This window comes from Elaeis guineensis, chromosome 10 (genome assembly GCF_000442705.2).
Source record: "Elaeis guineensis isolate ETL-2024a chromosome 10, EG11, whole genome shotgun sequence".
Taxonomy (NCBI): Eukaryota; Viridiplantae; Streptophyta; class Magnoliopsida; order Arecales; family Arecaceae; genus Elaeis; species Elaeis guineensis.
The window spans coordinates 3,211,975-3,356,153 of record NC_026002.2 but is presented as its reverse complement, the minus strand read 5'-3'; the positions used below and the strand labels follow the sequence as shown (position 1 = coordinate 3,356,153).

At 36.1% G+C, this 144,179-nt stretch overlaps 8 protein-coding genes across 11 annotated transcripts in view; 2 read left to right on the top strand and 6 right to left on the bottom strand.

The window, feature by feature from the left end:
• Positions 1 to 4,160, bottom strand: part of LOC105053178 (uncharacterized) — a 7,215-nt gene extending 3,055 nt beyond the window's left edge. Inside the window, 3 exon segments of the mRNA XM_010934248.4 lie at positions 2,923 to 3,022; positions 3,818 to 3,915; positions 4,010 to 4,160. Coding sequence (XP_010932550.2) covers positions 2,923 to 3,022; positions 3,818 to 3,819 — 102 coding nt within the window. The 5' untranslated portion in view covers positions 3,820 to 3,915; positions 4,010 to 4,160.
• An 11,358-nt stretch (positions 4,161 to 15,518) lies between these two features.
• LOC105053181 (glutamine synthetase nodule isozyme) lies at positions 15,519 to 20,061 on the top strand. Its single transcript, XM_010934250.4, is given in 14 exon segments — positions 15,519 to 15,677; positions 16,418 to 16,457; positions 16,591 to 16,612; positions 16,615 to 16,693; positions 16,823 to 16,871; positions 17,540 to 17,646; positions 17,766 to 17,853; positions 18,514 to 18,642; positions 18,735 to 18,809; positions 18,923 to 18,976; positions 19,109 to 19,146; positions 19,292 to 19,451; positions 19,543 to 19,603; positions 19,716 to 20,061. Coding segments are annotated over 14 exon segments (1,068 nt in total). The 5' UTR covers positions 15,519 to 15,603; the 3' UTR covers positions 19,808 to 20,061.
• Positions 20,062 to 28,995: 8,934 nt separating this feature from the next.
• LOC105053182 (protein FLOURY 1) lies at positions 28,996 to 30,369 on the bottom strand. Its single transcript, XM_010934252.2, is given in 3 exon segments — positions 28,996 to 29,950; positions 29,953 to 30,195; positions 30,283 to 30,369. Coding segments are annotated over 2 exon segments (927 nt in total). The 5' UTR covers positions 30,194 to 30,195; positions 30,283 to 30,369; the 3' UTR covers positions 28,996 to 29,264.
• Positions 30,370 to 31,640: 1,271 nt separating this feature from the next.
• LOC105053333 (alpha-glucan water dikinase 2) lies at positions 31,641 to 74,706 on the bottom strand. Its single transcript, XM_073244369.1, is given in 35 exon segments — positions 31,641 to 31,985; positions 32,155 to 32,270; positions 33,725 to 33,817; positions 33,894 to 34,067; positions 38,135 to 38,169; positions 38,172 to 38,232; positions 39,891 to 40,001; positions 43,096 to 43,145; positions 43,148 to 43,220; positions 46,005 to 46,131; positions 46,213 to 46,316; positions 46,495 to 46,708; positions 46,821 to 46,927; positions 47,119 to 47,295; positions 48,601 to 48,684; positions 48,774 to 48,926; positions 49,004 to 49,063; positions 50,771 to 50,833; positions 50,925 to 50,987; positions 51,689 to 51,874; positions 51,953 to 52,042; positions 52,128 to 52,290; positions 61,347 to 61,481; positions 61,695 to 61,783; positions 62,343 to 62,477; positions 72,179 to 72,277; positions 72,416 to 72,526; positions 72,605 to 72,640; positions 72,643 to 72,783; positions 72,786 to 72,935; positions 73,108 to 73,261; positions 73,354 to 73,445; positions 73,551 to 73,629; positions 73,728 to 73,834; positions 73,931 to 74,706. Coding segments are annotated over 35 exon segments (3,918 nt in total). The 5' UTR covers positions 74,012 to 74,706; the 3' UTR covers positions 31,641 to 31,780.
• Positions 74,707 to 77,050: 2,344 nt separating this feature from the next.
• On the top strand, positions 77,051 to 93,778 carry LOC105053183 (DNA repair protein RAD4). 3 transcript variants are annotated; one of them, XM_010934254.4, is made up of 15 exons: positions 77,055 to 77,223; positions 77,323 to 77,379; positions 77,504 to 77,607; positions 78,114 to 78,416; positions 78,533 to 78,625; positions 82,397 to 82,504; positions 82,639 to 82,740; positions 83,777 to 83,826; positions 86,174 to 86,944; positions 90,751 to 90,910; positions 91,018 to 91,140; positions 91,238 to 91,432; positions 91,517 to 91,669; positions 92,318 to 92,527; positions 93,271 to 93,778. In XM_010934254.4, exons 1-15 carry the CDS (start codon positions 77,181 to 77,183, stop codon positions 93,652 to 93,654), a joined length of 2,856 nt encoding a protein of 951 aa, XP_010932556.2. In that variant the 5' UTR covers positions 77,055 to 77,180; the 3' UTR covers positions 93,655 to 93,778. The 3 variants fall into 3 exon arrangements, with proteins under 3 accessions (XP_010932557.2, XP_010932556.2, XP_029122876.2); XM_029267043.2 differs by having other exon boundaries at positions 77,056 to 77,223; positions 82,397 to 82,489; XM_010934255.4 differs by lacking the exon at positions 91,238 to 91,432 and having other exon boundaries at positions 77,051 to 77,223.
• Positions 93,779 to 94,839: 1,061 nt separating this feature from the next.
• Positions 94,840 to 104,996, bottom strand: LOC105053184 (uncharacterized). 2 transcript variants are annotated; one of them, XM_010934257.4, is made up of 8 exons: positions 104,675 to 104,996; positions 103,704 to 103,772; positions 101,108 to 101,227; positions 100,963 to 101,037; positions 97,299 to 97,436; positions 97,054 to 97,195; positions 95,421 to 95,624; positions 94,840 to 95,123 (listed from the first exon to the last, which is right to left on the bottom strand). In XM_010934257.4, exons 1-7 carry the CDS (start codon positions 104,900 to 104,902, stop codon positions 95,467 to 95,469), a joined length of 930 nt encoding a protein of 309 aa, XP_010932559.1. In that variant the 5' UTR covers positions 104,903 to 104,996; the 3' UTR covers positions 94,840 to 95,123; positions 95,421 to 95,466. The 2 variants fall into 2 exon arrangements, with proteins under 2 accessions (XP_010932559.1, XP_010932560.1); XM_010934258.4 differs by having other exon boundaries at positions 97,302 to 97,436; positions 104,675 to 104,990.
• Positions 104,997 to 107,613: 2,617 nt separating this feature from the next.
• LOC105053185 (uncharacterized) lies at positions 107,614 to 108,905 on the bottom strand. Its single transcript, XM_010934260.3, has 2 exons — positions 108,679 to 108,905; positions 107,614 to 108,462 (listed from the first exon to the last, which is right to left on the bottom strand). The coding sequence occupies exons 1-2, from the start codon at positions 108,839 to 108,841 to the stop codon at positions 107,945 to 107,947; spliced, it is 681 nt and encodes a 226-aa protein (XP_010932562.1). The 5' UTR covers positions 108,842 to 108,905; the 3' UTR covers positions 107,614 to 107,944.
• Positions 108,906 to 128,915: 20,010 nt separating this feature from the next.
• LOC105053186 (probable inactive receptor kinase At1g48480) lies at positions 128,916 to 132,181 on the bottom strand. The gene is made up of 2 exons (XM_010934261.4): positions 130,775 to 132,181; positions 128,916 to 129,791 (listed from the first exon to the last, which is right to left on the bottom strand). Exons 1-2 carry the CDS (start codon positions 132,126 to 132,128, stop codon positions 129,133 to 129,135), a joined length of 2,013 nt encoding a protein of 670 aa, XP_010932563.2. The 5' UTR covers positions 132,129 to 132,181; the 3' UTR covers positions 128,916 to 129,132.
• Between the last annotated feature and the right edge of the window lie 11,998 nt (positions 132,182 to 144,179).

The window sequence follows — 144,179 nt, the reverse complement described above, 5'->3', positions numbered from 1 at the left end:
CTTCGAGTCACCATTAAGTTGGGAGTTGGAATTGATGATTAGGATAGAGAAAATTTTAAAAAAATATCTAATAGATTTTTTCTCTTTCTAATCACCACGGCAAGAAAAGAAAGGATTTCCTTCTCTTTCGTGGAGATGACGCCCCAACTACCCACCCCACTGCATGTAAAGAATATCGAGTACGCACGCGAAAAAATATCGTGGTAAAATAATATAGGTTTTCTCTTCCAGAAAATTTTTCAATTACGAGGATATTTTAGTTAACATATTTTAATATAAGATCATCATGATGGAATAATGTTGGATACCCATCCTCAAAAGCAGATTTCCTATCACCATCTTGGACGGTGATTTGAGTAGAGGTGATTTGAAATCACCATCACGTAGGGTCACTATGATGCAATCAAATATGGTGATCTTATCACCTCCACCTACATCACCCTTGATCTTGGGTAGATCACCCATACCAAACACCCCCTAAAGCTGATGTATTTTACTTTGAGGAAAAGGCCAATAATCTCCTCAATAGGGTGCGCATGGTGATAGGAGAAGGAAAAGTAGGAGTTTCCAAGCTTTTCTTGCCAAGGAAAAAGTTTTCAATTTAGAAAATTTAGGAGATAGCATACTAAATTTTGGTCATCCCAACAAAGTGGTCAAGAAAGGAAATATCAATGCCTATGTCTGAAAGAAGGTGGTGCACCATATATTGAAACTTGTACTTTATTGCATGCTACTCCACCTTGATAATATGGTGCAGGTTTCTTGCCATTCAAACAGTAAGAGAGAAATTAAGGATCAAATCTAGGAACAGATAACCAGTGTCATATAGAATCCAATCAGTGCCAACAAGGGCATGATTATTAATCAAATAAAACCAAGCAGAATAACATAATTGATAAAAAGGATCTAAGAAGTTTAATATGTTGTCTTAGGAGCAAGCTTCAGGCCGACCTTGATCCTAAAAGGCTGCAATGCTATGTTTCTTACCAGGCGATGGTAAGGTTGCAGATTGAAATGGGACAAATTTTAAAACAACATATCTTTCACGGTTAAAAATAGGAAGTATTCATTTAAAGCATGATTAATAGGAAAAAAGTGATTAAGAATATACAAAACTTATTGTTATAAAATACACAAACTAGCCAAATCATTTGTCTTCAAGGAAGTTATCATTATAAAATGCACTGATTGCCCAACTGAATACTATTTTGTCTATTTTAAATATGTAATTATGTTTTTATAAGAAAACAATGATGAGTATGTTGAACTGCATGCATATTCTTTGAATTAATACCAGAACTACCTAGACTGCCACCGCATGAAAAAAAAAAAAAGAAGTAAAATAGAATATTTGTTAACATAGAACTGTTAAAGCAATGGTTACTTGTTGTTTAAACTATGGACAACTCAGTCAAATGCATTGAAAGTTCCAAAGAAATTCAAATGTTTCAGCCAAGTGTATGCAACACAGCTAATTAATGATCAATGAATTAAAAATATACATGTAGGTTAATGAAAAAGGTATAAATTGAATCAGATGCTTCATTAACTAGAACAATACAGCTTCATGTACGACAGATATATTGGCACACAGAACTATATGCACGACGTACACGCTTACACATCTACACAATTACCATCTATAACCCCTCATCATCACCATTGGCAATTCCAAATATTGTTTGTTTCATCTAGACGTCAATTCTATATGCAATGATGGTAAAGAAAACGCAAATGAAGAAGAACTGGTAAATGGAGTAGTACTTTATTAGAATAATCTTTATCCACTCATGAATACTGGCTTGTTCTAAAAATAATCAGAATACTTTCCATGCCCTTAAGAATGCCTGAGCTAACAATTATGTACTGGACTCATGGCTTGAAGCTTCATTAAGACCTGAGAACGAATAGCTATTGCATGATGTTCAACCTTTCTAGTATGGTCTCAAAATTTGTGAGCCTAAACATCCTAATTGAATACACTAAAATCTTGTAAGATGCCACAGCCAGCAGAGAGGGAAAAGGGATAAGAACAAAAAACTGGTTGAATAGGTGCAAGGTTACAAACTTTTATAAATCCCAAGGAAAGGACTCCCAATCTAGGTAAGCTGGGAATTTTTAAAAGTGGCATCGGATCAATGTCATCTGCACATTTCATTGCCTCAACATAAACATAAAAGGTGATGAGTTGAATAAGCATAAAAATCATCCCAAGATGAAGATCAGATTAGGAGAAGATAAGAATAATAGAAATAGTCAAATGATGAGATTACAAACTGAAATGCATTCAAAGTACTATTTACCATCTGGAACAGGTATTGTTTGAATTATTAAAGTTTGCTTACCTAACGATCATCAGACAAATCAATGCAAAAAAGCTGTCGTTGAGCCAAACAAAAATCTTGAGGAAGTTACAAGTATTAGCAAGATCAACATGAGTTGCACAGATGAGTAGTAACATCAATACTAACAATTTCAACGATCTGATAAGATCAGCAAGCTTAAATGAACGAAATGTAAGATTCAGACAATGGATAACTTCTAGGAAGCAATCTGGGAAAAAGTTCAGTCCAAGATCTAATCGATGGTCAAAATTATAATTTGCATCTTTTGTAAAAAGAAATAGAATTAGAGTTACACCTAACATGGTCAGTGCACAAGCACTTATAATTGACAAATAGAGGTAAACAAAAGAATGATCCAGGAACACAAACCCTAGACATGTAAGTATGTCTTACAGGAAGAAATAATATGAGAAATAAACAAGTCCAGTCAAAGACATAAAACTGATATGAGCAAAATGGTTAAGAAATCATACTCAATTTCTTTTAGAAAAGTGAAAGTGTATCCAAACCAAATATAAATAAACTTTATACAAGAAAACCTTGGAGCACACATAAAGACAGTAAATCTGAAAAACACCTTCGCAATCACATCAGCTGTTTCCCTGAAGTCAACACATCTGGATACACCAGACTTGGCCAGAAACTCATCAATCAATCTAACTCCAATATTGTAACCCCTGCAAAACAAGCAAAAATTAAACATCAACAGATTTGTATTACAATGACCTAACAGACTTAGTGTTATGAAAATTTAGATCAATATTATTCTAGGTATTTTGTTAATCAATGCTCCATATACTTCTTGATTGGTCAAACTGCATCACTGGAGTAAAATGCATGCAATCATAGTTCAAGAATGATGTAGTGTCCAAATGACTCAGAATGAAAGATGATGGATGCTTATGTGTTATAGTAACAATTTAATTATTTATCCTAGTAATCTTTGTAGCATGAGTATGAAGGATGAAAGAAAAGTTGGGAAATTTGTCATGGCACCTCCATAAGCTGTCAGATCCATTTTACATACCCTACACAAGCCTAGTGTTTTGAGATTAATTTGTATATCGTCTGCATTTGTAACATTATTTCCACTTGAGTGCAACACAAGCACCATATTGTTTTTAAACTCAATACAACAGCAAATAAATCCAATAACAGCAAAAAAAACCAAAGAACACCCAAAATCCAATCTCAAAAGAAGTAACACTTACAAATTCTTCCATCCAACTAAAATTAACCACAGAAACACTCATCCTTTTATGAATTGGGTCCACAAAGTAACTAAACCAGCTTCGTATTTCTTCACAGCATCTACAATCTAACACTCCCAGTTAAACATTGAAAATTAAAACTCATGAGTTAGAAAACATAATCGATCTATCCAACTTCTATCATTTCAAAAAAGACACAAAATTTCGGTCTAAAAACATGAGTTGAAGAGAATCAAGAGAGGGGAATGAAGGAAAAATTACATCTGATCGAGCTGCTTGTTAACCTCCTCCACCTCCTCCAGATCCGTGAGGAGCTGCCGCACAATCGCGCCGTACGTAAGCGTGAACAGCTCCGCATTCTATTTCACAAAAGTAAACAGAAGTTAGAGATGGAGAGATGGATATGGAGAGAATGAGAGGACTAGGGTTAGGGTTTTGGTGTCGGTTTCCTACGACGCGTTCGACGCTGGCGAAGACTGCATCGCCGTCCTTGGGGCGAGAGGGGCCATTGGAGTTCCTTTCAGGGTGGCCGGCAGGGGGAAGAGTTGATCTAACCACTGTTATTAGATCACCTAACACGGACTACAGAGTGTAGCCTTCCTCACATTAAAAAAAAAAAAAAAAAAAAATCGAATAATATTAAACCAATCTGACAAAAATGCGTCCATGTGAATCAAAAATAAAATAAAATATATTAATTTATAAAAATATCAAGTAAAAATATATAAATTAAAAAAATATGAAGTAAAAAATAATAGTATAAAACAATGAAAAAGATTAATTATAAAAATATAATGCAATAGCTATTATAGCATTAAAAGAATTGCTCTTTAAAAGCCCATCTCATACCTATATGGTATAACAAAAGGCCCTCCAAAAGAATTACTATGCAATTAATTACATTCAAGATGTTGGAGTTGAATTGATATTTCTCTTCCATACATTTCTTATTTTCTGTTTAAATAAGGAATAGGATTTGTGATTCCAAGTCTGCCTCCGATACCCTTTTTCAAGTTCCACTTCCATTGTGATTCTTTTTCACCGTGGGAAACCAATGTAGCATTAGTTATTTTGTGAACTCTTGTCAATCTTTGATCTTCCAAGCAAATAAATTAAAAATATCATTGTCTAATATCGTTAAGGAACATCTCGATATTGAATTATGTATCGATATTATCTTATTATAGTATCATATTCGGTAGAATACCAAATCATAAGGCGCACCATGAGCCGATATGGTATGAGATTGAGTACGGTGTCAATTGATACAATAAATATTGAATGTGACCAAATTGGAATGGATCAATTTTTGCTTTATCGCATTGATGCATCACGGGCTCACGAGCGCCAAATGCTATTTGAGATCTAACGCACATTATAGTTGTTGGCCAAACAACAGGCACATAGGATCGCTTGGAAGGTCCAGGCGTCCAGATAGAGGGTAAAATTTTCGCTTCATTTAAATGAGCTGTGGGGAAATAGAGGTTGATAGAGCCACATAAAATGTAGTGAGACCAAACGCCTTAAGCATTTTAAGTTAAGAACATGTTAAGGATTCAGGAACGATATATTAGATGTAAAGAGTACGCCAGTCAATGAGTCTGGTCTGACTAATTACTAATTGGTGAGTACAAGGAATGAAGGGCCAAGCCCAATTCGGCAACCCAGCCCACTTAATGGGAGTTGGAGAAACATGGCCAAGTGTGGGCCAGACCTAACTTTCAAGTGCAACGTTTTGGTGGAAAATAGGTTTGCCTGGAATTTGATTTGGACCGACCAAGGATTAGACAAGTGGTGATTTAGTTCGAGCATAATTATTCGAACCATTTTCTATTTTTTTTAAATTTTTTTCTCCGATGGCTAAAAATGCTGGTCCTCACATCAACATTCCTCGGTGCATGGTACACATATTATTGATTACCATCTCTGAGTAGTCGTGCCAGGTTATCCACAATTTCTTTAGCTCCTCCATATATTTGTGTAATGGCAATTAGAGGAATGGACCCAAGAAGGAGATAGACAACATGAAAGACCGGGTTAGTATTAAAATTGTAACAATCCATAATCCCATCCAAGACTAATCAAAATGTATTATTTAGATTTAATAGCCCTATTTAAATACTCAAGATATCTATATGTAGGCAATTGGCTAGGTCTAACCGCAAGGATCTATTTTGTGGTGTCCCACGATCACACGTGAGTTATGAGTTCGGACTACACTAATATCATTTGTAAACATCCAAAACTCCATCCAAATGATAAATTATTTGATTCTGTACAGGTGCTCAAGATCTTCGTATATGGATGATGGGTCAAACCTAATCACAAGAACCCATACTGCAATCTCCCCCTGTCATACATGAATAATGAGTGTAATCCATGACTAATATCATTTATGAAACTGAGAACTTAGAAAGATTATGCATTACGCAAGTACTCGAGACCTTCATGCATAGATGATCAGCTTAGTTTAACAATTATTTGGATTCTTTAGTTCTATCTAAACAAAGATCTCTATATATGGCCATGGATCATATATGAGATCGCAAGAATGTTGCAATATCTTCTAGTGATACATGGAAGATGTCCCTAGTTCACTCAGATAACATTTTTTAATACCCTGCTTGCAAGAACTGTTTCTCCCACAAAGCCCAGTCACAGCATGAACGTCTTTTCTGTGCTCCACTGTAGGAGCATCTCTCTGTGCACGCTTGAATGTGACCCTCGCATTTCACCAGCATGCTCCACAATCAACAAAGCAGTCAGAAAGCCATTGCAGAAGGATCCACTTTGGCATAAAGCAACGCTCCATCACTTCAAAGCGTGCTCATAAATCTTTCCTCAAGAAATCTAAATATACACACCACGCGCACACGCACACGCACATCAAGCCTTAGACAATTCACGTATATAAAACTTAATCCACTAGTGTCCCATCACTATGACCTTTTATGCACTTATCTTTTATTTTTCTTTTTTTACATCGAATGAATTAATTAAAGTAAATATGAATAGATAAAAAGTTGATGGTCCAAAAAAATTGAGCTGAAAGGCGAGCCAAGAATATCTACAAGGTTGATGCCGTATGATCAGCGACGTAAGCTGCATGCACTCATCCTTTTTGATAACTAATTCATGCTTTCACTTTAATGGGAACAATTATGGTACTTTGGGGATTTAAGTTGGGCAGAAAACTCTTGACATCATAGGTGCCAGGTGACCCAGACTCCACGCTACAATCGATGTGGGTCACCAACGTTCAAGAGTCCGGGAGATTTCGGTATCCAACGTGGTAGGCGAAAAGTTGGCAATGTGACTCAGAATCCAACAAAAATAAAGAGGCTACCTAATTCTTAATTGAACTCCTCGTTCTCTTTTATCAAAAAAAAAAAAACTCCTCGTTCTCCATGCCCTTTTGTCGATTACGTGGGAGCTCAGGCGCTGTGTTCTAAACTGTCTCACTTCGTCAATATTTCATCATTAAAAAAATAAAAAGAAAAAGCTACTGGGTGGACATTATTTTCCTTTTTTTTTTAAGAAAAAGAAGAATATGACATGTTGCACTGTGATACAATGGTGCAAGTTATTGGAGGCCTCGGCCTAACTTTGATTATGGTCTATGATTACCACAAAAATGATAATTTAAAATAATTTTTTTTTTTTTTGTTTCTATCTGCTGTTTTTTTGAACCGAAAAGATCCGCCTACCTTCGCTTTGGTGTATAAATTGCACCATCTACGTAACTCTACCTAATTTAGATATGTTTATTTAAATTTTTTTCACAAACTATATTTTTTATTTTTTTCAATAAAATTTTTTTTTTCCCCTCAAATTATACCTTAGCTATCTAAGGCCTTTTCCTCATAAAATGTCCAGTCATATTGGATACCGTATAAATAGAAAAAAAATTTTAGATCAGACTACATCAATAGATAGTTGATCTAATCAAATACGGATGACAATTTACTCCACCTCATCAACTATTGATAATAAAAATAATTAGTAACCAAAGACAATGCTGACATATATAACCACTCACAAAATTTCTTCTTGAGAAAAAAATGATATTTATATATATATATATAATAATTTTTATATATCCGACCTCCCGGTTCAACTTATCTAATTTAATTCTATCCTTTCTACCTCTTCTCAAGGTAAATATTGGAATGGCCTATCTAATCCATATCCAACCTATTACTATTTCTACAATTAGATACGAAACAAAATAGAAACATGTTTTGAGATAATCTTATTACCATGCAATCCTGCCCAACCAGTTGCTAATAAATGTGAAAAATGATTGTGACCTTTTGAAATTATAAGCTTATTATTTATAATTGACTTGTGCCAACGTGACCAGCCCAACATTTAACCCATTAGCATAGTCATTGCCTGTTTTGGAATCCAACAAGCATTTCTCATCTTTTAGACGGTTAGCATCACATAACATGCAATCATAGTAAAACTTGTTTAGCTAAATAACAGGCGTTGGCCATTGTCCAAAGCCACTGTAGGTGGTCATGGCATTCCAATGGCTAAATAGCCTGAAAGCGTACTTTATGTATCATCATCTTGCTGCATTAGCCATTTTTTAATATAAAAGAGATTTGAGACAAAACTAATTATTTTTTTCATGTAATGTTTAAATAATATTAATATATGTTTGATGGTGATATATGTTGTACACGATTTTGAAGTATCGGTATCAAAGTTAATTTTAGAGTAGAGAGTGTCATAGAGGGCACACCTCTTCTTTCTTCCAGGGATATTGTGGGCATGAGTCTTGGGTATCATCTCCCAAATATTTGACCAGGGTCGGTCCTGATATTTTTTAGACCTAGGGCTAAATGAAAAAAAGGGACTTTCTCTAATAAAAATTAACATATTTTAAATATTAATTATTATTGAAAAATTAATCCACATACAATAATTTTCTATAGATATATTCGTTAAGCAACGTGTAAAACCTATCATTAACCTATTTAATTATTTTTTTTATTATAATATTGTAGAAAACCAACTTTGCATCCCATTAGAATATTAATGCAGGGCCTAAGGCCTAGAGCAGTCGCCCAATTCGACCTGTCCCTGTGCTGGCCCTGCTTCCCTCCTCTCTATCAATCTCTTGAAACTGGTTTACTCACATTCCTCGATACCCTATGATGCTTGCCACAAGGGGTCACAAATATGATTCGCAAGGATCATCGAATCTGATCTACTGATTCACATTTTTTGTGCATGGCACAATATCTCCATGAGGCACTTATCCCATTCTCTTACCCTCTCACTCCCAGCAGACGCAGACGGAAAAAAAAAAAGGGGCCTGGGGGCCTGGGGCGGTCGCCCGCTTTGACCCGCCCCAGGGCCGCCGTGATTTGGACTTGAGCAAGTTAACTTGGCATACTTTTCTTTCTTTTCATCAAAAAAATAAACTAGTATTAGTTTTGTAGTATCTATTAAAAAATAATTTTACATAAAAATGATTGTGAATCATGACTCTTATGATCATTAATATATATTTTTTTCAATAAAATAGAGAGATCATACCCATCGAGTATGAATACATCCAATTAGGCTGTCATGTGATGTGCCCGTGAAACAATTTCGGAGCAAACCAGAGACAATTAAGAAGTTTCATATAATTGCACAGGATTTTCACCAACCATATTATGGTCCCTAGGTCTTAGGACCACCTAATTGCATATTTTCTGCTCATTGCAATTCAAACATGAGGTTGGAAGGGATGTACCATGAGGTTGATATAGTTGGTTATACCTAACCATAAAATTTAAATTGAATTAAATTAAATACTTATCAATACTAGAAAGCAAATAGAAGATAAATAGGTTTTCAACATTTTGGAGTCGCTCTTTGCCAAAACATTTTCAGGCCATTTTTAACTTGGGTGAGATGGATAATGATGAATAATTCATACAACCTTTGTGTAAATACAACTTAATGCATGAGAGTACAAAAATTTATAGAATTGCCTCGAAAAGGAAGTATTTAAGCCCCATAAGAAATTACCAAAATGATCTGCGGCGTTGGAGGCTACCCAATCATCAACAAAGTTCGTCTTTTTGTAAATGTGGGTTATTTCAAAGAATATTAGAGATGTATTTATTTTCTAGATGTCTACCAGACTACTATTTTTCAAATCTAAATGTGAGCATAATTTTTTGATCAAATTATTCAGTTTTGAACTTTGAGCCAGCCTCGTTTATTGACGGCATAATATTCTTTCATGCAAATCTCTTATGAATATATCTAATAAAATCAAAAAATAAAATATCAGAGCAATTGGAACAGCCACCACATAAATACTAAACTAATAGGCCTATACCCTCAGAATATAGTGCATATTGTTTGGCCGGCACATTATCCGTAGAGTATAGTGAATTTTTTAAGAAAAAATTGCAGCCCTCACACTTTTCTTTCTCAGAGAATAAGATTCTAATCTCTAAGCATATGTTCTCTGGGATGAGGCCAACAAGACACTCAAGTGGCCCTCATTGCATTTCCCTTGGTCTCAACAAGAATCCTCCTGTCCTTATGGCTGAGACCAGCTTGCCAACTTACGGAGAAATTCTTGGCAAAGGGATGAATGGGAATTTGAGCCAGTTTTGAGCCAAACAAATTATAGTTGATGGGGATATATTTGGATATGATAGAATTCGTTGGATCCGGTTCCACCAGCAAATGGGTGGTTGATGACATTTTTGAGACTTATTGAAGAAGAATTTGCAAGTGGATCTACAAGATGCAGACCATTTCATGTTTTATGTAGGATGGGAGGCATTATTCCAAGCAGAAGTATTTTCTGAAAAGTAAAAGTGAATAGAAAGTTTATTTATTTATTTATTTATTAAAAAAAAAGGAGAATAGAAAGTTGGTCAGTATGGTTTTGGTACTATAGGCATGGATACTTATGAAACAAAGCTCATCAAATACGGTCTAAAATAAAGTTAAAAGAGAAAAATAATGTATTTGGCTTGTAACTGGAATTAGAATGAAATTTAAATATTAAGAGAGTAATAATTTAGCTTTAAACGATTAGAGTATTTTATTTTCTCCTAGAATCAAAATGAGAAAAGGATTTTTCCAACTATATGACTAGAATGATAGTCACTCATTCTCATTCCTATTTCAGAATCCATCGACCCCCCACCCCCTAACCAAAAATAATCAAAATATTGATGAAAAAGGTATGCTTCCAAGAAATCAAGTGGTAGTTGGTAAATCAGAGCCAAGGGTCCCTTAGCCAAAGTAAGGAAACAAATATGAGATGGTGGAAAAATCATAATGGAAATAATAGATAAAAAATAACTCAACATATAGTGAGGAGGCAAGGAAACCATTGGGTTCAAAATAGTTTCTTTATAGTTCACTATGAATCCCATATGGAGAAATAGGTTGTAGGAGAACATATTTCTCCATGCAACAAGGTATTGTAAAGAGAGCAAACTAATCTAATATATATATATATATATATATATATATATATATATATATATATATATATATATATATGATGGCAAAAACTGAGAGAAGATAGATTAGTCATTTAGGTTGTCCACGTAAGCAATATATTATCATCTATGAATGCCAAAATTCTCCTACCTAATAATTCTTAATTTTTCAAGCATTGAATTAAAGTATGATGTTATAATTAAAGTCCACTTATGTGGCTTAAATGATATTCTTAATGCCTGATATTATTATTCTTTTGCAATAAAAATTCACTCATATATGTAGTCAAGAATATGAATGGATATCAAAAATTTGGATGAATATTATTTTATAATTTATATATAATTTTTTTTAAAAAATAATCTATTATATAACCTAGAATCCGTGCGCAACATGCGGGCTTAAAACTAGTTAAATTATAAACCATCACTAGTACCACCTTTCTTCATTTGAGGTTTAAAGCTTGAGAGAATTCCCCAAGGGTCTTTTTAATACTTTATTTTTTATTTTTTTTAAAATAAAGAGAGAGTTAACGCCTCAATTTTCTATTAAGGCAACAAGCATGAGCAAATACATGACGGATTAGATTCTCGGATAATATGGCAGCAGATGTGAATCTATTTGGCACCACAACTTGGTAGCCAATTGGCACAATGGTTAACTCCCCACGCATCTGACTTGTATAATTCTCATATCATTTCTTTAAAACAATTAGCATGATTCTCCCATGATTATTCTTAAACATATATATATTTTATAGAGAAACTGATCGTAAATTAATGTAAGCATCACTATTATACAATCAGCAAGCCTACACAAAACCAATCAATTTGCCAGTTGTAGAGAAATCATTAGTTTAATGTGCGCAAAATACTAATTTGTAGAGTTGAATTCTGAACGATAATTTATAGCTTCATGTTGGAGCTTGGGGGCTTCGATTGATATTGATGGAGAAGACAATGTTCATAAAGAATTATAATCCCCTTGTGTTAAATATATGAAATGTATTTATATCAAGATGATGTATGGAGCTGATGAAGGCCAAGCAAATTGTTAAAATTATGTGATGTAAGAACTTTGTAGAATCCACAATGGCTGCAATACTTGAATTGTAAGATCAAGTCATTGATTTGCCAGTAACAAGGCAGGGAAGACTTGGAACAAGTTGGTAGGTAGGAGAGATAATGACTAAGAAACTTCATTAAAAAAATGTTGCCTATTTAAGTCTAAGAGAGCCCATTCGGGGACTGAAAGCACTTGGAATTTCTTTCTCATTGTCCAAGCCCATTAATTTTATAGCTTTGGAGATGGTTTTGTTTTCTGTGGTAAATATTTAATAGCTTTGGAGCTCAAGCAAAGAAGAAACAGCACATACAAGGTCTATGACCAATTATGTTGGATGGCAGTAATTTTTTAAAAAAATTTAACGAAGCAATTGGACAAGTTATGCAACAAGAAATAGATGGTCGTTGGCTACCAACCAAGAACTAGAAAACAGAAGAAGGTGGTTTGCATTGTTGTTTCAATATTCTACAATCTAAATTCATGCGCAAAAGACATTCATAAAAGCCAACGAAATGAAATTATATATTTCCTTTAATATTACACATAAAAAAATATTTTATGGATCAAGTCCGATAGACAAACCCATATCTCGGTGTATGGTGGGTAACAAGATGAATTCTCGCCAATGTTTTGATCATGAATAGTTTAAATATAAGATTGAGGGTAAACACGGTGAGTCACTATTGAACTCGTCCACTGGACTCTTAGTCTATTTGATAATTTCTCTCTCGATATGTTCCAGCATCATCTTAGGTCAGCAAGACTTAGCACGTACAAGTTGGACATCCTTTGTATTTATAACTTAGGGAACAAAGAATAAATAAATGGAAACCTTGAAATGGATTCAATGGGAAATGGAATAAGATGTGATAGCGTCTGGAGCGGAAGAAAATTGGGGTTTCATTGTAGTGCAGGCAATATCAAACCACCAAAAATGATAGAGACATACATAAAGAGTTTGGGGGCTTTTGGAAAACTGGAGTCAATAACAAATGGATCCTATTGTCAATAAAACAACTATTTAAATTATATTACTCCCTATCTATTTTCTAAAATTTAAGAGAGGCAACAATAAATGGAGAGTTTTGTTGGCTCTCCTTTAAATAGTTTGTATTTTTTTAAAAGAGTCATAAATAGTTAATTTTTTTAGTAAAGAATAATTAATTTTTCAAATCAAAAATAGATTATAAAATAAATACAATGACAGCCATATATTTGAAGAAAAAAAAATCAAAACCTTTCAAGAATAATAGAAAACTCTTTTTTTTTTTTGACAGTAAATCAATTCTTAACGTTTACATCGAAGTTTGTACTTTTATTGTGCTACTATTCATTGCTGATCACCATAGCTTCTTATAATTGACACCATAAAGAATACTAAAGAAGCAAGGTAAGAAAGTTACGCATATAAGTATGTGATTTTTTACTCCAAAATTTTTATTTTTTATTTTTTCTAATACTTTATGATTTTTTTTTTAATGGCATACCAGATCATCCCATCCACCTATTGAATTCTCAACTAGCAAAATTAATTATATAAGTTAAGCTTAGCTTTAAAGCTCAAACTCAATCTCAACCTCAAATCAAATTTAAGTAAACCAAAGTCATCTTTCCCACGTCTAGCTAAAATGCAGCACAGTAAAATCCTAAACCCTTAAATTCATACGCTTGAATCCAGTCATATAGAAAATTATTTCGACAAAATATTTATACTATTACTAGTCACAACATTAGTTTTTCATCAAATATGGTGAGATCGATGCAAATACAAAAGTACAGGTCTACTTCATGTTGGTTTGGCCATCCATTGGCAATCTTTTGAACAATTTTTATCCAACAACCCACCACCACTACCACCTTCAACAGCAATATAACAATAATAATAATAAATCAAATGTTTATGATTTCCACCACAGCAAAAGATTTTGCGTGGAAATTTCCCCGGAGGACCTGCGGAGGTTATCTCTCCGCGTTGGCCGCCGTAAGCCCAGGATCTACCGCTTTCCTATTGGTTTTCCGGTGGACCTCGGGACACCTCATTGGTGGTTCCAATGTCGAGATGCGGGACCCACACGTGTTGGTCTCTTCGATGGGAACGCCAGCTGGCGGTTAATACGAAGAGTCGACGACCTAGTCAATGGGGCCGTACGGATACGGTCCTGGTCACCCCCACCGGCTGAGCCGGTGAAATCCTTTTCTCCTCGTGACTTCATTAGTTGAAAACACATGGTGAAAATTACTGGGAGGGGCACACGAGATGTTCACGTGCAGACACAATAGGTGATGATGCAGCTACTGCTTTAAATCATGATTTAAAAATAACAGATATTATACCAGTGATCCCAAGAAAAAAAATATTACAAATATAATTTAGAGGATAAATAAATGAAAATTATATTTCAGCTACCTGTGATAATGGATGGACGATTCACCAAATGCTAGGATTATATATATACATACTTAAAAATATATATAATAAAATTTTATTTATAAATAATGATTTTATCGAATAATGTTATACATTGCTGCTATTACAGTAAACATAATATCATTATAACCAAGTAGGATATTAAAAAAAAAGTTTGGTTTTTTAATTGGGCATAAGCAATTTAGATATATTAAAATACTTTAATTTTTTTATTAAAAATAATGTACTATATATATATAAATAAAAAATTATATTGTTAGATATGAAATAAAAAATTAAATAATTCATACTCATTAGTTTTAGAAAAAAAGAGAACGTTCAACAAATAAGTAGAGCAAAGATTTTAAATCTATTAGAATATAAGCAAAATACATTAGATAAGTATGTGAAGCAAAATAAGAACTAATTCATGAGTATAATCAATATTTTAGATTTGTTAAAATTATTCCTTGTTAAGTGAACTAAATTATGGGATAAATTTTTTGAGATGATAAAGAGATAGTCAATATCACATATTTTTTTACATTAACTTTAATTATAAACATTATCTGATGTGATGTATTTTTTAAAAAATATGTCATATTAAACTAATTAGTTAATTAATCAAAACCTCAATGACTTGAGATATTTCAAGCAATTTATTATATTATAGACAATTTATTATATTATAGATAGATTGTCTCAAGGTAGTTTGGCCATTTCATTATAAAAGTAGTCTCATAAATCCATAATCACTGGTTCAGCCGGTTTTGGTTAGGTAGGGAGAAAAATTAGCGCCCCCCACCACAACCCCAAAAAAACCGGTGCCACCTACCGTTCCCCCGACGACTCACAAGTCACCAATAATTCCATAATAAAAATATATAATAAATAAATAAATAAAATAAATTAAAACTATATAATAAATAAATATTTTATTGGATATTTTAATTTTATCGTTTAATTATTTTTCCTTCTGTGATCTAGCGCCCATGTTCTCAGCACCAATCACGCTTATATAAACGCTCTGCCGTCGGTCGTTCTTCTCCTCGCTCTCTATCGCTCGACTGGGTTCTCTTCGCTTCGTTGCAGGCTTGCAGCCATGTCTCTGCTCACAGATCTCGTCAACCTGAACCTCTCCGAAACCACGGAGAAGATCATAGCCGAGTACATATGGTTGGTTCTTCACCTCTTCATCTTTTTCGCCTTTTCCCCCTTTTTTTTGTTAGCTGTTTGGGTTTCTTTTAATCGACTTCTACCTTAAACACGGTCCTTTAGTTGATATTTTTGGTGGAAAAATCTCGCCTTTTTGGTTTGTTTAGGGTGTTCATGATATGATTATGAATATTATTTTTGTTAGATGTCCTTTATGCTAGCTTATTTTATGTTGCGGTTGTGATTTTCTTAGGTTTCGTGTTTTTCAAATCTCTACGGTTTGCTTGTTTGGTGGCTGTTTTTTGATTCATTTGTAGCTGGAAAAATTGCTCCTTTGCGGTTTACTTTTGAGTTTTTACGACATGAGCATGGGCTGTTTTTGGACATTTTTTAATCCTTTTCCATGCTAGGTTTGGTTTTGGCTGTCCTGGAGTTTGGTAGGACTTCCATTTGTAAGTCTTTACTATATTGGCTGGATCCTTTCCTCATCTTAATTTTCTCTTGTTTTTTCCTGTTGATGATCATATATTTGGTCTTTGGCAAAAATTTGGACTCCCTCATTTCATGTGTCTTTTCCCTCTTATTAGTTTTGGTTGTTCGGTGTTTCTTTTCGTCATTAATTGGTTTCTACTTGTGCTTCTATCTGGTCTTGTGGCAAAACTATACATTTTTCCCCTTCATTATTTGTTCCAGATCTTCAATAATTCTGTATTTCTATTTCTACAATTTTGTTTTAACAATCTGTTTTCCATGTACAACAGGATTGGAGGATCTGGTATGGACATCCGAAGCAAAGCAAGGGTAACGCATTTATATCACATTCTAAATCTGTATTACTTTTCTTTTGTGCTCTTCATGTGAGGCTTAAATTGATTCCATCAATTGGGCTATCACATCCTTCTTGGTAAAGCACTCATCTTTCCTTATTGAACAGACTCTGCCGGGGCCTGTTACTGATCTAGCAAGCTTCCAAAGTGGAATTATGATGGTTCGAGCACAGGTCAAGCTCCTGGTGAGGATAGTGAAGTGATATTATAGTAAGTTTTGCACCCCCATCCATCTATACCTTCTATTGTTTGATGGTCTTTTCAAAGTTATATCTTTAATTGTTATAGCTATAATAACATGTGCTAATTTGCACTTAATGTTTTGATGTGGATGTGTAGTCCTCAAGCCATTTTCAAGGATCCTTTTAGGAGGGGGAACAATATTCTTGTAAGTATATCTTTTCCTTGTTAGTCTGCTTCTATAACGTTCATAACTCTTTATCCAGTATCTTTTGGTGTTAGGTTTAAATTTATTGGAATTTCTTCAAGCTGTCCAATTTTTATAAATTCACCTGAATTTACCCATACAAGTTTTTGATTCATCTCAGTTTGCTGCTTTTTGTTCTCTCTGTTGTAGTTAAAACTTAGTCTTTACAAATTATATCTGATAATTTACAGGCATGGAAGATCATTAAGTGAATGCATTTTATTGGCTCCTGTAAAAACTAATAACACCAGAATTAGTTCTTTGTAAATTGAGAAGCACAAAATGGAGTGACGTATGGTTAATATTTATTTCTCTTGGTTGTCATGTTGCGATATAAGCATCTCATAATTTACCAGCAAATAAAAATTTATTGTGGTGTTCTTCCTCGGTAGAAATTAATTAAATATTTTCTTTTATAGTCGTGGGTTTGTAATTACTTTTTATGATTATTTTTGTTCCAAGCTTCTTACTTTACAATTTTCTAAAAATTATTCTACTTCTCAGATTTTAAATTCTTGCTGTTATTCTTATCATTGATTTGGATTATTGTAGGTTATTTAAAATCTTCTTGTCACCTTACTGTATTTCAACTTACGTAATGATATCTATTCTTTTTAATGGACATGTAGGTCATGTGTGACTGTTATACCCCAGCAGGTGAGCCGATCCCTACAAACAAAAGATTCAATGCGGCTAAGATTTTTAGCCATCCTGATGTTGCTGCTGAGGAACCTTGGTATATATCCACACGTGCTTATGTTGTTATTTATATTGTTTGATAATTTCAACATTTTTCTTATTTGGGATGATTGTCTGCACATGTTGATTTGTTTTCTCTGTTTAAACGAAAAACAGGTATGGAATAGAGCAGGAGTACACCCTCCTGCAGAAGGATGTCCATTGGCCACTAGGGTGGCCTGTGGGTGGTTACCCCGGTCCGCAGGTATTATCTTTGAACTAGCTTCAGGTGTTTGTATGAGAGAATTCATTCTTCTCTTATGTTTTATATATTGTTGTCACATGATTTATGCATAGTCAGTTCATGTAAGGCATTTTTCTTCCTTTTTCTTTTCTTTTATTTTAATTGAGTTGTGCCATGCAAATTTGTAAAAATTCTTTTCTGGCAGATTCATTTTGATGGTTTTCTAACCTTTTTTCATTTTAAGAAACCTCTGACTCTAGCCTCTAGAGTTGCTTTGTAAATCATAGAGAAACTTAGGAAAGTAGCAATAAAACACAATGAAGCTTATTTTGGGAAAAAGAAAAACACCATGCTTCTGTTGTTTGTGCTGATTTCTGATTTTCTGAACCTTTGAAGCTTTTGTTATTTAAACATTCTCTTCGCAATCTTTTGGAGTTTCTTTACTCCACAGAACACTATATATCATACAATGCCAATATTGATTGGCTTAGAAAGTGCCACCTGCTAATTGATTTTTCCTTCCTCAAGCATTTCTTTTTTGAAAGTTCTTGAAGATGAATTTCTTCTTTTCATGTGGAGTGCTAATCTTGTTAGTGCTAATCTTGAAGATGAATGTTTTTTCCTTCTCATGTCATGTTTGAACCTTTCATTCAAGTCTAATGAATGTGCATTATGTACCAGGGTCCCTATTATTGTTCTGCAGGTGCGGACAAATCTTTTGGGAGGGACATAGTTGACTCCCACTACAAAGCTTGTCTATATGCAGGGGTCAACATCAGTGGTATCAACGGCGAAGTTATGCCAGGCCAGGTAACATCAATGTTATCTATTTTTGCCCCCTTGTTGGAGAGGCTACCTTTTTTTCTTACATGACATCATTTAACATTGCTAATTTTATGCAGTGGGAATTCCAAGTTGGCCCTTCTGTTGGCATATCTGCTGGTGATGAATTATGGATTGCTCGCTACATACTGGAGGCAAGTTGCAAACAACCAAATCTGATATAAATAACTTCCACGTTTTGAAATAAATTTGATTAAGTTCACTGTTTGTTCTCAGCTAATTTCTATTTGCTTTCTGCTCTCTGCAGAGGATCACTGAAATTGCAGGTGTGGTTCTCTCGTTTGACCCTAAGCCGATCCAGGTAGGATTAGTTATTGTCTTCTTTCTCTCGCTGCACTTAGTTGTTTGGCTTTCTGTAATCTGTTGCTTGAAATGTATGGTGATCATCATGATGTTTGGTGTTAAATTGTTTCTTAACGTTTGGTGCCCTTAGGGGGATTGGAATGGTGCCGGTGCTCACACAAACTACAGGTATTCCAGTTAAACTTGGAGTCATGATTCACAGCTTGAAATGCTTTCTTTATCTTTTAAGTAAAATCAAGTCTATAAATCACCTTTTCAGCATTTCAAGTTTTTAGTGTTTTCTGCTATTTTCCTCTCTTTGTTTTGCTTTCAGTACCAAATCCATGAGAAGTGATGGAGGGTATGAAGTCATAAAGAAGGCCATTGGCAAGCTTGGCAAGAGGCACAAGGAGCACATTGCTGCTTATGGAGAAGGGAATGAGCGCCGCCTCACCGGACGGCATGAGACTGCTGATATCAACACCTTTGTATGGGTATGTGTAGTTCTATTGATCGCAATAATGTTCTTGGGGGAACAACCTTGAAAAGAACATGTTTGTTAAAATTGCATTCCATGGTTGACAGGGAGTTGCAAATCGTGGTGCATCCATTCGAGTAGGCCGTGAGACCGAGAAGAATGGCAAAGGTCCTAATCATTTACTTTTACCATTCTTACATTCATTCTAGTTCTGCAACTTCATTATATTATCAACTACCTTAAACAGGACCATCATAGTGACTACTTTTTTGCTTTTTAGGTTATTTCGAGGATCGGAGGCCAGCATCAAACATGGATCCCTATGTTGTCACTTCCATGATTGCTGAGACTACCATCCTTTGGAAGCCATGAGTGTTGCAGATCTGTCCTGTTCTTTGTGGGAACCTCTACCTTAGCATTGCATTGGGAACTCTTTATTGTTCATCTGCGGTCTTGATTGGCTTTCTGGTCGTCTTAGTAGTCCAAGGTTTAGTTATTGCCCTGTTGGATTTAGTAGTCAGGCAGGTGGGTTTAGCTATAACTGATTGTTCCCCTGCCTTTTTATTCCACTGTATCCCCAATAACAAAAGCAATAGATCTATACCTCAAAGGTGGTTGCAGTTGTCCATTTCAGCATATTTGGGTGGTTGTGCATTAGTGTTCTATTATTATTGCCTTGTGTTATTTGAATAAGCAATTATACTTGCCATATTTTGAGTGCATATCAAATGTTTTTGAAGGAATGTACTTCTGGATTTCTTATCCAAAAACCCCACCCAAAAGCTTGTGGTTTTGCAACTGCTGTCCATTATCTTTGCATCTTATATTAAATCCACAAGAGGCTACAAAATATGAGTTTTGGTGAGTATGCTGTTGAACAAATTCTAAACTTTCCATTAGCTAAAGGAGGACTTTTCTCCCCAAGAAAGCTATATTTGATAAGTAATTAATAAGCATATTATGTTGTCATTTGAATCAGACACTTCATGCTTTACAGCTCTGTATTCAACTTCTGGGTAAATTAACATGTCATAATGTTGTCAAATGACATGACAATTTCTTTGCTAATTTTTTCTGTGAGTTATCATTTTCTCGATATTCTAAGATATGGGATGGGACCGTTACAGATCTTAGATACAAGAGGCATAGCAGATCTACGCACAACTCAATTTTCTTAGATTTTATGATTCCAATGTTCTGCAAGTGAGGAATGAATTCTGGGATTGCCTTTTCTTAGTGATAGCTGAGCAACAAAGTAGGTTGGGTTTAGGAATGGGAAGTTCACATGTGATGTAATATGCCACCTAACTCTCTTATTATAATTAAGTGTTTGAATGTTGAAGATTTGGAGAATATTTTAGCTTTGAAGAATCTGCATGGAAGTTGTTGGATAATTGCCATGATGGAATCTTCTTTTGAATTGCAAATCCACTGATTGCTTTTTCTTAGAAGTAAAGGATCGATCATTCTTTTGGAGATCATGGCCAATTTGCTTTCAATATAGAATGCAATTTATGCTCTTTCGGCGAGATCATGATCACCCAAAGGCAAAGGGTGATATCGGATTAGTATGGGATTCGACAAGGCTATTGCACCATGAAAGGAGCTATTTTGTGGCCACCTGTTGGTGGTAGAACAAGACAATTGAGGTTCCTTATTCTAAGAGACTAAGACATTTGAGGCTCTTCATTCTGGAGTCTGGAAGCATGACATGTCAAAACATGGATCTTGTCCACAGACAGTCTTCTCAAAGCAACAGAGTTATCTTCTTTCAACAGGGATTATAAAAAACTGCTAAATATGAATGGGCTGTGGTTCACACAGGTCTTGCATTTTGGTGATAAGGTTTTGGGTCACAGATGTGTCCATTTTGGGTGAGTAACCAGGGTGAGGTACCAGACGCAAATTCTCCCAATAATTGTCATAATCTGACAATCAGCTTATAGATGGATATGGACAAATTGGCTTCCAGCTGAAGACAGCCATTCCATTATTTGGGCAATTTGGTGGTCTTGTTTGTATCCCTTTAAAATTCCTCACCACATGATCATATATGCTAATGAGAAAAAGAGAAGTCTGGGGAAGAAAAATAACTAGCAGTGGTGTAACAGGTTTCTGCTAAAAAAAAAAAAAAGAAAAAAAACACTAACAGCTTTCCTTGTCCAAGAGAATTATTCATTTATTTATTCAATTATTTATTTATTTTTAACAAGTCTACCAGAATTATAATTGGTTGAGCAATTTTATGGATATTCCTACCCCCAGGTAATTATCAAGTTTTTTTTCTGGTAGATAATAAATAACTATTGCCTTTATCCTTTTAATTTAGGAAATTATCTACATCTCTGGTTAATATGAGCAAGGTGAATAAAGGATAAACTTTGTCTGGGCTTTTGTGCAGATTGCCCATTTCATTGGGGATAAATTATAAAGTTGGAGTATTTACTTTACATTGAATTATAAAAAAGATATTAAACAATTCAAAGTCAATGATTAATCATCTAGATTGAAAGTTCAAGCAGCTGAAAATAATTTATATTTAAAAAAAAAATCTAAAACCAAAATTCACGTAGTTTGGTGGTCTCCAACTTAATCATCAAGTGGATACAAAAATGAATTTAAACAAAGCATTAAGCCTTTTGGTTAATTAAAGAAAGCAAATACATGTCTAATGTTGAACAATAGAAAGCTAAACCTTAGCACCCCCTAAATGCAAATTTTGCTTAAGGTGCTCAATGGTTGCATAATTCTAAAAGACACAGGAAACAGAATGAGTTGTGATATTGAAAGAGTTCTTTGGATTGAGCAAATCAGCCTTCTAATGATTAATTAAAGAAAGAAAAAAAAAATGCCTGATGTTCAATAATGGAAAGCTAAACATCTAGCACCTAATTGCAATTTTTGTTTAAGATGCTCAATGGTTGCATAAATATAAAAGACAGGAAGCAGAATGTGTGTCATATTTAAATTGCAGTTTGAGCTTGAGTTGGCCCTTAACAAGTTGGGCAGATTCAACTGAGCATGAGTTGTCCGGTCAAATTTTTAACCTATGATTTTATCCCCTTGGTGACTCTATGCATCTAACAAAGTTACTGGGACTCCCTGCAATGCATTCTGCTTAGTAGAGTTTTGGAATTATTTATGATGGAGATTTACGAGAGAATGAACAAAAAAAAGCAAAAACTAAAGAAGAGAAGATTAGTGGTCCGCTTTACCGGTATCGGATCCCGTATCGATGGCAGACCGATATGGTACGATATCGGTACTATACCGTACCGACACACGGTATGCTTCAACGTAACGGTTCGGTACCGATACAAATTATTTTATTTTATTTTATTTCTTTTTTTATATATTTAAATTACTAATTCATAAATATAATCCAAAATTATATTATATTGTATATTATTAACATATTTGGGTTCAATTTTTGAGTTCGATGGCAGTACAGGGACTCTTGATCCAAAATTTTAAATATTTATTTATTTATATTATATTACAACTATATCATCCTAAAATTTAAAAAAAAATATAAATATAGATTAAAATATATCTAAAATTTTTAAGTACAAAATATAAAAAATAATATACTAACCTCAAGATCTACTATGCATTTAATATTTCGTCGAATGTCTGTGACGCTCTTAGATATCTGGATCATTAGCATAATCTGGAGAAACATCAGTTCAACTCTCTAACCAATATACACTGTACTCCTGAATATTCGTCACATAAAGCATCATCTCTGAATTGTAAGACATCTCAGATCTCTCACTCAAACTCTGGCTCTGAGAAGTATCCTCAGGATGATAGTATAGCTGTGGAGGAGCCCATCCGAATATGCTGGTAGTAAAATCTGATCCGTAAGATGCTCCAAGCTGCATAGGATAGTAACCACTAGAAGACGATACCTCGAATGTACCATATCATATAGATCATAAGGTGACTGCGGATAATAGAATCCACAATGCGAGGATGATCCAGATACATCTATGGACCCTACTCTACGTGCAAGATCGTCTGCAGCTGCATCATGTGCTGGATGACCTCTAGAAGCCCGTCATCTATATGAAATCGGCTCCCCACGATCTCTACCGACTTGTCCACCATGGTCTCTATCTTGTGTGGCATGTGTAAACTGGGACTCACCGATGAATCGAATATCATCCTGCGGTTGTGTCTCATAAGTAGTGATCTTCTGTCCTCCAGTTTCTCCCGGATCATTAGATCTACGACTACTACCAGTATCATCATCACTCTCCCTGTTTTTCGAATCTGAGCCAGATAGCTCCTGCACTCTCGAGAGTGATACACGTGCAACTGTCTTTTCTTTTTCCCTCTTGTGCCCCTCTATGACTGAGTTTTCTGTGATTGGGAGGATGGATGTCTTCTTGCTGACTGCCGATCTCGTCTAAACATCTGTCGTTCGAACCTCTGTGAGGATGTATCGGACATCGAGTCATGTGATGAATGAGTCTCCTGTATCTCCTCAGGCTGTGGCTGATCAGCTGGAACCTTATGTGGAATATTTCTTTCTGCCCATTGTCCGGAATCCATTCTGATCTCCCTAGCTACCACACTGACTGATCGTGGAGGAGACCCCGATTCATCAAGCTCTGACTCTTGCTGCTGATCTGCAAGCCATCCGATGATCGGATCGTCATCCTCGTCAGCATAATCATCTAGTGTCGGATCAGTGTACTTTAGTTGTACTTCCTCCTGAATGCATTTTAACCTCAACCTCAGATTATAGTGAATATATACAAAATCATTGAGGCATTTTTGTGTCAGACGATTTTTCTGTTTGCTGTGGATAAGGACGAAAGTCGACCAATTGCGCTCACAGCCACTAGCAGAGACCGTCTGGAAAAAAATGCGGACAGCCACACCTCTCAAATGTTTTGCGGACATTCCAAAATGAATCCACCATTCAGCTATAAAAGCAAAGTTACATATCAAAATTTATGATATTATTAAGCAAAATTAAATATCAATCTATGCTGCTCATTATTGATATGTAATTTACCTAGATTCATCTTTTTTTGCTTACGACAGCTGATGGGACTCCAAAGCTGTTTGATCCCTATCTAAACTGTTTCGTCTGTAAAAAAATATATTAATTAAATTTATAAATATATCATTGAAACAGATCAAATTCAGTTGAATAATCATATCTGTTTTAAACTAGCATACCTCTTGCAGACACAACGATGCGATTTCTGGATCGGACACCATCTTATATATCACATTACGAAGAGCAGCAAGAAGCTCATTATCTATATCTATCCCAAAAATGGTATATTGAAATCTTGGATGCAAATAATAAGCTGCAGATAAATTTCATAATTGATTAAGTACGCTTTTACAAGCATAAGAAAAAAAATATTTTAAAATATTTTTGAATCGTGCTTACCGGCTAGATGCAAATCTCTACCTATCTGATAGTCTCAACGGCGCTCAATAATGTTAATGAATTTTGAGCATGCTTCGGATCATTCTCATTGATATGTTTCTTTGCTCTCTCCATTATGTAATATAAGAAGCCCATCTGGGGGTATCTTTCACTATCCACGATGCGACGCACCTCATATAATGGCTTAATAGCCTTCACTACCTTCTCAGCCCACTGTCAGAATGACTGACTCGTCACCAAATTCTCCACACGACTTCCATCAGTGCCGGTCCTTGCATATCTGCTCTCCTGTCATTCGGCACTGACAAACATCTGACGTAAGGCTGCTTTCTTCTGAAAAAACTATCAAGTGCTATGTAGTTGGTAGCAAATCGTGTGATACCTGATCTTAAAATCTCCCCCCAGTATACGTCCGCATCAATGAAAAAATTCATGTGCGATTGTAGATGAATCTAATAATAGTCTGGGCAATCTCCACTACTTGCTGCATCCTACGAATCTTCTCAATATCTATCAATATAAGATCAATGCAATGTGCAGCACATGGAGTCCAATATATCTGCGGTCGCTGCTCCATCAGCAACTCTCCAATAGGCTTATATTGTGGTCTATTATCTGTAATGACCTGCACAACATACTGCTCACCCACTGAATCAATCACCTCCTCCATCACACCAAGGATATATGTGGCATCGTGTATTTTATCTGAAGCATCAATTGATTTGTAAAAAAATATTTTTTCATCACAATATGTCAAAAAATTAATGATGCTCCGTCTAGTAGGATCAGTCCAACCATCACACATCATTGTCAGTCCATATGTAGGCCATTTATTCTTGTAAGAAGCAATCCATCTTTACAGATCCTTTTTGTTACTGTTAAGAAGCTGACCATAGATGTCCTTAGATCCTGACGGATCTACACCTTGACCGACAACCTCTATGACTGAAATGACAGATTGATAGTAAGGATTGTTTGCTGCATTTGCTGGAATATGGCTGAAATGAAACTATGATCCAATAGCTCGCCACATATCTTTCTTCTTATCCTTTTTCACCATAGTGTCAATCCTCTGCTGCTTTGAATCTTTGTTAGGAAAAGCATGTGGATCCAAATCATGGATGGTGGCTCTTGCTGGAATATCTCTGAAGAACCTCCTCCTACTGCCAAAAGCTCCTAACAAAGATGACATGTTGTGTCTGCTCCCTCTACCACTGAGCTCTTTGACCGAGGTAGTCCTCCTGAACTCGAATTCTCCCCCATCGATCGCTGATCCAGACCTCGATTCGTAGCATGATGGTCCAAATCGCTCTATACCTGACCATCTCCTCCTGCTGGTACTGATCAGCTAAGCTTGTCTGAATGACAACCTCAATATGTGCCTCCTGATCATTGGAAGCGGAAGCCTCCTCTGACTCTCTAGAGTGATAAGAAGGTGGCTTTGCAGCTCGACAGTTCACTTCCATCCTTTTCTGCTTTATCATTTCTTTCGCTGTTTTCGAATCAGCGAAGTGCTTTTTCATCAACTGTCAGACCTCCTGTGGACATTTCCGACACATCGACACATTAGGATAACCACCAGCCAATGTTGCTTCAACCTAGTCACTCCTCCTCCCTTGAACTTTATGTTGCACCATTTGCATCTCCAATGATGCCGAGCTGAGAGCATCTCGTTATAATTCCAACCAATGTCACGTTCTGAATCTTTTTTCTTACTTATTTCTATAAGTATAATAAAATACGACAGTTTAATAATTATTAAAAAATATTATATATAAATCAAAAAAATTTAATAATAAATTTAAAACTCATAAATTCAAAAAAAATATGTTATATGCTTCAAATAATACTTTTGAATTAACTAAAATATAACACTATTTTTACATATTTTTTATTTGATAATATTTTTTTATTATTTAAATAATTATAAAAATATTTTTTAATTTCAAAAATTTTTTAAAAAAATTGAGGTTAGATTTAAGTAACTTGAATCATTCTAAATATGATTCTGAAACTCTAATTTTTTATTTTTTTGAATTTATTCTTTTAATGATTTTTTATGAATAAATATATATAAATATTTAAAAAATATATAATTTATAAAAATCAACGATTTTAGTATTATCATGTAGATCTTCCAAAGATCTATCATATATGATCAAATCATATCAAAATCACAAAATTTTGGCATGATTTTCTCTTATTTTCATATTTCTTCATTCTTATCTCTTTTTTAACAACAAAAATATAAAAAATAAAATATTTACTAAAATAATAATACATTACCTTACTTCCGATCAAAAATCAGCATCTCTTCGAATCAGTGCTGCAATTTGACGAATTTTTTTCTCTTTTTTTTATTTTTTCGGCGTCTCGTTGAGCCTCAGATGAGCTCGGGAGTTCTTTGAGAGCTCTCGAGTCTTAGAGAAGACAACCCACTTGGGCTGTCACTAAAAGACAGCCCAGGCCCCACCCCAGTCCCCCCCCATTTTTTATGTTTTCACGTGAAGATGTCGGTACGGTTCTGTTCAATGCCGAACCGAATTGTACTGGTTCATACCGCTCGGTTTTGGGTGGTATGGAGCCAAACCGTGCCGAACCGTCCGGTTCAGTGCAGTTTGGAGGTGGTTTTCGAAAAAAATGACCGAACCAGATCGGCTGTCAAAAAAAATGGCCGAACCGGATCGGCTGGCCGCCATCTGGTTCGATACGCCTCGTACCGGACGGTTCAGCCCAGTACGGTGAACTTTGGTGGACACAAAAAAAGATGAAAGGAATGAACTTACATTAGTCTTGAAGATATAGAAATTACATTAAGAATGGTCATTTATTCAAGCTTAGACATTTCCATGACAGAAGGCCAACAGAATGCAAAGAGTGATGTATGGTTCTAGCCTAGGTTCTATAGAACCTATTGGGAGAAAGTTTCAAAGGAAATTAGCTGCAAAATTGTATGTCACAATGAATAGCGACTAAAGGTGATGATGTCTCAAGTGGATAAATATAGTAATTCAGTAAATCCTGTAAGCTTGCATTTCAAAAAAATAATTGCACTTGATTAGATATTTGAATAATTTCTTGATCACCCAAAATGAAGTCAAAAAACACTTCTGGTGCACTTTATTTTCATATTGAGAGGCTCTCTTAAAAATAACATAAAAAATAAATTTGGAACCAAAAAGTAGTGATGTTCATGGGGCTTACTTTCACTGTATGGTAGAAAAACAACACGAGTTGAAACTGTCATCTAGATGATCTCACATAAAGTCGCTCCATGTAGCCTCAAAATTTGATTACTTCCTGATGTATATTCTGTTTTGGCAATGCAATTAACTTATCGAACCAGCAAATATTCAAATTGTCACTAAAGAAAAACTATTGCTGAACCCAGCCAGATTATAATCCTGAGCAGTAACTTAAGTAAATTGGGATTCCATTTTCGGTCTACTTTCTTGCAAGTCTTGAAGAACGGTGGAGAACATGTGCAAACATGTATTAATTTCTCTGTCAGCCACATCAAACAATTACTTGCACCAGATATGAAGGTGGTTAAAAAATAATGCTTGTACGTTGCTACCAAATATATAAAAAAAAATTGTCCCGAACCTTACCGAGTTCTACATTCACTATCTCATACCAAAATGGGAGACAGAATAATTTAAAACCATCAGCATCCTGATATCCAATTTAGATATGTAGTTCCTGGAAAAAGAGAGGATTTTCAGAAATTTTGTTCTCAATTGCCTTGACTGTTTCCTCAACCAATTCAAATGGTCTCTACATGTCATCAAATCATTTCTTCAAGTTTGTTATCATCTGCTGGAAGGTTTGCTTTCACAAAAAGTCAAAGAACCTAAAATTATCAAATCTATATGATTTCAGATAAAGTTAATAAGCGCATCATCATTAATTATTTACTTTTCAGATGTTTGCTCCAACAGGAAATACAATTAAATGATAGCAAACACTCAAGTCACTCTAAATGATTTGAGATCAATTCACCTCAGGTGCTTTAATTATTTTTTGCACGTTCTGATGTTTGTCTGCTAACCAATGCAATTAAATGGTTAGAACATCAGAAATTCACATCATCACCGGTGAAAATTGCAGTCAAACCATGCCATAGAGATAAATAAACCCCAAAAAGTAAACTCCCCAAACTTGGGAATCCATTTGCAAGTCAAGTTTCACAACCCTTTCAAGAACAAGAAGTGTCTCCCTTGATCACATACAAACAAGTATTGACACCAGCTACGATTAATCAAATAAGGCAGTACATGTGCAAGTTTCTATCAAAGTGTAAACCAATTGTCTTGCAAACTTACAATAGTAGCCGATGGGGTTTATCCTCAAGAATTGAGTTGTCCATTTGCAGTTCCATCCAAGTGGATGTGAAAGAACAATCTAAACCATGCATCATGCCTCCATTTCAATTCGATCCATTACACTTGAAAGATGGCAGGTTCTTTTTCCAGACAAGGCATCACTATCTGTAACCTTGATCTTTTGCCCACCTGGCTCGAATTTCCCCTCCATCTCTCCCTTCTCGGATTCAAGTTTCTCTATAAGCCACTGCAGTTGCTCGATATATTGCTCATCATATGCCTTCCTCTGTTCAGCTATTTCGTGGTATCGCCTTGCCTCTCTCTCAACAGAAGCTTTCTCATTTTGAAGCGACAGAATCTTGGCCATGGCCTCGTCAGCAGCAGAAGTAGCAGCCCTTCTTTCCTCCTCCAATTGCCCGACCGCCTCGGTCCGGAGCCTTCTCTCCTTCTCAATCTCCTTTCTTAACTTCATTAGTTCATCTCCATCAAACCCTTCTTCCTCCTCACCATCTTCCGCCCCTTCCTCTGCTATAAGCTCATCCGATAAATCTTTCATCCCGTTCCTACCAATGCAATTCTTACATTCCCATTTCGGCGAACACGTTCTCTCCACAACGGGCTCCTTGCCCCCCTTGAAACTTCCACCCAGATAACCCTTCCAAGATCGAAACTTGGAGCCACAGGAGGCACAAACGACGTCACTGAAGCCGAGCCCGCTTCGCTGATCCGCCATCACCTTCCGGAATTGCTCGAGAACCGCCTCAAGCTCGTCAAACCTTCGCCAAGGCGCCACACACTAAACCCCAAGAACAGCAGAAAAAGCAACACAAAGACGCTATAAACGGTACTGACAGAGGGGAAATCAAGAGAGTCAAGCGCCAGGTTCCAATCTTTCGAGGAAGGAGAGCCCCAAAGAAGGGCCAGTAATCCAAACCCGAACGCCAGGAAGACGAGAAGACTTCCCCTGGATTGCAAGTGGGCTCCGGCCCTGCTGCATTTCTCCTTGATCCCAAACCTCATCGCTGAAAAGAAGCAAACTTTTTTCGATCCAAGAAGCGAATTTAGAGTGAGGTAACGAAATTATAATCGAGAGAGAGAGAGACTGGTACCTTCTGGAAGAACTTGTGGGGGAGAGAGAGATTTGGATTTTGTGAGGGGGAGAACGTGGGAGTCAAAAAAAAAAAACAGGGGAACAAACGCCCCCAGCGGAGGAGTGGTACCGTGGGCGAGGAGATCAGGGATGTCTGAAAAATCGACACGTGTTATGAGACAAGGAAATGGGTACGTGGCAGGAAACTAGTGGAGTATTATGTTTTACTTGCGGTGACGATATTGTAGCTGATCACCGAAGTGGGCTGTGGGTTTGCACTGGTGCTGATACGGTGATAACAAACGATAAGACGTAACGGAAATCTTTGCATGTATGCAATCGCTAAAAAAATTTAGAAAAACGTTATGTACGGGTGAAATCAGGTGCAATACACGTCATCAACAAATGAATGGAAAATGTGCAAGAATGTGAGTTGGTGTACGTTGAACATATAGAGATGAGAGATATCAGAAAGGTTAAATCTATTTTTGTTATCAAGAATACATAAATTTGGCTATAAAAAATATTTAATTACAAACCAGAAGAATTAGTTGCATGGGTCTCTCACATTGATTACGATATTTGTGATATTGAGATGAATGTTTGGTACGTATAATGCAAGTGTCTAAAAATAAAAGGATATTATCAAATTTAAAAAAAAAATAGATTTTAAATTTAGGAAGTATGAAAAAAATAATATTTAAATTTAAGAAGAGAAAGGGAAGGATATTATGGCAAAAGAAGGCTATGTTCTACGATTCCATTCCAATTAGATTTTTTCTAGCCACCTTCCCTTCTCCTCATCCTGACGAAAGAAAATAAAAAATATGGAAGATTTATTTTTAACCAATCTGCTCCCCTGCCCCAAAAAAACCAAAGGAAAATAGAATTAAGAAAAGAAAAGAACACCTCAGAAGTCAAAATGACATGTCCTATTTTCGGCCCATTGCTCCGGAGGAAGGGCAGTCATCACCAGACGGTTTGATGCCAACACATTAAGATAGAAAGGGATCAAGTAAACACTTGGTCAAACTAGAATTTATCTAAGTAGATGCATTTTTTAACAATAAGATAATTGATTGGAGAGATTCCATTGATAATTATTTAAATTTTCAGACCAGTTTGAATCCATTTTTGACAGCTCCAATCAAAAGCCAGATCAGATAAAATGGAGTTTCCTGACAAATGGAAACTATTCTTCCTTGAATTCCTTACAAATGGAAACCATTATTCACAGTGAACTTTATGAGGGTTCCCGGAGGACTATGCATGATGATGACATGTCCCCGGGCAGGCTAGTATATAAGTAGGTCTATTGTAGAGATCATAATCAGTCAGTTTCAGATGCACATAAATAATTAATTCAATTCATTAATATAATGAAACTTTTGTTCACCTTGGAGTTCTTTCAATTTATTCAGCAAATGGCATGATAACATATATCAGACTACATTATTAAAGTGGCACAGGTAGCTGGATACAAAATCCTAGGGATCTATATGGCTCTATTACAAATCTTATATTTGGGGCCTTGTCTGAACTATATAAATCTGCGCATCTTTCACCACCCCTTCTATGTCTTGGGCACAACCAAAAATGTCCTCGACAATCTTTCCAGCCTCTGCAATTCTCTTGAATATTGACTGTTGGTAGGATTTGTCACAGATAAGCGGGTCACATGAGTAGTCCAGAACAACCTTCTCCATTTTATCCATGGTTACACTGCCATGAGCGAAAATATAAAACATGAAGAACATTATATTCTAACTCAAGGACTACAGATATTTCTAGATGAAATTTGAATTTCTATTGTTATAATTTATCCTTTGTGCAAACTCATGTAACAAGTTAACAGAAAACAAGAGAGACATAAGTAAAAGATTTGATGAACCTGTCGTAAAGTCCTGCACCAGCATATCCTTCTAAGTCTTCCCCATTGGAGTCTGATCTGAATATTAGTGATTTTTTGATAAACATGCCTACAGATTTGCTAGGATAACTGATTATCTGGAAGGAAAGATGCTTGTTAAAACAAGATATTAATTTGCACTACAGCAAGTTGTAGATACATAACCTCTCAAACATTCAAAATTCTAGAATAGTTTGATCTGAATTTTTTTTCAATTCCAGCAATAATATGAGGTCAACAGGCATGCCCTATGGAGAACTATTGATTCACAAATGATTTTCATGGCTGCAATGGTTTATAATGTCAATAACAGCTATGCAAAATGTGACAGAACATAAACCGGGTTGCAGTGAGCTGCCAGCATATGCGTATGTTATTCTTCATGCAGGTGGGTAACATTAATAAAAACTCCCAATATGGTAGTTAAGAAAAGTCAGTACACTGGATTGTAAAGGCTGGTGATCCTGCAAATTCAAGGTTTTGATGTCACCAATAATCACTGCTATGAAGGTCAATTTTGGCACCTGCTCAACCCATTGATGAGATGTCTTCCTTCGTTCTAATAAGTTGCTAAATGAAAGAAAGCAAGAAGCAGAGATAGGTGAAGGCCCCTGCTCCCCCATCTCCAAGTTTTCTGGGATACCTTCATCCACAAAAATGATCTCTGGAATCCTGAAAATTTTGGGATTGTGGGATGTATGGACTGCCACAAGCCCTTGTTGTCCATTCATGTCATCTCTTCATATCTTTTTGTCAAACGGGAGATATGAGGTATCACATGGATGAAAAACTGCAAAGCAATGCAGAATCTCACATATGAATGAGTCTAACTACAACTCAACTATCTGCACCACCTTCAGCATATCAATTCAATTGTTTCTCCTGTTCATTATGTAAATCCCAAGACCTAAATGGGAATCAAAACTCCCCTGAAAAAACAGGCTTGCCTACTGAACTTCTTACACATGTGCCATTGAATTAGTGAGGTTGTTAGGTTAGAAATTCATGGATCAGCTACACTAATCATGCTATAGATGGAAATTCACTATGGATCTATAACCTAACCAATGAAAAGCAGTATTATGTCAACACTTCCACTTCAGAATTCTAGTTGGAAATTTAGGTTAATGGAACATTCCCCCACAAAACATGATGACATCAGTTTTCATTTATCTAGCTAAAAGTGTGTAGTGTAACTCAGAGCCTTCATCATTGTATTGAACTTAGGATGATATATAACAAATAACAATCATGCTTTGATACTTACCCCACAGATGCTTGATGTGCATGTGTCATCGTGTCAGGTTTTCTTAGAAGATTCTTTTGAAGCCTTGACACCAGATAGACCATAAGTCTATGGGATGTCAAATATCATATTTTGAGAATTTTGAGAATCTCCTTTTTCATAATGATATTTGGAAAGTTGATGATACCACTTCATCAAACAAGTCAAAAGAAAATCTACGATGTCATAATGAGGTCTGGTTTTGTTTGCTCATTCATAAAGTATGAGAGCATTAGCTGATAGAGTATGTAAATGTAGTTCTCTTACATTTGGGGATTGTAGTGCAGACTTCTTGGTAATAAAGCTCATAGCCCGTCCTGGATATGCACCCACCAATGTTTCTCCCAAGCCCTTTACAATCTTTTTTCAACAAAAGAGTAAACAATTAAATGTCCATTTGCAAAGAATACTTCAACGAGTTCTTTTTCATGCTTACTTCCGTATAGATCTCTGAGGGGTTTCCAGAAATGGGATTTCTTGTATGGCTTACAAAAGCATAATCAGCATTGATTACTTCTTGGACCAATACAGCCATACAGAGGTCATCATGGTTCAGTTTAGCTTTTCTGCAACTAACATATGCTCTTTCATTCCACTTTGAGGCCCAAACCTGAAAAGTGCCATGAAGTAATCAAGCAGATCTGTTGCATTTGATAATGCCCATAAAGCTTATTTGCTAAATTCACTTCGACTTCAACTTTCGGGAGTGACGCACATTCACAAAGTGGAAACTGATGATTTTGCTAATTAAAAAAGATTTATCTATTTTCGTACCATGAATGACTTCAAATTGTCATAAAACACTGCTACAGTATATATGAGACAGACCACAACAGAAATTTGCATTCATGTGCGTTCCAACGAAAACCCTTGCTTAACACCAAAACCTTAACAGATTGGAATGATAACATTAGCAATTTTATCGATAATATGATATCTTGCATTCAAACAAGTGGTTTTGAAATCCATGAAATTTTGCAAAGCATACACAAGTAGGGGGATGTTTAATTCTTGACTTGTAATCAGTTATTGATCATTCTTCTCCTTCTTCATGACAATGGATAATGGTGTCTCTGTGGTGACAAAACATTCATTACATACAATATGGTTGCAACTTTAATGACTCACTAGGTGGGAACAAGTAAACTAGAGGAGGCATAGAAGTTGGATAAATTAAGAACAAAGTGATGAAGGATCATTAGAGATGGTAGTAACATCACAGTTAGCCCTGAATCGGAACTACTGATTAATAAGTTCTCAAATCCAAACAGTTGGGACACGGGTTGCTGAATATTGTTATTATGGTTATGGTACCTTGGAGTGGATCATGTGTGAGGTCCAATGCACTAGTAGAATTAAAAACTAAATCTAATACTCCCATGCAGAAAGTATGTGAACCATAAAATTGTGTGGCAAAGAAAGATTAAGTTAAGAATTAGAGAAAGACAACCTGAACTCAATTATTCAGACACCAAAGAAGAGAGAGCATTCTAGAGAGGGTTGAGAAAGGTATGCGCTCATAAAATGGAAAAGAATGGATAATTTGTGCCTCTGATGTGCAATGGAATCCATTATGAGTCCAGTTGCATAAACATGTAGATTCAACTAGTTTTCTTCATTAATTTGTATTTCTTAATTTGTGAGCTCTGCTAGAAGTCCTAGCAGTTTCATTTTTTAGGTCTTTGTCGGCTTTACAATAAATTGAAAGATAAATTGTAAAGATCTTTGAACATATTCCTATTATTTGCCCCTTTCTTTTCTTTCTTTTTCAGTACATGCTGTTTTTTCCTTCTCTCTTTCTTTTGTTATGTTGCCGTCATCATCATTATCAACATATAATTTCATCCAAGAAAAAAGTGTCCTTTGATGTGTCATTTACTAAAATGGAGGATATCCTCTCCTTCAGAAGTCAGTAAATATTTTCCCCATGAAATAACAAAACAACCATTAGAAGTAAAGTGCCAACAAATAGAAAAAGAGATAAAGGAGTCTTCTACGAAATTTTATATGAAAGTTATTCAAAGCTAGAAACAATTTATTCTCTATGGAGCCATCATTATATCTACTATTGTTTGGATTTGACTATTGGACCTGCAAATCCAACTTTGTCAAGCTCAAGAAACTACTCTGACAAGAGAAAGAATGATGCATCTAGAATTTACCTAGGTAAAGGTTTTTGACTGTAGACTCATGATTAAGGGCCAAAGAACCTGATCCAGTAGGATTCTTGATTTTTTTTTTTCTTTTTTTGATTTGAAAACATATAGGAAAGATAGATCTGAAATATTAAAGGAACTAGCTAAATTGATTTGTTACTACTTCATCATTCTCAGGGTGCATATCTCTGACCTACAAAATGTATTTTGCATCTATCTATCATTAAATTCTTGTTGAATAAATGTATCCAAGAGATTAATGCGCTACTACAGCTAAAGCTAATGGCCATATTAATGATGCTTCAAGAAGTGGTTAGTATCATCAAGCATGGAAAGGACTGAACATTGGTTCCATACAGGTGTCATCCCATTGGATCCTAATCCTATTCTTCCATGTATCTAATGATGTAGAGGTTTGGTAAGTAAAAAAAACTTATAGTGGAACCACTGGCTGGTTGGTGAAAGAGTAGAACTATAGCTTAATACACATTATTAAAAAATATATACATAGAAATGATTTAAAGTTCTCATTTGTATGTATCTACCTAGGTACTATGCCAACAGGTCACCAGCATGGTACTGGCATGTGTGCCTATGTACCACTGTTCCAGTCTGTATTCTTATGCATCAACTTTGATTGATATGCATCAAAGAGATATGCACCGGAATGGACCAGTGCTTGTGACATAAGGTTGTCGCCTACTTTCACATTTGAGACCCATGCCTACCCATCTTATATATGTTATGCACTATTTTCTTATTAACTCTAGAAAATTCCTTCAGCATAGTCTCCACCCTTTATTTTCGTGAAAACGGCTGAAATCTTTTGATAATAAAAGAAACCTGCAAATGCAAGACAGACTTCAGAATGCAGATCCTCTAGAAAACATTTCATAAGCCTTTTCATCATTCATAAAACCCAATAACCTATTTTTAGTCACCTGTTAATGATCCTAAAAGCCATAGGAAGACCCATTAACTCCCTCTTTTCTCTTGCCTTGCAAGGAACTTCAATCTATCCAGATTTTTATTATTTAGCAGCAGATTCTAAAATCCTTCTTAAAAGCAAAACCTTCCAATTTAAGGTCCAATATTGCACATATACAGACCTAGACCCTAGGGTCCTCCATCAAATCTAAATAAGAATTAAACTTTCGATGACATTACTGCAAGATGAGCTTCCCATAGTACAAGAAGTACATGTACAAGAACTACATGTAAGGCACCTACAACTACAAGGAATTAAACATGTTTAAACATGGTAACATGTTACCTATAATTTTAAATATAATTTTGAGCTCCTTCATGTAAAACATAAAGGTGTATTTGTTAGCTTATTTGAAAACTAGTACCAAGCAGCACTGACTGGCACCTGCCGATACCACTCCAGGACAGGACCACTATTGATGTAGGACAAGCTTCTTGCAAGCTTGAGTATGGATGGAATAAGAGGGAATCAAGGCAGGCTCAAACATGGAACAAGCATGAATGAGATAGTGGGCATGTATCTACAACATTTCCAAATATGGCTAGTGTAAATGTCACTGTCCTAGTTGGTTCAGTCTTATGTCTTTGTTGGCGTGAGTCGATGTGGCTATTTGATTTGAAGCCTTGTAGGAGGCCCAAGCGAGGAGCATGAATAAAAATTTCTGTATCATTGGAGAAGGCTGGAGTCTAGAAACCAAAAATGGAGTAGAACTGGTCGCTGTAGTTTGTGCGAGCCTTTTTAAAGAAGTCAAAGCTTCAGTTCTTTAGGACCCTAGGTTCTTTATTATTTTGGAAGGTTGGAGTTCTCTTTGTAATCCATTGCTAGCTACTTTGCAAACTTAAGAGAATGGTGCTCTTGTTGAGTTCATCTCATTTGTGGTGTGTCAGGAATGGACCAGTATTGATGGGTACCGAGGCAAAAAGGATGGAAGACCCATTTTATGTTTTATTCTATTGCTGATCCTACCCCTCTGTATGGTGCCATACTTGGCCAGATCAGATCAATACAGATCCCTGTATTGAGATTTTCAACCTCGGTGCAGATCCTAGGAAAAGATATATGTTGCTTATATACAAGGTAAGGCTCATAGTCATGCACCATAGACATGCAACACAAAATCATCATCATCATCAGAATGTTTTTTTAACCAGATGAGCCTTTTTCTTAGTTTGAGTGCTATTAGCTTTTGGTTAAAAATCTAGGAAAGCAATTGAAAATATTATGTGGAGATGGTCTTAGAACATTCAATACTGAACGGTACTTAAAGATACGCTATACTTAGAACACTCAATATTGAATGGTGTTTAAAGATATACTATACTTATATATCACATATAACTTCCTATATTAGCTAAACAACCAGGGACAACAAAAGAGTAGAAACTTTATTGTAGATTTCTTGTTTCACTGCGGAATGAAAGACCTAGCAACTAACATATATTTGATAAATCAAGGAAAGGATGCAAAGAGAACACAATAGTATCAACTCAATGTAAAAATGGATCAAACTAAAAGCTACTGATGCATTGTGACCTTCTTTACAGCTTGCCATGCTTGGTTCCACCTTTCTCACCCTCATCACCAGGCCAACACAATTTTGAACTTCTCATTTTGTATTTAAGTTCACTCGTCTGCCATGAATGTCAGATAAATAATTTAGAAAAGCAAGATATATGTTCTCCATATGAAACTCATTTGGTGAAATTTTATCACTTCACCAAAATTTTATCATTACCAACTTACGACAAGCAACCAAAACACAGCTTTCTATTCAAAAGTTACTGAAATAAATGGTGACAGCAAGCACATTACATCCATCGAGAATTAAAATTTGAGAAGTTTCCAGCTTATGTATAGAGCTGATTAATGGGAATCTCATAGAGATAATTTTGCACTCATCATATTTAATAAAGATATCGCAATTATTATGTACTTATTTATTAGATGATTATTTGATTAATTAGACAGGAATTTATCATTAAAATAGAGGTTGCATGACATTTTTTGAAGAGCATATAAAAGCAGTTGTTACAAAATCATGGTTCAAGAGCTGCCATATGGTAATTCAAGAATTATTTGCAATTATATTTCAATTATTATAACTCAAAGAGAAGTTCAACCTATGCAGTCCTGCTGCGATAAAATTAGGAAAAAAAAATGGATATTTTAATAATTTGGAGAATATCAAAAGTAGGTCATAAAACATGCTATTATACATGTAAATGCCTATTTACTGCAACAGACATTATCCTCAATTCTTCATCCAAAACTAACACATGTTGCCATGTCTCAGAGGCTAAGGCTTCTCAATGTATGGTTTGGTTTTCATTTGTTAACACAAGACAATGGAAAAAAAATGATGATGTTACATTTTTATTTGCTAAGTACCTATCAGTTACTATCCACTATCACACCTAGTATGGTACCCATTTCATTTAGAACATCATTGTTAGATATCTATAATGATGTCATGCAATAGTATCAAAAAGTAAAATACTTCAAGATTTTTTTGAGAATTTGCAAAACATCAGATTCAACAGAATGTTCCTGATAGGAAGTGTGGATGCTTTGTTATGATATAGGACATTAGCATGGCAGAGGCTAATTTCCAACTGGAGATTGCTAGCAGTCGTTTCATGTGTTAGAAAGGTAAACCATACATTATACAAGATGATGCTAAGTCCAAAACCAAATTAGTTTTTTAACATAATGCACAATGTTGCCACACACATGCATGCTCATGCACAAGCCTTACATGTGTATATTAGAAAATCAACTTCATTGTCATAAGGTATATACATAAAATTAGCACATTCCCTGTTTTTTCACATCTTTTACTTTTTTCAGGTTTACTCCATTTCATTTGAATATGATCAAAACAATTACTTTCAAGTTTTCAGAAGAAACAAGATATTCTCTAGCGACTGAAAAGATGCTCTAAATTGAACTCCTCTCCATTTGTATAACATCCTGTACAAACATGCAAAGGATGAGGAATACCTAATAAAAACCTACAAAGTGATCCTGAAAATGAAATAAAATATTCATTTGAAATTTTGAATATTAACTAGAACTAATACTTTAGTAATTAGTATAAACTGATTTTAGCCTATCTAAAGTAAAGCCCTTTCAAGCTTTCCAAAAGTACCAAACGCCAGATATTAATGAGAAGTATTATGTGTTCAGCTAAGACTAAGATTTAGTTCTTAGATAAGAAGCCTCATATCAACTTCAACAATTATTGAACATTAAAAACACAAGCATACAAGCACAGATATGTGAAAGTTACCAACTGAAAAGGAGCTTTCATTTCTAATATAGCATCTTGTATCATTTGAAGTTTTGCAATGTCTCCGTCATTCACTAATCTGTTGAAGAAAGAGATTTTCTTTGCCAAATCCTGTAAGAAAACAACACAATAGCCTAATTGAAGCAAGTGAAAAATATGTTTGTGAATATCATTGTGGCAACATAAATACTTAATTACTGAAAATGCCTAGATAATTGATTGTCATCATATATATATATATATATATATATATAGAACTTTCTTACAACAAAACATTATAATGACAATTAACAGACTTTAGAAATATTTGTAGTTCTAGGAAATGCTTATGTTCTCAGATGGAGTAAGTTTTCTCAACAGAACGATTTTCCTTCCAAATTCTTTGATTACAATACAGTTCTATAATAATTTCACAAGAAAAGTTCATCTAATTCCATCCAAGACCTTCCATAAACAAAATCCTGTTTCTAGACAGTTATCATATTGTGTGTCATAGATGTCATGGTATGTGAGCATCTTTGTGTGCATTTTTTTGCATGTGCACCATGGTATGTATGTGATATTAAGTAAAAAAAGCAGGTGATGTATGTGTATTAGGTTTTGCAAGTGAACCAACACAGATATAGTTTGTCTAGATTATATGAAACCAAAGTTGGAAAGGTATAATACAAATAGCTCAAGTTTGCCAAAGTTGTTTATAATAGGTGAAAAAATATTTAGGGTGAGACTGGTGAGTCGACCACCTGTACACAAGGATAATCAAGTGATCTTCACAAAGGAGCCTTAGGAAATGGAGTAATATCTGCAAATTACACTGCACATTTATTTTGGTTTGAGGGCATATATTAGGCTACACAATCTGCACTATAGTTTGAACCTAACAAGTTTTTATTGCACTTCAGTTTGTAGGCATCATGATCTGGTTTGGAGGCATAGCAAACTGAAATAAAATTAGCAATGCAGCAATTTAATGAGTGGCAGGGTGTATTGGCTGGAAGAAATATCTTTATTCTCAAGCAACACTACAAGTTCACAACATGTCCAAGTTTGCAGACCCAAAATGGTCAAATTATGGTCAAGTAATTGGAGTTATATAGTAGCGGTCAGCTTTTTGCAATACAACCATCACTGTGAGGATGACAAAAATAAGGTGACATCGCAATGGGTTCTCCAAAATAGCATGGCTGGTAAGGTGGCAGAAGCAAGGTGCCACCCAGTGTAGTCAAGTCCATGGGCAATGGTAGCAGAGCTAGGGAAGCCAGGGACCATGCCCCACTTAGAGCCTTAAAATATTGTCTTAACATCCTGCTATCAAAATCCTGTGTCCCCTGCATCACCCACACCCCCCCCCCCCCCCCCCACACCAACTGAAACCAAAAGGAAAAAAAGACAAAAAGAAACAAAGGATGGGGCATGATCGCTTTTCTTCCTCAGTCTATTCCTATGTATCTCCTCATGATTTGTAAAGTTAGATGTGGGGCTTTGTTATGTTATGCTATATTTGCTTATAAATATATGCAGCAAACCGCTAAATCAGGAGCTAATGTTGACCCAACCAAATATTAACATATACCTATCCTGAACAGAAAGAAAAAGCCCATTAAAATTCTATCATGAAAATCATTAAATTGAAGTGATCCCCCTTCTCTCTCTCTACATGCTTTGTTCCTTCAAGTTGTGATTTGAAGAATAAAAGGGCATCCGAATGCACAAGGCTCCCACCACTATGAGGTCAGGGGAGGCTCATATGCACACAGGCTTAACACGCATGTGGAGAGGCTACTTATAGGTCATAATGGAGCAACCTCTGTTGTGCCAAGGCCCAAGATGTGTGGGGAAAAAAGTAAGTAGAGAGAGGGTTTGTGCATAGCTGCCACTCGATCCTGCTGTGCATCCCTTACTTCCACTCAAAATATGTTATTAAGTTTTTTTCCTCATTCTTAATGCACAACAATCAGAAGGGAGAGACACGAAAATGAAATTTTGGATAGGATGAGAAGGAAGGAGGGCTGATACCAATCCCTGATTCATCCCATCATCCAACAGCCCCCCACCCTCCAAAAAAAAGGAAAAAAAAAATTCTAGGCTCCACCGCTGGTGACGACATAGCTACCTTCCTATAAATGTTCAAGCTTTTGCTCTTTTCATCAGGGATGCTTGATCTTAGATACAAGACTAAAGTGAAGTTTGATGATGCTTCATTCAAAAAAAAGGCGATCTACTAGATTTGGATATGGGCATACCTTCAAATGATGTTCGAACTAATGATGTGTTTGATAATTGCCTAGTTGACATAAATATAAAAATTTCTAGATTAAGATTTAAAATCCCGTAGGATGGAGGTGTCCCATTTCTCCATGGAATGGAATGCCCCACTGACCCATCCTGTCCTGGAAGCGATCCCAGTCATGCATCTCGGTAGATATCCTCCATCTCGCTCCCCTTCTTTCCTTTCTTTCTTTCTTTTTCTTCTATCTTCCTTGTTTTCCTTTCCTTTTTCTTGCTTTTCTCATTCCTTTCTTTCTTTTTTTTTTTGTTTCTTCTTCTTCCTTCTTTCCTTCCTCTCTTTTTCTTCTCCCTTTGTTTCTTTCTTCTTCCTTTTGCTTTTTCCTTTTTTTCATCTTTCCTTCCTTTCTTTCTTTCCTCTTTCCTCTTCTCTCCCTACGTGGATGGGTATTAGAGTTTCGATCCCATCCTAGTCCCATTTTCTCATAAGAACAGGATAGATGGCTGAGACACAACCCATCCCATTGGGATGTAAAACCTTGTTATAGATTTCCTTCTTGAAACTATAAGATGTCCCTACTTTCAAGAAAAGCATGCATCTAATGTTGATAACCAAGTAACTGCAATTATAAGAAAATCTGAAAGCTCTTGTCATCAATCATCATTATGATGTCTTCTACTGTTCTTCAGACCTCCCCAAGGCACTTGATGGATACAAAATATGTGAAAGAGTGTTTGAACAGTGTATAACGAATGGGTTCCTGTCTCAAATCTGAAAAATACTTAGACTATATAAAGAATAGGACAGTTCTTCCTAAAATGTTATATCTCATGGCATCAAGAAAAATTAGCAGTTTTTCAAAGAAATATCACATCTATTGGGCCATTGTGAACTATGAAATAAGAGCAAAAAATGCATGATTCCAAGCATTGAACAGTAAACATTTTCTATTCCCAGATATTAAAGCTAGGCAGTTACCTTGTTAACCTCTGCTGAAATGGAAGCTTCAAACACTCCAAAAGGAAGAACAACGATGTTGGAACTTTTATCCATGATGGAACTCTACCTCTAAGATATTCAATGTTGTTGGATTTAGCACCAACCTACACATTTGGTATTCACTGTGAACAAAATGTCATTGTAAATCATATTACTGAATATCTATACTCATCCCTGGTGGTGCAATTAGTGCCACAAAACTTGCCAATAACTCTCTTTCTTTCCAATCTCCAGATTCCAGGAAATAATTCTATTTGTTGATAGAATTTTTGGAACCAGGAAACAATATATGCTTCATGTCAATTATTCATGACATCACGGTAAAAGAATAAGAAAAAATACAGTGAGATATGAAAACTGAATAGATAATGGCCAACAAAGTAATCTGTCCATATATTTGAAAGAAATTTAGAGCAAATGTATTTATAATATGAGTGAGGTCATAGCATACCATCATGAAAATAGATCTATATCATTTTGAGTTCCAATTACTGTATTGAACTTGTATATGCTTGATGCAAGACTAATAATTGATGTCACACAATATGATAAAGCATAACTCAAACGATGCAAAACCTTTGAATGCAAAATTTAAAAATGATGCATCCTAAGGCCAACTAAGAATCTGAAATTAAAATCCTGATCCAATTATATGCAGAAATTCAGCTAATAGCCAATCCTGACCACATGATTAATGCATGAGAAAGCAATCTATGCATGCATGTGCTGAATCATTCGATGAAGAGCAAATGAGAACAATTAAAAAACAAATTAAAGCAAATGATGAAGGGCAGCCGAGCTTGGTGGAAGCTGGAGGAGGGCGAAGGGAGGGAAGGAGAGGAGGCAGCTGGAGGCCTTTGGAGGGTCAGCAAGACCGCCGCGCCACCGCCGTGGCTAGTGAAGGCCGAAGGAGGGGCTCCGTCCTCCTCCCAATCAAAACAGGGCTTTGGCCCTTGTTTCTTCTTTTTTTTCGTGGGGGGGGGATTTATTGGGTTGCCAACTTCAACCAAAATTCCAAAAAAAAAAAAAAAAAGGAAAACAATGAAGTTGGCAACATGGTTGATTAGTTGCCAACTTCACCCGATAAATTTCAAAAAAAAAAAATGAAATAGGGGTTGAAGCCTGCATTTCGATCGGGAGGAGCACGGAGCCCCTCTTGCCTCGGCAGCAGTGCGCATCCTCACTAGCCCTTTGACGGCCTTCTCTCCCTCTCCCTCTCCCTCTCCTTCCCTTCCTCCGTCCTCCTTTGACTTCCACCGAGGTCAGCTGTGAGATCCGACTTGGCCCAACCGGCCAAACCCAAACCAAGGCCCACTGCTAAGGTGGTGCCCACCCTTATCTTGAGACCGAACAAGAGATAAATCCCCTATTCCATGTGAAATACCCCGCCTGAGCCCTCCATTGACCCTTCTTCCTCTCGTGCCATTGCCCATGCCCTCTCATCGCTCTCTCTCTTCTTCCCATTGCTCTTCCTCGCCCATGCCTTTCTCCTCTCTTCTCAATGCTCTCCCTCGCCATGCCTTTCTACTCTTCTGTTTCTTCTTCTTCTTCTACTTCTCCCTTCTTTTTTCTTCTTTTCTCTCCTTTCGTTCTACTTGCCGTTCCTTGTCATTCTCCCTCCTTAGTTCAAGGCCCAAATCCCTCTTTGAATTTAATTTCTTGAATTTTAGGATTTATATTGAATGGTTTAGGAATAATGTCGGTACACACCAGTATAATGATAGGATAATTTTGGAATGATAGGATAGGTACCAAGAAAATGGTACCATTCTGGTATAATGTGGTATCCGTATGCTTGGTATGGGGGTTAGTTCAATGTACCGGCACTCAGTATGCTCCCAATACCACATATTGGTTTGATACTTGCATGGTACAGTCGGTACACACCAGTATTGGCTTGTACTAGTACCATGTACCATGGTTAGGCCATACTTGCAAGCAGGATGAGCTTTAGCATTCCAACCAGCCTCTAAATTGAATGAAACATACACTAAAAGGACAAACAAAAAACATAATAAATGTTACATAATAAATGACACTAAGATCCCAAAACTTGACAAGCTCAAAGGATACTTGATGACGTTCATAAAGCTTTCATAATGGTACGACATCATCCAACTCAATCCAAATACTTAGTAGTCTGCTTAAGTGTGAAGTATAAATATGAAATCCTAGATCATTTGGTCCTAATTGCAATAAAAAGTTTGTTTAGAAGACGGGACACTTTTACAATTGATTGTCTCTACTGAAGTTTCTCGATACTCAGATATTAGCCGAGTATCTATGAGTGTTTGCGGAAAAGCAGTAACCCATAGCTCCGAAAAATTTAGGGTTAGCAAACGGTTGCAGCCAGAGCATTAACTGATCATAACTACAAAATCATGAGCCAAAGTAACCATCCACTTAAAGTCCACTACAGAGTCATAGTTCCACGTCCCGGTATTTAAACCAACAGAAGTTATAAAATAACGGCAACTCCACCCTGTATAAAAGGAGGTAAGAGGGGGACCAGGATAAGTTTTATTTTTTGGGGAGCTATATTCCATCTCTCACTTTCATGATTCTTTTTTATGTTCTCTTAACTCCAGCTGACTTAAGCATCGAAGGGTCCCCCACGGACAACTTCCGGCAAGAGGACTTATTTTATAGGTTCATCTTTTACGTAAGAGCAAGGCGCACTTATTCAGCTATAGACTGACTATATTTAGGACAACAACATAGAATGCAACATACAATGCTAATTGCTGGATATGGGTGCACAGACCAACCTCCAGTAATCACTTAAGCTCACAGCACAGGGAGATACTCTATAAGTACTGTTCATGCCCTTATTGACTTTGCAGAAGCTAAGGATTACCAGATATGGAGGAAGTTAGGAATTAACATACCATTTCACTGGAGAACTCCTGAGCTGAGATAGCAAATCTGCCACTGAAAGTCTTCTTCTTTAACATCAGTCTTTTTGGAAAGAAAGATGCTTTTGGTGGGTAAAAAGAACCAACTGAGTTAACTTCACTGCACTAATAAATAATAGCTTAGACATCAAAAAATAACATAGTTTCTAGAAAAGATGCAGCAATAGCCAAAGCAGCTTGCCTGTATGCTAGGCCTGATGGTGTTGGTCTTACTGAAATTTTCATTCCCTTCTTCAACTGGAGATCTTGAAGAATATTTTGATCAAAGCACGAAGCAAAACACACCTATAGTATGCAGATCATCATATCTTGTAATCAAGCAATCATACTAGGACAGTATCTCTTTCAATACAGACATAAAAATAAAACATAAAAAATACTAGATCTGTATCTCAAGTCGGAATAAAGGTCTTGCATCCCTCAGCTGATGATACTTAATAGTTACATATTTCTAGTATGATACCTTATTATTTCTAGCTCTTATAGAAACATGAGATAGAACATCAGGCATATCTGATGTCAGCACCCCGACCACTCCATCTGGGATCTCTTCCTCACCGGTCACTCTATTAGATATAATAATCGTTGGTCTGTTGAAGACTTTGCTCTGAACATCTATAAGTTTGTTCACACAGTCTATGAAACCGCATACTTCCACTGGACTGATAACCTGCCAGCTGTGACAAATATGTAACAATATATTATTGAAGTATAAAAGTATATGTACTGAATAGGGATTATTATTATTATTAAATAGCTAAAAGATAGTTCATCCAGCAAACCTTTTACCTTCCCAGGTTTGCCATATTTCGAATTATGGGATTTAGACGATTAACAAGTATTGAGAGAGTTGCTCCAGACCCTGCTCTGATTAACTCCTCCGTGAAATTGATAACCTGAAATACACAAAGCTCAACTATTCAAAACAATAATGAACCATCAGATCATGGACCCAGATCTGGAAACCAGATATATGAATTTCTTAACGACCTAGCAGTGCCAGTAACTATCAAAACTTTTAACCTTTATCCTGAATATTTGGATAGGTAACTAAAGAAAATATATCAGAATTAAACTGAAAACTTACGGCCCAAGATTCCACTCTAAGCAATTTGCCAAGATATTCTGCGCTTGGTTGTATCATTTTCAAGTAATATTGGGCCTTATCAGCAAGTGTCAGTTGTATACGGTCAAGAACAGCTTTTGTATGCAAGGACCACTGCTGATCATGAGGTTTATATGAATCATAGGCATGGTACCAGTCCTTCAATGAAAAAAAGATTAATACCAACAATAGGGAAAAGTGGTAAGTTTTTGTGAATAGATATGAATAGACAACCATGAACTGTGAAGCATGTAGAAACAATATAATGCATATTAAGCACTGCAGTGCCGAAAACAGATGGTATAACAATTTAAGCAGAGATATTCTAAGATAATTAAGAACTACATGAATCACATGGCGTACCATATCAAAGTTGAAGATACCTGACACAAACTAAATGGTATCATAGACGTGCTGTGATCAATCAACATTCTTTTGCTGCATAACAGTACTATCTTTTTGTGCATCTAAAAGGAATGGAATCCAATGTTCTAATAATATAAAAGCAGTGTTACCTGGAAATAGATGTGGAAGTGCCTTGACTGCAGAATGCTGGAAAGAATAGTGTCCATGTATAAAAGGTAAAAGAACCCTAACAACTTAAAGCAACAATATTAATCAGTGGGGGAAATCCCATTCCAGCTTTATGACATCCCAACCCCCTTACCTGCAATAGCAGGTCACCTTTATATGTTTGTTGTCTGGATTATTGTCTTGTCAATGACCAGAAATCAAGGTAGAAGTACATCTTTTGTGGGAGACAGCTCACAATGTAAGGAACTAAAGTGTCTTACTCTTGACCAAAAGGGTTAATGTACAAGTCAAGGATCCAAAAACTAGAGGATAAAGCACCAAGAAGAGGTTCTGTGGGTACAATACATTTGTAATGTTTCCTCTGGTTAATTGATGTCAAATGAAGATAAGAAACTCAAATATGTGCCAAGTATTAATAGGTTCAGCAATCTGAAAATCAACATCTTTCAGATGTCACTTATGGTGTGTGCAAACAGTAATTAAACACATGAAATAATTACTTGCACTTACAAGTTCAAAATCCATAAAAAGAATGTGATCGCACACTGCATGATCGTGTGAGGATTTTTGTAAGGACCCTTGTGGGCATGTTGCAGCAGTGCATCATGCACAGATGTATGACAAGCCTTAGTTCATCACATGCTATACCAAAGAACTAAATGATTATCATTTTTACATATGTGATACAAATTTGTAAACGCAAACAGAGTCCCTAATCCTATATCTAGCATAATTAAAGGTAGTGGATTGAATCAGGTCTAAAATGTTATAATAGATTCATTGGCATGTTATCTTTAATTTGAACGAATTCCATGATTTTGTGTTAATTGTCCTTCTAATCGCGAACAAAAATTGAATAAGATAATAAAAAGGACAAATTAAATGAAATGAAGCAAGCATCTAATGTTATATAAAGATGGCCTCCATTACCTTGGTGATATAAATGAGGTCTTCATTGTTGACTGTTGACAGGCACAAGTTTTCAAGTGTCAAAGATACCAAAGACATAACTTCCTGCCCAGTCAATCAGTTTCATAGTTTGTAATTTTAGGATATGGAAGTTCAAAAATAAAAAGCCTACTCAAGATACATAAAAGCATTACCTGCAAATGTGCATTGCTCAGTTCGGTGAAGCTCTTCTCTATGGATGTTTTAACAGCTGAATCCAAAGCAAGGTCAAGGTATATAAAATCTTTCAACCTCCCTCTAGCCCCAAAAAGAATTGGACGAAGTTCAATGCGTGATTCTAGTAATTTCTGGAAACATATAATGGCAAATTAAAATTTCATTGGAGATATTTAGAAAATATTTTGGCATGATCTCATTTGACAACCTCCAGCAGAGGACCAATGTTCTTTTCTCCTGCATGTGCTTGGATGAATTTTAACGATTCCTGCCATCACAAATCTGAGTAACTATCTGCTTCTTGCTATGAATTTCAATCACAAACTGAATGACATAAAATTTTCCTAGAAATAAAATTGGCAACATCTGCTTTAAATATTATTTAGTCTATGCATGTATTACTTTAAACATGATATCTTTACATGTATGCCCTACCATTCATCTCCTTCAAATTGGAATTGTTATTGTTATTTAAAATAAATCCATGATAAAGAACTCCATAACTGCCCTCCAACTCTTATTTCCCATTACCTTAAGAGGTGGGTTTGGGAGAAAATAATGATAGGGTATCCTTTCTCCCATTACCACCCCCTCCCCCTCCTCCCAAAAAAAAAGCTTCCCGCTGTGGGAGACTGCAATGCGCAGCCTTTTGTTTTCATTCACTTACAAGTCATCAGAAATTCAAAGAAATCAGCCTTGCTTCACCCACCAGCTCTAAAAGGATTCCTTTATCCATGGAAGTATCCAAGCACATATCTTTCTTCCACATGGAGTACGGTACTGGGTCTAATTCATCGTTGCCTTAAGAAACAAGAGGGATCATTGGAAAATTTTTTTGTATTCTGGGTGTAAGAGACTCTTTGATGTATACTTTGCCAGAAAAGCAAATTGTGGTTGATGGAGCCCACACTACCCTTACCCATAGGCCATAGCTCTGAGTTCAACACTCAGGATTTGAAGGAGCTGTCATAGTTTGCTGTTAAGGCAACAGATGCCACACTGGACTATGTCTAATGTTCTAATGGTCATGGAGTTGAGGGCACAGGGTAGTTGTACAAGAAAAGGACCAACAGGGAGTGAGAGGGTGTGGATACTGTGCGGACATTGCCTTTGTCCACCTCATTAATTGTGGCCCCTGCTTGTCCAGCAAGCATTTTACATGGCAATTCTTGCCTTCATCTACCTTCCTCAGGTTATGCCATTCACAGAGCCACATAATTGCCAATGAGGACCTTGGAACCCATCAAAGTAGTAGACAAATCATGCCGACCCATCAATAGAACTGGGAACAGAGTAGGTCCTAGGCCTTGGTATTGAACTAAGTGGTACAAGAAAGGAAGTTGATAAAAGAACTAAGGTCCTCGATAACATTGGTGAAAATCTCAGGAGCAGAGGGCAAAAGACTCGAGGAAATGGAGATTGGTGACAAGGAAGACAATAAAGAACAAGAGTACAGAGAAATACAGACATGGCGAGTTTTGGGAGCCCTCTATAGGAATGGGTGTCATAATATATTCTTGGAAGAGGTCACAGGAAAAAGAGAGTCTTGTGGTTGGGGCTTTGGTCGTTGAAGACTTGAAGTACTGATGGACAAAGAGGTCTTCAGGCCGAGGTTGAGAGAGCTGGTTCTGCACCAACACTAGGAGACTATTAGCCGGGGAGTTGACATGGATGGTTGATAATAGGATGGATGGATAGGCGACAAAAGCATAAATACTTTCCTCATACTCTTGAAAAATAGAAAAGAATCCAAATTATTCTTTAAAGGTCAACATGATCATTAAACTAATTAACAGATGGAATTATGGAAATAAATTTTCACTGGAAGGCAATTAACCAGAATGCTAAATATGCAAGTTTATCATGTCTGTAGGGTTATAAGTGTAACATTAAGTTTTTCAGGGATATATGTGCAAATAGGGATCTTTCTATAGATACATCTGCAAAAATCCCTTTTGTGAAATATATTAATTACCTGTAGCTTTGGTGATAAACAATTGGCGCAATGACTTTTTCCCATGTTCATAGAGTCATAATCCTGTAATTAATATTAAGAAACAATATACGCAATTACTTAAGCTGCAAAGATACAAGAAGATGCACTTCCATCAAAAATCTGTTGGACTAACCTTGCCCGTGTGGCCCAAGCAAGTGGCAATTGCAGATTCAAGATCAGCACCTGAATGAACAGCCTATGCAAGGCATGAAAAGAGAGGGATCTGAGAGATCTCAGATGTTTCTTTTAGAAATTAAAGTATATAAGATATTAGACACTAGATGATGTTAAATTATTAATAACTGAAGGCTGACACTACATAATTCAGTGGCCATTTGAATCTAGATGTTAGAAACAGATGCACCAGATCCTAACTTAGATATTATTGCAAGTTATACTTGCCTTTTGTAGTGTCAAAATTTGTTTGATTCTGATTTATATTGGTAGGGAAAATTTATATAATGTATATCACCAAATCTGACCCTCCAATTAACCATGAAAAAGCATTACAGGGCGAAGAATTAAGCGGTTTGAGACTGAGTACTAAAGGGGTGTTCAGGCTTGGCTTGGGCAAGCAATCTTGGATCACAGCATTGGAGTGAAATAGTGTCAGAGAGAAGCCTCTGAAATACTTGTTCAACTTTTCATGTCAGCTTGTTTACAAGGTAGGCCTCACTATCTGGCTTCAGCTCGGCCAGCCTGAACAAGCTGATCTATGCTAACTCCTAGCTTTTCATGAACAATTCAACTTGCAGCCTAATTACCATAACACAGAAAGAATCAATCAACAGAACAGAAAAAGGTGAAGCATGCTTAGACAGATCCTCATTTAAATGTATAAGTAAAAAACACTGGAAGCCAGTTATATATTTTCATGCAAGAAGCACTTTAACAAACCTTAAGCGTCTTCAAGTATGCTGCTAGATCATGAATAAGTCCTTCTTTAGCTTCGGCATGGAATTGAGGTTCTGAAACAATGGGGCGGTCATAGCTTGCAAGTATGCGTTTTGTCAGACCATTTGAATTCAATGTTCTCCAGTAAACGTTTATATCAAAATTACTTTTAGCATAATCCAATAGAGCCTGATGCAAATAAAAGATAACAATTGCTTCAAATTTATTGGAAGTTTCTAAAGAATTAAATAGCATTCAGAGGCTTGCCTGGCATATGATAACATCATCTGGGCTACTGTTATTATGCAATTTTTGGTGCCACTCCTCCATCATACCACTTTTGCAGTGATTATTCCTCTAAATTAGTAACATAAAAATAAAATTAGATTACAGATTAAAATTGAGAGACAACCAATCAATGTGAGTACATAATGAACCAAACCTGAAGTATGAGTATTTCATCTCGAATTCGTTGCCCAACATCACCTTGGCCTCCACGGCCTACAGTTGCCAAAATTAATCTCAAGATTTCTCTATCATCTTGTTGCTCAGTATACAATCTTTCCAACAAATCAGTGAACTTATCTTGAGCTGCACTAATTTCTCTGCAGCAAAAGCACCCATTTGACATTTCAACAACAATGGCCCAAGAGGGCCAAGACTATTATCACATGAATTTTTCCCCATCAATGCAGAATATGAATATGCATACATGCATATGTGTACACACACACACACATATACATACATACATTATAGTATGTATATATATATATATGCTTATTAAAATAGAATATTATGATTTATAATTTATGATTTGTAAGAGAAGAAGATGAATTTTGAGGTAAAAATTGTGCATCTTGGAAATTCAAATTGTAAGATAAATAAGAATTTTGCAAGACATTAAACAGCATGTATGTTGAAATCAATAATATTTCAACATTATTAATGCTTTTTCTAATAGTTAACCTAGACACTAAATAACTTTTGAGGAAGAAACAAATAATAGTTAGCATAATAAAATATCAAAGCTGACATGTAGAAGAGAGAAGACAAGGAGTTTTGATGAATGAAGGGGGAAAAGATGAAAAAAGGGGTTTTGTTTTAGTGATAGGGCTGGGCATCTCATCCTCTCTATATTACATTAACGAGGCCTGGATATGTTTGCAAAGTCACAAAATTTGCAAGCAGGACATTGATCATTTGAATACACTATAATAGATGAAAATTTATGCAAACAACTAAGTTATCACAAAGAATCATGTTTCAAAATTCCTTAAGCCCTCATTATGCACAAAAGAGTACTTAGTCTAAACCAAGGATTTAAAAAATTGAGGTATGGACCTCATTATGGTCATTGGCTGGTACAGGTCAGTACATAATTAGCAAGGTTGGCACCTGCTTGTTCAAATGAGCATGCATACGCGTGCACGTGCGTACACGCACACACATAGAGAGAGAGTGTGAGAGTACCAATGGTATGGGGTTAGTATGTGGGGCGGCGTGGCCTGATTTAGGGTGGCACAGGTTGGGACAGGGTCAATTTGCCTACAAAACCATTGTAACAGTTGTCATATATGGTGCTAGTCAGTGTGGTACATATCGAGTGGTAAGAGACCAGCCCGCTGGGACCAATTTTGGTTCTAGCTAGTATGGAGTATATATCTTTAGAGATTGTTTTTAAGACATTCATGCTGACCATTCATGAGTTCTGTGGTGAAATTATTGGCAAGCCGATGCTCTTCCCTAGGCTGGCCTTCACTTCCATCGACAAAACTCCAAAGTTCTTGACCCATAATGAAACATCTTAAATGAAACTCCCACAAAAAATAGTTTTTCCCATTAAAACATACAGGAATTACAGTAGTTTTGGTGTTGGTATCCATCAGGAACAGAGATTTCGAAAGCTAGGGAGATCAAAACAGAAATATGCAACGAACCTGACAGAAGTTTCTCAAAAAAATACCAGACTTCAAATTCCCACGATCTCAAGATGCTGTAGAAGAATCCTTGAATGAGGGTAGCGGACTCCAGAAAGCCCTCTAGATGAGGACGGTAGTTTTAGAAGCCCTTTGCTCTGATACCATGACAAGAACAAGAATAAGATATGGTTTGGGATGCCAAAATTGCCTCTCCCCTTTGGGATCAAAGAGTCTCTTTATATAGATCTTTAATAGAAAAAAATATAGTAATACAGCCTATACCAACAACTATACAAAACAGGATAATCAATAATATATTACAGCCCCAAGATAGTAATACAAACTATAAAAATACAGCCTATATTTAGATTCCTGCCGATTGCTAAATATATTCCTACTGATTGCTATATTTAGATCCCTGCTGATAATGTATTCTTGGATTTTGCATATATATTTAGATCCCTGCTGATAAGGTATTCTTGGATTGTGCTATATTTAGATTCTTGCTGATTGCTATCCCTGCTGATAAGGTATTCTTGGATTTTTAGATCCCTGCGGATAAGGTATTCTTGGATTGTGCTATATTTATATTCTTGCTGATTGCTAAATATATTCCTACTGATACTCCCCCTCAAATTGATGCTGGAGAATCTTGCAGCATCAATTTGCTACTGATAAACTTATGTCGATAAAAGGAGAAAGCCTTCGTGAAAATATCAGCGATCTGATTTTTGGAGGACAAGTAGAGAAGAGTAATAATTTTCCTTCAAGAACATCACAAATGTAGTGACAATCAATTTCAACATGTTTTGTGCGTTCATGTAAGACTGGATTCTCAGCAATTCGAATGGCACTAGTATTGTCAGCATATAGGGGAGTGGGTTCATTGCACGGGAAACCCAATTCCAAGAGTAATCCTCTCAACCAGGTGACTTTAGAACATGCAGTAGACATTGCGCGATATTCAGCTTCAGTGGATGACCTAGAAATCCGATCTTGCTTCTTGCATTTTCATGAAATCAAGCACTGTCCGAAAAAGACACACCAACAGTAATAGATCTCCTAGTGTTGGGGGCAAGCTCCCCAATCGACATCAGCATATGCAGACAAGGACAGAGAGGTTCCAAAAGAAAAGAACAGTCCTCGGTTAGGAGTACCCTTGAGGTAGCGGAGAATACGATGAACAACAGCAAGATGTGTATGCCTAGGAGCAGTTATAAATTGACTCACATTATTCACAGCATAGGCAATGTCTGGACGAGTAAAACTGAGATAAATGAGGCTCCCAACAAGTTTGCGATAATAAGTAGGATCATCAAGTAGATTGCCAGCATTACTCCGAAGTTTGAGTTTACTTCCATAGGTGTGGCAACAGTGGGACTATTTTGAAGCTGAGCAAGAGATATTAGATTATGCAAATATTTCTGTTGAGTCAAATGTATGCCTTTTTTGGTGCGATGGGCTTCAATACCTAAAAAATAATTAAAATACCCAAGGTCTTTCATCTGAAATGACCAATGCAACGTATCTTTGATGTGCTATATTCCAAGAGTATCATCACCTGAGATCAATATAACATCAACATACACTACAATAAGAGTAAGACCATGAGGGGACCTTTGCAAGAAAAGGGATGAATCTTGTTTGCTCTACTGAAATCCCGCCTTCTGAATGGTATGTCGCAGCTTAGTAAACCATGCCGTGGTGCTTGTTTGAGCCCATAGAGTGATCTCCTCAATCGACAAATCAAGTCTTGTGATGGCAAAGGCAATCCTGGAGGAGGTTTCATAAAAACTTCCTCATGTAGATCTCCATTCAAGAAAACATTCTTGATATCCATTTAAAATATAGGCCAAGATTTTGATGCAGCTAATGCAACAAGAGTTCGAACAGTTGTCATTTTAGCCACAGGGGCAAAAGTGTCTTAATAATTAATTCCATATTCTTGACGATTCCCCAAAGCGACCAATCGAGCCTTGTAGCATTTCAAGGATCCATCAAATTTCATTTTGATAGTGTAAATCCATTTAAATCCTATGGGCTTGATGCCTGAAGGACAGGAAATGAGATCCCATGTGTTGGTTTTGACCAAAGCATCTAACTCCTCTGCCATAGCCTGTTGCCAATACTCATGCTTCACAGCCTGAGAGTATGTATTGGGGATAGGAATTATGGACAAAGTGGAGAGAAAGGATGTTTCTGTAGAAGTGGATGGAAAGCCATAGCGGTTAGGTGGCGAGTGGGACGAGTGGATCTCCTAATATTGGGAAGTGAAGGAAATTCAGAAACCGGTGCAAGTTCAGGATCAGGGTCAATAGCAGGGTTAAGAGGTTCAGCTTGACCAGCACCTGATGCTGTGGCCTGTGGGTGTATCCCTTCGCTTGTAGACCATCCCTTGTTTGAATTTGTTGGAGGAATCTGCCTCATGAGTTGTGTCAAATAAATGTATAATGGAGGAAGAGACTTGGGAAGATAATGACGGATGGTGAGAATAGAAAAAATATTTATCAAAGAATACGACATTTCGAGACACTCGAATGCGTTGACTGTGAGGATCATAACATCGGAACCCCTTTTGATTCACCGCATAACCCAAGAATACACAGCGAGCAGCTTGAGTAGAAATTTTATGACGTTCAAGTGGAGGAAGGTGAACAGAACAAAGACAACCAAAGAGATGAAGACTTCTATAATTTGGTTGTTCTTAAAAAAATTTAAAATAGAGACTGACATTCTCTAATTTTTTCGAGATCTGACGATTGATTAAAAATACAACAATCCTTACAGCCTCATCCCAAAATGTTGGAGGTACTACAGCATCAAGAAGCAGAGTGCGAGTGACATCAAGGATGTGTCTATGTTTTCTCTCAGCAACACCATTTTACTGAGGAGTATAGGGGCAAGATCGTTGAGAAATTATTTTTTTGTCTTGAAGAAATAATTGAAACTGATTTGATATATACTCTCCCCTGAATCTGATCGTAGGGTCTGTATACGTTTGTCAAAATGAGTTTCAACCATCGACACAAAGGCTTTGAAACAAGACAATACATCAAATTTTGCACGCAAGAAGTAGATCCAAGTGAACCTACTAAAGTCATCGATGAATGTGACAAAATATTTGCAACCCGAAGAGGATATAATTGGAGCCAAACCCCAGACATCAGAATGTATAAGTTCAAAGGATGATTGCGATATACGATTGCTCAAAGAAAATGGAAGAGTTTTGCTCTTCCTTTGGCAACAACTAAAACAAGGACATTGCTTTGGAATTTCAGATTTATTATGAATCAAACTTTCTTGAACATTAACAACAATTTATTTGAATTTGGATGTCCTAATCTACGATGCCAAAGTAGCCATTTATTGGACACAACTTCATGAGATGCAGACAAACCAAGGGTTGCGGAATATGTGATCCATAGTGAAAAGATGCCCATGCTTACTCCCTTTCCCGATCACTGTCCCTTAGTTCAGGTCCTGAATAATGCAGCCAGAAGAGAAAAGGTTACATTGCAATGATTGTCTACAAGCTGTCCAACTGAAAAAAGGTTAGTGGACAATTGTGGAACAAGATAAACATCAGAAACATTAAAGTTTTTTGGATTGAATTCTACCCATTGCCATAATAGGCAAATTTTTTCCATCAGCAATGTGAACTTTAGATTGACCATGGTAAGGAGATATTGAACAAAGGGTTTGTGAAGAGGATGTCATATGATTGGAGGTTCCAGAATCTAACAACCAGGCCTAGAAGTACTTTTACCTGAAATTTCCATGGCAGACAAGGCAGACTCAATCATAGCTTGAATTGATTCAGTAGTGATTGATGATTACCAGCAGGTGTGGCAAGAGGAGAAGATTCTTCAGCTAAACCAATCGTGGTGTGGTATGCCTTTCCTCTGTTCTGAGGTCTTCGCCTACATTCAGTCAAGATGTGGCCTCCCTTCCTACAATACCTGCAGAATTTCTCCTTACAATCTCGAGCAATGTGTCCATATTTTTGGCATGAATAGCATTGTAACTGCTGGGTATCTTTAGCTCTAGGTTGCTCCTTAGAAAGAAAGGCAAGATCTGAATTATTTATAGCCTTAGAATTATTGGCAGTTCCTTGTGAGAGAAGCCGTTGTTCTTTACGAAGAACCTCCTGAAAGCACTCATCTAGATCAGGTACAGGTTTTCGATTCATCAAAGTCCTCTAACAGTCTCAAAATCAGATCTTAACTTCATGAGGAAATGATCTCTCATATTTTTGGCTTGCAAAGTTTGAATTGTCACCAAAGCTTCCATAGGAACAGTTTCATATATGATAGAGTTGTATTCCAACCACAAGTTCATAAAACCAGAATAGTATCCTGAACATCTTTGTCCCCTGAGTATATTCACCAATCTCAATCCCAATATTGTATTTCTAGAATCATTGTCTTGATGATATAACTTCTTTAAAAAACTCCACATACTTGCAGCAGTAATGTGTGCCGCAGATTTATTCCAATTTGAGGTTCAACAGAACTCACAATCCAACTCATCACTTTTGCATTATTTTTCTGCCATTGTTTTACTTCTTTTTCATTTTCTTTATCTTCCCTAGGCTGGCCTTCACTTCCATCAACAAACCCCAAAGTTCTTGACCCATAATGAAACATCTTAAATGAAACTCCCAAAAAAATAGTTTTTCCCATTAAAACATACAGAATTACAGCAGTTTTGGTGTTGGTATGCATCAGGAACAGAGATTTCGAAAGCTAGAGAGATCAAAACAGAAATATGCAACGAACCTGACAGAAGTTTCTCAAAAAAATACCAGACTTCAGATTCCCACGATCTTAAGATGCTGCAGAAGAATCCTTGAATGAGGGTAGCGGACTCCAAAAGCCCTCTAGATGAGGATGGTAGTTTCAGAAGCCCTTTGCTCTGATACCATGACAAGAACAAGAATAGAGAGATGGTTTGGGATGCCAAAATTGCCTCTCCCCTTTGGGATCAAAGAGTCTCTTTATATAGATCTTTAATAGAGAAAAATATAGTAATACAGCCTATACCAACAACTATACAAAACAGGATAATCAATAATATATTACAGCCCAAAGATAGTAATACAAACTATAAAAATACAGCCTATATTTAGATTCCTGCTGATTGCTAAATATATTCTTACTGATTGCTATATTTAGATCCCTGCTGATAAGGTATTCTTAAATTTTGCATATATATTTAGATCTCTGCTGATAAGGTATTCTTGGATTGTGCTATATTTAGATTCTTGCTGATTGCTATCCCTGCTGATAAGTATTCTTGGATTTTGCATATATATTTAGATCCCTGCTGATAAGGTATTCTTGGATTGTGCTATATTTGGATTCTTGCTGATTGCTAAATATATTCCTATTGATATGCGTGAGTCCTCATACTCTCTCCATTTATGCCCTAGTATCCTCACCCGGATAAGGATTCAAATCCAATTACAAGTATCACAAATCTGATCACAAATGCAATGATCAACCTGTAGTTAGCCCAAATGGGCCCATGCTATAGTTTCTCATAGTCTACATGAGTCATGGGCCAAGTCTACTCTAATACCATTTCGTAATAGCTTAGAATCTTACCCAAAAAGACTAGGCAAAAGGTATTATTTGATTTCCTTAGCCCTATATAGGTACCAAAATCTACCCAGTACATAGTCGATGTGGGGCTAAACACATGCCCCATAGATCCTCACATACTCCTATCATTTAAGCCTAGCATCCTTTCCAGACTTAGTGTCCAAATTCATTCAAATCCAATCACAAGCACCACAAATCCAATACAACACTATGATCAATCTGTGGTCAACCCAAATGAGCCCGTGTTATAGTGTCTCTAGACCACATGGATCATGGGTCAAGTGCACTCTGATACCATTTTGTGCTAGCCCAGGATCTCATTGAAAAAGACTAGCCAAAAAGTATTATTCGATTCCTTGGCCCTACATAACTACTCAAGATTTACCTGATGAATAGCCAGTATAGGACTAAGCACACGCCTACATGGGTCTTCATAGTATCTGCATCATATATTTGTGTCCATGCTTCCTAGATTGATGCACATGTCGATACCTTATTGGCAAGGTATGGTCATATTGACACATAGTAAGCATGTTGGTTCCTACTAGTAAAAGAGAAATATAACACCATCCGTCAATATGATACCATACTAAGGAATTTACCACTACTAGTACCTTACTAGCATGGTATAGTATCGCCAATACATGAATACAATATGGTACTTCAATCCATGCTTTTACCAAAATAACACAACCGAAAAGATGTTAACAGAAGTGACTTAATTTGATTCATCACCTTTAATATTTAACTCAACATTGAACATTCCATCTAAACATAAAACAGAAACTCATTGTTATACTTATTAAAGTTTGCTCTATTTTTATATTGCCATGAACAGATCTCTCCCAAGCCCACATTTTTAGCATGATTTACTCAGTATAATCTTAGACCACCATTAACAGCATAGTTTGCTGCTAATGCTAATGTTGCCAATAATCTCTTTAAGCACCTTTCTAAGTTCTAACTATATCCCCGATGCATCCCAAAACATATTCCTTGAACAATTTTGAAGGCATCAATATTCCGCTTTTCTCCTTATATGGAGTTTCATGGAAATAATATTTGACCTCTAATATTCCAACCCCTTACATTTCCATATTTTTTACTTTATTCTTTGAAAAAAAAAAAGAAAAAGAAACATCATATGCAAGAATTTATCTATTTATGAAGTCTTGTGGAAAAAAATTAATAGGATTCTTATGCATCTTTTCTTTTTACAAGAAAAATGAAGGAAATCTTGAATTTACAGATTTATGCAAGTGATGCAAGTTATTTTTCAAACATATGAGCAAACTTTAAATGAAATACATCAACAAAAAAATGTTTTTCATCCCAACTATGTGCGCTTGCATGTTATTTTCATCTCTATGGTTGGCCCAATTTGAGGTAATCATTTTGGTAACTCATCTTTTGCCAAGTAGTTTGGGCAACATGAGTTTTGGTGTTTGACAGTCATGCTGTTCTCTCCCAAGTCCCAACTGTGTGTGCTTGCATGTCATTTTTTCTTTATCCATGGTTTGCTTACACTTACATGCCAAAAGGAAAAGGTTTCTATTTTAAATTCATATCGCAAAACACATTGTTAATAACTTTGTTTCATAAAAACCTTCAACAATGTTCCATTTCTAATAGACTTTGAACTACAAGAGAAACTCATGCAACCCCTTAGAAAATAAAGCATTTCTATTTTCACAGCTCACAAGCACCAAAAAGATAGGTCGGTAATTTATGTGAGAGAACTTTGGTAAGCATAGGGTCATGGACCTTGAGAACCTTGCTGAAGCTTGAAGCTGACATGTTTACTTGTCTATCTTTAGGGGAAGGCCCAGGGAAATTAATAAAAATTAATTAAGTCTGTTAGACAAGAGAACAGATATAATTGATGCACCACTGCTTGACATATAGCATAGTGTAGGTTTATGTTGTTGACATTTCGAATACTTTCTTCACACTCAGATGGCTCATTTAGCTAGCTCAGGTGAATTTCAAGTCAGAATCTATATACAACAAGGCTTCCAGTCAGATATAACACAGTTTGACGTATAACATGAGTAGAAACTGCAAATACTTCATCAAATATACAAATATAAAGAAATATGAAAGTTTGAAAGCTAGAGAAAAGGTGCATTGAGATACCGTGGTTTCACATTGTAATTCTTATTCCAACAAAGTTGTCTGCATGCCATGAACCGCAACCATACCAGAATACCAATAAGACCCAACTCCCCTTCATTTTTACATTGTTCTGTCAACTCTTTTGCAATGCTGAATCTGCATAAAATATCATTACAACATGCATTATCTTTCTGAATTCAATAAATTTAAGTTGCAATACCTTTCACAAGATCTAAAGCAAAGATGCACTTTCTTAGCTACATTTTTTCTCTGGAATACTTGTCTTCTCAAATAATTTTTAAATAAGTCTAATAATTCATAGAAAGACCATGGAGATTGGACACCACAAGATCAATCTACTGGGGATACCTGTGCATCAATGACCTTTCAGCATCCTTTTCTCTCTCAGATATTTCATCAAGCAACCACTTGCAAATTTTTGTTCCATACCCTTCACCCTGCATAAATCAATGAACTGTAGTATTAGATCTGATGACCTGAGAGAAGGATTTAGCCATAATTTACCTGTTTTCAACTGCAACAACCAGAATGAATTTAAGTATTGAAGTAATGTGTGTTCGTGGTGCGATAGCCTGGTACTGGCACAGTTTTGTTAAGTCTTGTCATTCTGTGCCGTGGTTGGCATGCTTGGCAGTTGGCACACACTGGTATGGCAGCAAGCCAAGTACTGACATGTTGTGGGTATTGTGTCGATGTCACATGCTTGTAAGAATGGGCATGGCACATATCACACTGTCCTGAACAATACTTAAATACATGGATGAAATTCAATACACTGATGATGGTGATGATTATAAAAGCACATGATACAAAGTAGTTGATTCTTCAGCAATTAAATGATTAAAAACCTACAATATACAGACCATGAGTAGGTGGTACGGAAGAAAAGAATGTATTTGAATAATTTTTCTGCTACTTGCAAGTAAATATAATTTAATAAGAACATAATTTTTGGACTAACAAGAAGGATATCCTTGTGGATAGTATGTAGAAGACCTTTCCAGATGTTGGTTTCACTGATTTCAGGCTTATATAGAAATTTGAACCATTGTTCTTCAACCAAAACCCACCAGACCACAGCACAAATTGCACTCCCATAAGATTCCTTCCCTTGGGGTTGATGTCCACAAACTGCACGGTGCATACAAGACGAATTAAAAGGTTTACTCATGAAATACACAACATGGTTAAGTATGATGCTGCATTGCTGCTAGTTCTTTTTGCTCGAGGTGAATACAACATATAAACTGTTCACCAAAGCCAACCTATATTATATTATCCAGAGGGTAACATTTATAAATTCTCTCCAATTATATCATATTCTCAAGATCAGTTTATTTATGGAACCCAAGGAGCAAAAGTATAGTAGAATCAATATCGTACTAGGGCATGTCATTAATTTAAAACTTGTAAAAACATATGGATGACCATTTCATTTTTTTTTTGGATCACCACCATGGTTGGCTGCTGGTTTGAGACATACCTAAGCAAACTAACAGGGAACTTGGATGGTTCGCCTTGTAGGCTTAGTAAACGAGCTGAACGCAACTAAAAGGCCCCCCTAGTTCGAGAGAAGCCTTCGATTAAATAGCCCCCCCCCTCCGTGCATCCTTCGAAACCCATCCATCACCACCCTATTGTAGATCCCCCATCCTCTGCCTCCCCTCTCCCCCTATGTGGACCCTTCAAAACCCTCGCCTCTCTCCTCCCTCCACCCACCACTATCAACACCCTTCTTCTCTTCCTCCTTCCGGCCTTTCTCCTGCTCCCCATCCTTCCCTAGCTATGACCGCCAAAGCTGGAAGACTGGTCGGTCAAGGTTCGCTGAATTAGTGCTGGAAGGGGTGCCCATTAGCAACTGGTTCAGCATGGTAAAGGTTCATACCGTGCCATGCTGAAGCATACTGACATGGGGAAAGCCGGGGGTGAGGGAGAAGGAGAAAGAGGAAAAGTGAGAGGAGAGAGAGAGATTGAAAGGGAGAAGGGAGGGAGAGAGAGGGAGATGGAGGGGGAGAGAGTGCTCAAAAGCCCTCGTTGAATAGGGATCCCTTGTTTCATTTTGAAATAGGGATCCCTAATCATTTTTGATGATTTTGAATTGAAATCGGCGAATGGTTTGCCAACTTCACTTTAGTGTATTGAAGATAACACTAATAAATATAGCATGTAGATAATACTTTCATCTCCATTGCAACCTTCTAATTTTCATTGCAATGTCAGCTCCACATCAATTTCCTATTTATCCCTGACCCTCCGGTTGGATGCGAGACAGTCTTAAGACAAGCTTTTGGTTAGTTACTAACCATTCTCTTTTGTTTTCTAGTTTGGTGCTTTCTATTTTCTGATTCATGAATGTTCATGTTTCATCCTATCAGCTTAGTTGCCAGAGTGGGTGCGAAATGGGAGTGCAGGACATAGAAAAAGACATTTAGAAACTCTCAGAGTAAAAAAGTGCTTAGGAAGTAGGTGCACATTCTAGTTCATGAACATGTCCATTACCTTGTGTAGAAGGTTCCTACTAGGCTGCTACAAAGGCCACTGGTGGTCATTTCTCTTGGTTACGATTTTTCTCACTAGGTTGTTATAGAAAATATATGAAATAATATATATACATATATAATGTAACCACAGAAAAAAATAAAATTATAGAAAAATGAACTAATTAAAAAAAAAATTGTATTGAAGAGTAAGCTTAAGATGGAAAATGGTGAAATAGGCTCAAAAAAAAATTATTTGTAATTTAGATGCCAATCATATATATATATATTAAAATATTTTTTTCTGTGATGTGTGTGATACAATTAAATATGATGTGACAAAAAATAAAATAAATAGAACCTAGCTCGAGAGGCGGATAAACCACTGCCCTAAAGGAGATTCCGATCCCTTCTCGTGCGAAGATCTGAGCCGCACACCCTCCTCCAAGGTACAATCCGAAAGCCAAACACTCCAACGCCCGTCGGTGGCACGATCTCGAACAGACGTCGATCAACTTCGTCCTCAGCCCAATCAACAAAATGAACGAAAGAGAGAGAGAGGGCACGAAGAGAGAGAATTTTTGAAGATGCGAGAGAATTTTTTTTGAAGATAGAAGACTCCAGTATTTTTTTCGTTCAGAAACTGAGAAAAGGGGGGCGCCTTTTATAGATGCAGACGACCGTGAAAGCTCCGTGTGCGAGAACGGCATGCGGAACTGCCGCCCGTGCATGGAGAGTTCGCGAAGCGGCCGCGGAACGACCGCACTAACGTTGCCACACGATCCTCTCGCGAACGGCCAAACGGCGGAATGTCCATGCGCACTCGACGCAGACATCCATGCACGTTCGACATTCCGTACGAGAGGAGTTTTGAAACTTCGGAAAACCCGAAAAGTCAACAATCCCCCACAAATTTCAAAACTCACAAAATATTTAAATTCATCAAATATTTAAAAATGTTCATTGGGCTTTTACTGTGCTTAGTATAAGTACCTTCTAGATTTGAACTTGTATTTAGTATAAAATACACACAGTATGAAAATGACTTGATCAAATGTGGGGTAGTGCTATTTAGGCCATGCGCTTGTCTTGATTTTCATGAGAGTTACTAGGATTTGCCCTAATCCTATAATCGCAGCCTCACGACTACTCTCACTAAGATAGATCCTCCAAGGGTACGTGTAACGAAATCATACCTCGCTGAACTTTCAGAATTAGATCTATTAAGAGCTACGCTCAGCTTAATCGTTACATATAGAGCACTACACCATAGGGATAGGTTGGAGATAGAATCAAAAAAATTGATGCTCCCAGACGTCACCTCAGAAGTCGTTTCCCTTTGAACCTTGACCCTGGAATCTCCAATCGCAAAGATAGGGGTCCACTCTGGTGACTAATATACGGGCTTAAGCCCCATCTCCCTCGATGTCTCAAATACCAAAGTCTTTGAAAGATCTTTGGTTAAAAGATCAAATAGATTATTCTTTGATCTTATAAATTGAAGTGATATCACATCTTTCATTTTATTTTCACAGTTTTATATCTGATCAGAATATGATTATTCATCTTTTTATTTGATGTCTGCTGATTTAACAGATCTATTAAAGCTCTACAATCACAATTTATTGGTACTACAGATATTTTGAATAAAAAAATTCAATATCATTAATTAAATCTTTTAGCCACTGTGCTTCAGTGCAAGTGATGTCAAGAGCAGTTAATTCAGACTCTAACGTGCTTCTTGTTATTATTGTTTGTTTACATGAATCCCAAGATGCTGCATCTTCTCAAATATGAAGAGATAATCTGTGATGGACTTAACATCTAAATTATCTGTCATCCAGTTTGCAACACTATATCCTTCTAGTACTTCTGGATAATCGGAGAACAAAAGAAAGTAATCTAGAGTCCATTTTAAATATCTAAAGACTCTTTCTAGGGCTTTCCAATGTTCTTCACTAGGATTGTTAGTATACCGACTTAGCCTGCCTACTGCATAAGCTATATCAGGACGGATTCTATTTACTACATATAACAGTAACCCTATCCTCTGGAAATACTCTAATTGTCTTACAGATTCTCCTAAATTCTTAGTTAAATGAGAACTATGATCATATGGGGTAGAAACGGGATTTAGATCAAAATATTCAATTTTTTTAAGCATTTTTTCTATTGAGTGTGTTAGGTTTATGCTATTTCGTTACTTGTTCTTTTAAGTTTCATTCGTAAAATTATATCAACTTCTCCTAATTCTTTCATATCAAAAGTATTTGACAAATAATCTTTAGTTTTTTGTATTATTTTTAGTGATGTTCCAAATAATAGAATATCATCTACATATAGGCATAAAATGATAAAATCTGAGTTATTTCTTTATAATACACACATTTATTATGTTCGTTAATCCTAAAGTTATTACCTAGGATAATTTCATCAAATTTAATATGCCATTGTTTAGGAGCTTGTTTTAATCCATAAAGTGATTTAATTAATTTACATACCTTATGTTCTTGTTCTTTGACTATAAACCTTAAGGTTGGTTTATATAGATTTTTTCTTCTAATTCTTCATTTAAGAATGCAATTTTTACATCCATTTGATGAATCATTAATTTATGAATTGATGCTAATGCTACTAAGGTTCTTAAGGTGGTTATCCTAGCTACAGGAGCATAGGTATCAAAATAATCTGTCTTTCTTTTGGCTGTATTCCTTAGCTACTAACCTAGCTTTATATCTTTCTACTGTTCCATCTGATCTTAATTTTTTTTTGAAAATCCATTTAGTTTCTATTGCTTTATTTCTAGGAGGTAAATCTGATAAAATCCAAGTTTTATTCTCTAAGATTGATTGAATTTTATTATTTGTAGCTTCCTTCCAATATGATGAATCTAATGATGACATAGCTTCATCATACGTGCAAAGATCACCCTCTACAAGATATGTAAAGAATTCTTCTCCAAAATTCTTTTCAATTCTGATCCTCTTCTTCTTAATTCAGTTTCAGTTTCAAGTTCTAAGTCCATAGATCTAGAAGAAAATGGTTCACATTCTAGGGATCTTGAAATTCTAGTTTTAAAAGAAAATATATCTTCAAAAAAAAAGCATCTCTAGCTTCTAGGATTGAATTATAACTTATATCACTAATATCTGATTTAATCACTAAGGACCTATAGGCATTACTATTTTGGGCATAGCCAATAAAGAAACATCTACAGTTTTAGATCCTAGCTTTCTCTTTTTGAGTTCGAAAATGTTCACCTTAGTTAGACACCCCCACACTTTGAGAAAATTCAAATTATGAGCTCTGTCTTTTCAAAATTTATAAGGGATCTTATCACTATCCTTAATAGGAATTCTATTTAGGATGAAACAAGAAGACAGAAGAGCTTCCCTCCACAAGTTCTTAGGCAGACCTGAGCTAATCAACATAGCATTCACCATATCCAAAAATGTATGATTTTTATGCTCAGCCACATCGTTGGACTGTGGAGAGTAAGAAGCAATTACTTCATGAATTATTCCATGTTCTTAACAGAACAGAATAAAGTCATTTGAATTATACTCCCCTCTTCTATCAGTTCTAAGAATCTTAATTTTTTTTTCTTGTTGATTTTCTACCTCACTCTTATAAATTTTGAATTTATTAAAGATTTCATCCTTAGATTTCATTAGGTAACAGTAGCAATATCTCGAAAAATCATCTATAAAGATTATTATGTACCTATTGCCACCACGGGTTGCAGTTTTGGAAGAGTCACATACATCACTATGTATCAATTCCAAGATTGAAGAATTTCTTTCAACTAATTTGAATGGTTTTCTTGGTTGTTTAGATTCAGCACATATTTCATACTTAGATGTATCTAAGATTGATTTGGGAATTAACTTTAAATCCATCATATGTTTGATTTTCCTTAAGTGTACATGACCTAATCTATCATGCCACAAATTTTGATTAGATTTATTCACAAAATAAACTTGATTCTCGACTTTATTAATAAAATAATTTATTATATTTAATTTGAATAAGCCTTCACTTACATATCTTCTTCCTATGAAAGTATTATTCTTAGTTATTACAACTTTATTACAATCAAGGATAATTTTATATCCTTTCTGGACTAGTTGAGACCCACTGACTAGGTTCTTCCTAAAGTCTGGAACATACAATACATCCATCAGGGTAAGAACTTTTACAGAAGTCATCTTCAAATTAATTCGTCTTTGTCCCTTAATCCTGGCGGCTGTATTGTTCCCAAGGATTACACCTCCTCCACTTAAGTCCTAAAGGTGGTATCTTCTAGATCTTCAACTATATGAGCTTGAGGTCCTGAGGAACCAGAAGGCTTGCGAAAGAGCTTCTTCTTCCGGTGATAACAGTCTCTCGCAAGATGATTGGTCCTTCCGCACATAAAGCAGAACTTATTACTTGGACCTTGGGCAGGCTTGATGGATTTAGTGTTATTGGCCTTGAAGTTTTTATCCTTAGGCTTGAACTTATTTGAATAGGGTCGGTTAGGATGGTTTGACTGATGTTGTTGGTTTAGTTGAAAATTAGATTTTGATTTGGATTTGGTAAAGGTCAGGTTAGCTTGAGCATTTGGGACTCTGGTTTGCTGGGTTTTAGACCTATGTTGGTCTTCTATCCTAATTAAATTGAGAGTTGAGTTAGCGTTAGCTTTCCTTGCTTATGGAGCTGACCTTTAGCAAAGCTATCCCAAGAAGGAGGCAATTTATTAAGAAGGCTCGAGACTTTAAATTCTTCAGAGAGAGAAGTTCCATTGATTTGAAGCTTCCTAAGATATTTTTGAAATTGGTGGAGTTGGTCATTTATAAGTTTATCATCTACCATAACATATCTAAGAAATAATGCGATGTTGAACCGCTCAACACCAGCATCATCTAGGCCATACTCAGACTCTAGGTTATCTCATAATTCTTTTGCACTCTTTGCAGATAAATAAACATCATAAAGTGAATCACTAAGGGCACTTAGAATTCTACCCTTACAAAGATAGTCTTCTTCAGGGGTGGCAGGAGAGGTTGAACTAGAGGAGGCAGAGGATTGATCAATAATTGACCAGAGCCCCAAAGTGATTAGCCAAAATTTCATTTGGCTTTGCCACCTCCTAAAGTTGGTTCCATCAAACTTGTCGGGTTTAAGACTAAAGGTTTCATCTCTAAGAGTAGCCATTTGATCCAAATAAGTTCAGAGAGAAAAACTAGCATTTAAAAAAAAATATTATTTTTTTTTAACTAGTGAACTTAATAAGTTTTATTAAGGTTGAGCATGCAGTAATATAAGTTTTGAGGAATCTTTAATTAATTTATACAACACAAAACTATAGAAAATAATGCTGATCAATTAAAAATTAAAAATAATATATAAATATGCAAGAAACATAAGTATAACAATTATATTAAATATGCATATACCACATAAGCCCTAAATATATACAAACAATATGCATGCACTACAAAAATATTTTTCGAATTCTCCTTTAGATTATTATAGAAAATATATGAAATAATATATATACATATATAATGTAACCACCGGAAAAAATAAAATTATAGAAAAATGAACTAATTAAAAAAAATTGTATTGAAGAGTAAGCTTAAGATGAAAATAGTGAAATAGGCTCAAAAAAAACTTATTTGCAATTTAGATGCCAATCAAAATATATATATATATTAAAATATTTTTTTCTATGATGTGTGTGATACAATTAAATATGATGTGACAAAAAATAAAATAAATAGAACCTAGCTCGGTAGGCGGATAAATCACTGCCTTAAAGGAGATTCCGGCCCCTTCTCGTGCGAAGATCTAAGCCGCACACCCTCCTCTAAGGTACAACCTGGAAGCCAAGCACTCCAACGTCCGTCGGTGGCACGATCTCGAACGGACGCCGATCAACTTCATCCTCAGCCCAATCAACAAAATGAACAAAAAAGAGAGAGAGAGCACGAAGATAGAGAATTTTTGAAGATAGGAGAGAATTTTTTTGAAGATAGGAAGACTCGATATTTTTTTTCGTTCAGAAACTGAGAAAAGGAGGCGCCTTTTATAGGCGTAGACGACCGCGGAAGCTCCATGTGTGAGAACGGCACGCGGAGCTGGCGCCCGCGCACAGAGAGTTCGCAGAACGGCAGCGGAACGGCCGCACGGAACGTTGCCGTGCGATCTCTCGCGGAACGGCCGAATGGCGGAATGTCCACATGCACTCGACGCGGATGTCCACGCACGTTCGACATTCCGCGCGAGAGGAGTTTTGAAACTCCGAAAAGGTCCCGAAAAGTCAACATAGGTTTTGCAATCTTCGAAGGAAAAAAAACACTATGGGCTTCTGTTCAGGTTAAAGGTGTTAGTTATTTGGTATGCTAAAATCCATCATAATTAAGAAATTGGACTTCTGTCCGTAGGATACAGATAATCTAAGCTATCCAAAGAAATTTTTCCAAGTGTCACACTCAAGATTTCCATATCGTGCCGAACCGGCCGGTACATCCCGTATCGTACCGGACCGACGGAGAACCAGCACGATTTGACCAGTAATTAGGTATACCGAGTACGAAAGAAAAAAAAGAAAAAGTGAGAGAGAGATGAGGAGAGGAAGGGAGGTGGGAGCCGTCAGAGGCCGACTGCGGCCGTCGGAGGGCTTTGAGTCCCGTATCGTCCGATAGGATTTTCAAGATAGCGAGAAAGAGAGAGAGCGCTCGGAGGGGGGAGGGACATACCAGACGGATGGCGCCTCCATTACGAGGCCCCCAGTGGCCAACGAGCTGACGCCGACGGCTGAGGGAGATCGAGTGGGCGGAGCCGGGACCTTTTTTTTCAAAACAGACGATCGTCTGTTTTGGTTTTTCGTTTGTTTTTTGTTTTAAACTTATGAAGTCAGCAACCCAGTTGCCAACTTAAGGAATAAAAAAAAAACACAAAAATCGTGAAGTCTACAAACTATTTGCCGGCTTGGCTTCACTTAAAACTAGATTTTTTTAAAAAATTTGCGAAACGGGGGCGACACCCCTATTTCACGCCTGCGGGCCGCGTGCATGGACTGCACCCTCCTGCGGCTACGGCGGCCAGCCGGAGGCCGTCCGGTGGCCCCGCCGGCTCCTTCCCCTCCCTCTTTTTCTTTCTTCCTCTTTCTCTCTCTATTTCTCTCTCTTTCTCTCTTTTTTTCTTCCGGTTCGGATCTGCTTGCCTTCGTCGGTTCGGTACGGTACGAAACCGTTCTGAACCGTACCATCGGCTGGCCGATATGGCCGGCGGTACCGGTTCAGCATACTTTGGTCACACTAATCCTCATCAAAAATTCAAATCTGGGGCCTTTTAACTAATTTTAAACTAAATAGATCAGAGAAAGGTACCGCATAAGTACAAGCCATAACTGGTAGCAAAGTTGTTATTGAAGCGTTCTATATAGAATTTCTTCCTTTGTATCTTGAGTGTGATCCCTCTGATTCATGGTTCATTAAAACAGTTTACAAACTCAAAACTGATTGGCTTTTAGAGGTTATGATCACAGCAAATACTGAAACTAGTATTTACTTCTGCGTACTTCCTTAGAAATTGTTTAGGTATAAATAAGACTCCAAAATGTCATTAGAAATACAAATAAGAAGTTAATAACAAACATTATTGGTCACTATCCATGATTTCAGATTCTTATAATATAGCTACCAAATTTTATTTTCAGTTATGATAATGTATGTGCCTATGTGGTCTAATTTAGTTACTATTATCACATTGTGACAACATTGATCACCAATTTACAGTACATGTAATATGTTAGAAATGTAGCATATGAAGCTTACAATCATCTTATAACATTTACTGTTTTTTCTTAAACAAATAATTCATTAGCTTCCTGCCCATTTTAATCCAACATGATCCAAAGCAAAGAAAAATATCACAATTCACAACATTTTGTCCTCATGGCAGGTAGACATTCAAAAATAAAATAAATAAATAAATATATCACCATTATATGGTTATGATTTCTGCATGGATGCTACCAGAGCACTGCACTTTCCTCTTGATATAGTTCCTCGTTGTTCCACCATTCTTTTGATTAGGGCAAATTCTACTATTTGAATATTATATCACAAAATATATTGCAACATATTAATAATAGCATGCATGCATAAAAGTAGAATTATAATTCAAATGTTGCTTGATTGTGTTTTCATCCATTTTCACAAGCAGATGGAGTTACAGATTACTGCTGCACAAATCTGGGACCAATTGAGTAAAATATGGCAAAGCATTTTGGGAAAAACTCGATGTCCTAAGATGATAACATGATAACTTGAAAAAAAAAATCTAAGAACTAGAAAAGAGTATTGCCTGAAATGATTCTTGTCCACTTGATGTTTCTCTGAAATAAGTCTGGCATGCCCCATCTAGCAGCTTTGATCTCTCCGGTAATATCTCTGATGGAGGGACCTTTATCAAGAAGCATCAGAATATTTGTAAAATGAGTGAAAGCAAAGTTTACTTACTGGTTAATGAGTGTAAAAATTGTAGCTTAAGCCTTCTCCTTCACATGTGCTAAAGTGGATGAAAAATCCATTCTTAACTTACCAACCATTCTTCAGCTGACATCTTTGATACTCCCCAGTGAAGCACTGTAGCCCCTTTCAGATTGACAGCAAGAATGATGTGGCACTCCCCTCTGACACTTTTCAAGAGGACCTGAAAGTGCAAGGCTGTGTGAAAACTGTACTGTACAGCAGGAAAGTAAAAAACAGTGAATGGGTTATTGGTGCTCACCACTAATTCGTTACTTCCAATATTATATGATTGTCTCAGGTGACATTGCCTCCTCCTCCCATTGTCTTCTCAACAAGATTTAAGAAGGTTGATGGATGCAAGTGAGCGCTTTCATTGTCGTGCAAAGATTTTTTGGGCAACCACTGGCACACATCATGCCTTTTGTGACGAAAAGATGACATGAATTCTTTGAAGCCATGGGTGTTTCTTTATAAACAAAGGTCCTCTTGACAGGCCTTTCATTCAAACATATACTACTTCTAATTTCATCAAGGGAAAGGCCCTTTGATAATTGTCTTTGTATCTCTTCAAAAGCAGAATCATAGTCTGCCTGCATGGTTAAATATAATCTCATTGTCGGTGCATCAACAGCTGGAAATTAATTCATAATTATTGTATCATCAATTTTAACAAAATTTCACCCAAAAGCATGCTCTTTCATTTTAAAATGAAGATGAAACTTCTAAGGTGAAAAACTAAGTGTTTCTTTACGAATAATGAACCTTCTGCTCTTGAAGTGAGCTCTTAGGTCTGCCTCTACTCTCCCATATTAAATATGCTTTTCGTTCTACCAGATCCTTTGGTATTGATGAATGTGAATCACATGCCTCGATCTTAGGTATATCAATTCGGAAGTTTCCTTGGCTCAGTTTAAACCTAGGAAAAATCAGACAGTAAAACGTTATACAAATTCCAAAGATGAGTCATATATTCTTTGCAATAGAGCAAATAAGTGTTAGAGAACCAACCACCGATGATGTCTTTCATCCTTCAGAACAAATTCAACGGCATCAAACTTGGGATCCCGCAACTCAATTGTAATCAAGTAGTTGTCTCCTCTCTGAAATTCAAATTCAAAATATACTGCTAAAATGACATACTCGATGACTCTCAACCATAAGCATAAGAATTCTACTCACAACAAGCTGTAATATAAATTCAGAACCTTTGAAAATGGTGTCTGCAGAGCACTGCTCTTGTAGATTTTGGTCCCCATGGGATAATTATCAGGAAGAAGCCAGTTTCTATTAAGAGATGTAAAATGATTAAATTGCTCAATTTGAATACCATATTCGATTCCAATCCAATAACTAAAAGAAGTTCTTTGCAGGTAAAAACTCACGTCTGTCCACTATAAATGCATCCCCAATGAAGAATCCAGGTACTCGAGCAGTTTATAAGTTGGATCTCAATAAGTGAACACCCATTCAAAGCTCTAGACACATGAACCTGTAACAAGGAAGCCGAGAGATCAAGATGGCATTGAAACTCCAAGAACACCAACTTCTTCATTTGAATAACTAATACATCAAACAGTCAGTATACCTGGAGTTGCATTCCTTCCCCGAGTTCAAAACGATGAACAGCAGGTGTCTGCCGAAGGTTGGCGGAGCTCAAAGATGACATTTTTAATCCCTTGCCACCTTCGGTACTAGTAATTTTTACACTAAAAGTATCTAAAAGAAGTAATTTTTACATATATTAGTAGTCAGAACAATACAATTACAGAGAGAACAAGGAAGCAGAGGTAGTCCAAGGAATCTCTCCTCTGACGAAGTAAAGAGAGATGATGAAAATCGAAAGCATCCGCTCCTCTTATATGAAGCCTCGAGGGATTAAAAAAGCAGGGCAGGGGATCAGATGCTTCATTCCACGGCCATAAAGAGATCAAGAAAAAGAGAAAAGTAAAAAGAAGATAAAATAGCTGGAGGAATCCATTGCCACCTTAGGTATTCAACGGACGAAAGGAGACGTCTGGATATTGGAGAATCTGGTTCTATGACGAGCCGTGGTGTGAAACTGAGTAAAAGGAGCGGGAGAAGGATCCAGATGGAGAAAGTCGGAAAGGGACGCAAGGGTTAGGTGCTACTTCTTCATAAGAATGAGTTCGCTGAAACATGCTGCCAAAATATATCAAAGAAAATAGAACAAATTTATCAAAAAAAGAAAATAGAACAAAAACATATCCAATGCAAAATAATAGAAACTTATTAGATATTATGCAGCATGTTGAGAGAAATGCATGCAATCATCTCTGCTACTTAGAGAGAGAGAGAGAGATTATTTGGGGAATTTGGTGCCACATGTGCGGCATGTGCAAGAAAAGCCAATCTCTGCATGCTATAAAAAGAACAAAAGGCTACAATCCAATGCGATACTCAAGAGATGAGGCTAAAGTTGGAATCCTTCACATATTAACAGTGGGAAACGGATATATTATAAACAAATGAGTTACTACAGAATGGTGGTCGTATGAGGTTTAAGTCGAGAAGATGGAAGCTAGAGGGATAGGATAAACATTGCCGTGGCATATAAACATCAATCTAAAGATCTCAAATTCAACTGAAACTCATCTATCGTATGCCACAGATTACAACCATTTGCCAAAACCACACATTGGTTGCTTCCTCGGGTAAAAAAATTATACTCAAAAATTTTTTTTATGAGCAATATAAAAAATTCAACGTAAGCACATCATTTTTTTCGAATCTATTGCTTTCTACATACATTTAATATTTACAGATTTATCTTTTTATTTAAAATTTTAATGATAAAAATATCTCTTCTTTAAAAAAAATTATGACATCTTATGTCTACATTGTGACATCTTAAATGCAGAAAATTATAATTTTTTTCACGAGATTTATAATATGATGGAGACATCATAATATGCACAGAATATCATATTTTTTTCAAAGTACGGAGATATTTTTATCATTAAAAATTTTAAATAAAAAAATAAAGTTGCATGCATTAAATACACGTTGGAAATGATTGGATAAAAATGTTGCTTTCATATTATAATATCTTGGGCCAAATTATTAGTTCCTATATGTGGAAAGTCATAATATGTCACATGATTCGTAATTTTTTCAAAAAAATACGGATATTTTCGTCATTCAAAATTTTAAATGAAAAAATAGAAATGTGAATATCAAAATGTGTTGGAAAGCGGCAACTATATGAACCAATAAGACAAGACAGTGCACTTCACGTCGGATTTTCTACCCGCCCATAGTGCATAAGAATTTTCGTATACTTAAAAAGAAGTAGCAGAAGATCATCTAACAGATGTTTGAATTGGTGTGGGCTTTAGACTTCCATAAAATTGTGATCAAACTTTTGATCAACATATGAATTAAGGGCAACGGCACTGGAATCCCATATTACTTGGATTTGGCAATGTGATTTTGAAGGCAAGTGGTTAGGCAAATAGCGGGTTCCAAAGAACAAAAACATGGTGATGATGGATTCTCTACTGTGTATTTTAGAGTTGGAAAAGAATAAATACCAACATTTTTCTGCTATATATTTCAGAGGCGTGAAAAAATAATAAGTACATTGGAAATCCTAATGACAAATAAAAACCTGCCACGGTTTTGAGTAATCTCCAGTCTTCACGCATTCTATAGTTATTTTGCACGGTAATAAAAGCATCAAAAAAGAAATACATAATTTTTATTATCAAGAATAAGCTTAAAACATTTCTCTTTTCAAAGTTGTTGGCTCTTAATAAGGTTAATTCAAGGGCAAAAGTCATAGCCGTTAACGTCATGTCATGGTTATGATGATGGTTCTGGAGGCCTCCAGGTTGATGTATATGATAATCTATAATGAATCATTATAATAACTATCCATGGGGCTATTACTTTCTTGGTTGCCCATCCACCTTTCTTGTTTCAAAAATTGAAATAAATTTTTACTAACTCTAAAATTCAAAAATTAATTAAATCATGCCTAAGATCTTTTCCATCTTTGTTCCTAATCCAATCATTTTTCTTAATGAATCCAAATTTGAGAGAATGTGTTTGCTGTGTCTAGGATGAAATGATTTGGTTTTAAGGATTGTGATCAAGTCTTTTTGGACCCAGTGACCAGGATGGCTATGAGGTGGCGGCTTTTTATTGGCCATGGAGAAAAAGAAGAGAATGGACGAGGTGTGGAGTTAGGATTCAAAATTCAAGGGCTAGGATGAAAGGATTAAGATGGAGGGCTAAGATAAAAAGGGAGGTTATAATCTATGGATTAGTATGGAGCACTAGGATCATGTAGGAGAATTGGAGTTAGATCAAAGAGATGAGAGATAAATGACATTGATGTGATTAAGGGGACACATGGCTTATAAAGGGAGTATAAAGAGCCAAGTTTGTTTAAGAAAATCATGATTGAAAAAAAAAAAAAAAATTGTAGGAATACTATAGTGCCCCCTGTCATGCTCAAAGATAAGTTTGTCCCTAACATTGTACACACCTCATTCTCATATGTGCTAGAATATTCTATATAGTGTGGTTCAATAATGGTTTGAATGTGTTTACAAAAAATCATGGCTTTGGCTACCGATCAAGCTCTTTAATGCTCATTTTTATACATATCTCATAATCTATCAACTTATATCAACTGAGACGATGATATTACCGAGATTTTTTTTCCGAATCTCAGCGTGGATCGCAGGAGACCGAAGCGGTTGTAAGAATGCCGATTATATACCCATCGCGGCTCCCGCGCGGCGCGCCGACGAAACCCTCTTCCCCTGCTCCCCTCTTATCGTCGACAACAAGAAAGACGAAGAGAAGGCATGCGAACCAGAAACCAATCCAAACGTGAAGGAAGCTCGCCGGGTTCGTTCTTCCTAACCCTTTCTATTTAGTTGCTCTCTCTTCCATTGATCCAAACGAAATCCTAAAAAATCGACGCTTTTCTGTGTTTCCTCCCAAAAGCTCCGCGCGATTCAGAGCCTCAGACCAGTAGCGCACATGGATCGCGCCGTGGAAAAGGTCTGTATTGATTTCTAGTTTGTATCCTCTCCGATTTATTATGTTTTGATTCACGAAAGAAGCCTCTATTCTGATTCCTTTTGGTTGGTTCTGATGTTTCCGGGTGCCCTCGCCGCCATCTTAGTGGAGGCCATGGTCAAGACCTCGAAACGGGCTGCCGCTCGCAAAGCTTCCGGTGGGAAACGGCGGCAAGAAAGCCCCACCTCGCTCGAGGGAACTGAAGACGAGGTTAGTCCAGTTGTTGATGTTTCTCTTCTTAAATGAAGAGAAAGGTGTCGCCTTTATGGTGTTGGCTTTGTCTGTTTGAGGCCATACCAAGGTACTGCATGCTTCCAATTATTTGACTGCCCTTGATGGGGGATTTTTTTAGTATTTTAGCGTGGAGTTTGATTGCTGGTATGTGGGATGGTGAGGTACGAGTATAAAGAAGGTGCTTATTTTTATAAGCTCAGACCTCCTTCAATATGGAAAGTGGAACCAATGTGTCAAAGCCTGGACTGTCTTCTGGTTATATTTTTGCCTCTTCGCTCCAAGTTAATTGCCTTAGATGTGGAATTCGCTAGTTTTTTTTTGGTGTTTGTATTTAGATCAACAGGATGGCCTATGGAAAATGACGAATACATGTTTTCATAAGATTAGGCTGCCCATTAAATGGGAAATAGATTAAAGTTTTGAAGAGTTCGGCTGTGCATTTAGATATTTTCTCAGACGACCTCTAATGCTTTTATCCTCAGGTAGAGGTGCCAGGGAAAAACAGTGGTAAAGTGCGTGTTAAGGAAAAGCTTCTTTCTGATTTAGGTCTGAACTCATGTAATAGTGGGAAAATGGAAGGAAGCACATCGAGTAAAGGGAAACATGCAGGAGGGAATGTTCATCTGGATGTGAATGAAATGGATTGGGAAGAGGGTACTATTTCTGTTTTGGAAGGCGGGGAAGGCTACTCTCATGATCTTGGGAGGGAAGTGACTGTTGAATTCACTGACTCGCCATCAGCTGCTCAGAGGAGGCCTTCTCGCAGGGTTTCTGCTGAAGACAAGGTAAATCACAGGAAATTAATAAATGGTGATGGTTAAGGATCTTACAATATTCTTCATTCATTTTGGAATTATGCTGCTGACATTTTGAACTTAACCTGGGGTTGCCACGTTTCTAGGTGCTAGCCGAACTTGTGCACAAGGTCCATTTGCTGTGTCTACTTGCACGGGGTAGGTTAGTTGATGGTGTCTGCAATGATCCCCTGATTCAGGTTCTTTCTATACTGATCCATGTTGTAACTGTATGTGTTTCATACCTTGCCTTTTTTGTCCTGTAAGGTCTATCTGTAGATTCTGAGTTAAAAATGAAAAATTGGGACTAGTCAATTAACCAACCTTACTAAGATTCTTGCATCAGCTTTTTGTTGTTTGATTTGTACGTTTGGACATGTTATCTATTTAGTAGCAAATATACTATATGGATGAAAATTTTGATATATATACCTTTTGTTTAAGCAAGATATGCTGTTCGTACATTTGAATGGGGTAGCATAAACAATCTTACATACATGACATTTTTCCCTGATTTGATGGAATATGACCATCTTGATGGTTGGATTGGCTTTAAGACATTAGTTTATGGTCATACTCATATTTTTGGATTCTCCATGGATTATCACAAGGACAGTGGGCGTTTGATGCAGTTTATACTTTTTATGATATGTCGATCTTTTGGCTTTGTCATCTTATGGGCAGCATGGGCATTACATTTACTGCACATACTTCTTTATATCGTGATAAGCAATATTCAATGTACATAGCTTGCTATATGTTTTTTTATTAGCAGGCAAAACATATTAAGATCACCTTCCTCTTTGTTCAACACTTTATCTAGTTGTATCTCTTTTGTACATCTAATCTCTTAAGCACCACAAGGGTTGCTTCATTGAGGTTAATACTTCTCTGTATTTCGATCCTAACGCAAATATGCTAACTCTTTATTTTAGAGAGGGAAGCAGAGTACATCAAAAAGGAAGGGAGATTACAGAAAAGTGGGGATCAAGAATGAGAAGGGTGGGGAATGAAGAACTTGAAGGGGTAAGTATCTCTAAGCAAGTTCAGGGTTTGAATAACTGCAGGACCCTTCGGCACAGGGATCTATCCTGAAAACTGGACCCGAATTATATTTCAAAATTCCCTGATGGAACATGACTTGTTTTCAGGACCCTACCATTTCTGTCTAACCACAGGTTCCATAGCAATGCCGTTGTCAGTATCTTCCAAAGAGGGTGCAACCTTAAAGGGATATGCAGAGTTATCCATGATTTTCTAACCTGAAAAGGTGGGAGCACTTGCTTCCATAAACTTCTGGAAAGTCTACACATTAGGAAAAGGTGGATCGCATTCTCAGGTTGCAAGTCACAACATGTATAATCTACTGGTAACCCTTTCTTAATTAAATTGTCTGAAATAAGGACCAGGTTCCTTGATATGGACCAAGCAAATGAACTTCAAGATTAGTTTGAGCTTTCTAAATAGTCTTCATGTAGCTGCAGCAACAGTCCCCTTTATCCATTTTTTTAGAATCTTGTATGCTGAGTGAATAGAAAAGGTGTTGCTAGAGTGCCATCTCCGGACACAATTCTCTGCCATCTACTAGATGGAAGTAGGCTAAGTGATCGGTCAAAGATGAGGCATCAAGATTGATTCAGGAATTTAGTGGTCTTCTAGCTGATGTCTGAAACTGTTCTGCCACCCCTTGTTGTCACTTGAAATCAGCCAGAAATTGGAGATGAAAATATTAGGATCATATGCTAGATGGAAAAGCCTACGGAACAACTCTTCCAAGGTGGCCTCCCTTGTCTATCTATCTCCCTGAAATTGAAAAGAATACCATCCCCGGCTCCCTGCAACAAATCTGAAACTAGTTAGGATGAAATTCTTACTTTTAGAAGATTTTTCCAAAACAAAGAAGCTCTATTGAACCTTAGATGAAAAGCCTCTCTCTCTCTCTCTCTCTCTCTCTCTCTCTCTCTCTCTTTCTCTCTCTCTCTCTCTCTCTATATATATATATATATATATATATAGTTTAATGTGGTTTGTACATATGTAATATTTGATACCAACATCATATGAATAGTCAACAATCCATTGAATTGTATATACTTGAGTTCTACACTTATTGATTGATTCTATGGCAATTCATGCAGCACATGGAGCCCTTGCATATTGAGTTATAGATTCTTTCAGTGCTTCCTTTAGTTGTCAATTGCTTCCAACTGTAGCTTTTCCATATCTACTTCTTTAGTAAAATCCTTATTTGACAGCTTAACTTACAAAAATGTGTACCAGTTTCCTTTCAGAAAACCTTTACCCGTTCCTCTGTGGTTTGACAATGTTCTTATTAATAGGGGACGTAGCCCTTAATAGGAATTGATGTTAAAGAGATTCTTAAAGCTGGTAATGGATAGTTGAATAAGGCTTGCTGATTATGGTTATTGCCAATGCCATTATATAATCTCATCATCTTTAGTAAAATCTTTATATTACCTTAATTTTTGTGCTCGGTGTTCCGACAGGCAACAGGCAACAGGCAGAATGGAAGTCAGTTTTTTTATGGATCAGGATTCAAGTCTGAATGTTGTTGGAAATTTGAAACTGGCTCTGGTTCCCATAATAAACAAATGATCTGATGCCTCATCTGATTTCATTCATTTTCAGATTTGGTTCAGGTTTTGGGTCTCTTGTTGAGTGAGATAGATGCAGAGAGAGAACAAATTTAGGAGAGAGGGGAAGGGGAAGGGGAGAGAAGCTAAGAAACTGCCTATAGACACTTGCTAACTCTTTTCCCACATCTTTGTCATTCAAATTCCATATAAACACATAATGTTTTCCTTCCTCTTGTTGGAAAGTGGAAACAATTGATGCCTGATCATTTTTTGAGTGATTCTTCTTTTGTCTTGTTCTTGGCTGTTGCTTTAGCTCTACCAAGCTGCTGTCTCATGACAGTGGGTAAAATCACTATTCTGATTCAGAAAAGGTAAGGGAGGGTATGGATGAGTCGGGCATTTTAAAGCGAGATGGGAAGAGGATGAGGATAAGAAATGCAGACAATAGAGGGTGGTTTTTTTTTTTGATGATGATGGGAAATGGGGTTGTGGTTGGGGATAGAGACGGTAGAGGAGTGAAGATTGGAAGGAGCAAGGGAAGACAGTTGGGATTGGGGATTCATGGGAGGGCTTTTGGGGATTAGGAAAGGAAAATAGCGGTGGGGAACTTGGGATTATATTGGACCAGATCAGAAATGGACCTAATAAGGGCTGGGCTTTATTGTAGGATGCAAATCCCATCTAATAAATTGTTGGATCTAATTTGCTGACAAACCACAGAAATTTGGTTGGGTTCCAATAAAATTTTTAGACCGTTGACCTCCCATGCAACCTCGTGTTGTGGAGTCAAATTCATACTTAAGGTGTCGAACAAAGATATGGTGGGCTGATTGGTAAATCTTTGATTGAAGTTTTGCTTTTAATATTTTTAAATATTTATAAATAGGTGGTACAATTCTTGCTGTTTAGCATTCTAAACATTGGTAATTCATTTTGTTTTATTGGTGTGGCAATCTAAAATGGGCCACTTTTTTCAAAAACCTGTTTAATAAGATTATTTAAATAAGAAAATAATCTGGACTGGCTTGCACAGAATATCTGAATCTGCTATTGAAGATCAAATTAAGGTTTATCTCTGGTTGAAAGTGCTCTGATCGTATGGTCATTCATGTAGTCATGTCCATATTCTCAACTCTCCTTGAAGTTCCATTTCTTGGTTGGTAATTCTACTTATTCATTACATGGTCTATTTATGCTGCTCATTCAATTAATATATCAGTTCTAAATAATTAGTCTTATGCAAACTAGCATATTTCTAAATTTTGTTCACACAGTTGATTATTATTAGCTGTTTAATTTATTCCCTTGTTTTTTAGTTTTTTCACATCAAGAATGTTAAATTTAGGTACTGAGTGGACTCACATGTTATTACAGGCTTCCTTAGTTTCACTTTTACCATCAAACTTACTGAAGATAGTGGAGGTTCCAAAACTGACAGCCAGTATGTTGAACTCCCTCGTCAACTGGGTACTGGATGGCATTGTAAATTTTAAGTTTTCATTGCTAATGAGTATTCTTAAAAGTAGTATTGTTTGGCTGTATATTTATTTTCTAATATATTAGATGGTCCAGTCTATTTTGATTGGTTTACTGATTATTATTACTTCTTTCTGCAGTTTCATGATAATTTCCATGTACGAAATCACAATATAGACAGGGGATTCTTTAAGTCAAATCTTTCCTTTGCTCTTGAAAATCGTGAAGGGACAGCTGAAGAGGTAATTTACGATTTCTTTGCCATTTTCTACAAATTCTTTTTTTCCAGAAACTGAGTTTTGCAATGGACAATTAATTGTCAGAATGAAATTATGAATTTCAAAATTTGCATTTAAAATGTTTTTGATATAAGTTTGTTGATATTGCAGTTAATATTGGACTTTTTCATTCTGGTCTAGTTTGAATTTGCTGGCACCTGCTGCAGAATTTGTGGAATGAAATGTAGCACCCATTTTATGAGCTAACCACTCAGACAAGCAGTTGAACATCCCTTTATTTTTTAATCTTTAATGCATTTTGTTGAGGTAAATTTGTGAAGCTATATTTCTAAAGGACTAAGAATCAAAATGTATGGATTTCTGGCATCCTTGAAAGAAGCATGAACATGATATTCTCTCTTGTTCATGCTTGAGATTGACTTCCTGTGATGAGATATGACAATTGATTTCATTGGGCTTCATTGCTTCCTTTGGGACATGGATGTCAAGTATTCTACCATCCACTTCCTTACAATAGTGATGAAGTGCTACAGACATTTGTTTTTCCAGTCAGATAGGATTGATTTTCTAATCACCACTTCCATATGCTTGTAGGTTTGATTGTAAGTGCTTCATTATGCATTGTGCAAATTCATGCTCTTTTCCTCTTGATTATTTGTTATGCAAATTCTTGGTCTATGAATCACCATGCGGTTGCGATAAAGGTGGTATTGGAGATGTTGACTGCCTATGGTTGTCTCCTGCATGCACACTTACAGTGTTCTTGGATGTGTTGCAGTCTCTCTACTGGTGGATATTTGCATTTTTGCCCATTATTTCATTGCTTTCTTGCCATATTAAACTCATACACCATATGCTTATGTGGTAACATTGAGTATATATAAGGAGTTCTTTCCTTACTCAAGTTTCACAATATTTGACTACTATATTATTTTGTAATTTGTGAGATATTTTCGCCCATAATTTTATCTAGGCTGCTGCATGGTCCTTTTTTCAGAAAAAAGGAGGAATGAATATCTTAATTTAACATTTGATGCAGGTTGCTGCATTGTCGGTGGCCTTATTTAGAGCTCTCAATTTAACAACTCGGTAAGTATGTTGTTAATCAGCCAGAGTTATTATTTTGTACGGTTCCATGCATTCTTATATCTGAAGTTTGAAGTTATTTCATCTTTCATTTTGTTGTTGGAGTATTTTGCTAGCATATATGTGGTTTCACATGTTGATGATCATTGCATTTGTTTAAGGTATTTGCTCCATTTGAGTTTTGTTAGTAATAGAAAAGTTTAATGATTGAGTGATAAAAGGTTGTTGAAATGAACTATCGTTAAATGTATTAGAGATGTTCGTGGAGCCTAGAATGGTCTAGGGCATATACTGATTTAAATTTATTGACATTGGTCCTGCTTTTGAACATTCCTGGATTGTGTCAACTGTCTAGGGGTAAAGTGGTATTTATATTCATGTGTTGTCTAGCATATTGGTATTTTAAGAACAATCTAATAATATCAAAGGTATCACTCCTTTGCATAAATATCACAAAGATTCTTTCTATTTTCCTTCTTCATACATCTTGGTCGATTACTTCCTTATGTTTATATTAATGTTTTTATCAGGGTACACACACACACAAAGATTCTTCATACATCTTGGTCGATTACTCCCTTATGTTCACACACACACACACACACACACACAAAGATTCTTCATACATCTTGGTCGATTACTCCCTTATGTTCACACACACACACACACACACACAAAGATTCTTCATACATCTTGGTCGATTACTCCCTTATGTTTACATACACACACACACAAAGATTCTTCATACATCTTGGTCGATTACTCCCTTATGTTCACACACACGCACACAAAGATTCTTCATACATATTGGTCGATTACTCACAAAGATTCTTCATACATTTTGGTCGATTACTCCCTTATGTTTACACACACACACAAAGATTCTTCATACATCTTGGTCGATTACTCCCTTATGTTTACACACACACTCACACACAAAGATTCTTCATACATCTTGGTCGATTACTCCCTTATGTTCACACACACACTCACAAAGATTCTTCATACATCTTGGTCGATTACTCCCTTATGTTTATATTAATGTTTTTATCAGGGCATCTTGGTCGATTACTCCCTTATGTTTATATTAATGTTTTTATCAGGGCGCGCGCGCACACACACACAAAGATTCTTTATACATCTTGGTCGATTACTCCCTTATGTTTATCGCGCGCGCGCGCACACACACGCGTACGTGTGTGTGTGTGTGTATATATATATATGTGTATATATAGGTATACGGACACACACACACACACACATATATATATAGGTATACGGACACACACACGTGTGTGTGTGTATATATATATATATATAGAGGTATACGTACATACATATACATATATATATGTACACACACACACACACACGTACGTGTGCATATATATATATATAGGTATACGTACATACATATACATATATATATGTACGTACGTATGTATATACATATATATGTATATATATGTATGTATGCATGCATGCATGCATTTAGTTAATGCTTGATAAATACTGATATTGAACATATGGAATCTTTCTTGAGATTTGTTTAAAAGAAATTTGCACTTTTACCCCTATAATGGCATGCAGTGTTGTTAAGATTGGAACCACGTTGTAAATCCTAGAGGGGTTTGATCAGATTGTGAATTGTAAGATTCCTTTGAATTTATTTGAGCATTAAGAAATTAAAACTGTATTAAAATTAAGAAGCATGATTAAAATGTAATTTGAATGAATAATGAGTAAGAAATCATACGAGGATATGGGAGTTTTGCTTTCTAACAGCCATAAGCTCATACATATCACGCGTAAGAAACAAGTATTCGATACAGCTATACAGAATATCTTAATCTTACTTGATATAAATCTATGTATCGCCACCATCTCCATTGCAAATTTAAAATCCATGCGATCCATGGGCGCATGATAAAAAAGTGTAATGGCTCCTTAAAAATTGCAACTTTGTGACAGTTCAACTAAAAAGCTATAAAAAGAGAGTGATGTTCATTTTTTTTCAAATAAATTGTTTAGGGCTCTTCTCAGTCATGTAGAAAGTTTCTTGTGCCAACATTGTTTTCTTGTGATGTGTTATGATTTGTCCACCCCCTCATGAATTACACCAACTCATAGCATTACTCTTATTTTTATCAAACATATAAAATATAAATAAAAATTTTTATGATTCCGAAGTTTCAGTTCCTAGGAAAGATGTTCTAATCAAGGAAATGGGCAATGGCTAGCTCTATTAAGCACAAAGCTTGTACATTATTGAAAGAAAAATCAAATTGTTTAAGAAAAGTCTGTGTGATGCCTATATGCATACCGGTTATAAAATCATGTGTTTCTTTAGGTTTGTGGCTGTTCTAGATGTGGCCTCTCTCAAGCCAGATGCTGACATACCTGGAAGCTCAAACCAAGATGCAGCAAGGTTGGATACAAAGATATTCTCTTCTACAAGTACTAGGGAAAATCCTTATCAGGTTAATGCTCCATATCCCGCTGTTTCAATAGATGATGCCAACAAATACATGACTCATAAAGCTTGCCCAAGAGAAAAGCATCATAAGAAAGAGAACAATTCAACCCGCAAGAAGATTTCGCTTAAAGGTCTAGGTGCTGCTTGTAATTCTGATAATGGAACGGGTGATGCATCAGCCAGCCAAGCATGCAATGACAACTTGAATTCTTGTGTTGCCAGTTTTGCTGAAAAATCAAAAAGGAAGGGGGATCTAGAGTTTGAATTCCAGTTGGAAATGGCTCTTTCAGCCACTGCAGCAGGAATTAGAGAAAATGTAGGTTCGGATGCGGTTGATATCCCTAGTACCTCATCATCTATCACTTCCCCTTCTAAAAAATTGAGGAAAATCAAAAGCAAAGAATCTCCAATTCTGACACATGGTAGCTCAAGTGCAGTTTGGTCAAGAAGAACAGGACCTCCCTTGTACTGGGCAGAAGTCTATTGCAGTGGGGAGACGTTAACTGGAAGATGGGTGCATGTTGATGCAGCAAATGGTATAGTTGATGGTGAAGATAAAGTAGAAGCTGCTGTTGCTGCTTTCAGGAGACCATTGAAATATGTTATTGCTTTTGCTGGAAATGGTGCTAAAGAAGTGACTCGCAGGTTTGCCCCGTGACTTTTTTTTCCTCCTTATATCGCTCAATAGAATAAAGTTGATCCTACATCTTGAAACCTATTTGGTTCCATGGTTAGTACAACTTAAGACAAATAAAGAGTTTGACATCGATTAATTCAGAGATAAGTGCTAATTTACTTTCTCATGTGCGAAACTTCCTCCTCTTAACCCCCCCCCACCCCCCCCGACACACACAAACGCCATCTTCAATTCCATTGAACAATGGAGTACATAAATATTATGCTGTCAGTGAAATATTGAATAAGTAATTCACAACAACTAACTACAGTGCATATGCAGCAGATTAGTGCTGTAAAAAGGCCAGGTTAAAACCTAGCCAATCGACATTTCAGAAAGACCTGACCTGAATTCATTCAATTTCCAATTCAAATATGGTGGTCCATTAACACCTTTATGCTTGGTACACCTGCAGGCTGCAGTATGTCAAGCAGATTTAAGATTCAACAAGGGTTAGCAGCTCTTCCAATTGTCATTATTATTGATACTTGAGGTGCAAAGTTAGAGGAATTTCAATAGCAATTAAAATTAACTACATGAGGCAAAAGATGATACATGTATACTTGGTACAATTGTATACATGTATAATTAGTCCAATTGTATGCTTAGTACAATTATGACAGTGAAGTCCCGCATGACTAGTGTGTGAAGACCAACAAATATACATGTTCTGTGTTAGTACAATTGTATACAATTGTTAGGTATCTCTAAGCCCCTGTTTCAAACTTGTGATGGATCAACTATTATTATTTAATAAATACTAAACTATGGAGTAGCCTATCTTTATGGAGAGATCATCTTGTAGCTTGGTCAATGCCAATAGGATAGCAATATTGTAGCCAGGTGGAACTTATGAATTAATGTGATTTATTTTCTTGTAAAACTGTCTTTGTGATTATTCTCCACAGAACTCTGCTTTATCATAATAAAGTAGACTAATAAAGATGATGCCCATATTGGAAATAGATTAGTAAGCCAAACAAAGTTCTGCAGTTACACACACCATATGATATTGGGCCTGAATACAAGAGCGAGAGATGTCTTTTGGCCTTTTGCTTTTAATAGGAGATAAATTTCAGAACAAGACACAAAATCCATTAATAGATTGTGAATGAGGTCACCAACCCAACCAGCAAAAATATAGGCTTTGAGCTTCATGTTAGAGGTTGATAAAAGTGGAGCAACCAATGGAACCTTGAGGTATTAAATGATGCGAAGAATGCAATATAGTCGGTAGATAAGGGGATATCTATGAGCATGCAAAGGACATATATTTGTATCATGCATATAGATGATTATGTAGACTAGACGACCAAGAAGATGCCAATACCTGGTATAAGAGAAAAAAAAGGCTCAAGGATGAAGGTTCAGATGGAGCTCAATCAGCTTACTGTGATGTTTAGTGAGACAAGTGTGACAAGTCAGATCATAGTTTACTCTTGTCCGAGGTTGGCTATGCCAGTGTCGGGACCCAGACTGGTTGGTCAGCAGCATGGTTTGGTATGCCTCCGTAGTAGAGAGGGCAGAGGAGGGGGAGAACGGGAGAGAGGAAAAGAGAAGGTGGGGGGGGGGGAGGGAGAGGAAAAGAGGCCTCTGGAGGACTGGAGGGCAGACTTTCCCTCTTCTTCCTTCCCTCTCCCTCTCTCTCTCTTCCTCTCTTTCCTTCTCCCTCTCCCCCTCCACCAATTTCTTGATTCAAATGCCGGAACTGTGCCGGTCTATGCCAGTATGGTTTTGTACTCCACGAATTGGGTGGTTTGGGACGGTTCTGCAATTCTTACTTCTATCTAACCTTTGTAACAGAAAGGAATGGAGATCCATATTTCATTATAATAGTTTGGGACAGCTCATTCTTGAGTTAACGGTGGAGATGTTTCAAATGGATGGATTAATATATATAAGATACTGTAGGAAGAGTGGCATTTCAAGAGAGCAAGAACTTGTTTATCTCTTTTGGATTTGGGCTTCTGGATGGGATATTTTGTAGAAGCACAGAGGTAAAGTGGACATGGAAGACTTTTCTAGGATGATTCAAGAGATTGAGCTAGAGATGCATATGTACAATTTCGAGAAACATGTTAGAGAATTATATTCTTCACTTGAAAGAACTATCCTTTATGCCCATTGCCTCTTGCTTCTAACATGAACTCCAGAATTTCTTTTTCGTCACCTTCTGAAAATTAAAGCCCCTACAGGAATTTTATGTGCTCAAGGCTTAATAGAGATAAATAAGTAATTCTAAAGTTCTTTATTTATTTAGTAATTATTTTATTTAGGTCTTACAATCCAAGGGATTATATTAGTTAGGAATCTTAGTCTTATAAGATCTCGATCCAAGGATGGAATCCTGATTGTTTAATGCAAATTTGATCTTCATTATAAGATTTGGATTCTGGACTGAAAGATTTTGACAATAATAGTGCGAGTCCATCTTCCTTTGCTTGTGGCATGGGTCTTTATGAACCACGGGGTGGGACCATGCCAGTCCACCCTGGTATGGCTTGATATGTCTCGAATTGGGTGGTTTGGGGTGGTACAATATTCCATGCTCCCTTCTCTTTTGACAGGACTAAATACACATCTCTTAATGGTTGCATGGCGTTCTCATATTCTCACTATCAAACTACATTTGAGAGTATTTCTTCTCGGGAGATAAGAAACAGGGTGCTGCGTCTTTATTTGATTTATAGGCACAGTCAAGTGCAACTATGTCCTGATTTAAGTCCTTAAAAATACCTATAATCTATGACTTATCAAATCTGCCCCAAATCATGATATTTGGAGCCTATATTAGTCTTATTTGGGACCTAATGATCTAGTTAGGACTAATAACCACTATATTGGTACTCATCCAATCATTGATATGCCTAATATTGTCATCTTAAGCAGGTAGAAGCCAGATTACACTTGGATAATGCTTGGAACAAGAGCACAGCTCTATAGGTGTGTGGCATCATCCTCCAATAAACAATTAGAATTTGACCCTTAGAATGTCGGCACACCCGCAGTAAATTTTTGGGCATCTAAGAATGCTTGTCCTAGTGATTTCATTCACATATAGCTATTGGCTCGTGGAATCTATGTTACAATTGGGGGTTATGATAAATTCCAATGTTATCAAGAGAACTTTTCTTGGTGGTGTTTGTCATGTGCATGCATCTACAGCTAAGGCAGGCTGAAATCGATGGCCTGCAATTTGCAAAATGATTATATCTCTTTATTTTAAGTCGTTTCTAATGGAACTAGAGTGAAATATATGCAGACTTGCATTTGGCTTGTTCGTTATTGGATATTCTAAATGAAACTTGTGGGAAAGGACTCCATAATCTTGAGAGAGTTGAGGATGTATATCTTCAAAAGATGAACAGCTATTACCAAAGTTGTTTGCAGATAGACCGGATTTGGCATATTGGTTATGATTATGGTGGTGGAGTGTTGGGTTCGGATGGTGTATGATGTAATGAAAATAGACAAACATGATTCTATATGAATTTTACTGAATATCAAAATTTATTTTCTATTATCATTCTTTGGGAAGCTTGATGAAGTTTTAACTTTTTTCTTAATTAAAGAATACTTTTAGGACCTGTAGCCTGGAATAAAGACCAAGAGGGTCTGTTTTGTTATATGTTTGTCAAAAAATAAAAACTTTGAGAAATTCATAAATGTCTGCTTTACTCAATTTCCCTGAGAAACTCTTGCTGCACAAAATGTTCGAATAATGATGTAATGAACCTGTCTTCAAAGTATGACCAATGACTTCAAAAATTTCCAGGTATTGCGTGCACTGGTATAAAATTGCTTCGCAACGAATAAGTTCCCAGTGGTGGGATAGAGTCTTGGCACCATTGAAGGAGCTGGAATCAGGTGCAACTGGAGGAATAGTTCAGTTAGAAGCATTAGAAGAGAATGTCCCATCTGACCCAGGGAAAAAGGTACTCAAAAGTGCTCCATCCTCTTGAAATGAATTTAGTTAAGACTATCTCGCAAGGTTGTCATGTGAATTTTGGCTGATGAATGTGGTATTGAACCATCTAAGCAGGTTAACAAGTCATTGGCTTTGGAACCTCCAGCTGAGCAGACTCAAATTTCAACCAGGAATTCTCTTGAAGACTTGGAGCTTGAAACTAGGGCATTAACTGAGCCTCTTCCAACCAATCAACTGGTATATATACATCACAGATGCTTTGGTTGAATTACGTATATCTTGATCAGTTTTGTACTAAAGTTGGTCGCTCAATGAAACAATTTCGTGAATGCAGGCCTTTAAAAACCACCATCTTTATGCCCTAGAAAAATGGCTTAACAAGAATCAAGTACTCCACCCAAAAGGTCCTCTACTTGGTTATTGTTCAGGTCATCCTGTCTATCCTCGTTCTTGTGTTCAGATGCTACAAACAAAACAAAGATGGTTGAGGGAGGGCTTGCAAGTTAAACCAAATGAAATTCCTGCCAAGGTTGAAACAGATTAATTTAAATCAAGCATTCTTATAGGTCATTCGTTGCATTTATTTTCTTATGATATTGGTGCTTTTCCTCAGGTAGTGAAAGGTTCAAGAAAAGTCATGAACTTCCAGACATCTGAACCTAGTGTTCTTGAAGAAGATATTGGTGAACCAGCCTCAGAACTTTATGGAAAGTGGCAATTGGAACCTTTACAACTTCCTCATGCTGTCAATGGTATTGTGCCAAAGGTGAGATTCTACTTTCATTTCTTAAATATGATTGCGAAGTAGTTGAAAGTTTTAGCATATTAAACTTTGCTTTCTCCTTTTTGGGTGACAAAATGAATTGTGCTCAACATCTGATATATTCATTATCTTGAATAACACTTTAGTAGGTTGAGTTGGCCCTTGAACATGAGGTTGATAGCTACTTATGTGCATAATGAATTCCTAGTACGTTACCTAAAATTTGTGTTATGCAACCTCATATTGCTTATTGCTGGTTGGAATTATCAAAATTCACATTTCTTTTAATTGTTTGTATATACTCTTTTCATTCTTAGAATGAGATATACAAAGGAAATTACTTCCTAGTCACCACATTTACACGTATTTGTCTATATGAACATAGACACCAGATATGAAGAGGGACAAACTAAGATGGTGAAAAGACTAGAGTACTTCAATGCTGAAAGGCAATTAAGATTTGAGAGCAGCTTTATGTCTGTTTATATGTTTTTAGTCCAATTCTTCTCTTATGCTGTATTCAACTATGTCATTAACCCTCTATACTGCTGTACTTATGTTTAGCATGTTTGATACTAATGTTGTACATTTTAATCCCCTCCACTTCAAGTTTTAAGACTAAAGTATGCTATAACTTAATTATCTATCTAGAATGAGCGTGGTCAAGTGGAGGTATGGTCCGAGAAATGTCTTCCACCTGGTACAGTACATTTGAGGTTACCCAGATTGATTCCAGTTGCAAAGAGGCTTGAAGTTGATTTTGCACCTGCCATGGTTGGTTTTGAATATCGTAATGGCCGTTGCTTTCCCATGTTTGAAGGGATCGTAGTCTGTAGAGAGTTCAAAGATGCGATCATGGAGGTAAGGTCAAACAACATGGACGGATGGTTAGTGTTTTCTTTATTCTTTGAAAATTTGGCACCTAAGGAATTCTACTGTTCCATAACGGTCAACTTCATTAATTATTGCACTTTTTCTGGCAGCACTGTAAATCTTATGCAATCCTTGCATAAATAATAAAACCTCTTTATTTCTTGAAATCTGTTTTTTTTTTTTTTTTTTTTTGGTCTAAAGGATTGTTCAACCAGTCAGCAACCTTATCATGTAGTAGGCTCAGCTTAAGGGGCAGTTTCTTCACGCATGCAATGCTTCATTCCATAGGTTGTCCTCACATTGATTATTTTGAAATAGCATGTTCTGGCCAACATTTTGTTTGATGAACATATTCATCAAGTTGTGGCATGTTGCACAATGGCGCTGTCAATATCTTGGTTTATATTTCATTAGCAATTTGATTGCTGATCCAAGCATTGAATTTTACTCAAGTGTCTGGACATTTGACAGTTCTTACTGGCAAAACTTATATATTAAAGGCAAAATTTCCTCTCTCTCTCTCTCTCTCTCTCCACACACACACATTTGGATATGAAATCAAATATAGCAGGAAGTTCACATTTTGATAATCAGATGCTGGGATGTGGCAGCAAAGAGCAAAGGATGCTGACTATGCATCACAAGCATGATTGCCAGTACTGGTTTGTTTACAACTTTCAAATGAACATGCACTGATGATTTTCTTTTCCTTTTTTACCTTCTGCCAATAGGCATATGCTGAAGAAGAAGAGAGGAGAGAAGCTGAAGAAACAAAGCGCAATGAAAACCAGGCTCTCTCAAGGTGGTTTCAGCTACTTTCCTCCATTATAACGAGACAGAGATTGAAGAACTCTTATGTGGAGCGTGCTCCTTATGACCCCCCTGCTAACCAAAAGAATGATAAATTTGTCTCCCAAAAAAATAATCATGAAATTGACTTGACGTCTGGAGGATCCCAGCAAGGATCGATACAACAAAATGCAAGGGCTGTTTTGCCATCTGCTGAGGATCATGAACATGTCTTCCCTATAGAGTACCAGAGCTTTGATGAAGAAAGCTTTGTCCGGACAAAGCGGTGCCCATGTGGATTCTCTATTCAAGTGGAAGAGTTGTAGCACTATATTCTTACACATGTTACTCCACCATGATTTCCTATTGAGAATATATGGTATATCTATATTGTAATGTATATGATATATCAGTGTGTCTATATTGCTCCATTTTCTCTTTTGGTCGACCTGATATAGCCTCTTTGATTTTGACAGACTGTAATGCATGAGCAACCAGCCTCACCCCCATTGTTGAAGTTGGCTGCTACATGGCTTCAACTTTCATAGTTGATTCATGTCATCAGACATATCAATAGCTTGTTTGGACCACTTTGATCACTTTTATTCATGAGTTATCTGGTTTATGGCCTGGAGTGGCTGGTAAGGAATTCTAGGGAAATGAAAGGAACTCATTGTTCCCCTAGTCGTTCGGATACCAGATCTGCCAAAAGGATGATTTTTACATTTTTAGCTATCCATGAAGTGGCCTCTTGGTGGCACCCTTCTCTTTGCATAAGAGTGCTGTAAATTTTTGTGGGAGTCACGACCAAAGTGGGATTCTCATGAATAAAAAATATCAGGGAAATACCCATAAATATGTTTACAATTACTAAGGTCTCAGAATAACATTAGTGTCCCTTTTTCTCTTTTGTTTCTTTCTTTTTGAATAATTAAAGACATCAGAATTCAGGAGTGACCGGGCATGTTGGTCCCGCAACTGCTGCTTTTGCCAATCCAGTCTTAAAACAATATCTAATTTTTGATAATGGGACAAGATAATTTTTATAGTTCAATTAATGAATGCTATAATTGATTAAAATTTTTTATTTAACAATGATTGCAATTTTTTATTTTTAAAAATACTTTTTAAAAGGACAAAGGAAAGAAACTGTTCATCTAAAAAGAAAAATTGAATTATAATTATCCTTCAACAAGTGCTGATTGATCAAACCAGTCATCGACAAAGACTATTGTCTTGATTATAAAAAAATCATAAGGTAGAAGAGACTATTCTGAGAGTGGGTCTAGCATGTCAAATATCAAAAACAATTTCAACTATTCCTCACGCATCTTAAAATCAAAGTTTGTACATAAATTATCAAAAGTATTCCCATTTTTCAACTGGAAATTGTTTGCTCCTAGTTGCCTGACTAAAAACATTCCTGCAGGTGGGAAGAGATTTGTCAATCAAGGACAACAGGACATCAAACCTACTGCTCAATCTCAACACAACCATGATTGCAAGCAATGTGTTGAACCATATCTAAGAATCAAGTCAATGAACAACCATTGGGTATGCTCAAAAATATTTTTTTATCCAAAAGTACAGAATAACAAAACAAACCACTCCAAATCTCCCACATTAACTTGCTTTTCTAGGAATGCATCAGGCAAAGGTTTTGCACCTAATGATAATCTTCACTTTGCTTCTAGCCTAAAAATGCCAAAGGACTAGGCAGGTAAACCAAGTAGCAGCCTGACAAGGGAGCATGTAGCATAAGACTTGGTCCTTCTTTTTGGCTGGAAATTTGATCCTGTTTTTCCAGGAATCAAAAATTAGCAGGAAGATGAATATAGATAATAGTTTCTGGGCAAGAAATATATAGATGCTCCTATATAAGCAGAAAACAGGACGTTTTTTTTGCCCTCTACAAATCAACATGGCGAGTTTACATATTACACACATATAACTAAACAATACAGCATTTTTCTGGAGAGATATGTTCTCTTCCCATGATGATCTTATGCACCTCACAAAATGAACATAAGCTATATCATGGCAATACCAGTCAGATGTTCCAAAAATTGGACCATTTAATTGAAATACTTACACTTGGTACTTGTTTAACTGGCTGAAGAGATCCTGCATAATCAACACTAGATTCCCAAAGATTGAATAGCAAGCTTGGCTGCAACCATGTTAATGTTCTGTTTAGTGAACTTAATTCCATTGCGCAACCTTTCTACAGTGTCTCTTGAATCCATTGCTCGTAGCTTTTCACTTTGCAGAGCTAGTAATTCTGAATCTGACATTCCTAAAAAACATGGAAGAACTTGAAGCAGTAAATTTGAGTGAGCATGACAAAAATAGTTGATTACACCTTAGTTACAGAAGAAATAAAACAAAGTAACAAATTCTTGTTTTAAAGAATATATATAATAAAAGGTCATCTCAGAGTCATCAGGTGCTGTATCAAACAATAAAAGAAACAATAAAAAATTTCACTCACACAATGCAGAAGTCCATGAACATTACATTGTGTTATAAGCATTAAAAAAGAAGGATTCTTGAAGATATACACCATCTTAAATTACTAATCACAAATGAACCAGCCAGCTGTTTAAAGGTGGACAAGTCAGCCACATCCACTATAAAGTCCCGCATACATCATGCTGAACTATTAACAATGAAATGTATGTCAGTGATACTGATGATAACTGGAGAAAAAAATCAAAATACAAATCTAGATTCATGCTGCCTCACACTTTCAACATCTACTAGCCAAACTCTTGGTCCATGTTTCCAGTCTGCTTAGAGGTAGGAGGAGGACAGTTTTCAGAAAATGAAATATTGGATACACACACACACAACATACATATACATAGCTCCTGCATGCCAGTACATAATAATAGCACCATCACGTTCTTTTCAACATTTACTATAGGACAAAACCATTAGGTTGTTAGACAGGCTTCCCAAAATTAACATGATAATAGAAGAGATTTTTTCTGCAACCTTAATTATTAACCTAAAGATTACCATCTTGATATATGAGGATGATGGGAAACTCGAGATGAAATAATGAAAACAGATGGAATAATGAAGCTTGATAGCATATGTATCTAAGGAAAAGTTCACAGTTTTAATTCATTCAGCACTCTAGTTGCACTTAGTTTTTTGATTAGTGAATACCTAACCAAAACTTCCAATGAAACTCATCTTGGAGTCTAATTAACATTTTTCAGGTAATGAATTTCACATACAGGGCCATACTATGATCTAGCAAGTCAGGAAGTACCCGCTAACATTTATTTAGAAAGCCCATCTACTTGAACAACTAAGCATGTAATTGTTGGGCATTTGTTATTAAATTGCATTTCTTATATTGTAAGCTTCTATATTCATTGCTCAATCTTGTCTTGCTCCTATCTTGGTTTTGCAAAATGGCAAGCATGATTTGACCCATGTAAGTGATAGGTCAGAGGTATGTTTAGAGGGCATTGTTTTGTTCTTGACCAATTTTAATATCTACATATTTGCTTATTTATAATTTTATTTGCTTTGGGATAAAGATATAAAGTACAAGAGGGTTGCTATGGTTTGTATATTTTTTCCCACAGCTATGCTTTGGCAACAAATAAAACATATGGTTACAAAAAAGAAAATAAGATATCTTACAAGACCTAATATAAATTTGGCCAGTGATTGAATTATAAGTAGAAAACAACAAAGCAGAATTGCACCTGAAACAGTTTGGAGTGCTGCGAAAGATAAACGCTCAGCTAGATTTGGAATAAAAGCTTGATCACAATCTTCATAAACTTCTCTTTCAGCCCATGCCAGAGAATTCTTTATACGAGTTTGCAACAGCTCATTTTTGGATGCCTGATTATTAAACTTTGTTAGCAGAAATTTACTGATTGAATTGCAAGGAAGATTAGTAAATAACCACAACTAGAAAAAAATGATAATAACAATAATGCACGACTACCTTCAGTTTGATTTGCAAACTATGTAGATTATGGATAGACTTTCTCAACTCCAAAAGTTTTGAGTCTATTTCACTCTTTTGACCAGAGACATCATCTAGTATTGGTAAAATCACTCCTCTCAGGTATGGCTCCATCTGAGTCAGTGAAGAATATCACCATCTAAAATGCAAGTAAGATAGAAGAGAAACAAAGTAAATGTTCAGTTTTAAAAAATGTTAGTGAACCATCTAAAGGTGCCGAAAAGATTTCCGCTATGAGCAACAAGAAAGAAATAAAAGGGAAACTCGCTGATAAGCACCCAAGGCACTACTGGAATGTGAATGAATTAGATAAACTAAAACATGATATGGCACTAGGACAACAGTAAACATTGCTTGCCAATTGGGTTCCTAGGGTAACAGTGTTCTTTGATCACTGAGTTTAATGTGCATTGGTTGAGCAACTAACCTTTTTGTTCCGGCCAACAAACCTTGTGAAAGAAGGGGGCTCATGAAATTTCATCTATTTATATGTATATGCACCTATTATGTATCAAACCAGATGCATCAATAGAAATATGATATAAAAAAAAATATTGATCCTCATAATGCACAATAATCATCGGTGACAACTAGGGGAGGCGATCCATGACCGGACCCGCCAACCCGACATGCAAGCACCCAAGATAAACTGATTTGGGTTTAGTTTAAATAGGTTTGAGTCCAAACAGGCTGACCCATTTTATCTGTTTTTATAAAAAGGTCAGGTTCAGGTCAGGGGTCCTGACTCCTGTAACCTGGCTAGACCCGTTTAATATCCAAGTTGATTCAACCTAGTCTATTTGTTCAACACCTAAGCCATTTCGTATTTAGGAGACGATAGTTTAGGCAGCCCATTCCTCCCACTTTTGCCTCCCACAGTCCCACCTCCCGAGTCCGACCCCTCCCATGTCCCACTCCCAAAACACCCCTATCCCAACTTGACTTTCAAACTCTTGCCTCACCTTCCATCCCACCCAAACCTCATGCCCAAACCTCTCCAACCCTTACTAAGCCCCTTTAATCCCTTCATGATACATGCTTCTCAAATCTCATCCCTCCCAAACCCTCACCTTCCAGACCCCCTCAATCTCTCTGAAACGCTCACCACCCAATCCCCTCCTCTAAGTATCCTATTGAGTCTCCTATATCCTTGCGGCTCCCTTCCTCATGGATGTTGAGACCCAAGATCCTAGCTCTCCAAGAGTTGTCACCACACCGATGAGAAGATCCATGAAAGGACCACACATGATAACTCAATGCCGCTGCTAATCTCTTCTCTACATAGCTCATGCCCTTTTCTTCCTCCCCCCAACCCACCTGTGCTGCCTTCCATTCTTGCTGCACCACTCAACCCTATGAGTCTGGCGTCTAGAGCAAGAGTCAGGTCTTTCCCAAGATGAAAATTGACTGCCCCTCAAATTCCAAAGATTCTAGGGTTAGGGTTGGGAGAAGGAATTCAGAGTGAGAGAGATGAAGGGAGAAGTGAGGAAATGGATGGGGGAATAGATTAGGGTAACCCAACCTGAACCGATCTGTTTATTAAATGGGTCATACATGTCAGGTTAGGTAATGCACCTAACAAATAGATTGGGTTTAGATCTCAATACATGACCCGTTTATTAAATGGGGGTTTAAAGTTTTTCATGCCAATATGCACCGAAGACCCATTTATCAAATGGGGGTTTATAGCCTTTCATGCCAACTTGTATCTAGCATGACCCATATCCAACCTGATCTAACCAAATTGCCACATATAGTGACAGCAATGTTTTGCTATCTTCATTCTTCTTTTCTACTAGCAGCGGTAAGTTATCCGTTCTAACTTGATACAAGTGGTACTGGGCATATATAACATTCATAAGTGAATTTTGTTGATTTTTTGTTTGACCGTTCAATTATGATTTTTAAATTTTTAATTTTTGACTGGCAATTATATTTATAAACCATCAATTATGATTAATGGCCCCTAACCAAAATGCTTGCTCTGCCACTTGTAACCCGCTTTCTCATGTTTGCATTGACTCCATCCAAGTATCAAGCTTGATTCCAACAATGAACTATCACATAACTAGAAACACCTGAATCTTAATTTTCCTTGCCAATTCTTTAAAAAGAATTAGAACTATTTAGTCACTTCTCCTATGGCCACTCGTTTCCTTAATCAGTATCTATTAATTTGCCTTGTAAATACTTTTTACATCAAAAGTTTGAAGAAATAATAACAAAAGAGTGGAACAGAACAGTAGGATACAAAGTACTAATTAATAGATGAGCAAAGCAGAACAACTAGGTAATCCAGATAGAATTTTTATTACTCTTTTGTTTAAAAATGCCTCAAGCAACCGCTGGTTGCAATCAAATCTGCTTATGAATCTTGAATGATTGTATGTCTCTTTCACAACTAATGCAATTGAACCTGTGATCCAGCTGAGCAGAATAAACTTAGATTTATTTATAATCAATTTTCAAATCAAGTTTTAGTCAGAAATGCTTCAGGCTCAATCTTCTGATGACCAAATTTTAGCATGAGATTGTTATGGCACCAATCCCCAACCAAGTTTTTAAAATAAATGTTCAAAAGGGAGAAAACTTAACAATGATATACAGATATTTGCATAAAAAGTCTAATATTATAGCAAATATTTCTCTTTAAAGCTCTAAATCACATTCTAAATGTTCTATTTTATTTTCCTAGAATTTTTCCTCAATATTCTCAAAGATAAAGAAAATAGTACATTAAATAAGAAAACAACTAAAACTAATTAAAAAGACACAGAAGTACCATCCCCCTTCTTTTCTCACTATAGGTATTCCCCAAACCCCTCTAGCAGTTATTTAAAAAGAAGGGACCTCACTCACAAGGCTGGACACTCTCTGGATTTGCTTTTTATGAGCTTGGCATTTGGCAACCTTATCAACCTAAAACATGGAATATTCTAAGGTATGAGTCCCCATCACTTAATGTCATGGATTATCACAACTTCCAATGTCCATATGATGTTTTGATCTTCATTCATCCAGCCAACATCTAATATTGCAACCATGTTGCCCTTTTGGGTTGTTTCCTCCATTCCTCCTTTCCTCCTTTTGGCTTCATCACATGATCCTCAACTGACTCATACCAGCAACTTGGTTCTATTCCTTCTTTTGATGACTTCAAGACCAACTTCCAAAGTTCCCAGAGCAGTCTGTGTCTTCTTATATTGCTCGCACCTGCTTCATAACATCTTTAAGTAATTATGAAACTCACGTCACCAACCCCCCAACAAAAAACAAAAAGAATACAGTGATGAAAAGTCACATACTCCTATTTCTATACAACCTCTTCAAAAACTGAGACAAGAGCTTCTAGTAATTTTTCTAAGCATCACAATACTGGATTTAGCAATATCCAAAAGTCTGGACATTAATTCTCTTTTTAAGAGGTTTCTATGTTCAGACTGCCAGATTTTTTATATTTACATGCATCTGCATGAGGTAATGATGCAAGCAGCTGCAGAACATCATAACACAGCATGAAAATAACATATATCATTTATCTCAAGGAATGAAACACTGATACAACAAAAGATATCTGAATTTTATTAGTGTAAGTCTACAATCAAAAATTTAATTCTAAAAGTAAGTCAATCAGAAGTACCTGCATCAGTTCCACAATGCGAACCCGGCCAATGCCCCTAATAGAAACCAATGCTCCAATCTCCAATTGTTTAATCTGAGCCACACAACAGATAATATTAGGTGATATACATTTCTTGCATAATATATTAAGAGCAGAAGCTTACACTCTCTATGAGGACCAGACAACCATATCTAGCAGCAAAGGACGCTCCAGCTGAAGATCTACTTGTAAAAAATGGATCTAGCACAAAGTGAACAAAAAGCTTCTTCCTTCTTTGTAATGACTGCAAAAAGTATAATAGGCAAGAGATATGATCCATCCAGATTTCTATTATAAATGAAAAAACAAGCACTTCTGGTCCATGTTTACTCAATCAAGATACATATTCATTTAGTGTATATCCACATTTAGAAGCAGGGAGGTAAACATTTGAATAGCTCTAATATCGGTAAAGTACGACAGAGGTCCCCAATAACAAAGAATTAAGCAAGGCATTATTAGAAATACTCTTTATGGAGGAACTCTTCGGTATTTGGTCCAGCAGAAATAAACAACAAAATATTGAAAATAGAGATGATCTCCTCTTTCAATCGGCCACATGAGACCTACTCACATTTTACTGCCTGCTATAGACAAAAGTTTCAAGTATACTTGAATCTATGCAAGACCTTGTTATAAACCCCATACCACGCCAATTACAAGGAAAAAAGTATGTATCATGGCATGTTAAACAGACGAGGACCATCTACATGGCACATGCATGCAAACAAAAATCTAGTTTTTATGTGTGTATGGTTGTCAAAAGGCTACATGATCTGTTGGATGGAGGCCACACAAAAAAGAATGGATATTGGTGGCATATGCCATGTAGGTTTTCTCATTTGCACAACCACGTATATGTAACACCTCTTAAACACAAGTAACCTTCTAATTAGATAAATACATACTCATTTATTTAAAAAAAAAAAAGGTAAAGAGGACAATCTTACTTTGTATTACATTTGTAAAAAAGAAATATAATTACTTTAAAATGAAAATTGTATCATAAAGAATGCTAGATTAGGAGATCATACTAAATTTTTCTACAACATGGCCTTATGAACTTGATGCTAGAAAGGCCAGCTGGTTGTCAATACCATTGCAGAAGGTCTCCCAACAAGTCTTTATCTAATAATATATCATGATTCTCTTTTAATATCTATGACCATCCAATCTTTGATAATATTAACTAGCATAGCATTTAATATATTCAGGTAGTTTTTATGCTAACATCATGACATAAAAATGAGAAAGGATTTTAAACCCTAAACCCTAAACCTAAACAATATGCAGCTAGATACATTAGTCAGGATCTTAAAAGAACAAAGAAAGAAAGGCCACATCAAGTACTTTCAACCACCCACTAACAGATTTTAAAAGAAAAGGGGGAAGGTTGTATTATCTACCTTCTGCCAAGTAACAAATATCTAATGCTTACATTATCAAACCCGTAGTTGTCCTCCCATGTCAAGTGTATACTGAATTTGGTCCTCAAGGTCCGGGACGGGTCAGCGGAACTTTCACTCACGTTAGTGAAAGGTCGAACCTGAGGTGGTTCTGGGGCCATAGATATGACTAGAAAGTGCCAGTTGAAGTTCCCCTCCAGGAAGCAGGGTAAAGGGCTAGGGCAGACACAAGTTAAGAGCGAGGGGAAAGGATAAAGGGTGCGTAGTTCTTACCCGCTTTATCTGGTAGGTATAGTAGGGTTAACTAGAGATCTTTTTTCTCGAATTCAATCAAGTAGTCTAATTTTTTTTTTGTCTTAACATGAAGTCGAAAACCTCTCTCATGAATTACCCTTCTTCATTCTCTTTTATCTGGCCTAAAAAAAGTAATCCTTCTCGATGAAGTCGGTTGATTAGGACAAAATTGGTTCCCTTAGGAACCGTACGTACTTGCGTTGACATCAGAATAATAAAAGCATCCTAAAACTAGCATAAATAACAAGTTTTATCCTGACTCTGATGGGCCAGTTTTGTGATCCTATGTCATCAGTTCCATACAAGGGTAATGTCCTCTGTTATTTAGAATTCTTTAAAACCATTTCCCATAACTCCCAACCAGAGTACTCCATCTTTGGTTTTTTTTCTTGGCCTTCCACTACAGATCCAAGATCCTCCATATCAGTGACATCTTTAAGCCATTGTTGAACATGTGCATGACATCACAACCAGTTTCCACCACTATATCCTAGATTTGAAGCAACTAGTGCATAGTCCTACTCCTATCTGCAGTCATTTTTAGCCCTACCCTTCTAGTTTTAGCCATCACCAGCTTCAACATCCTCATCTCTAGATCACTATTTATGTTTCTAGAGACTCTTTTTTTGCCTAATATTCAAATATTTTCATCATTATGCGATCTATTCATGTTGTAAAAAGTTCTGTTTGAGTTTTAAAGGTATGCAATGATCGCACATCAACATGGGAGCACCACTCAACTTGATCCAACCCCTCTACTGTATATGCTGTCTATGTTTTCATTATTTGTATAATGAATGTAATACATCAAAAACATCAGGTTATGGTATCCTTAATAATCAATTTAATTGCAGTCCTAGCCATCGATGATTAATTCATGTATAACCAGTATAAAGAGATGAGGCCATTCACTGAATAAAATATGATATGTGTAGGAAAGTAAATTAAGCATATATAGTTAACCAAGAGAAATACATACATGTACTCAATGAAAAGCGATTATATAAATGGGAGAAGTACCTCCTCCAGCAATGCTAGAAACCTTGCTTCATATAAATGCAATGTCTTGAACTCAGACGGGATTAAAACCTGCATCACAAGATAAAGAAAAACAAGAAATAAAAACCAAAAAAAGGATAAGAAACTAACCATGGATAGGTTTAATATCATCTGTTTCTATGAATGTTAATAAAGGTATCAAACAGCATTTCTTGAACGCTCATCGATTTTCTAAAAATTCTGAACATGATTGTTGCCCATTATGAGAATACCTTAAAATAATCAAGTAACTCTCTTCTTTAGGGATTGGACATCTGAACAGCTTCTATTCATTGAAAAGTGCAGACATGTAAAGAAAACTCAAAGGTTGAGCAACTCTATGCTTAACACATACAGAATCGGTGGTAATTTGTAAGCCTCTCATGTCTACCTTTCTCTAAACAAACCATAGTTTCTAAACAAACCCTATCTAGACATGTCATGTTTTCTAAACACCAGAATCGGTTTGTGATGCTTAAACATGCCATGTTTTCTAAACAAACCCGCTCTCCTGCATCCTTCCGATATCCTAATCTACTTACCCTATAGCAGCGCGCATAAAACTCTCTTTCAAAAATCTGACATCCCCTTACTAGGGTTCCCATCTCATGCCCCCGAAGCTAATGTTACCATCTGACCAGCTTACGCACTGTGGTCAAAACCAATTAACACTTTCCACATTACCACCACTTTGGCAAAGAAATTTAATCATTCAGTTATGTAATTTACCAAGAGAAAATCACAGGAGGCTTCTAGTTCTTAAAATTAAGTGTACGGGAATCTCCATAGAGATCAATGGTAAGATAAGTTTTAGAAAACATGTGATCATTTTAGAATTAACTAAACTAGAAAAAATCAAATTTGACACGAAATGTGACAATATGCATAGAAAAGAAGCAACTTCTTTTGCTGGAGTGCAAACAAAGGGAAACTATAACATTCCTCCACGATACCTCATCCAATTCAAAAGGAAGGAGCGGGAGATCCAAAGAGCACGAAGGATTCGGCACCGGAGAGCAGTACCTCCTCAGACGGCGGATTATTGCGGAACGGCCGGAGCTCGGAGATTTGGAGGACCAATTGAACCGGGGGTTTGTGGGGTAAAAATTAAGGTTAGGGATTTGGGGAGGCAAAGAATAGCTTGAGATGGCTCCGGAGTTGGAGAAAGCGGTGGTCGCCATGAAGTCGAAAAGAAGACAACGAAGGAGAAGACGAGAGGGTGGGACTTGGAGGTGTCATGGAATCGATAAGGATTGTTTACAGGTCCCTGATAAGACCCAAAATTACTTGAAGGCTCCTGAATTACAAGTCTTATTTGGAGACCATTTGTTTTGACAAACTCTGCGAAAAATATTTTGTTAATTCAAAGATGCTGGATTATTCCTTCTTTTTTTTTTTTTTTTTTGAATAAGATGGATAGTTTACGCCCTCTAGCGTGCATACGTCCAATAAAATCATAAAAAAAAATATCACAAAAATTTGTCAAAGCTAATAAATGATTAATTCATAGAATCACTTCTAAATATTATACCACATAGAAGGCAACCCAATCTACCATCCTATTTGCCTCCTAATAAATATACTAAACTCCATAGAGATGCACCCTTTCAAAGCACCCCAGATATAGAATGGGATGAACAAGAGAAGCCTCCCCACGGATTTGGATTTGTTTGATAACCAATGATAGGGTCTTCCTTAATAATCAAGTCGTCGGTCCTCAGCACCTACCTCGCATACATAATCCCTTCCCAAGCTACCCTCAAGTCTGTTTTAGGCACCAAAGTATCAAAAATCTGACATTCTTCTACCGCTACCAACCTAGAATCTGCTCTCCTCATGATAAAATCCAAATTGCCACAATGAGTATCCTCCAGAACACTACCTTCGAAGTTGACATTGAAAAAACTTAGGGGGGTGGGAGCTCCTGGATGCTTCACATGATATTATTAGCAAAAAATTAATTTTAAGTATTTTACAGATATTATCTAACAGTCCAAAATCATAACTTTTATAGAAGTAGAAGTCATAAATATCACATGGGGGAATCATTTAGGAGGCCCCAAGTTGTCACAAAATGATTTATCAGTGCCCAATTACCAGTGTTCATGATTGATCAACTCTTAGATGACTTGAAATGGAATCCACATTCTATCGTTACAAGATTCATGTGTTAAGATTATTCAAGGACCTAAATATTATATAGAATTCAGCCGCACTTCTCTATTTAGCAACTAGAGAACCTATACTTATTTGGATAGTGCATTCTTAAAATTTAGAACACCTAGATAACTATAGGTGTGTCTCCTTTCATTTCTTTTGAAAAGATTATTTATAAGTGTAAGTATAATTTCGGTTATTTTTATTTAATCTAAATTTGAACTTTGAATAATGCCAATATCCCTTAGCAACTTCCCCAATAAAATAATTATTTATCAGTATAGTAAGTGCTGCCACTAAACTCTGATGGAGATCTTGATATAATACCAAATAAGTTGCAACTTGCTCCCGGCCAAAAATTGTTTATGCAAATAAATCCTTTTATCAGAGATGTCCGATGAAAAAACCTCCGACATCTAAGTCAGTTGGAGTTTAAGAAGTAGTAAAAAAGAAAAACTAGAGAGATTAGAGCCAGTAATCTTATTAGTTCAAAACTTATCCTGTTCCCCTCTTACCTCTCCATATATAAAGGTTGAAGTTATCGTTATTCTAGAATCAGGCCTTTGGACGTGGGAATATGGAAGTTACTGAATTCAATATAGATTTAGTGGGTGATTAATTAGACCCATGTTGTCCGGTAATTAATGCACCTTTCATTCTATGTGACTGTTCTTATGACTCATGATCTTTCGGATCATTGGTTATAATTTCTCAGATAATAGTCGGTTGAAATCCGAGTTACTTAGTTGGCCTGTCATTGATCAATTTATGATTAGTTGCACCCTTCAATTCATCCTTGAGCATTGTTGGTACTCATCCAAATATGAAGATGTTGGAGATTGTTGGACTTCTATCGAGTAATCGGGCCAGGATCTGATCGAGATCGTAAATCCGAATGTTACCTCGATAGTAAGAATAAAAATGCTTGATATTTATCCAATATAGCTTTGATTAAATACTTTTTGACTAATGATCATTAATTCGCATCGTAACCGAAAATAATCAAAATATGGCAGATCTATATGATTATGTCACTAGCATGGCAGCATGGTAACAAGTTACCTATACATCCAAGTGATAACGCCAGTCATTCGTAACGTATAACAATGATTATAGTGTGTATGATAACTATAATAATAGAGGTAAGCTCACCTAGGAATCAGATGTCATATATATAGATCCAAGCTAGGCCATAGCAAGAAAAAGTGATAGGTGTTATCCCAAGCTTTATATTATTCAAAGAGATCTTAAAGAAATCTATATTTAAATCTTGACCATTACAAAATATTTGAACTTATCTACAAAGTATATGTTATAAAGCATTCCGTTATTAATATATGTAATGGAAAATAAAAGTATAACAATGGGGCAATAGTGATATTGAACTCTCTGCTCCCTTGGTTGTCAAGTATGAAGTAGCCAATTTAAGAACTCGTGATAACGGATACCAGCAGAATCTCTGTCATATGTACCTCGGCCTCCTGAAGCTGTGACATGATCGAATCAGAGCAGTCCAGTCGGTACTCCTTGAATCCATCTCATGCATTGCACATGATGAGTACCAGTGGTTATATATGTTCATGTATAATTGATCAGTATCAAGTTGTCATAATGACCACCAACTAACAGTCACTAACCAGAACCACAGTCTCTTTGAAGGTTTGTGCACTACTTTTAGGCCTGCAACATTTTTTTCGCTGTTGAAGTGAACTGCGACATGTGTTTCAATAACGACTAAAAGAAACATGCAACTACAGCAGTATACATTGGAAAAATAACAATGACAAATTATTTATCATGCTCAACTCCTCACTTTGTTCTTCCATTAGCATTTATATGAAACAAAAGCTCTTATCAACATGTTTGAAAGCTGAGTGATACCAGTCCAGGACTGTATGCACCACAAGTAGTCAACCTGAAACAGGTCTTGGAGAGATACCTCCACAACGGATCAACTTATCATCAGTGGATAATATCTTATCTGCCAAATTTGATCTCCCTCCCTTCTTGCCATAACTATGGGTTGGTATGGATGTCTTGTTGCTGGACTGATTTTGGATTTCTTCTCAGTACAAGCTTGCTATCTGGGGGCTACAAAAGACCTGCACTTCCACCAGAGTTGCTCTAGATTCATCCCCAAACAGAGATTCCTTCCCATCTTCCCTCTTAGCATAGGACAGTCCCAGCCTAGACTTGGCCTGCCTGAGGTCACCGATGCCGGAGTTCGTGTCAGGCCCTGCAAAACCTCCCATTACCGGTGCAAGCGGTGGGCCGATGAGGAGGCCATCGGCGCCAAACTGCGGTCCACCCCTAGCATAGTCGAAGAGCGCCGCACCGCTGCCACCAACCTTGGGAAGTATGATAGGCTCATCAGCAGCCTCCTTCCAGTAGAACAGGAATGCATCAAAAGTATCATAGTAATCATCAGTGCTCCTGTATCCTTCAGGATTGAATGCTCCAAACCTGAAGGACTTTGTGGTGTAGCCTATCACCACACAAGGGCCTTTGAAGTCACAACAGTTGTGAAACTCAGTTGCACTGAAGCCATCAATAGAGGCCCTATAGCAGCATTTCAGCTCCCTACCTGCCAATCATTGTATATCGATATTAAGCCAATATTTCTAATCGAAATCAACATGTATTACAACTTAGAATTTCTGATGATTGATGAAGTTGATCAAGTCTAGTAGCTATAACACTATATAAGCAAAAATGAGATTAGAACAATTAATCATGATATAAAATGCGTAACAAGACTAAAAAATTTGCAAGGAGGAGTAATATGCAAGCATTGGATTGCCTCGTAGGTGTGTTTTGGCTACTAGTGATAGAGAGAATGGAAGATCGATGTCATGGTACTTCTGCGATGGTCTCTGTTCTGCTCTCCTGCCCTTCATCCAATCAAACAGATTAAGAGGGATCCTGTTGCATTTTGGGAGGATAGTATTAGTTATGCAAGCCATGAATATGGGCGGAAGGGAAGATGTCTGCCCAAATGCTCCTCCCACTGGCGTTTTCAGTACACAAATTCCTTATCCTTAAGCCATATGCCATCATCTAGCATATGACAAATTATCATTGGATTCTTTTAGAGATCCTGGGCCCAACAGTTCCTATTGGAGATGACAGTGGGGACACCATAAAGGGGAGAAAAATGACCGAGTACTTAATAATGTGACTCAAGAAGTCACTCTGCTTGTGTGTTGTATTCTCATCGATCATTTGCATGAGTATCATGTAGTGCACCATGTAATGAAACAAAGTGAATGGTCTAGGACAGTTGATGATGTTTTTTTTGAGTGATTTTGGGTTACCATATAGGAAGCGTAGCAGCCACTGGCTGGAAATTAGTTTGCTGCCACCCAGAACTATATGACATCCATTTCAATGAATCTGCAACAGATGTGGGGCATATCAATTCATGCAGGTGTACGCAACCATTGCCAGTCACACTGCATATCAGCAAAATGTTGGTTGAATTTTCCAAAAATTCATTTCCCATGTTCATGTTCCAAGTATATCTGCTGTCCTTGAAGTAATCTGTTTTGAACTGTCATATAATTTTCCATATATATATATATATATATATATATATATTAAAAAACTAATAGTTGTAACAAGAAGTAGTGCTATCACCTTCCATTGAACAACATAATCATAGAGTATTAGCTGTTATGTCCAATGAAAGCCAGTTAGTCTTGGATGAAGCAACATGTTTATGTGATGATGGTCAGATAACGCATGCTAAAAAGTTATTTTTAGAAAAAAAGGAAAAAGTCTAAGATTGGCCAAAATCTAAGAGTACCCTTCTTGCTGATCATTTAGCAACCTGGGATACCATAAATCCTGTAAATTGTTACTATTATTGATCAGTGTTGCAGAATATCAGAATACCCTCCGAGGAAATTGGTCGGGAAGAACCACTTGATCTTCTCTGCTATATACTGCGAATATATATATCCTCATGTACTGTAAATCTCACAATTTCTAGGATAGCTAGAAATACAAATCCTATGATATTAGGAACAATTCTAAGGTATTTACAATGAGGAAAGTCAATAATAAAGGACCCATGATTGTAGGGAGCATAAAAAAGAAAAAGAATTCCAACAATTGTTCATGATTTTAGCGAGCACAATATTTGTATATACACAAATATAGGAATGGATCCAATAGTTATGGATAAATAAGGATACAAATGAAGATGTTCAAATGAAGATGATCCTTCTATCTGTTCTAGAAAATCTTGATTTTGCACTTGGTCTCTTTAGCAACCAGTTGCTATGTCTGTTCATGTATTATGTTGTTCTGATTCCACTCCTTTCTCTGATTTCATGTAAATAGCCTCTTATCAATAAAAATCGGATATTCCATAATTATAGAGAGCACAAGTTAGTATGGATCTCAATGATTATGGAGAAATAAAAATGCACAAGCTTGACTTGGTTGTTTAATACTCATTGTCAATGACACGATCCATCCACTCTTTTATAATATCCCGAGGTTATTGAGGGGGCCCATCTCACTAGACAATATCAGATATGTCTATCGGGAGATAAATAATGTAGCTGACTGGATTGCTCCTTTGTTGCGGAGCACTTTAAAGAGATGCTAGGACAGATGTGGGACTACTTCGAGTTGCTTTATGATATTTTACTTTCTGATCTTACTGGTTATATTCATACTAGACTTATATGAGTGCTTCATTTTATCACCAAAAAGTAAAAGATAAAAAGAACTCTTCATCAAATTAACATGTGCGCAATAGAAACACTGCTTGCACATCATCATGTGAACTTGAGCTTATCTAGTAACTTGGTGAGAATGTTTGCAAGTTGATGTAAAGATGAAAAAAAAAAAAGTCATAATGATACTATTTTATAATTTTTCTCAAATAGTATAATGGTCTAATAATTTAGTCTTCTCGTAAAACATCGAGTTGGCTGCAATATGTAAAGCCGCTTGATTGTAATAATGGAGTTGCATTAGATTGTAATGGAGAGGAGATGAGAGCTCAATTTCTTACTCCGAAATTATGATAAAATTGGTTAGAAAATAAATATAATCATATATATTATAAATATATCCCATAATTTTCATGGTAGCTAATAAGTACAAAATTTGTTATCTTAGAAATAACTATAAGGTATGTAGAAAAAAAGAAGTAAAGGATTCCATGATCGTAGACAGCAAAGATATAGAAATAAATTCCAATTATCATGATTGTTAAGCGCATAACTATAGAAATCGATCACATTGATTATAAACAGATGAGAGAGTTGACTAGGTTGCTAGTAAAAATGTGGAAACAATAATTTTATAATTATAAAGAGTATGAATATAGTAATAGATTGTAATAATTGCAGAGATGAGGTTGCCTAATATCAACCATCATATTTGGCATGAGCTTGAATGGAAGAGTTTTTCCAAAGGCATGCAAACCTCTGCCCAACCAAGCCATGCCAAAACCTAGAGCTTAGGTCTAAAATGTTGGTTCTGAATCCATATGCTCATGCAATCCACCAACTTAAATAGAAATCCAAGGGTATATTCTTTTGTAGGCAAATATTATACAAAAATTGATCAACTTTTTTATTGACCAACTTATCCATGTTCTCACGTTTTTTAAGATAGATAAGTTACTTTCCTATGGATAGCATTTATCTATGAAATAAAAAAAAAAATTTATCCATCTAGAGGATGACTAAATCATTTTCCCATCAATCGAAAAAATAATTTCTTTAATTCATTCCTAATATACCCTTAACCTGATAATAATAATAATATAATATAATATAATATAATATATTTTTAATATAGTATATTATGATATAATATAGAATATTATATTATAATATTGTAATAAATTATTATAATATAATAATAATAATATAATATATTATTAATAATATATTATATTATATTGATATAAATATTAACATAATATAATATATTATATTATTATACTAATAATATAATAGTATATAATAATATAATCATATAATATATTATTATATATTAATATATTATAATATCATATAATATAATAATATAAAATATATTATATAATATTATATTATTATACATAATAATATTCAGATAATATGTTATATATATAATAATAATATATACTAATATACAATAATATATTGTGCTATGTTGTTATCTATAATAATATTATATAATATATATTATATTATATTAATATAAGATATTAAAATAAAATAATATATTATATAATAATAATAAATAATATAATAATATACAATAGTAAAATAATATAATATATTATGATATAATAATATGATATATTATAATATAATAATATATTATATTATTATATATAATAATATTCTATAATATATATTATATTATATTAATATAAGATATAAAAATAATATAGTGTAATATATTATTATAATAATAATATAATATAATATTATTATATATCATAATATTTATATAATAAAAGATATTACAGAAAATATGGATCAATCTTAATAACTTATAAACTAGTAATGTAAAAGAATATGGGTAAAAAATTTTCAAATTTATTTTTCAATATATAAAAAAATATAATAAATTATTTTTTATTTAAATATTATTTAAAAAATATTTATATAAAAAATATGAATTTTTGAATAAATTTTTTATTCAAAAATAGCAACTGCAAGAAAAAGAAAAGAAAAAAAGAAAACCGACCCCACCCAATTCCATTGCAACCGAGATTCTCTACCGTGCACGGGATCAAAACCAAGGAAAACTCCACGTGTCCTATCACGCGTGTATCAATCCATGTGTCAAACAAAGAGAACATACCGTATGGTTGTATCCTCCGATTGGTGCAGCTGATCCCTGGAATCTCACTCATTTCCACACGCTGGTCGATATACTAGACAATGTATTGAATCTAAAAAGGAATTGGAAATTTTTCTCTTCAAGCAAAAGGACTTGAATTTTATGCGAAATCTTTGTGCTGGATTTTTTTTTTTTTTTTTTGTGTGCCAAAGATTTAATTAACAGTATAAAAGTGGTGAATCTTTCTTGTATAGTTTGAGGAAAATATATATTTTTTTTGGTAAACCACCATATTCATTATATCTTGCTTTAACTATCCATGGCTGCTGGATGAATCCTTGTATGCTTGTTATTTTTGTAGGGGTGACCATTGCTCTTGCTGCAAGATTTTCAAAATCTATATTTTTTTTAAAAATGATTTTGATCGATATTGACTTTTGATCCATGTCTATTAATGTTGTTCTCCTCTTCTTTCTGGAGACCTTTTTTCACTGTAGACTCATCAGATATTTGATGCAATCATATAAAGCAAATTTGAGAAAGTGAAATTTTTTTTCCAAGAGCAAAAATTTGTAATATGTTAAGGATTGAAGAGAAATTCGAAATGGAATGTCATCGGGAAGTCAGAAAATTGAGAAATGGATAATAAATATGGGGAAAATGTCAATGAATTGCCATAATTTAAAGACTATCAAAACTATCCATGATGTATTTGTGAAAAATTATGAATTTTAGTGCAAGTTGCCAAATATTCATAAGAGCATGATTTTTCTTTTCAGGGTTGCCATGATATAAGGTCAGGAAAGATTTTATAAAATTATCCGTCAATTATCAAAAAATAGAAATCTTTGTCAAAGGTGTGGGTCAAGACTTCATAAAAACAATTGTTTTTATTTCATGAGAGACTGCTTTTGACCACTATCAATCAAATACATTTTTGTGATTGAAGTTACTAATTCATTGATGAATACTTTTTGAAAACCAAAGTTTGACATGCTAAATGTTAAGGTGCTATTTGGCATCATTTTCACTTTTTTATTTTTCGAAGCAAAAAAAAAAAAATCTATATTATTTAAATTTTAAAAAATATAGATATGTTTGGTAAGTCGATTATATTCCAAAAACAAATATGGTGATGACGGTGGAGATGGTGATAGTTGCAATGGAGTAGTTGAGGCGGTGGTGGTGTTAGTGATAGGTTTAGCGGTATTATAGCAGAGGTGATGAGTGGTGACATAGCACTAGTGGTGTGGTGGAGGCAATGGTGGTAGTGGTGTGGTGGAGGCCATGTTGATGGTGGCTGTGGTAGTGATGATGATGGTGGCGAGGGCATCAACGATGCGATGGAAGCAATGGCGGGGATAGAAATAGTGTGCTAGATGTGGCAACAATTATGATAGTGGCAGTGGTGAGCACTGGCGATTTGATGGAGACGCTGATGATGGTGATGGTGGCAGCGGCAAGGTGGAAGTAGCAATGATAATGATGGTGGTGAAGGTGGTCGTGATGGAGGTGGTAAAAATAAATTTTTATTTCAAAAATATGAAAGTAAGGATTTTTTTTTTTACTTTCATTATTTTTAGAAATAATGAAAGTGACTTTAAAAAAGTAGAAATAAAAATAGTAGTATCAAACATGTTCTTCGTTTGCGGTTTCCATAATTTGTTTTTACAAATAGAAAACAAGAAACAAAAAGGCGATTCCAATAGGACCTGAATTGGAAGTTAATTAAAAATAAGTTGTTTGTTGCCTAGATTTCAGCAGAGATCCTTAGTTCTTTCTTTCTATGATCATTGCTTATGATTATAGCTGCATGAATCATAAAATTATTGCCAAATAATTTAATAACTTGCGCTGGCTGGCCAGTGAAGTTACTGGTTTATTGTTTAGGGAAACTGCACAGTCTATTTTATTATATGAAAAGCTAAAATTAACTCAAAGTACTGTTGAATGAAATTCATGAGACTGGATGTAATGTCATGTCTTATTCTTCTGGAACCTGAAAACATATGGCTGATGGATGGGTGTTTTGAGAACCTTCTGTTGGTCTGTCGGAGTTCCTTTTTTTTTCTTTTATTGTACTGCTTGCGGAGATAATTTTTCTAGAATGTATTAGATGCTTCTGCATAAAGACTAAATGCGACCTTTTTGAGTAGCTGGTCATGCTTTTTGACAGAATTATTCTGTATTATGTAGGAGGTGCTCTGTGCTAACTAACACTGATTCCATGGGCTAATGTTTCAGTATTCTGTATTCATATGAGAACTTATAAGGTGATTTAGGATGTAGACATTCAAAGAAATATGCTGCATGACTTGATGTTTTGTGATATTTCTTCTTGTGTATTTACCAAATCTATTGATGATGAATTATGATCCTAACATATTTCTCTTTCTTGAAGTGCATAATGAAAACTATTAGTTTTAGGTCTTGATGTGAATTTTGTATAACCTAAGAGCAGATTTCCGATCTGTTTGTCTGGTTTGTTCTTCTCGAATCCAGGTTGCGGCACAGAGGCCCTGATTGGAGGGCTTGCATTGTTATCAGGATTGTTATTTTGCTCACCAACGATTGGCTATTGTAGATCCTACTTCTGGAGATCAACCACTCTATAATGAAGACAAATCTATTGTTGTGACGGTTTGTAATTATCCCATGAACTTTTGATTTTTATTAAATGCATTCAATTTGTCATAGATTTGAGCCTATTGTTTGTCTAGTTTATCCATGCGTGCATTTTTCACCATAAAAATGTCTAAGATCTGCATGTTATTGTCATTGTTAGCATCATATTTGCACATTTGATTTTCTGGCAGAATTCCAGAGCTTATATTTCCTCGAGCATTAGTGGTCAACAACTGAATTCAACTAGTAATTATGTTTCTAAAGGCTATTCCAACGTCTCTTGGGGGTATTGTTATCTTGATCTTGAAGTAAGGCGCAACCGATCAATATAATCAGCTTATTTCTGCTTCTTTTCAGCCAAAGTGTTGCTTGAAAATGCTTGAGTAATCAACATTTGCTGTTTGGGTACATCTGTTAATCAGCTGAATTTCCCCTTCCTTAGTGGTGTGGTTGTGGGAGGTTCTTTTTCCTTTTATATGTTTCGATTTTCTTGGATATATAATTCACAGTTTATCGAGAAAAAATTATTGCATCTGTTCAATATATTGGTTATAAAATCCAGACCCAATTAAATTCTTCTTCCTTGGTCCATACAATTTTTTCCATGAAGGATGAAGCATCCAACTTTTACAATGCCCAACTTTAATAATCCATTTTTCTGTGTTATTTTTACATTGGCAATGAATATGTATCCACTAGAAACCATGTCATTGGGCAAGTAGTGGCTGGAGCAGTCCCATGGCTGCCATTAGCATTCGCACCTTCATCAAAGTTTAGGTCCATCTGTCAGAAAAAACTATCTGAAGTATGAATTATATTTTATTTTTTTGTTTTACAGTATTGGTCTGTTTCTGTGTGCATGCCGCTAAGTAGTTGGCAGGAACCTTAACAGTCCACCTATGATCAAGTAGCTGTGACAACAGAGTTTATGCAGGACCTTCAAACAAAACTGTGATGCCCCATGGTCACGAGCCAAAGAAGAGGGAAAGAGAAATGCCATCCATGATTAGATGTGGCAAAACCGGTCATATGTCCACTTCTTAGACCTGTTAGTGTCTATATGTTGGGATCTGCCTGAAAAATTACTCCACAACTAGTAATTTTGACTGCATAATTGATGGATTCAAACTGATATTGTTAATTGGTTTTGGAAAATTGAAGAGTGGACTCGTCCGGATACAGCATTATCAATTTTGAATTGAAATTAGGACTATAATATGATCATTTAAGTCTTCATTTTGTTTGTACTTTTAAATTCTGCAGTAAACGTTTGTATATTTGTTGCAGTTAGGGCCAAGGAAGGTATACTTGGATCAAGGGGAGGCTGATACAGGCAGGGAAGGCTTACTTGTGCCTTAATTACTGTTTTTTTAAACTTAGAGCGGACATTTATTTTTACTAGGTTAGATTTAATAACGTTTTCTCTTATAGGGATATCTTTGCTGATTAATTTTCCATTCTAGGGACATGATTGTAATTCTCTTTTGTCTTTTGGTGCAGTCACTAAAGATAAATCTCAACAATAGCTCGTATATCTAGTTTTGTCGATGTTTAAATTGTGGTGGTCCACAACTTACCATGATTAGATAAGGAAGTCTGGTTGCAGGAGGGTCAACCATTAGCATTAAGGAGTCCGTGTGCAAGGGTTTTGATGCTGAAAAGATGGGGAAAAAGGCAAAAAGGAATATGAAAGAGGGAAAATGATGGAAAGAAAGAAATAGAGGAAAAATAAAAGAAAGCAAAAAGGAAAAAGAAAAGGGGAAGAAATTAGGAATAGCTGTCCCAGTCAACTGCTTGCACCAGTCCCTGGGTGAGAGGCGGAGAATGAAATCAGGAATTTACTGCTATGGAATAAATTCTCATCATGTAATGTCATTTGTAATAATGTTTGTAGAGGAACCAACAACATGGCATGAATTATTGGAAGGAAAAATTTTCTAGAAATCTGACTTTGAAAATGATATAAAGAATGCAATGGGTGAGAGGAAGAGAATGAAATTAGGAATTTACTTCTGTGGAATAAACTTTAATTGTGTTATATCATCGGCACCGCTTGGACGACAGCCTCATTCAATTGTCCGGTGAAGGAAGTCCTCTCCCGGGTAGATTTGATCCGATCTTTTGGATGAGGACTGGGTTGGGATTTTAAAAATGACCCATTTGAAAATTTGATCAGGTTTGGATCATATGTACCCTTATTTAATCTCACCTGTGCACTAGATCTTAAACAGGTCAAGCATTAGATGGATGACTCAGCCGGCTTAATATGACTCAACCCGAAAATTGTTGACCTACCTAACCCTCAGTAGCTCACCATATTGTAGATTCTGCAACAAGGCTGTGTAATTGTAGGTTGAATTCTCAACTGATCAAAGTTCTACTATGTTCTTCTTGATGAAGTTAGTAATTTCTATCAACATTAACAATCCTCTGTGTTCTCCTTGTTTGTTATCCAGGTTTTGATTAATAATTCTTTAGATGTAGCATGAACAAAATGCCTTTTCTTTAATCATGCAGTGGACCCTATTTTAAACCTGTCCCAACCCAATCCTAAATGCATTGGGTTGGTTTTAGATTGTGCTTAATCTGACTTATTCTGAGTAACTTATAGATTTGAAAATAACCCAATGCAAGCCAATCAGTTAATGGGTAGTATTTGAGTTCAGTTATAACCTAAAACAAAATTGGATTTTGCTAGTCCCGGTCCAAACCTCCTGCATTTATCATAGTCTTATATTGATTAATAAAAAATATGCCATATGTATTTATAAGCCTGGCCAATTCTCCTCCTAACACCGTCCTTTTGGGCTGTGAGTCCGTGACAAGTTCTATCAGGGCCAGGGCCATTGAAGGCCACACCATTTAGCATTCATGAGAAATTCTTTGTGCATCATGGGCGGTGCAGAATGTACCCACCCCCCACGGTGATTAGCTCATGTGCAAGGTCGGAGCACAATGTGCAAAAAAAAAAAAAATTTTCTTCCGATCTTGTGTGTGAGCCAATCACCGCAGGCGATGGGCATAGTTTCACTTATGACGAGAGCATCACAAGATTATGTGGGGAAGCTTGTTATAATCCCATTGACTTAAAAAGAGTGTCATGTGGGTTTATTAGCCCCGTGACACTTTGTAGGCCTACAACAAGGTTAGCATGCAGCATTCTAGTGCTAGCCAACTAAAATGTGCTCATGAAAGGAGGACCAAGGGGATCTTAGGCTAAGGCCCTATTTGAGATTGCTCTTTGTAGTAGAGCTTTGGAAGTAGAGTTTTTATCCAAAACTATTTGCTATTTGGTAAATCTAGTTATAAAATAATTTAAAACTTTAATATATATTTAGTAATTAAAATGAGAAAGTGCTTTTAGTATAATAAAATGACTATGAAAGATAATGTATAGTATTGTACACTGAAAAATAATACAATATAATATTATATATTAAAATATTATTATCATATAATATAATATTATATTATGATATAATATAATATAATATTATAATGTAATATTCTTATAATTATAATATAATATAATGGATAATAATCTAATCTAATAATGGATTATAATATAATATATTATATCATATTTTTATAATACAATAATAATACAATAATAGATTATATTATATGTTTATAATATATCATAGTATTAATTTATAATTATATTATGTTATATTTATAGTATAATAATATAATATGATATGACAAGATGCAATTATAAGATTTGTTGGTGGGTATTTTAGTCATCTAAAAAAAATTTATTTAAATCAAAATAGCATGCTAGAAAGTATTTTGGGGAGAGCTCCAAAATAGAGCTTTTCTCAAATAGACTTTTTCAGCTTTCTGAAAAAGTCAAAACAGCTTTCTGATTTTTTATGAAATACCAGTATACCATTAAAAAGTATTTTTAAAAAACTAGAAAGTGCTTTCTGGCACTACAAGGGCTTTGCCTAACAAGATCTAAATGTTATTTGAGCCTTTTTTTGGTGGTCATGCTTTAGGTGCCATTCATTTTTTATTTTTTGAAACAAAAATATAAGCATCAATTAGAGCAATGATTTTGTGGGTGTTCTTGAACATTTCTCATTATTTTTAACCCCTTGTATGCTGCCACTTGGACATGCATTGTCCTTGATCTATGTTCACTATACTAGAGGAGAGAGACCAGCAATTGGTTATCTAGAGGCATTGAACATTGGCAATGATACGGGGTTTATCTTTCACACGAAAAAGAAGGATTCACCTTCTTTCACATAAATCCACCATTGGATCACCCTCCATACAAATCTCAAAACGCTTTAAACTCCATCATTCATCCATCTGAATAGATCTCAAAACGATCAGTGGATGATCCAAGAGGGAATTCATGCGAACAAAAGAGAATCCTTCTTTCATGTGAAAGATACAACCCTATTGGAGTCGAGTGATGCTAGTTTATTCACAAGTGCCAGCAACAAAACCTAAATTTGTCCCTCCTGTACAATCTCAAAAATTACTTTCAATAGGACAGAGTAAACCTAACAAACTAATGGGAACCGCGTTGGATGACTACTCTTCTGACCTACTACACGCAAGCAGGTCAGAAAGAACTCAGGGTATGTTTTCCTTCTAAATTATAAGATCTGCCAAGATGGACTTTTGGATGGAATAGTGGAACAGCTCAGTGGTTTCTTATTCTCCCTTCCTTTTATTAATATGAGAAGGAGCTGGATCAAATAGTGGATGATCTTCCTACCAACCATTGATTATAAAAAAATTAATGTGCCTTTGTGTTGCATATACCATCTTGCTTGTTTTATGAAAGAGGATGGATATCTCCATATATTTGTTTATTTCCAAGGAAGCTTCCTTTGTGATTTAAAATGAAGAGTACTTAATGCAAACCGATTCAGAATTTGGTGCTTCATTCAATTTCAATATGTGTTACTCTTCTAGGCTTTTTTTTTTTTTTTTCTTTTGCAGCATGAGTTAAACGAAAGGTTCAATGGAAAAATATTTTTATAAAACAGTGAACATAATGTAATGGGTTACGTGCAAGTAAAGAACCTGCAACCAAAAGTAAATTATTCTAAAAAAAAAAAAGAAAAGTAAAATAAATTGTGTATGTGCAAGATAGCTGTAAAAGTTTTCCTTAGAATAATTATGAGCACCATCAATTTTGTTTTAAAAAATATGATGGAAGAACTAACACGTAAAATACTAGGAAACATTCCAAAACTCACGTACCAGCCACTTCCCATTATACCAAGGATGCAATCACTGGGTTTTAACCTAGTTTGCAGGTTGTCATAAAATTTGAAAATATTTCTATTTCACATTGCAGTATTGCTTATATATTGCCAATAGAGCATCTTTTCTTTTTCTAAAAAAATTAACCCAATACACACTTTGCTAAGGTCATACCAGCATCAATTTCTAGTATACATCTTGTGTTGTACAAAGATCAAGTCCAAAAATTTTCACATTTTTTATTCATTTCACTAGATTAACCCATATAAAGAGGTATTACTTTGTGGTATGAACGGTTCATGAACAAAAAATGACGGTGTAGGCTCTAATTTAATAACATCACACTTTTGCTTATAAAAGGTGTGCAGTGTTATGTCATGAACTGTAATTTTCTCTGAAGGAATGAAAAGTTTTTACGAGACACTCAAATATGAAAATATGAAATGTAGCCATTTTAAGATTCAATCCAATAACTTGATATTTATCAAGATGCAACAAATTCCATAAAGACCAAACAACTGCTTCCAATCTTTGATGCACATGAGTCAATTACGTACATCACGGTCATACGTATCAATTTGGCTCTATAGGTTTGTAACACCAACGTTCTCCAATTTATGTGGACAATAGGAGAAACTAGTTTTCCACCCCTAACCATCCATCGGGGTAGGTTTGACTAAGTAATAATGTTTGACCAAACATGCATTAATTGCAAATACAGAAAATAGATTCTATTATCTTTTTGGTCAGCCACAATTTGGAAAATACTTGCATGGACTGCTGAATGACCTCCCCTTTCTCTACCATGACGTCTCAATGGAGAAACTTTATTTTTTGACTTACTTTTAAAATTACTTCCTATCAAAGAGACTCTATTGCCTTTACATCATGAATTCCTCCTCCATACTTTCTATTTCCTTTTCTCCAAGTTTTCTTCTTTTCCATCTAATTTTTTTATCTGTTGTAAAACTGCTTGATCCTTTTTATTTTTTATCTTTTATTTTTTTAAAAAAAATTGTTAAACATGAAAACAATCTTTCTGCACGTGAATGTAATCTACAAACCTCGTAACGACAGGTGCTTCATACGGTGGAAAGCTGTACTTTTTATTTTTAAAAACTTCCATTCTGCCTTTTTTTTTACAAAGATAATTGAAGAGATCCTGCATTCACCTGTTCAACTCCTTTAGATAATTAGTTGGATATTATCAGTTAACCTCGCATTTGGGCTTTGGGATAATTTTATAGTTGGCAGTCCTTTTAATGTACTCTTTGTACCCTTGAAGCATAACATCTCTGGTTCTTTTGCTAATCTTTGGCCCTCTTTCTTCCCAACTTTAAGCTTTCTTCTTTTCTGAAATAATAAAAAAAAAAATTCTACTTTGATGAGCTTTGTTCTTTTTTTTTTTCCCAAGAAAAAGCTTTCATGAAGCTCATGCACTTCAAATGACTTGATGACATCATAAAGTACTCCTTTTTCAGTGCCAAAGGCCTCATCTCCTCCACCTTTTTGACCAGATAGGGATCAATGGACCTTTACTCCATTAATTGTTGATGTGCTCTTTTAACCGGCCATGGCTATGTCTAGCAGGTGATCTTCAGAAGGGAGAGACTGCAATTGTGGAAACTTCAGAAGAGAGAGACTGCAATTGCAAAAGCTGAAACGATTGTTCTACCAAGATAATATAATGCCCAGTTTTGGATAGATAAATTTTTGCCTGGACTTTCTACCAAGTATTATTTTTTAAGAAAAGATATTGCTGTTGTTGCTGTTGTAGTAGTTGAAAAGAATTTTATCATGTTCAGACCTACTATACATTATTGTCCCTTTCCTTTTCAATTTAAGCTTTCAATATATAATGGTTAGTTAACATGGCAACAGAATCAAAACATATCGAGAATAAAGAATCTCTAAAAAAATAGAACTCTTAAGACCTGGAGATTTTCTCTTTCCATTTAGTCTTGAGGAAGATCAAAGAAGAAGCTCAACCATATTTTTATAATCATTGATTGTAAGATTACTCTTTACGCTTGTTGGCCAAGTAGTATGAAACTTATTAGTTGCCATGAAATCTTTAAGATATTTAATAATGATATATTGCATTGAGAAGAATTTGGTTAGAAAAATATTATATATGGCACCCGCATGATATCACGAGGCAAATGACACCATGACTCGCCTGTTGTTTGTGCCTTTCCAGAGCTTTGAAGATGTCAGTGTCTGACCAATAACGTATAGTATTTTCAGTTTCATACATACCTTTCTTCTGAAGTCACCTCACTAAAATAGTGTGCCCAAAAAAATCAGTACCTCTCATGCTGGTTTGCACTTGGTTGTTGTTAGTCTGAAAGAAATTTCTACGAAAATATATTTTCTACTTAAAATATTTGATATTGTGACGAGTTTTTCTAGTTTGAGATACAAGATTAAATGAATATAATAATTCAACTCTATATGTAATTTTTAATGTCCATTGATGATGGGCTGTGTTAATGCTAGTATGCTCTGTCTATCTACCTTCTATGCGGTTGTCCAAGTCTTTTGTGGTTAGACTTCCAAAACAGAGTATTGAAGAGAGAAAAAGAAACTCAGAGGATAAAAAATGAGAAAAAAAAAAGGAGAAAACATATCCAAAAATTTTGATCATATACAAAGGAAGTCTTACTCCTTGCACATCTCGATCAATCCAACTCCTCATATTTTTACAAAACCCATGCGAATCCACAGCCATTCATCGAAGACTCTTCTTTTGAATAAAGCATACACATTGCAAGAACCAAACTTTGTGCTTTTATTTTTTTATTTTTTAAAAAGCTGCTTATCAAAAAATTAGAAAAAAAAATGTGGCCCAATCTAGGTATTAAACTAGTTTTCAATTGACTTGACTATTGGAGAACCAATGCGAAGCCAATAACCATTCATCTAACACTCTTCTTTTGGACAAAATGTACATATTGCAAAAACAAAACTTTAATATTTTAAAACTAGAACAAAGATGCTTATCCTTAAAAAAATTAGAAAAAAGCAATATGACCCCAACAAGTTTCTAAACTAGTTGTCGTTCAACTTGGCTAATTTCTCTACTTTAAATGTTTTTTCTTTTCCTATATTAAATCTCGGCTAGTTTTTATGGTGGATCATTTTCTCGAGCCAGTAAAGGAGGAAATGAGTACAACACATATATGCCAATCAATTATTCAGAAGAAGAAAGCTCAAGTTTTTGCAAGTGGAACTGTATACAATACGTCTTTAATAATTAATTAATTAGAAAAAAAATTAATCATCACAAGATACATAAATAATTTCTATATCCTTAAATTAGTACAAACTAAATGAGATAAGTTGGTGCATATATATGTTGTGCACCAAAATAAATAACAATTGATGTGGCACAAAATTTTTCATCATCGTGCAATTTGTAAGGCTGCATAAATGAAAATATGTTCATCAATTCTTTGTGCAACATAGGTGGTGATTGTTAGGAAACTCTGATGATTATCAAGATGATTGATCTCTATCCATTAGTTTGTGGATTGTAACATCAATTTTTCTCAATTTGTGTCATACGATGCGGATTGTGGATCTCACAGTATTTTGAAACAACTCACAACTGTTGCAAGGGAAATAGGCTTTTATTACTCTTATCATAGATAAAATTTTCCTTCTAGAAAGTTTATCTAAAAATTTATTACACTTAGAAATTTTTACAATCACATTAAATCTGATGCTGGTTTTTCTTAGTGTAATAAATTTTTAGATAAAATTTAGGTTTTCCTTTTTGAAAATTCGGATGGGTGGAAACTTGGCCAAAATCAAGGTGAGGAGAGGTTTGAATCCAAAGTCAGTGTTATCCAACACTAATGACTTTATCAACTAAGCCACTTTGACATCTTTAAATTTTGTAAAACTTTAATCAATCAGGCAGCTTCGAAGGGAATTGGCACTCTTGCTGCCCTGGTGCATTTCAACTAATAACCTTTAAGAAATCCAATGTTCGAGAATAGTTCATTCCGATACTTACACCTAATTTAAACTTGGATAAGGTCAGAATTCAATAATTTGATTGTAAATTTGGATTCAGATAAAGTATTGGGATGTCAAGAAGGCCTCAATGGGGTACTGCAATGGAGAAATTAGAACAAGTCTGATTCAGTTTACTTGGCCTAAGATAGGATGTCAAGAAGGCCTCAATGGGGTACTGCAATGGAGAAATTAGAACAAGTCTGATTCAGTTTACTTGGCCTAAGATAGGATGTCAAGAAGGCCTCAATGGGGTACTGCAATGGAGAAATTAGAACAAGTCTGATTCAGTTTACTTGGCCTAAGATAACAGAAATATAATACATGCAGGTGGGCTTCTTGACAACTCTGCGAATTAATTACAAACTAATGCTTGGTTGACACAAACAATTAATTAAACTGTCTTAAGTTCAGGAATGAGTTGTATACATCTCATGTAATTTTTGACCTACAATGGCCACCGAAAACACTAGCAAGCGAAACGGCCTAACCTTGTTAAACTAATCTAATGGAGCTTCATGCATCGCTTAATTTAAATAATAAGTCTAGCCGTTTATGTTCCTAAAAATTGATCAAACCTAACCTCCCTCATGCAGAAATTAATTTAGTTGAAAGCACATGAAAACCGTCTCATAAGATTCATCCAAGTAATTAATCAGTAAATATAGAAGGTCTTCATGTCACCATCTAAACTAGAGGCAAAAGGATTAGCAAGTCTCCCAGGCAATATCCAAGTTGTTGGAATTTGGAACTTCGTGGCTTGGAAGTAGAACTATAGCTGTAGAATTTTCAGAAATTTGAACAAAGTGCAGTATCCGACAAAATTTCTATTAACCATGTAATTTTGGCCTGCAACACACAGTCTTGGTTGGTCTCCATATTTATTTGGCCTATTGCATAAAACTTACAAAAATTTCTGAAATTTACCACTTGAGTTATGAAGGATCCATTGCCTATTAGAAAAACCAACCTCACCAGAAGCTCTGCTATGAAAGCTTTTTCCATTAGATACTCTAGATTTTACTCCTTTTGATGTCTCATTGCAGGTCTTGCATGCTTCTTTGCTTTGTTGATCTTTAGCTCTTTTCTCCTTAGCTTTAAGCTTTCTCTTCTTTCCTGAAAGAGAACATCATACTTTAACTTCCCTCTTTGCACACTTCAGATGGATTGATCACATGACAGTGTCATTTTCTTAGAGCCAAAGCTCTCATCTCCTCTTTCCTTCTTTTTGATCATATCATCCCCTCTACCTTTCGACAAGCTCGAGATTTCATAATTCTCAATTGACCTTAGCTGCTTTTATTCTTGATGGTGATCTTTAAACTGTCCAAGGTTTAGTCCAGAGTGGTTGAGAAGCTAGGATAGGAACAAGGACATTAGAAGAAGGCACTGACTAATGTCGTGGAAACATTAACTTTGAAAACTCTCTTGTTTCTTTCGAACTGATATAGATGTGGTTCCAAATTGTGCAATGCTATAATAGAATCAATTAATGATGATCAGATAAATAACAAAAATAAAACCAAAATTTATAAAAATGTTTGGTGTGTGATTCGATGCATTCAAAGTATAATAATTACAAGGAACCTAATACCCGGTCCACATGTACTTGGCTAGCCAAATGGTATGAAACTTACTAGCTTCTATAGTCTCTTTACCTCATTTAACTAAAAGGACCTAGGTTGCTAATAATTTTAGATGGGAGTTTTACATGTGTCAGTAATTTGTCGATCTCTTACTCTAATGGACTTGCGATAGCACGGGAAGAAGGACACAAATTTCACTACCAACCTATTGGTAAATGTCACGCATTCGATTAATACATACCAATTTAAAATTTTCACCTAGTTATAAAGGAATCGATATGTATGCACTAGTACTTTCATTGCAGGCATTGCACATGTTTGTCATGTAAGTTGGACCCATGTTGCTATATAAAGTGCTGGCTTGTTTATTTGTGAGCATGACCTATAATGTTAAGAATATCTTATGATCCTTCAAATATTTGAAAAATTATATATTGGAGTATAGATGATAATTCCCACCGATTTTTGTAGCTAGATATAAAAGGTCGGTCCACTACATGAGACTCTCATTACTGCAAGATTTGATGGGGCTTAGATGTACGTATCCTTACTATTATGCTAAGAAAATTGGTATCAATATAAAATCATTAGAATTGCAGAGTATCAAAAGTTTAAAATTTAGATATTATAAGTATAAAAATTATAATAGTCATACCTACTTTGTAATAGCAAAAGAATAGAAGCTACTAATATTCCTACATAGAACTTGAGGCACATTAATATGATGGAAGAATCTAGTGGATAAGTGTTCATCATGGTGAAATAACATAAATGGTACATCCAAATTGTTTTTAAACTTCAATTAAGCTTGAACTCTAACTAGGAACAAATACCACCTTGATTTGGCTCTGCTTATCTTTACTTTCAGCAATACTGACTGGAGTTTTTCTACCAATATCGTGTGCAACATACGGAACAAAATCTTCTTCATGTAATTAAAACCTACTTGATTTGAAGCAAGATATTGATAATTCTAATAACAAAATTTTGGACAAAAAGTATCAAGATTATAGAGGTTATCTTCTAGACAAGAAAGTGAAAAAAAGCTAATGAGCCTTTCTTTAAAAATAGGATCCCTGACCCATTCTTAGAACAATAGTAGTTGGAGTGACATGGTCCGATTCAATATATAATGATTGACTCACCCATGATAAAGACTTTGGAAGGTAGCTCTTCTATCGTTTAGATGAATTTTGAGCTTTTTGTTTCAAGAGCTGAACGTTGTGCCACTTGGACAAAATTTTTTTGTGTCAGACAAAAATTGAGGACAAAAAAAATTTTTATAAGAGGAGGTTCTCCCACTGTCATTGACTAGATTCAAAATAACACAAAACAGTTGAAGATCTATTTACTTCTCTTTAACATCTAGATTTTCCTTCATGGTTTTATTGTAATGTCTGTTGAGCACATCTTTCAGAAGGCAAACAATACCGCAAACTGGATCGTATCTTACGTTACTGAACAATTTGATGATGGAGTCAAATTTATCTGCAAGCTCTATAAGATTTTTTATTTTCTGACTTTATCGAATATTTACACATTAGAATAGTACAAACATCCATTTGTATCAAAAAAAAAATACAAACAAGGAGCTATAGCCTAGTCGTTGATATTTTATGGCTAGATTTTATGCAAGTTACAAATTCCACTAAATTTTTAATGCTGACTTCATCTAGATTGAAGTAAAACTTAATGAACAAATTAGTGGCTTTAATGCACATTAATTGACAGAACTTTGTAGTGTAGTCACCTATTTGGCATTCTATGAGTACGTTGACAGAAGAAAAAAAAAATCAGAAAAAATATAAAATATAAAAATATAAAATTTTGATTTATTTATATATTATATTCATATAACACAAAAATGACTCTTCTATCTTGCTTATTTGGAAAAGCATCCAGTCACCAAAAAAAAAAAAAAAAAGAAACCCAAAAACTTGTTAACGGCTCCAAGAGCACTGTGGATTGATGCAACCAATTAAGACCACAAGCGGCTCCGATAAGAAGTTTGAAAAGCGACGAACCAATACAATGTTTTAAATTATTATTTGCCAACTTACGGCGTGGACTCTGACTTGTCTCCAAGATTAATTTGACCTGCAAACGCTATCAAATCCACATAAATTTGTGCAATATTAAAATAAAATAATAAGTCCAACACGCCAAACTAACGGTAGACCAACTTGATAGCAGGACACCTGTTGAAACTTACTAACCAAGTTGGCCACAAATCTTGACCTTAGAGAAATCGAGCATGCCCATATCGAAAATAATAATAATTAGTTATAAAAAAAATCTCAAATCAATCATTTCTTAGAAAATATAAAAACATTTAATAAGGTCGTTGTCTCCTAATATGACCCAATCTAGCTCTAATATTAGTAGCAATAACAGATTTTGCTTCCCCATATCTGCTTACATACCAATCCAAACAAGCAAGCTTCTACATACAGATAGCATCAAGTCACCAACCCATACCAGTTAACACAAAACCATTGTGAACAACATGTCACCTTCCACTATTCAAATAAAAAATATCATGGACACCAGCATCAAAATGGTGTGTGTTGGTTCACCTAACAGAATGAAAGGTCTCATGTTCCACCATTAAGAAACTGAAGCATCATCAAATATTAACAGCGCTCAAAATATTCAGAAACCGTAAAATATAATTACATCAATGAACAACCAGTTTCTTTTCTCATCCACCAAGAAAAGAATAAACTGAGATGGAAGGCAAGAAGGAAACATCAAGAGCTACAAGCCAAGTTACTCAACCTAACATCATCCAAAACTCCTAAAAATGTTAAAAAGAAACCAAACTAATAACATGAAAAAAACCACATAAACCGTCGAAATTGAAAGAAATAAAAGAACATAACCATCTTTTTACTCCCAGGGGGAAACAACTAAACAACCAACATTGATCCTAGAAAGAATTTTGCACAGACAGCAATTGTTGGTTTCTTGATGAGACTACAAATCCTTTTGGTCAAGAATCAAAACCCAGAAGGCCTGGACTGGTCAATGGAATCGGTACGATTAGATGATTGGTCATGGTGTTCCTGATGCTGGTTTCTTTGGGCGGATGCTTGGCTTGACCTGCAGATCTCCTCGATCCGGACCACCACCTCCGACATTGATGGACGGCTGTCTGGGTACTGTGCGGCACAATCTACAGCCAGCTGCAACAGCTGTACCATCTCCTCCTCTACATTCTGGTACCTTAGTAGCTCAAGATCAAATACCTCTGAAGTCCATTCCTCTCGGACGACTGACTGAACCCACCTCGGCAGATCAATGCCCTCCTCATTGAGGAAAGCCTGGGCTGGGGCCTTGCCCGAAAGCAGTTCCAGTAGAAGCACCCCAAAACTGTACACATCGCCTTTCTGTGAGGCCTTTCGGACATCGGTGACCTCTGGTGCAAGGTAGCCGGCAGCACGGTTGGGTGTGGAGGAGGGGCCTACTAGATTAGCAAGGCCATGCTCGGAGACATGGGCATCCAATGATTTGCCCAAGAGGATGTTGGAGGACTTGATGTTGCCATGTGAGACTCCAGGGCCCATGGAGTGGATGTATTCGATGCCCCGGGCTGCATCAAGGGCAATGCCGGATCTTGTCTCCCAGTCAAGAGGTGTGCGACCAGATACTCTGTTCCCTGTATGATTGGTGAAGAGAACATCTCTGGTTTAGGACTCTGCTTTTCTTAATCTCCAGGAATAGAAGCACTTTGGAGCATATGAATGTTACTATCAAGAGCAATATGAGGGGGTGATGAAGAGATGCTTCTCACATCCTCTAAAGAAAGCACTTCAATAGATAAACATCAACAATCATTGTTCAAGAAGTGCATCTCACAGTATATTGGACCCCATGCATACCCCAAAAACATGATAATGACAATATCATAAACAATTCCTTTTTAACAAATCCAATTATGACAGAAGCTATTTACTTGGAAAGTCACCAAATCCAACCATCAAAAAGGTAAAACAGGTAATAAAAGAACAATCACCAAACAGAAATATATTAGGGGCAGAATGCAGATAATAGTCGATACCAGAACTACAGATTAAAGGACATGGTTGGAGTAAAAGAGTATGCAAAGACCAACCTACTTTTGTTAATTTTACTTACTATAACAAAATTGAACTAGGAATAAGCATTCATTATGGAAGAAAATTAAAGCATTTCAAAGACTATGTTACTAATATGATGGCCCATATACAGATCACAAGATAGCATCTGTGGTCCATTCAATTAACAAAAAGCCAAAAAAAAAAAAAGACAATTTTTGTACTACCAGACTAATTTAAATTTTCTAGCAAGACAAAAGGAAAAAACCACAACATATTAAAATAAATTTATCAAAGAGAACATGACCACCCAAGTCCTCCAACCCATTTCCTCATTCATTCATACCAAAACTAAAACCTTCAACCTTCAGCCTACCATCAAGATGACAAAAAAGAGAGGGAAAAAAAAACACAATGCAGCACTACAAAAGCCAAAATTTAACCCAAATATATACATCAGGTCTAACATATAAGGAGATGGTAATTCGGGCAAAAAAAAAGAACATCTAACAAAGAGAATTAGCCTCAAGACAAAGGAGGAAAAGAAGGAGGAGGAGGAGCTCACCATGGAGAAGAGAGGAGAGGCTTCCCATTGGCATGTAATCATAGATAAGAAGCTTCTCATCCCTGCTGTAGTAAAAGGCTTGCAGGGGCACCAAGTTCTGGTGGTCCATCGCGCCGATGGCGCCGATCTTCTCCCGGAACTCCTTTTCCGGGAGGTTGACGTCCTTGAGCCTCTTCACCGCCACCACCATCCCCATCTCCAGCATTGCCTTATACGTCGTCCCTGTCGTCCCCTTCCCCAGCACCTCCGCCGAAGCCCTCAGCAAATCCTCCAGATCGTAAACCCTCGGCCCCCCGCCGAAGAACGCCAGGCTCTTCACGTTCCCGCCCGCCGCCGCCGCCGCCGCCGCCGCCGCCGCCGGCGGATGCGACCCCGTCCCGTTCTCGGCTGTCCCCTTGTCCCTCGGCGCCGTGTCAGATTCCGGCGGCTTCCCAACCCCAACGGCCGCCGCCACCGTCCGCGTCTTGCTCCCTCCTCCCCTCCGGCAGATGATGATGAGAAGTGCCACCACGATCAGTAACACGACGGCGGCGCCGATGGCGATCCCGGCGATCGCCCCGCCGGAGAGCTTGCTGTTCTTTCCCCCGCCAGCATTGGTCCCGCCGCTTATCCCTGGCGCCGGCGACGGCGAGGGTGGCGAAGCCGGTGATATCTCGCCGCGGCAGGCGCGCAGCGGTGTGCCGCAGAGGTGGGTGCCCAAGAATGCGTCCGGCTTCATACCGCGGAGCCCCGCCGGGATGGATCCATTGAGCGGGTTGAAGGAGACATTGAACTGGACGACGTTAGGGAGGCTGAGGTCGGGGATCTCGCCGGAGAGACTGTTGTTCTCGAGGTAGAGCATCTTGAGGCGTCTGAGGTTGTTGAACGCAAGCGAGATCCCGCCTGTGAAGTCATTGCTGCCGAGGTTGAGACGGACGAGCTTCCCGAGGGAGAACAAGCCGGTAGGGATCCCGCCGGAGAAACGGTTCCCATTGAGATGGACGGCCCGGAGCTCTTTGCAGCCAGAGAGGTCCGGCGGGAGGGGCCCGGAGAGGGCGTTGAACCGGAGACTGACCGACTGGAGCGCCGTGAGGTTGCCGAGGGTCCCAGCCGGAATCTGGCCTATGAGACCCGAGCCCGGAAGGTGGAGCTGGGTGACGCGGCCGCCGTCGCACTTCACACCCACCCACGAGCACGGAGTCGCCGACGCGTTCCACCGCCGCGCCGCCCGCCCCACGGCAGCGCGGAAGGCCAGGAGCGCCGCCCCGTCGGCCGCCAGATCCGGTGCTCCTCCGGGAAAGCAGCAGAACAGCGGGAGGAGAAAGAAGACGAGAACAAAGTGCGGTGCCCCCATCGGGCGGTGATTGGATACCATTTTCGGAGGCTTAAACCATGAACGAAAGAGATGGGTTACCTGGGAGTGCCAGGTATAAAAACCCTAACGCTGGTTCCTTTTTATTTATGTTAAAAAACTAAAAACGGATGCTAATTAACGGCACTAATTGATAGTTTTATCCTTAAATATTTACTTCTTTATTTATTTATTTATTTTTGGGCCTTTTCAGCTTGTCCGGTCCAATTACGCGTTGGAGACCGAGTCTGTAATGTTCCGATCTGAGTCCACCTTGATCAACACCGTCCATTTGCTGGAATGGTTAGTGGGCGGAAAGAAGACGTTTGTTCTGTCGCCTCTGGCTTGTCCGGGTTGCGACGTGGCAAGCGGATACTGGGCGACACGTTTGTCGGGTTAACGACGGGAGACGGTCTGCGAACGGTGGAGATACAGAGGCAAGGAAAGCGGGGTTGATGGAGTCCGGTCAGGGGACGGTGGGAAAAGAGCACCAATTGGTTCAACGACCTCGGGACACGCGGAGTCACTGTTCACCGTCGATCAGGATCCAGACGGTTGTGACTTTTCATGTGAGAAGGTGGTGTCCGTGTGATGAGTATCAGAAGGTGGTGGTGGGTGGGGGACTGGCCCAACGATTAATGACGAGGAAAAAATATGGGTGAGGTGGGGACCACGGAGACTAACTGGGATTCGCGGGGTGCACTGGGGACCGCCGGTCATGTGGATGACGCTGTCCCCAGAATCTTTTTGGACGGTTATGATTAGGGGGCCTACTTTCCATAATCTCGTTCTCGATTTCTCATCGCGCAAAGGGCGACCTTTCCGTCCGATCTTCCCGCGGTCCTGTCAAGTCTCTGCTGTTCGAGAGAAGAAAATTTTCTATTTAGAATTTTCTTTTTTTTTTAAGAAGCTGATTCCTAAATATATAATTAAAATAAAAAGTCACATTCTAGAACCCGTTTTGTTTAGTTGAACGTATACTTTCTTTAAAAAAACATAGGTAAAAAATCTATTATATTATTAATAAAAAAATTTATCCCATTCTAACCACGATTTTAAAGATATTTTTGAAAAAAAAAATCAATTTTTTTATATAGAAAAGCCAAGAACTTATATCCCGCATATAGATTTTTTCGAGTCTTTTCCAGAATAATGTAAAAAAAAAATTTATTTACCAAAATATACTAAAACCAAACTTATTTACCAAACTAATGCAAAAGGAAAAACGCCATTTTGAATGGCGTTTTTTCCCCTTCCACGTCACCCCCCATTTCCACGATGGCATCCTCCCAAAAAAAAAAAAAAAAAAAAAGAAGAAACGCCATTGCAAATGGCGACTTTAAAAACGCCATTTCGAATGGCGTTTTTAAAAACGCCATTCAAAATGGCGTTTTCATATTTTCCCAAAAAACAAAGAAAAAAATCGTGAAAAAATGGAAAATTGATTTTTTAAAATTTGAAATTAATTAATAAGTTAAAATTGTAATTTTGATTGAAATTTAAAATATAAAGATTTGAATTTGTAATTCATTAAAAAAATTAATTTAGATTTTTTATTTAAAATATTTTTTAAAAGATGTCAAAAAAAATCTTAAGAAATTAAAAAAAATATCATAGAAAATAAAAAAAAGAGAAAGAAATATGAAAGAAATAAAAATTTGAAATTTAATTGAAAAACATCATTCGAAATGCTTGTCCTAAAATTTTTTTTAAAAAAAATTTAAATAATAAAAAAATTATAATTTAAAATTTAAAAGAAACAAAATTTTAGAGATTAATTGAAATAAAAATAAGCATTCAAATTACTTTATCAAATTAAAATTAATTTATTTTAAAAATATTCAAAAAAAATTGAAAAATAGGCTAAAAAATTTTTATAAAGACATAAAGAATTGAAAAAAAATAAAATTATAATTGTAATTGAAGAACAAAGTTTATAATTTTTAATTTTAAGAAATAAGAATTAAAATTTTAATTGAAATTAAAAATTACTTTTTAAATAACTAAATTAATTGAAATATAATTTTTCAAAATATTTTAAATAAAAGAAAAAAAAACGTAATAGAATATCAAAAATATAGAAATGGAAGAAAACTAAAATTAAAATTTAAAATTATAAAAATTATAAATTAGATTAGAAAAAATATATCATAAAAGAATAAAATTATAACGTAAATAATAATATATCAAATATTGGTCTTTGAATTGAATTTTAGAAAAAAAAATATTTTTTGAAGTAAAGGAAAGGAATATGTAATAGAATGCTAAAAAGATAAAAATAGAAGAAAACTGAAATTATAATTTCAAATGATAAAATTTAAAATTATAAAAATTATAAATTAGATTAGAAAAAATATATCATAAAAGAATAAAATAAAAATAAATTAATTATAATTTCTTTTTTTGGGTAATTTATAAATGTGACTTAAAAAATTTAAATTTGAATTAAATTTTGATAAAAAAAGAAATACATTAAAAAGTTTAAAAGAATGAGGAAAAGTTAAAAAGTGAAAATTTTTAAAAAGTCACAACAAATAAGGATTATAAATTAAAAATAAAAAAAAATTTAAAATTTAATTGAAATAAAAATATTTTTTAAATATAATTTATAAAATTAAAATTTATTTAATTAAAAAAATTTTCAAATAAAATTTAAAAATATCTTAAAAAAATTTCATAGAAAGATAAAGAATTGAAAAAAAATAGAAATTGTAATTGTAATTGAAGAACAAAGTTTATAATTTTTAATTTTAAGAAAGAAGAATTAAAATTGTAATTGAAAATTAAAATAATATTTTAAATAACTAAATTAATTTAAACATTAATATTTAAAAAATATTTTAAATAAAGAAAAAAAAATGGGAGGAAAATTTAAAATTTAATTTGAATTAAATTTTGATCAAAAAATAAATACAGTGTAAAGTTAAAAAATGAGAAAAAAAATTTGTAAATTAAACTTTAAAAAAATAATATTTTTTTAATTAAAGGTAAAGAATACGTAATAGAATGCTAAAAAAAAAGAAATGGAAGAAAACTGAAATTATAATTTCAAATGATAACTATTTTAAAATAAATAAAAAAAGTATCATAAAAAATAATAAAATAATAATAAAATAATAATAAAATAGGAATTGTAATTATTAATTTTAAAGAAATTTAATTTTAATTTAAATTAAAAATTATCATTTAAATTATTATTTTCTTTATTTAATTTAATTTATTTTTTAAAAGATTACAAATACATAATTAAAGAATTAAAAAAAAAAAAGGAAAAACGCCATAGAGAATGGCGTTTTCCCCTCCCCAAACCCTTCTTCTTCCTTCTCCCCTCCTTCTCCCTTCTCCCTCTTCTCCTTCTCCCTTCTCTCTTCTCCTTCTCTCTTCTCCTTCTCGATCTTCTCCGGCGTCTCTCCGGCGGCACGGCGGCGAGGTCTCGGCGGCGGTGAGCTCTTCCCCCTCTCTCTCCCTCTTCCTCTTTCTCTCTCCCTCTTCCCCTCTCTCTCTCTTTCTCATGCCGGCGGCGGGCCGCGCGTCCCGGCGGCGGGACCCGCGTCCCGACGGCGGGACCCGCGTCCCGACGGTGGCCCCCGGCCCCCTCCTCTCTCTCTTCCTCTCTCTCTCTCTCTTTTCCTCTCTCTCTCCCTTCTCCGTGGCCGCCGGCCACAGACCGCCGGCGGCGGGCCGCGCGCCCCGGCGGCGGGTCCCGCATCCCGGCGGTGGTCCCCGGCCCCCTCCTCTCTCTTCCTCTCTCTCTCTCTTCCCCTCTCTCTCTCCCTTCTTCTTGGCCGCCGGCCACAGACTGCCGGCGGTGGGCCGCGCGTCCCGACGGCGGGTCCCGCATCCCGGCGGTGGGTCCCGCGTCCCGACGGTGGCCCCCGGCCCCCTCCTTTCTCTCTCTCTCTCTTCCTCTCTCTCTCTCCCTTCTCCTTGGCCGCCAGATATGAGTTATACGCCGTCACCATATGCTTCACATATACCATCACCGCATATTCCGCATATGTCATCATTCGATGCTGCACAGATGCCACCGCCTTTTCATCCACAGATGGCAGCGTCTTCTTCATCCTACATCCCCCAGATGCCATCACCGGGTACCAGTTGGCCACATGAGTATGATACTTTTTTTTCAGGTCCATCCGTGTATCCAGATGAGAGAGTTGAACGGGTCTCTCAGTCCGTAGATGATCCGACAGCATCAGTTATTCCTGAACAGCATGATCAGCAGATCTCCTCCACTGATATAGGAGAGGAGCCATCACAGCAGGAGCAGCCGGTGAGGACCTTCCTGAGAAGGTCCAAGCGACCACGGGCGCCGCGACGTCCTTGTGGGACTTAGTCTTTGTTGTATTTGTATTTAGTATTTTTACATTTTTGTTGTACTATTTTTTTTGATATATTTAACATTTTGATTCTATTGAATAATATTAAATATTGATTTCATTTTATATTATTTAATTTTAAATGATTGGATATTATGATTTGTGCATATGGATACACATACTCGAACGTGTCTTAGAACATTAGGAGAGAAAATGTTATGCCGGCGGGCCGCGCTTCTCGGCGGTGAGCCCCGCATCCCGATGGTCGGTCCGGCCCCGGCTGGTGGTGGGCCCGCGTCCCGATGGCCACGGCGGGCCCCCGCGGCCCGACGATGGTCCTCAGCCCCCGCCTCTCCCGGCGGTGGGCTCCGTCTCGGTTGGTTGTGGGCCCAGAGCAGTTTGATACCAGTCAGGGACTTCATCGTATTGATCGACGAGGGAGAGCTCGTATCGACTGGCGTGTCAGACATGCACAGTACATCGATATTTGGGATGCACGTCGAGATCACATTGTTCATGGTGATCCTATTTTGAGAGACCCTTCATATACTGATGACTACATGACCTGGTTTTTTAGCATTACGGTGCGAGTCATTGGACAGTCTCAGTATGCAGTTTCTGGATACAAGGGCGAGAGTTCTACTGTACGTCTTTTGGTAAGATTATGAAAATTACTTCATGTTATTTGTGTTATATTTTTGTTTTATATTGTACACTATACTGATTGTTTTATACTAACTGTTCTATTTTTATTTTATAGACTTATTCTATGTCGGATCTCGTGTTGGACGCTCGTCGTGCTTTATCTACGACTGATGAGGACGAGCGGATTCAGATACTGCGGGAGATGGAGAGAACAGGTTCCTGAACATTGGTGGCGATTGGTGTTGATCCACATACCTGTGCGCTTTGGTATGGAGCAGTTCGGACGCCAGATATGAGTTATACGCTGTCACCATATGCTTCACATATGCCATCACCGCATATGTCATCATTTGATGCTGCACAGATGCCACCGCTTTTTCATTTACAAATGGCAGCGTCTTCTTCTTCGTACATCCCCCAGATGCCATCACCGGGTACCAGTTGGCCACATGAGTATGATACTTTTTTGAGAGGCGTCCATCCGTGTATCCAGATGAGAGAGTTGAACGGGTCTCTCAGTCCGTAGATGATCCGACAGGCGATCACGGGCGCCGGGACGTTCTTGTGGGACTTAGCCTTTGTTGTATTTGTATTTAGTATTTTTTCATATTTGTTGTAATTTTTTTTTGTACGTTTGACATTTTTATTCTATTGAATAATATTAAATGTTGATTTATTTTATATTATTTAATTTTAAATGATTGGATATTATGATTGGTGCATATGGATACACATACTCGAACGTGTCTCAGAATATTAGGAGAGAAAATGTTATGCTGAAAGGATTATAAAAATTATAACATAAATAATAATATATCAAATGTTGCTCTTTGAATTGAATTTTAGAAAAAATAAGTCTATTTTTAAGTAAAGAAAAAGAATACGTAATAGAATGCTAAAAAGATAAAAATAAATTAAATTAAGTAATGAAAATAATAATTTAAATGATAATTTTTAATTTAAATTAAAATTAATTTTCTTTAAAATTTATAATTATAATTCCTATTTTATTATTATTTTTTTATTTTTTTATGATACTTTTTTTATTTATTTTAAAATAGTTATCATTTGAAATTATAATTTCATTTTTCTTCCATTTTTTTCTTTTTAGCATTCTATTACGTATTCTTTTCTTTAATTAAAAAAATATTATTTTTTCTAAAGTTTAATTTACAAAATTTTTTTTCCATATTTTTCCTCATTTTTTAACTATACATTGTATTTATTTTTTGATCAAAATTTAATTCAAATTAAATTTTCCTCCCATTTTTTTTCTTTATTTAAAATATTTTTAAATTAATAATGTTTAATTTAATTTAGTTATTTAAAATATTATTTTTAATTTCAATTACAATTTTAATTCCTATTTCTTAAAATTAAAAATTATAAACTTTGTTCTTCAATTACGATTACAATTTCTATTTTTTTCAATTCTTTATCTTTTTATGAAATTTTTTTAGGTCATTTTTAAATTTTATTTGAAATTTTTTTTAATTAATTTAATTTTATTTTTATAAAATATATTTAAAATATATTTTTATTTCAATTAAACATTAAAATTTTTTTTAGTTTTTAATTTATAATTCTTATTTTTTGTGACTTTTTAAAAATTTTCACTTTTTAACTTTTTAACTTTTCCTCATTTTTTTAAACTTTTTAATGTATTTCTTTTTTTATCAAAATTTAATTCAAATTTAATTTTTTTAAGTCACATTTATAAAATACCCTAAAAAAAAATCGTAATTAATTTAATTTAATTTTATTCTTTTATGATATATTTTTCTAATCTAATTTATAATTTTTATAATTTTTTTCAATTTATAATTTTTTTTAAAAATATTTTTTAAAAATTTATATTCAAATTAATTTACTTATTTAAAATAAATTTTTTAATTTCATTTACAATTATAATTCTTATTTCTTAAAATTAAAAATTATAAACTTTGTTCTTCAATTACAATTATAATTTTATTTTTTTCAATTCTTTATGTTTTTATAAAATTTTTTAACCCTATTTTTAAAATTTTTTTTAATTTTTTTAAAATAAATTATTTCTAATATGTGAATTACAAATTAAAATCTTTATATTTTAAATTTCAATCCAAATTAAAATTTTAATTTATTTACTAATTTCAAATTTTAAAAAAAAAATTTTCTATTTTCTCACGATTTTTTCCTTTATTTTTGGGTGGGAAAATTGGAAAACGCCATTTTGAATGGCGTTTTTAAAAACGCCATTCAAAATGGCATTTTTAAAGACGCCATTCCAAATGGTGTTTCTTCATGTTTTTTTTTTTTTTTTTTTTTCGGACGATGCCACCGTGGAAATGGGGGCTGACGTGGAAGGGAAAAAAACGCCATTCAAAATGGCGTTTTTCCCTTTTGCATTAGTTTGGTAAATAAGTTTTGTTTTGATATATTTTGGTAAAAAATTTTTTTTTTTGTATTATTCTAGAAAAGTACTCGATTTTTTCCTCATGAAACTTAGTTTATTCTCATAAAAATATTATTTTATTATATATTTTTTATAAAAACTCCAACTAGACAAAAGTGTTCGCTTTTCCATTGCTTATACTTTCTTCTCTTCTACTTCTGTCAACTAAATAAGTTAAAAAAAAAAAAATTGGACTGCATAGATCAGATTTGAAGGAATAACAATTAAAAGATCACAAATATGATCAAGCGAGAGACAAGAAAAGATTATATTACAAAATCATGAGTGGTAATGAAGGATTCTTTGTCTTTTTTTTTTTTTTTTTGTTTCCCTCCTCTGTAAGTGGATTTGTTATGAATTGCAGGAACATCTGCCGTCCTCAATCCATCCGCCTATCTGATATTGGATTAATAATTCATCATCCCTATGAATTTGTCATCAAGTATTAAAGATTATTACTTCTACACAAATTATTGGATGAGGATCAAATTGGAAGGAAATGCCACCCTTCAAATTGCAGTACATATATTATTACTACCCATAAATGCTGTCCAGATGGTCCTTTAGAAAAAAAGAATGCCGAAATAGATTATTCAATTTCAGAATACAAACAAGATAGAACTATATTGTTAGGATTTGATGCCTCGAGATTTAGCCTACATTGAGCCTACAGCGAGGTTCGCGGCAAAAAATGGAATTCAACGACACCAAGATCGTCCCAAACGGAGCTCGGATGGAGAAGATACGAACTTTTAAAATCGGCACGAGATCCGAGGTGGTGGAGGACCGCCGGCGGGCCGGCGGAGCAGCGGCGGCGCGCGGCTCAGGCGGGCCAATGCACGGGATACGCGACCCAGGCAGGCGCGAGACCCAACCCATGCGCGTGCCCGCACGCAGGCCCCGCCCAGGCCTGTGCGCGCGAGCCGGCCCAGGCCCAAGCGTCCTGCTTGGGCCTGTACCCTGATCCATTGTGGATCGGGCGGTCTACGGTTGGGCTTGTGAACCGCATGGACATTTTCCACATATTTCTCACGATCCACGGTACTATTCCGTGGACCGAAGCGTGATCAGAGGGCGTGGGTTGATCTGGTTCTCGATCCAACGATCCAGATCCTTATATGGGTTGATTAAAGTATCTTAAACCTAATCTAATTGGGTTTAAACCCTTTAAAAGGACATGTGAGGCACAGAGGGGAACAACGATCTGGTTTTTACCGTACGGAGCCGTATGGAACCCGAGAAGAGAAGGAGAGAGAGGCGTGAGGCCGCTGTTCACTTCAGAGAGGAGCAGTGGATATTAGATTCTGCATGCCCCTATCATGTATGTTACAGAGAGGAGCAGTTTGACTCCCTTGAGAACAGTGAGGACATTGTATATCTGTCGGATGGATCGAGCTGTACGATCAGAGGCATTGGGACGGTCAGCTGGAGGATAAATGATGGTGCAGTGAGGAGATTGGGGGAGGTCCGATACATACCCAATTTCAGGCGAAATCTTATCTCACTTAGCAGACTGGATTCGAGAGGCTACAGGACGGTAGCTAGTGGAGGAATCCTGAGGGTGCTACGCGGTGATAGGATTGTGCTGGAGCGGAAGAAGGGGAGCAGAGGACATTATTACCTGGCAGAAAGCCCAGTGCAAGGTGGAGCTTCGGGAGTCAGGTGGAGCCCAGAGCGAAGTGGAGCTTCAGAAGGCGGATCGGGCACGAGACAGGAGACTCGAGAGGACGAGAGGCGATGTCGCAAGGTGAGATTCCTATTGCCGTAGGACTATACCCTGAGCAGGTCTCAGGTCAGGAGGAGCACAGCATACGACGGAGATGGGATCGAGCAGCCTGGCTCGACTCTTATGTTTGCCCATCCATGATCAGCAGGCGATTACCCCAGGGCATGGGGGCGAGGAGATCCAGAAGCTCTCGAAGTTTGAAGGAGGTCGAATATCGAGTCAAGATGGAGATTGTTAGGATTTGACGTCTCGAGATTCAGCCCATATTGAGCCCACAGCGAGGTTCGCGGCGAAAAATAGAGTCCAACGAGACCAAGATCATTTCAAACGGAGCTCGGACGGAGAAGATACGAGCTTTTGAAGTCGGCACGAGATCTGAGGCAGCGGAGGACCGCCGGCGGCGGACCGACGGAGCGGCGCGCGGCCCAGGCGGGGCCAACGCACGGGATGCGCGACCTAGGCGCGCAGCCCAAGCGAGCGGGCGGCCTAGCCGTGCACGCGACCCAGGCCCAGACGCCCTGCCTGGGCCTGTACCCCAATCCATCATGGATCGTGCAGTCCACGGCTGGGTCTGTGGACCGCATGGGCATTTTTCATTTATTTTTTATGGTCTACGGTACTATTTCATAGACCAGAGCAGATTGAAGGATGTGGGTTGATCTGGTTCTCGATCCAACGGTCCAGGTCCTTGTATGGGTTGATTAAGGAGTCTTGAACCTAATCTAATTGGGTTTAAGTCCATTAAAAGAGCCTGTGAGGCACAGAGGGGAACAGTGGTCTGGTTTTTGCCATACGGAGCCGTACGAAACCTGAGAAGAGAAGGAGAGAGAGGCGTGAGGCCGCTGTGAGAGAAGAAACAGAGCTCCTGGACAGCGGACGCCGGTCACTTCAGGGGTTCAGGGGGTCTTCCAAGAGAGAGAGAGCTTTTGAGAGGAGAATTTCTAGAGAGAGAGAATTGGGTGTACAAGGGTTGAGAGTGAGGTCTCCTCTTGTAAATTTTTTTTTTCATAGTAAAGTTTACATGTCCCGTAGAGGCGATCTCTTTTGTGGCTGATCCACGCATTTTGATTGTTTTGTTTTGTTTCTTCTTTCTTCCTGCTGCATCGTGTGGTACTGAAAAAGTCTTGAGAGATGGTGTCCTGACCAGATATCCACCCAACATATATACTCATCAATCAATCTACCATCACTAGTGTAAATTATGATGCATGAATCATGACGTGTCAACAAATATTTCATGGGCAATCATGTACGAGCATGCGGATTTATAAAGTATCCGTTAAATAGTTGGGATAGATTTTGATAGTTAAGACCTCATTCTTAATAGTGGCATCAATACCTAAGTCTAATCACATGGATAAAAAAATTTAAGGATTCAATTAATATCCATATTCGTATCCATATCCATCAGAGAAAAATAGATATAGATATAGATAGATAATTATTCGATCCGTATTCAAATATTATCCAAATTTATGTATAATCTTATATAATTTTATACAATACTTATTAATTTTTAAGAAAAATATACAACTATATAAATATGTTATTAACTTAATTTATCATCTATTTAGTAATATCTTTGATTTTATCGTCATAAAATTTAATTATCTAAGTAATATTTATAATTATATCTATATTTTTAATATCTGAATTGTATCCATATCCGTTTAAAATAAATATGGATATAAATTTTTGGATCCGAATAATATCCGTATTTATATTCATCAGACAAAATAAATATACATATAGATATGGTGGTATCCAATCCATATTTGATTCGATTTCAGTCCTGCTCAGTCATAAAATATAATTTGAAATTCTATTATACTCAGCTCTAAAATAAAGTGGGGTATGTCTTCTTTTATCTTTAGATAATTTTTTTTTCCAATCCCCGTCTTATGATTACATGAGAAATTCTTTGTGCACCGTGGGCGGTGTAGAAAAACTGATGTGGAGTGCATCGTTTTATATGATTGATCCACATAGCCATCATTTTTTAATACGCATTTAATGTCTGCAGTTCCATTTTTTGTTTAAAAATTTTATATGATGAAAATACTCTGGCTCTTTAAAAAAAATTATGACATCCTGTGGTATATTATAACTTTTTACATGCAGATATCATAATATGATAAAAAAAATTATGACATCTTGTGGCATATTATGACATCCTATATTAAATTATGACTTTCTACATATAGAATGTCATAATATGGCTCAGAATGTCATAATATAGAAAGGGCATTTTTGTCCAACTATTTTCCAACACGCATTTAATGCATGTAATTTTATTTTTTTTTGTTGAAAATTTTGGATAATGAAAATATCCTGCTCTTTAAAAAAAATTATGATATCCTGTGGTATATTATGATATCTTACATCAAAATTATGACTTCTTACATGCAGGATGTTATAATATGAATATCAGATGTCATAATTTTTTTTCAAAGAGTAGCAATATTTTCATCATTCAAAATTTTCAAACAAAAAAATAGAACTGTAGACATAAAATGCATGTTGAAAAGTGGTAGTCGGATTTTCTACACCGCCCGCGGTGCATAAAGAATTTTCCATGATTACATTATACCATATGAAAATTGATCTATGATAATTACCTTTTTGATTCAAATACAACAATAGGATTTTTATGGTTATTTTTTTGCTAATAAAGGATGTTTTTGATGATTTCATTGTCAACTAAGATAAAAGACACAAATAACCTCAATTCTATGGTACCTAACTATTCACACCACATCTAGACCGATGATAGCAATTCATAGATTTATCAGTAGCAAGCCAAGTAACAATACATGCCAAATATTATACGTGTAAATCGAGTATTAGAGGTGCAAGCTGAGCATCAGGATATAGATGAAGTACTAGCTAGAGATGCAGACTAAGTACCAAATTATCCAACGAGTGGCAAAAGTGTAAACCAAGTACTAGAG

What these genes read in the sequence shown, in the direction of transcription:
- LOC105053183 (XM_010934254.4), top strand. Translation starts at nt 77,181, where the DNA reads ATGCGAACCAGAAACCAATCCAAACGTGAAGGAAGCTCGCCGG. An exon ending in ACGTGAAGGAAGCTCGCCGG is followed by an intron (nt 77,224 to 77,322) that starts GTTCGTTCTTCC and finishes TCCTCCCAAAAG; the next exon opens with CTCCGCGCGATTCAGAGCCT. An exon ending in CATCTGACCCAGGGAAAAAG is followed by an intron (nt 90,911 to 91,017) that starts GTACTCAAAAGT and finishes CCATCTAAGCAG; the next exon opens with GTTAACAAGTCATTGGCTTT.
- LOC105053184 (XM_010934257.4), bottom strand. Translation starts at nt 104,902, where the DNA reads ATGGCGACCACCGCTTTCTCCAACTCCGGAGCCATCTCAAGCTATTCT. An exon ending in TTCCTTTTGAATTGGATGAG is followed by an intron (nt 103,773 to 104,674) that starts GTATCGTGGAGG and finishes CTTGTGATGCAG; the next exon opens with GTTTTAATCCCGTCTGAGTT. An exon ending in AGCACTCCAAACTGTTTCAG is followed by an intron (nt 95,625 to 97,053) that starts GTGCAATTCTGC and finishes CATGTTTTTTAG; the next exon opens with GAATGTCAGATTCAGAATTA.
- LOC105053185 (XM_010934260.3), bottom strand. Translation starts at nt 108,841, where the DNA reads ATGGCTTGCATAACTAATACTATCCTCCCAAAATGCAACAGGATCCCT. An exon ending in AGCCAAAACACACCTACGAG is followed by an intron (nt 108,463 to 108,678) that starts GCAATCCAATGC and finishes AATGATTGGCAG; the next exon opens with GTAGGGAGCTGAAATGCTGC.
- LOC105053186 (XM_010934261.4), bottom strand. Translation starts at nt 132,128, where the DNA reads ATGGTATCCAATCACCGCCCGATGGGGGCACCGCACTTTGTTCTCGTC. An exon ending in CCTCTCCTCTCTTCTCCATG is followed by an intron (nt 129,792 to 130,774) that starts GTGAGCTCCTCC and finishes CCAATCATACAG; the next exon opens with GGAACAGAGTATCTGGTCGC.